The 144,179-nt window shown below is 41.2% G+C and overlaps 1 protein-coding gene, 1 non-coding gene and 1 pseudogene across 7 annotated transcripts; 1 reads left to right on the top strand and 2 right to left on the bottom strand.

Annotated features, from left to right (window-relative positions):
- Positions 1–17,194: 17,194 nt before the first annotated feature.
- SNX19 (sorting nexin 19) lies at positions 17,195–63,640 on the bottom strand. 6 transcript variants are annotated; one of them, XM_090290641.1, is made up of 12 exons: positions 61,489–63,640; positions 59,606–59,744; positions 58,500–58,600; positions 58,263–58,382; positions 56,282–56,412; positions 54,987–55,083; positions 54,316–54,496; positions 51,732–51,855; positions 29,861–30,045; positions 28,956–29,043; positions 27,811–27,925; positions 17,196–17,916 (listed from the first exon to the last, which is right to left on the bottom strand). In XM_090290641.1, exons 1-12 carry the CDS (start codon positions 63,181–63,183, stop codon positions 17,833–17,835), a joined length of 3,060 nt encoding a protein of 1,019 aa, XP_090146767.1. In that variant the 5' UTR covers positions 63,184–63,640; the 3' UTR covers positions 17,196–17,832. The 6 variants fall into 6 exon arrangements, with proteins under 6 accessions (XP_090146770.1, XP_090146767.1, XP_090146769.1 ...); XM_090290643.1 differs by lacking the exon at positions 17,196–17,916 and adding an exon at positions 21,879–23,233; XM_090290644.1 differs by lacking the exon at positions 58,263–58,382 and having other exon boundaries at positions 17,195–17,916.
- A 9,590-nt stretch (positions 63,641–73,230) lies between these two features.
- LOC149997285 (large ribosomal subunit protein uL30 pseudogene) lies at positions 73,231–73,950 on the bottom strand (annotated as a pseudogene).
- A 40,467-nt stretch (positions 73,951–114,417) lies between these two features.
- LOC149997286 (U6 spliceosomal RNA) lies at positions 114,418–114,520 on the top strand. Its single transcript, XR_016507386.1, has one exon. It is a non-coding gene; the product is annotated as a U6 spliceosomal RNA (small nuclear RNA).
- The last annotated feature ends 29,659 nt before the right edge of the window (positions 114,521–144,179 follow it).

Here is a 144,179-nt window from a genome sequence, read left to right on the forward strand (position 1 = left end):
GAATTGATGCACAGAGCAAGGTCTGAGGAAACAGTGGGGACCTTCCATGCCATCTGCTGATGCTCCACTCCCCAGCACCTCCACCTGTTCATCAGCCTGGAAGCTCCCCTAATCCAGTGCTTTGGGGTTTTGTGGACACTTCATTACATAGGCGTAGATGATTAAATCACTGGCCATTGGTGACTGAACTCAATCTCCAGTCCCTCTCTCTTCCTGGACAGGGGGCGTAGGATGGGGCTGAACTTGCAAACCCTCCGATCACAAGGTTGGTTCCCTGGCAACCAAGGCCCCACTTTAGGTTACCTAGGGGCTTTCCAAAAGCCATCATTAACATAACAAAGGACACCTTGTTGTTTTTGCTTTTCTTATAGGAAATTCCAGGCATTTTGCAGCTCTGTGCTAAGAATGGGGACAAGATCAGAAACATACTTTCTATTGTAAATCATAACATCACAGTGGTACAATTGGTGAACTTCAAATAATATCTGTAGATTAGTTAAGAGTGTTGTTGGCTCAATGATAATATCCTAGTTTCAGTAATTTTACTATGATTTTATAAAATAGTAACATAAGGGAAGCTGAGTAAAGAATATATGGGGACCCTATTATTTTTGAAACTTTTTCAAAGTCTATCAATATTTCAAACAAAAAGGTTTAAAAATAGACTTACTGAGTACCTCCTCTGTGCCAGTCTCTGGGCTGAGGAGACAGTGGTGTATCAGACATAGACCCTGCCCCAGAGACTGACAGCTTGGTCTACAGAAGGTCAAGGGCACATGCATTTTTAAGCAGGGTTCCTAACAGGGTTTTTTAAAGGAGATTTAAGGTTGAGGAAAAGCATTCTGGCTGCTGAGAGGCTGGCTGACTACAGGGGACAAGACCAGAGTCAGAGAAACCAGAGGAGACTGAGAGGTCATCCAGGTACAACGAGGGGGTGTAGAAATCAGCAAACGATGATCCAGGGTCTTTGTGATTTCCACGTCCCTCCTTCTCTGAGGAGGATTCCCGCGCGTGCGCACTGTGAGCTGAGTGCTGCGGTGTGCCGACCCAAAATGTGTGTGAGCTCCACGGTTGTCCCCATCGTATTTGCAGGCTGTATGACGCCAGCGCTCACCCCTTCTTTATCGTCGCACATGGCATGCAGTCTGATCTGCTGTCCCTCTCTGTCAGCTTCGTGCCCCAGCAAAGTGTCATGTGTAAGACTGAAGCAGAACCACGGGCTGTTCAGTTACGAGGGGCCCGACTGCCCGCCGCCAAAAAGCATAACTCTCAGTACCAGAGTTCGGTGAAAAGAAAAGGAATTGTTTATTTAAAGGTTATACAGATTTAGATCAATGGCGATTTCCACTGTTAAGTCTTTCTTTCTTTAAAACATTCACAAACGCATAGTTCTGCCCCTCCCTGCCAAACCAGGCTAGTTTTAGAAGAGGAAGGTCAGAGGTACTGTTTTCCTCTAGGAAAATAGAAGACCATGGATTTCCCACACACAGGTCAGCTTTACCGGCAGCTCCCAATCATTCGTGCCTGACTGGGTTGGTTTTTCCTGTGTCATGGAGTTTTTCAGCTCTTAATGCAGAACTACGTAGTTCTCTTTCAACCCGCGTGGCTCTCCCCTTCTACCTCCTTGCAAACTACATGGAGTTCCCTCTTTCCCTTTCAACACATGATTCTCTCCCTGCAAATGGCTGCCACCTTATTTTTAAATCCCTGAATGCAGCCTGTGACGCAGTGGGCAGGGTGACAATTGTGGCCAGACACGAAACCTCGCGTAGGCCCCATAAGCTCTTTCATCACCATTCTAGGGTCAAAGCCCCTCCCATCTCCTTGGGGACCCTGATCTGTAACAAGATTTACAGCCTAGAGGGACATGATATCTGTTAGCACCGACCTGAGGTCAGACACCCCAATTGCACACAGAGAGTGAGACTCTGCTGTCCCTCTGGGATGCCTCTGCCGACCTGGCACAGCACTGGGCACACGCGGACAGAAAAACTGCCCTGCCCCTTCCACATACCGTCCCGTTTACAGAGGTCTCAAACAAACTTAAAGGACCGCTCACTCGGGTTTGTGCACGTCCTTTTTCACACTCAGCTGTTTCTCGTGTTCACCTTAAATACGTGTTCAACGTATTTCACAAGACAGTCTTAGATTATGAACTAAAGAGATCAACAAGACAGGAGCATTCAAAACAAATCAGGCCTCAAGTTACACAATTTCATGTCATTGTTAAGTCTACAAATACATTCTTGTGTTGCGTCTCTTCTCTGCTTGGGATCATTATAACATCTCCTTGGTTTTGTTTTTGAACTGTATTTTAAGATTTTATTTATTTATTTATTTGTTTGTTTATTTGTTTAGAGGGGATGGGAGGGGGAAAAAAGGAGGAGAAACATTGATGTGAGAGAGAAACATCAATCGGCTGCCTCTTATACACACTCCATTGGAGAACCAAACCCACAACCCAGGCCTGTGCCCTGACTGGGAATCGAACTGACGACCTTCCTTTTTACAGGATGACACCCAACCAACAGAGCCATTCTTGCCAGGGCTGTCCTTGTTTTTTTAAGTGATGTTCTGGATATTTATTTTCAAGACTTCTCTCTTTGGGTTCTGAAGCCTCACCTGCCCCAACCAACAAAGAAGCCCCTTTTCCCTCTCATCATGAAAACCTCCCCTCCCAGGCTGCATCGTTTTCCAGATCTTTTCATTACTCACGCTTCCACAGGCCCATAGGTGCTTTCTCTGGAAAGGTGCCCACCATGGCTCCCATCCCTCCACCCTCCACTGACTCTCAGAAGGAACACACTTCTCACAGAATGAGCCTAGGAAATCCATTTAGTTCCCAGAGACCATGAAAGATACAGGTGGAGGTAATTTGGGTTCTGTCCAGCAGAGCAAGAATTCTTGTCAACTTCATCTTCATGCATAGATGGGACCCTGAGACCCAGGCCTTCCAACTGCAAGCAAATAATAACAAACCTTCTACTCGAATTCTTCTGGGACCAAGCCACTTCCACAGAGAGTGCCCTGGAGAATGTCTGAATCCTCATAACTGGGGTATTTATCATCTAGAAGCAAAGTCATTCCTATGTTGCCAGGTTCATATAATCAGCAAGACCTCAATGCTGAGGAGATTGTTAGGAATTATTAAGCTACTCACTTAGATGCCTGCAAAATAAGATTTTATACAACAGTATGGGCAGGTTCTAAGCAAGAGGAGAAATCTGTTTTAAACCAAAGGAACTGAATTTTAATGGTGGAAACTTTAGGTACCACATTGGCAGGGGGTAATATTTTGTGCAGGAGGCTCCTGTCTTGCGAGCATTCTTGTTTTGTCCTGGTGGGATACAGACTTCCGAGTTTTTTATCACCTCCATGTAGTTTGGTACAGGTGAAGATATCACAAGAACTTTCCGTGTTTAATAGTGAATAAGACATAGTTTTCTCAAAATTCCTTTGTGCTTAGTTTATTCATTCATATAATCAGCAAATGTTTGTTTATGTGGGCACCTTATATTCAAACATGAGGAAGAGTCCTTCCTTGAAGTGGTTTAGACTCTGTCAGAGAGAACCACGAGCTAGTGATAAAAAATTACAGTCCACGTCAGTAGGTGCTATTGTTAAATTACGTAAAAGGAGCCATGGCAACACAGACACAAGAGCATGTTTCCTGGCACGTAAGACTTCCATTGCTGAACCGCAGACAATCCCCAGGAACCCTGATGGAGCACCCCCCGGGGGAGGGAAGTGACTGCCAAGCATGAGAATGGTTAGGTACTTAGAACCATTTTTGTAATAATGACCTCTTCTCTGTAGTCAATGTTCTTTTGCTTTTTAGGGTGCCTTTTCTTCTGGGCTAGCAAGAATTTCACTTATGCCCTGGCCGGGTGGCTCAGTTGATTGGAGAGTCATCCCATACCATCCCATACACCAAGAGATTGTGGGTTCAATCCCCAGTCAGGGCACATACCTAGGTTGGGGGTTTGATCCTGGTTGGGACAGCTGCTGGGGCTAAACCAATTGATGTTTCTCTCTCACGCTGATGTTTCTCTCTCTCTAAAAAATACCAGTAAATATATCCTCTGGTGAGGGTTAAAAAAATAAAACAATTTTATTTATTATAAGCTATTTATAGTGAGAACTTCAATATACACTTTCTCAAACAAAATACACCTCATTCGCTCTTCTAACCAATGAAGTCCTTAAGAGGAAACAGAGAATTAAGATCTGTTGATACCTTTGTCTTCTCTCCCCTCTTTTTCTCTCCTCTCCCCTCTTTCTTCTCACTTCCTCCTCCTCTCCAGTCTCTGTCTCTTTCTTGAGCACCAAGTACCTCCTAAATTCTTTTTCTGAAGAGGCAGCAGAGGAGCCATCTGGTCCCCAGAAGGTTGTTCCCGGTCACTGGAGGTGGTGGTGCAAGAACTAACTGAATGACCGGGAATGAAACAAGTCCATTTAGAATCTCAAAAGGAAAATAAATACTTAACAGTGAAATAGTAGTAACAACAGCAGCAGCAGAGGTTCTTCAGGAGCAACCCAGTGCTTTAGCATATTAGCTGATGTTACACGGTGAGGACACGCAATTATATCCAGCCTGGCACTTTATTTTCAAAAGCCATCAGCATAGTCACCATATTTTCAATATCTCCCACCCTCCCTCTTCATGAATCACAGAGCTGGTGAAAATACATTCACACCCTCCCTCTTTTAGAAGCTAAAAATGAGACAGGAAACATTTACAAACACATATCTCTCTGATGTATGTTCAGATACATTTTCCCATGTTCCTACCTATGAAGAAACCACAAGAACAAGTAGCGCTCTGGGCAGATGAGGGATAGAACCACACAGAAGTTTCAAAAGTGCCAAATGGCGTGGAGTATGGGGAGAGGCTGAGGTCCGACCTTCAGCACTGCTCATGGCAACAGCTGACCAGTTACCTTCAGCAGGAGAGATGGGAGAGTGGGGCCCGCCAGGCAGCCTGTCGGTCTTGACACCGGAGCCAGAGTGCTGGGTTTAACAGGGGCCTTCAGCGCAGTGCTTGGCGCACAGAAGACTCACTGTGTATCTGCCGACTTACTGATGAGTCTACAATGGGGGAGAGTTGAACTGAAGACCAAGGATTCTAACTCCTCAACAAGCAACAATATGAACAGGGAGAATATTGTTGATAGAGCTTCCTCTTTATACCACCTGTTTTTATAACCATTTTTCCCAGGGTCCCTTACATGGCTTCTGTATGGATTTTAGCGTCAGACACATATGGGTTCTCCTCCTGGCTGTCATTGACTAGCTGTATAATCTTGGGAAACTTGTTTAATAACTCAGAGACTCTTCTTTCTCACAAAACAGTGACAGACAGCACAGGCTACATCCAGAGTGCTGTGCAGAGGTTGGGGACATCAGACGCCCCTCGGTTCATCATGGCCACTCAGGAACACAGGGTGACTGAGCAGCGACTACCTCCAGGGTTGCCAGTTGGCTTGGCCAAATGGAAAGAGCACTCTGGTTTCTTATTAGCACTTTAAATGGGTAACAGGGTGACGTACATCTGATTGGCTAGAACCAGTCACACGGTGCCAGCTACCACACAGGTCTGGGAGGTACAATTCCCGCAGGTACCAGAAAGGGAGGGAGCAGGAAAGCTTTGGCAATTAGTGTGACATGTAAAGGACCTAGCACTATGACCGGTGTGCTCCAGGTGCTCCGGCCATGCTTCCTCTATTTCAGTTTGAATATGTTACATGTAAAATGTTGCATGTGTATTATGTTAATCTATTCAAAAGTGTTAAAGACCGATCATTAATTGATGTATTATATTCTCCCTTTCAGAAGTACCTACAGTTTCATGCAAGATTCTTAGAAACATAATATCAAAACTCAAGGACTGAATCTTGCCAGTGACTCAGGTGATGGGAAGATTGAGGTTTCCCGGAGAAGGCAGGGTCTGGACTGGTCTGGACATTTGGGTAACATTTCAGCACCAAGCTGTCGGGACAACTTTCGACGCATGGCACAGAGAGTCTGAGATCTTTGTTCAGGCCTGGGGATTTATTTACCCTGTGCCCATTGGTTTATTTATTCATTCACTTCTTCATCAAATGTTTACTCAGTGCTTCTTTGTGCCAGGTACTGGGGCTCTGTCACCGAAGAGAGCAAAGGCGCTGCCTCCCCGGAGCCTGCGTTTCAGCAGAAGACACTAAATAACAATGAGAATGTGCGCATACATAGCAGGAGATGTTGACAGCTGTATCTATGAATAAACAAACTACGGAATGTCGGGCAGGCTAGGACTGCAGAGGGCAGGAGGGTGTGGCTATTTTTTAAATCCTTACCCAAGGATATATTTTTACTAATTTGAGAGAGGGAGAGAGACAGAGAGAGAGAGAGAGAGAGAGAGAGAGAGAGAGAGAGAGAGAGAGAGAGAGAAACATCAGTGTGAAAGAGAAGTGTCTATTGGTTGCCTCCCATGCATGCCCCGACTGGGGATTGAACCTGTAACCTAGGCATGTGCCCTGACTGAGAATCAAACCCACAACCTTTGGCGCATGGGATGATGCTCCAATTAACTGAACCACTGGGCCAGAGCGGGTGTTGCTGTTTTACGTGGGGTGGTCAGGAAAGGAATTGAGGAGCAGGCTTCATGGAGACGGAGAAGGGCATTCCAGACAGAAGGACCAGCAAGGTCTGAGGCGCTGAGGGGAGAACCTCTGGGCTGACCTGAGGAAAAAGGGGAATGGTGGCAGGAGTAGGAGCGAGGACTGGGGAGAGCGGGGCCTCAGTCTTGGTTCTGCCGCTTGCGCTGCTTCATGCTGCTGGCAAAGCAGCGACGTGGGTGTGAGGACGCGGGGGGCAGTGACTGCCTGGGTGTGATCCCGGCTCTGCCCCTTACTAAAGAAGAAGCCGGACAGGTTCCCTAACCTCTCTGATTTAATTGCCCCAACTGTAAGTGAGGAACCCTTTTACTTCATGCCCACTTTGGGAGGCGTAAATGAGTTAATTCACACAGGACACGGAACCCAGGACTTGACGTGCTCTGAACCCAACTTGATGTGACCTCTGTCTTTCAGAACAAGTCGCCTTCCCTCAGCAGCGCTCAGTACCACCGCCCACAGACTGTGAGCTTCAGAGAGGTGCTTTCTTTAGGCTCTCAACTCAAAGATACTTTGCAAATCAGATGCTCATTTGCGTGTTGTTCTGGGGACCATTTCATGTCATTTATTTCATTCTCAGGAACTGGGTTTTCATTTTTACTTTTTATGGTCTGACCCCATCATAGTCCTTTTGTCGGCTTTAGCTTTGTTTGTCTTTGCTAGCCGCCTGTGCCGCCTGTGTACTTTATTCTTTCTGGGAACTTTACACAGCACTTCTCTTGGTTGATTGAAAACATTCTCTCCATAAACTTCAATACACTGGCAAAGGGTCTCTGCAGCAAAGCTTTAAAAAATAAAATTTCAGGCAGTTTTCTGCTTGAAGACCAAGTGTCTGGGAAAGATGCCATTTTAACTAAGGGGACACCAAGTGACAGATACGATGGCCCTCCCCGCAGTATTGTCCAGGATGACCACAAAGCATTGTCTGGGCCTAATGATTGCGCCAGCCACAGTGCCCTGGACAGTGCGTGTTAAAATTCCTCCAGTCTCTCTAGTGCTCCGTCAGCGCTGGTGACTAATCGGTGCGCACACTGGAAGGACAGGGTGTTTAGAATGAAAACTGAAACCAGGGATTGGTGTCTCTCTTTCTGCAAATGGCGTGCTCTTTGTGAGACTCAGCCCCCATGATAGGCACCCCCTGGGCGAAGAGTGACTGAATGCACCAGGTACAAGGGATCCCGGACGCGCCCTCCACAGCTGGGAGCTCTGTTCCATAGGACCCAGGGCAAGGTGGCTTCGGGAGGAGGGAGATCAGAGACGAGGGGAGAGCCAGGGCCACCACTTACAAACTCTGCCACCCGGGGCTCTAGTCTCTCATCTGCAAATTGTGGGCGTGTGCCTTTGTTTTGATGAATAAATGACAATATGCGCCTTTATAAATCTGTCACTTATTATCTTGCGTAATGTGCATATTTATCCCGCTAAATAAAGATATGGTTGTTCTTCAATTTTCAATCTTGGCAAGTCCATGGCCCACAGAGTTTATTGTATGTCTCGGTCAGGGAGGAGAGAGAACGACCGCGCCTAGAGGGGACGTTGTTCCTGCGGCTCCCCAGTTCTCCTTCACCCTCCAGTTGGTTACTTTTCATCTCCAGATGAGTTCAGACTTAAGTGCCTGTACAGACGCACACCTGTTGGTGACACGCGCGCTCTTTGCGGTCCGCCCTTCTCAGAGCATGCTGCCCGCGAAGCCTGGAGGAAGCTGTCGCAGAGAGAGAATAAATAATTTCTTTCAGTCTCCCAGCAAAGTGGCGGTGCAGTCCCCAGTGGAACCCAACAATTCTGGTTCCTTGTCTAGAACTTTTGCATCGAATCTGGCTCGCTGATGCGTGCGCCTGCTCTCGGGGGTGGGCGAGGTGTGGTGTTTGCTGGGACAGCGCAGCGTGTCCTCCAGGGATCACCCCCCTGCACGCGGAGGCGCTCTGTCCCCTGCGAGGAAGTTCACAGCGCGCCCCAAGCTGGAATCTCTCGCGTCTTGCTGGGTAAGGCAACATCGCCACCTCCCGGCCCCGTTGTCACCTGTTGTGGCCTCACTTGAGAGGTCTTGGGCGCCCTCTTGTGGGCATTCAGAAGATGCAGCGCGAAAGGGACTTGGCTATTCCAGGTTACAGCAAACAATGATGCCCCAGGGCCGTTTCCTCCTTTTGATATTTGAGTCATTCCTTGTCTCGTGCACTGAAACCAGGAGGGGAGAGCCAGGTTTTATAGCAACATATGGTACAGAGGGTCAGAGGCATATGGTGTAATAAGTTGCCAGGCTTATTGACATGGCGTGTTCCCTGGTGACAGAATGTCCAGACTGCTCCTCTAAGCGGCTCATACAGCAGTAAAAACAGGGGTAAGTTGCGAGGAGACAATTGTGCTGGATGATGGGAAGGAACTGGGTAGAGAAGAGAAGTGGAGGGAAAGGAAGGGGGATGCTATTCTGACCCACACGCCCCTCCTCCCAGACTTCAGTCACTAACAAGGCCTTTAAGAACAGCAGACCTGAGTGTGAAAAACCTTTCCCACAGGGGTTCCGTGGCTCTTCCAGTTTTCCTCCTCTGAACCATTTAGTAACATGCGTGGCCCCTGAACCTTCACTCTGCTCGGAGGTGTTACCGACAATCATTGATGGCCCTTGCGGGGGGCTCGGCCTCAACTCCTCTATCAGCCCTGTAAGAAGCAACGCCAGCATATCTTGAAATACACTTCCCTGAGAGGCTTATTTTGATTTGGGACAAATTCATGCCAATGTGTCATGCCAAGGAATTATTGCTGCTGAGCTGTTGGTTTTCATTGCTGTCAAACATAATCTTACAAGGGAGAGCAAGGGAAGAGTCACTGTTGAGGGTGGGCGGGACTTTCTTTGAACCCTCTGGGGAATTTTTTAAAAAGAACGTCTAGGATGGCTGTTTTCTGATGAACACCAACACACAAAGTGCAGCTAGCCGCTCACCGGTGGCACTGACTGGGCCCAGCCATCCTCAGTGACCCACAGTCAGCAATTCGCAGCTGCCCGGGAGGGGCCCAATGAAGACCTGGAGCCCCAGCTGCAGCCTAGCTTTGGGCATGTGCTTTAATTGCTTCTTTGTTCCAAGTGCAGACAATCCTGCCGGGTTCTGCCTAACTCTCAGGTCTAGGCTACTGAAGGGACTCAGTATAGAGGATTCCTTTTCAGTAATGCCTTTCAAAATAGTTGGAGGCATGGAGGCGTGAAATTTTATGTTACTGGCTTTATTCTCTTGTTTTGGTTTTTGATTCTAATAAAAATCATTTCTAATGCAAAACCAGTAAAAAATTGAGAGCTCAAAATCTGCTCGGACGAATGGTCACATCAGACCTTGTTCTAGGAAGAGTGAACTATTAGAGGGCAAAGATTCTAACTTTCCGAGTGTTCATTCCATTCATTTTCCCTCTTTGGGACTCAGTTTCCTGCTTTGCACAGTTGGGGGTTGACCTTTTGAGGACCTTTCTAGTTTGAATGCCCTTTGGCTCTTTGAAAGGAAGTCTTCTATCATCCCAAGGGTGACTGCATGTCACATTGTCACACATTATGGTTCTTACTTTAGAGAGAAATGTTTATTTGTTCATTCACAACCTTCCTGCCAGTGCTGTGGACACCAGGGACCAGCTGTGGATAAAGCGAGGCCTTGACCCTCGTGGAGCTTACTGTCCGACGGGGGTCACACACAATAAGGGAACAGTAAGAATGTAAACATATGGTACCATGTAACATGGTGCAGTATGACAGCGAGTCCTACGTGCTACGAAGAAAAACAAAGCAGGGTAGGAATGCCCTTCAGACAGAGTGGTCAGGAAAGTCTTCTCTGGGAGGAGGGCCTTTGGGCAGAGACAGTGGGAGCAGGGGAGTGAGCCACCAGAAGTGCAGGAGAAGCCCACGCCTGGTGGGTGGGTGGGGTGGGGGGAGCAGGGCCTGTTTGTTGTGTCGGAGGAAGACTGGGAGATGGTGAGTTAGGGGATGAAGGTGCATCCCTGCGTTCCTTCCATCTAAGGGTTTGATGCTCAGTGCCACGGGTCACCATCGGAGACCTAGTCCATTGGGAAGGGCCGTTTGGGGGGCATGTTGCTCACGCTGGGAGTTCCAAGCGATGACACATAGTCTCTGCATCTCTGCGCCGAAGGGCCCTTGGCGTGAATGCACACCGATCCCTAGGCATGACAGTAAGGCAGGGGCAGGGGATGGGCCAGGTTCAAATTTACATACGGTGCAGACCACAGGGCCTCACCCAGCAGGAGGAACCAAATCTCAACCTTGAAGAAAGGGCAGCCTGAGAAGAGGAAGCTTCTCAGAGAAGGAAGGAGTGAGTGAGCAGCAGGAGGAGGTAGCAGTGGGCAGGGCCGGTATGGAAAATGGCTGGTTGTAACAGAAGCAGCTCACAGCAGAGCAGCAGGAAAAGGGTGAGTAAACGGGAACCAAGGATGCAAGGACGTGCATGCCCCCTCTTTCTAAGGCTGGATGAGAAGGTGTTTCTTCCTCCCCAATGCTGTTTATGATGAAAACGGCTGGGACTCCGATGCCCTTCATTCCTCTAGGGGAAGGTCAGTGGTTTCCCTTGCAGGCCCCATCCGCTCCAAGTGCTGAAAAGGAAGGTCACCTCACAGGCCGCTCGCCCCACCTGCCCTGTTGGTGAAATGTTCCTGCCCCCAGGGGCCCAGCTAAGGAAGGACAGCAGCTGAGCAGTGCCTTGAGTGACTTGTCTCTCATCACAGGAATCCAGCCCTCTGCATTCTGACCAAGCCTCTCCGCCAGGGATCACCTTTCTGCAAACCGCGGGGACTTGACCAAAAATGAGTCTGTCCCCATCTCGGCCTGTGTTTGCCTGTGCCTACTGCCGGTGTGAAGACGTGCGAGGCCCAGGTGTACCGGGCGCAGATTGGAGTCTGGGGCCTCAAGACTGCCTGTGCGCTGAGGACTGTCAACGTGGAATCCTCCCCGGGGCCGGATTCAGAGCTGCGCCTGCCAGCGGCTTGCTGGTGTCTGCCTGCTGCCACCCTCTATGAGATAATGTCTCCCCATTTGGGAACTGTGACATAGTTCTATCGGACCTCACTAGCCAGTGCTCACATTCCAGGCCAAGACCAGTGTGACAGCAGGGAAACCTGAGCTGTGAGGGGACATTCTCAGGCTCAAAAATCACAAACCCGACAGGGAGAGGCATTTCATCAGAAAACGACACCATTTGGGTTATTTTAATGCTCTGGGTTTGAGCTGCCCTTTCCATGGAGCCCCGTCTGTCACAGGACTTCGGTGCCAAGTGATCCTACTGGGTGACTTTCACTTGTTTTTAGTTGTAGAACAAGGTCACATCTGGTTTGGGTGCACGATGAGGTTGTATAGGCACGAGGGCCAGCCCAACCCAGGTCTGTGCTTTCTGAGGCTTTGTGGCAGTCCCTACTCCTGCCCCCAACAGATGACTCTGGGAACTTCTACCCTTGTTCAGGGTACAACACTGTGGTATCTAATGCCATCTCCGGGCAAGTTCTTTGGTCATTCTGAACTTGCAACTAAGAAATAAGTAGGGACAATTGTCCACCACTTGAAGAGCCCACCATCAAACAACTGATGCATGAATCCAAGCTATTTAGGCACTTATTATTCACTGAGCATTTTGCTGTGTGCAGGGGAGTGTACAAACCTACATGCAGCATGTAATGCAGGTGCAAAACACAAGGCTTGTATTATACTTCAGGAGCTATAAGCAAGCGGTCAGGTACTGACTGATCTGGCGCTGATGATAATTGCAATAGGAAGGGAGAGAGGCTATTCCAGTGGGCAAAGACCAGGAGAAAAGTCCTGTGCCCATACCAGAGAGTCACCCTCAGCTGTTTTCTCCCTTAAGACTGAAGGTAGAAAACCCTTTCCCCAGAAGTGTGGGAGAGTCTGTCTTTGGGAGGTCAGTGAGATTAAGTGAGAGTGCTTGGTTTATAAATTTTAAAAACTTAAGAGAGTTGCTACTCTCTCCAGAGCAATAAAGGGCAGCATTGTTTAATGGTGAAAGGACTAAATAGAGTTCCGGGAGAGCCTGGTTCTAGATCCAATGAACAGAAAGGCTTTGGGTGAGCTTTTCATTTAAGCATCGAAGGCTTTAGATTCTCATCTGTGTATTAAGGATAATATGGGTGCATGGCAGCAGAAACGTCATGCAGACAGAATCTGGAAGACCCAGGTTCTAGTCTTGGCTCTGCCAATGATAATATCTGTTATGCACTGTGTGCTGGAAGTTGTTCTAAGAATCCTAAACATATTAGCCCCTTTCTCTATCCAGTCTCTAAGAGAAGAGTACCATTATTGTCCCCATTAATAATGGATGAGGAAACTGAAGCACAGAGGCTGTAAATCAGTTACCCGAGGACACAGAGCTAGTTAGTGGCAGAGCTGGGATTCCCGCCTGGCTGTCTGTTGGCAGAGCCAATTTCTTGAGGCCTAGGCCATTGCCCCTTGAAAAACATGGGTGAGTGATCTTGGGCAAGAGACAAGCTCTCTGCATTTCAGTTTCTTCTTCAGTAAAAAGAGAATACTAATAAATTCCCAGATTACCTTAAAGAGTGATTCCCAAGGTCTAAATAAGATATTGGCTGACATACTTTGTGATTTAAGAAGTCGATACATGTGTAAAATATTACATTTCTCAGAGAATGATGAAAAGATAAAATGGGAGCGTTGATGAAGAAGATTTTGGAAAGTGGAAAACAGAAGTGTATGCTTTGATTATCAATACACCCATCACCCTGAGAAAGGCTAATTGGAGGAGACTAGGTCCTTGGACTCCATGAAAATATGAAGGTGTGGCTTAATTCTTCAGTTCTGCATGGTATCCTTCATCAATTTGATTTTGGCAGGCCTGAAGAGGAAAAACGTAGTCTAGAAGTTTTTTGTCCAGAGACAATCAGGCCATTCCTCTCAAAAAGACCATCTTGACTTCTGGCCAAGATGGAAGCATAGACAGACATGCTGTGTCTCCCTCCACAACTAAGAAGAAATATAACTACCTCAAAACTAGAGACAACCAGAAGTTCCAGAAAATCAAACTGCATGGAAGTCCAGTAAACAAAGATATAAAGAAGAAATACTCATCCAGACAGGTAGGAGGGGTGGAGAGGATATGGAGTGGTGGCAGCAGCAGCGGCAAGCTGCCAGAAAGTGCAGTTTTAAAAAGTGGGGAGGGACACCTGGGGAGCATTCCCAGCTCCTCACCAGACCTCGAAGCTCAAGGTCACAGCAACGGGGAAAATCAAGCCTCATTGTTTCTGACTGTGCAGACGAGTGGAGGCTGGGGTGGAGGCAGAAACTGCAGGTCTCAGCAGAGTCCACTTGTTTAAAGGGTCCCCATGGTCCCAGAACATCCACAGACCCACCCACTCTCAGAACGACAGCCAGGGCAGCAGATGGAAGGGCACCAGTCCAGTGCGGAAGTCGGAGAGGTCCCTGGAGAAGGGGTGAGTGCTGGGCAGGCAGCATTGTTCCCTCTCAGACCCCTCCCCACATACAGCACCACAACGTGGTGAAACATGTACTGATGAATCCCTAAGGCTCCGCCCCTTACAATGTAACAGGAGCAACAGCTCTGCCTGGGACATGGAGGCAAACAAACACAGGAGCCTGTCAGAATGAGGAGACAGAGAGGTATGGCCCAAAAGGGGGAAGGATCAAGGTTCCAGTGGGACAACTAAGCGACAGGGAGATAGCCAACCTAACAGATGAGAAGATAGACAACCTAACAGATGCCAAATTCAAAATACTGGTGATAAAGATGTTCACAGGCTTGACAGATATGCTTGAGTATGGCAAATGGATAAAAGAAGAAGTGAAGGCTATGCTAAGTGAAACGAAGGAAAATCCACACAAAACCAATGGTGAAGGGAAGGAAACCGGGGTTCAAATCAATGATTTGGAACATAAGGAAGAAAAAAAAAGTCAACCAGTGCAGAATGAGGAAGCAAGAATTGAAAGAAATGAGGAAAACTTCCCAAATTTTGCGAAGGAGATAGATGTACAGGTCTGGGAAGCATGGAGGGTCCTGGGCGAGCTGGACCCAGAGGGGACCACACCAGGATGCATCATGATTGAGATGCCAAAGGTGAAAGATAAAGACAGAGTCCTGCCGCAAGAGAGAGGCAGAGAGTTGCCTACAGGTGGGTGCCTATAGGACTATCAGTTGATTTCTCAGAGGACACTTTGCAGGCAGGAAGGGACTGGCAAGCAGTATTCAATGTGATGAAAGGCAACCTGCAACTAGGATTACTCTATCCAGCAAGGCTATCATTTGGAATGGAAGGACAGATGAAGTGCTTCCCAGACAAGGTGAAGCTAAAGGAGTTCATCATCACCAAGCCATTATTATATGAAATGTCAAAGGGACTTACTTAATAAAAAGAAGATCAAAACTATAAACACTAAAATGACAACAAACTCACAACTATCAACAACTGAATCTAAAAAATAAAAACAAAATCCAACTACAGAATAGGAACAGAATCATAGGTGTGGGGATCATTTGGAGGGTTATCAGCTAGGAAGGGAAGAGGGAGAAATGGGGAAATAGTGCAGGGATTAAGAAGCATAATTGGTTGGTACAAAATAGACGGGGAAGTTAAGAATAATACAGGAAAGGGTGAAGCCAAAGAACTGATATGTGCGACCCATGGACATGAACTAAGGGGGGTGAGATTGATGGAGGGAAGGGGGTACTGGGCGGAGGAGAGCAAAGGGGAAAAAATTGGAACTACTTTAACAACATAATCAATAAAATATATTTTAAAAAAAAGTCCATCTCAAAGCATATTTCCTTCTTTATGTCCATTATGCTTCCTTTCTTCCTTCCTCAAACTGAGGCCCAAATGGGCCAGGGGGTGGGAGGAATCTCTATTGAGATACAAATCAGGATGAAATCTAATCATTCATTCACTTTCAGGGCAAATGTTGAGAGAACATCATCACTGTTCCAGAAACTGGCCAAGAGTCAAAAGACGGAGTCTTTACTCTCTGATGTTACAGAGCTGGGCAGGGCCTTATCTGTTATCGAATCCAACCTCTCCATCAGGGAGGAAAAAAACCCAAGTCCAGGGAAATGAAGAGACTTGTCCGAGATCACTGTGACCCACAACTGGAAGCCAGCTCTTCAGATACCCAGACCAAGGGGTTCTGCCCCATTTTTTGCTTCCCTTTTGGGTGAGTGGGAATTTGTTCCAGATCCATATCATGTCCCTGTGACCATTCCAAAGAATGTCAGGTGATCTTTAAAAAAACTCATCTTTGAAATGGTTCCTTCTCTGCCTTTATAGGCTTGAAGAGTGAAGTAGGCACAGTCTCTATTGGTCTCCTGGGTGCTATTAATCACTTGATTTCCTGTGGCAAGGAGTGTGTTTTCCTTAAGGACCGAAATCTGCACCATTTAGGGTGCTGTATGTTCTTGGGGGCTGAAACACTCAATCACCACCATTAACTATGAACAAACCCCCACAAAGCTGGCTTTCTGTTCTGCTCCCTCCCTGCCTTCCCTCATCACATACAGGTGGCAGAGCAGAGACTCTCCCCACAAGGAGATAATTCAAATCCTCTGATGGTATTGCTCCCTCCCGCTTTAGCTTAGCATTATAAACAATGTTGAATGTGACAAAGAGCAGAGGGAGGGGGATCTTTCACCAGGGTTGGGTTGGAGATTGGAGAATATGTCTCTTAGGTGGGAAATCAACACCATGTTTTGAGACCAGAATGCATCAGATTCCTCCCACTGTGATAAAGAGGCCCTTTCCCTCCACAAAGCTGTTCCAGCTGCAATATGCACTTATGAGATGGATCACGGTTAAGAGTTGTTTCTGGGGACATTTCCACCTCAGCCAGTCTCCAAAGGTGTTAGAGTCAGGAGCTAGCTGGTTATTGTGGCAACAGGTCCCTCAGAGCTTCCTGGGTTTTAGAGGGAGGCTGCTACATCTATGAATATGCTTAGTGCCCCACCAAGAAGCTGGTCTGTTTTCAGAACAAAGGGGCAGTCTGCAGGAGAGGAGAGCCTAAGGCTTCACCTTGCTCACATGGAACTTGGTGTTCTTTCTGTCATCTGGTTTAGTTAAGGGGATTTTGAGGGGTGTGGGCTTTATTGTGTGTGTAGGAAGATGGAAAGAAAATTGCCGGATGGCAACAAGGATTCCATGCCCATCGGAAGGAAGGAAAAATATTACTCACGGACAGAAGAAGGCTGCCAGAGTCATTTATGGATCAAGCAACTGCACGCAGGCAAAATCAGTTACGAGCCTAAGTGGAGAGGATGGAGGAACCAGCCAAGGCTGCCGAGATTTTGTGAGATGATAGAAAATAGCCAAGTGCCATAGTGTAATACTTAACGCTGGGGAAACTACAGTGAACAAGACAGCCTGCCTTCACAGGGTTTACAGACATGCCTTTTTTTTTCATAAGAGGCAGGTTAGGATAGATGCTTGACTACTAGGTGCTTCTCAGTGAAGTTGGCTGACTATGTTTCAAGCAAAAGTTGTGCTAACTCCAGCCCATTTCAGATAAACTTCTCTTTAATTACATTTTATTTTTTAAGGGGCTTCTTTATTACATATTATGTGTTGTGCAGCTAGAAAAGGCATACAGAACTACGAACAGAGGCAACTAGCAACAGTTTTTGGCTTTTACACATCATCTTTCCTATTTGAGCACAAATTATTCAGCATTTTCTCACCAGTTTTCAGAAAGTTTCTCTAGGAGTCTGAACCTGCAGAGGTGATTTGAGGGAGAGGAAAGCTTCAGTGATATCTCCAGGAGCTGTTTTATACGGTTTTAATGTCTGAACTGTTTTGACAACAGGTTTTCCATGGAAAGCTCAACAAGTCACTAAACTCTCTGACTCTTGGCATATGGACTTAAAATCAGGGGAACGGATTGATGTGGCTACGATTTCTAGTTGGGTCTTTTAGTCAGCTCACGCTGTCTGAACAAATAGCATAGACAAGGTGGTGTAGGAAACAGAAATTTATTTCTCACAGTTCTGGAGGCTGCGAAGTCCAAGGTCAGGGTGCTGTCAGGGCAGGTTTCACCCTAAGGCTTCTTCTCTCAGTTTGCAGGGGGCCACCTTCTCATATGCACTCCCATTGTTAGGCAGGGTAGACAGCAAACCCAGGCACAAAGGGGGAAGGCGACATGTCTCACTCATTAACTCAGCAGTCCTGAGCCTGGTCAGATAAGATCGCTTGGGGTTGGAATCATGATAATGCAGGAAGAGGGGCTCCCTTGACATTTTGTATGTGCCATTTTCACTATCTGGGAAAGAAAGCCGTTGAAATTTTATGTTAATACCAAAGTCTAGAGAGGGGAGGAGAAGGGGGACTCTAGAAACTGGCTACAAGCATAAAACCCCTAAAATCCCAATAGTCGGGGCACTCAGACTAACTGGGTACCCACTTGCAGCTTTGTGCTTAAGTGTATTTCATAAATATACTTGCTATCTCCTTTCCACCATACATGTTGTATCTTGCATGAATTCATCTCTCGTGAGCAAGACAAGAACCAAGAAGGGGGAGCCCTCTAGCTCAGGTCTACCTGGTAACACCATGACCTCTTCTTCATGTGAATGATGGAAGAGGAAGCTGTGGTGCATCTTCCTCTTCATATGAGGGCACTAATCCCTACATGGGGGCTCCACCCTCATGGCCACATCTAAATCCAATTTCCTCCCAAAGGTCCCCTTTCTGTTACCATCACATGAGGGACGAGAACTTCAAAGCACAAACTAGGCTGGAGGGGCACAAACATTTAGCCCATAGCATTGTGTGAAGAGTTTGGAGCACGTAAAGAATTTATCAAGTTGTTTAATCTTAGGGTTGGTGTTTATGCTTATTTCAAAGATGGGAATACCAGGGCAATCTTCCTCATAGAACATAAAATGTGGAGTCACAGACAAGAAATTGCATTGTATTTAAGGTTGACAGGTATCCTTAAATTGAATTCCACATTCATTTATCCAAAAGGCAATTAGACTAGTTAGACAGCCAAGTTAACCCATGAAGACTGGTAACCTGACACAGGAGAGCAATTTAGGGATAGAAAGAAAGCAGTTCTGGAGCTGCACAAGAAAAAGGAGAAGTTAAGTTTCTCAGAAGTTTTTTCTTTCCTGTTACTTAGTGTTGTTTTTAAGAAAAGGGTTTCAGAAACAAACATAGAGAAGGAATTGGGTGAGGAAAACTGCTGGTCCGAGGCTGCCTGCTATAAAGAGAGACCAGATGAGGAAAATTTCTATCACTTGGGAAAAATCCACAGAAACCCTATTTTTCTGAAGGACGCAGGTCATTCCACCCTGGCAATGGGCTTTCTTCCCTATGTGAACCCTCGGTGACGTGGGGCTTGCTGAAACCTAAGCCCCTGCCCCAACCCCCTCCAGACTGCCGGAAGGAGCAGAGCCCCACTCTTCAGGCACGAAGGCCACAGCTATCACAGTTATATCCACACCTGCACACTCATCTCCCCCCTGAGCTGTCCAGACACGTTTTTGCCCTGAATGCCACTCACAAGCCCACGTCTGAGCAAGGCACACACCTGGACATGGGAGCAGCTGCTGTTTCAAACATTAGTGCCGGCTTTCTCTCTCTCCTCTAAACAGGTCATGGAAAAGGAAACTTTTGGGGTCCTCACCCATAGGCAGGAGGTACAAAGCTGTGTGGAACAGATCTGGTGTTAATTACCCAGTGCTCTCCATTGGAATAAGTGGTTAATCCCAAGGAGGTTTACACTGGAGACTGACCAGCCTGCCCCCAGGGTGGATCCAGAACCACTCTTGGCTCCAGGGACAGCTCCACGGCCACGTGTTGTGCAAATGTGCGCTGGCACAAGGAAGGGACTTCATTCCGCAGCAGAGGAGTTCCTCAGGCGTGCGACTGTAAGATAACATATGACCCAAGCACTGAACTATCTAGTTTCCTTCTTTTGCTGAAATGGGTGTCTTCATTCTCTGACTGAACTTCCTCCTTTGCTCCTTTACTTTCCCTTGCCTTTGGCCAAATCATGGCCTGGAGGCTTATTCTGCGCCCACAAACAGCAGGTGGTTCCATCCCCACAGGGCCAGCACACTGACCCACACCCAACCCAGATGTCTTGGAGTCGTTAGTTTTCGCTCTTACGGCAGCTGCCTAGTTTTGGTCTGTTGTGTTGGCGAATAGTTGCTGCCGCAATGTGTTGGGGAAGATAGCAAACACCTGTGAGCGGGAGGGGACGTTTATGAGTCTTTCTTTTCTTCCATGTTATTACTCCGTCTTTGAAGAGTTTTTCTGGTAGTATCCTAGACATTGTTTAGACGAGCTATTAGAGGTGTGAAATAAAGAATTTTAAATCTGAAACCATAGGATTTCCAAGATAACTCAGAGAAAGAGTGGAAGAGTAATTGCTCTTTCTCTTCATGGTAATTGCATGCCTTACAAATTTGTGTCTGAGGCAGGGAAAAAGTTGAGAATATTTCCTGCAGGCAAACTTTTTTCTTTTCTTCTTTCCTTTTCTTTTCCCCTTCCTTCCTTCCTTCCTTCCTTCCTTCCTTTCTTCCTTCCTTCCTTCCTTCCTTCCTTCCTCCCTCCCTCCCTCCCTCCCTTCCTTCCTCTCTCTTTCTCCCCTGCAACCCACCTCTTTCTTTCTCTGTTTTCTGATCCCAGTGACATAGAGTAGGTGAAGGTTGAAGACAGGGGAGTAGACAGTGTTTGCTGGGTATTTTTGGGACTGAATAACTTAAAAAATTATTTTAAAATCAGGACTGATTTTCTTTAAAAGCTCACAGTTTCAGAACCTATGGCCCACGTACAGCAAACAGTACTGTTACAAACAGTGTGGATTTTCGCATAGAAAATATAAAAACAAACTTTTCATTTGACGTTTGATTTGAATGAAGGTCCTAAAAAAGAAAATTTTTGTCTCCCCCTCATCTCTCTGTCAATCTTATCCCCAGCAAATTCCTTTTACTGAATTTATTTACACATTTTACCTCCTAAAGGTTAATAAGCATAATCTTTAATTAGATGAGCTTCTGTATTTCTTTTGTACTTACTATGTACTAGGTAAATACAGGGAGGGGCAAAAGTAGGTTTACAGTTGTCACTTTGTGAAACAGAGTTTATTCTTGTACTATTCTTTATTGTTATATTATTTTCCATACGAACAACTGTAAACCTACTTTTGCCCCACTCTGTTCATGGGAAAGTGGAGGAGGTATAGGGATATAATGAGGACCAAAGGGAAACAAAGTACATTCCTTGCCCTTGAGGAATTACACTCTCACCTAAGACTATCTATCAAACTATCTACGTACCAACCTGTCTACCTATCTACCTACCTACACACACGCACTGATCTGAGGAGCAGTGTAAATAACTCTGAAAAACGAGAGTTTTGACTGATGCAGTCACACAAAGCTTCGTGGAGAAAGGTGGAGCTTGAATTGGCCCTGACAGAGAGAGGGTGCCCACCTATGCACAGCTGAAGGAAGGTCATGTATGATACCTGGTGGAAAGAGGAGCCTGGACCAAAGGACAGAGCAGGACAGAGCAGACAGATTAGCCCCTAGATTTCTGTGAAACCATCTCCCCAATACATGCCAACCCAAGTAAAAGTCCCCCTGCCCCCCAAGCCCTCGAAATGTTTCCAGACACGCGAAGCCTAGAGAACCCTTTGTGTTTATAGGTAACAGAAGGTAAACTTTTGACACAGCCGCATGAAGCTGGAAAGGAACTGACTTGTCATTGCTGTGATGAATCTGGACTCCATGTGAATTATTTGCAAAGGCTATAACACCAAAAGGTTGTGTTGTTGTTGTTGTTAATAAGGCCTGTCCTCTCTGTGGCAATAAGCGAAATGCAGACATTTCGCTAAATCACAATTAACCTTTCCCAGAGGTACAGGGGCAGAATGGTTCTTTCACAAGCCACAGGCAAGAGGGCTGTTTACCGGGGTTTACAGATCACTAAATCCAGTTTAATCCAGTGCAGAGAAGTCAAAGCTTCTGAAGACATGTTAGTGCCTTAATCTGCAATCGCAGATGGCTGTGCTTATCTAGCCTGGTTTAATCCAAGTGTCTGGAAGTAATTAGAGCCAACTCTCCATTGTTCACAACAACAGGGTATGGCAGTGACATGGATCTCAAAGGGAAGGAAAGGCCAACGTGTGGGTTTACACGTAAGCCCCAGACTTACCCTAATCCCTGTAACGCTCTAATATTAAAATTAGTCTGCCATTACCCAAGCACTGACTAGTGACAAGGAGGTCTATTTTGGGTTAAAATGAGTAGATAATGTCACCACAAGAAATGTTTTCTAAGTGTGGATCTTGATATCACTTTTTGGGGGCTCATTTTTCCCTTCCAACCTTCCACATCCCAGAAATAGTGTGCTAGTGACTAATGTCTGTAGGTAGGGTTTGAAGAATCGACGTATGTAGAGAAACCAGATTTTGTCACGTTGGTGGAGAAACATCAAAGCCAGGAGCCGCTCTCTTGTATTTCATCATGTGCTTGTTTTCACTTCCAAGAAAGCAGAGTTGAAATGTGCTTTCAGCCCAGAGACAGGTGAGAAGTGATAGGGGGGCGGCAAGAATGCTCAGCAAACTTGCGGATGGCACAGTGTATCTGCCAGGGCAACTGCTGTGCCCAAATTTCCCCACCATTTCAGAGTTGCCTGCCTTCAAACCCTGTTGCTATTGGGTCACAGCAGGAAAGAGGTTCTGAAGATTTTCACTTGTTTCTCGCTTGACACATTCTTCCAGCTTTATGTCTTGTTTTGATTTTAGACCAGCCAGTGCTGTCTCTGTGTAATAAGAACCATCAGTCCAGTCTGAGGGTGTGAAAGCTATATTTGGGGTAGCGTCTCCTTACTGGCTCGCTCGCGAGAAATACCATTTTGTGGGTAGCAGCATCTCTCACTGTTTGTACCACAAAGGAGTGTTGGAGGTTTGCTAGCTGGGATTTACCCTTCAATGGCGGCTTTCATTCCCAAATGCAGCATGAGCAACTACTCCCCTGTAATTCCTGGCACCCCCAGCAGAAAGGAAGCAGGTGCCACATTACAGTAGCACTTGCTGCAAAAGCATCATGGTCTCCCCCACCCCCTACCACTGCTTCCCCAGTTCCCATTCCCATTTGTATCCAGCATGGCTGGCTAACCTACCCCTTCTTTATCCTGGGAAAGCACTTCTTGCTCCTGTGCAAAGGAAGACTGGAGTCAACAGCAGGCTGAGGGGCTTCGGAACCTGAGGCCCACCAGAGGCCAGTCTGGCTGAATGGGGCCTGAAGCTGGGCGTTGCCAGCTGTTCCCGCAGACAGCACAGGCCTGAGAAAATGATGCCACTGACATTTGCAGAGAATAGCACTTGTACTTCGTAAAGCTTGTTCTTATATAGCATCTCATTCATGTCTCAAAAAGGTTGTAATGTATTTGTCCTTTTTTATAAGGGAGAAATTTGAGTCTCAGTGAAGCTAGATGACCAAATCCTCATGGTTGATGAAGTGGTAGGGCTAGGATTTCAATCAGTTCCCAATGATTTTTTCAAGTTCATCTTACTTTACCGGCCCCAGAAGCTCCCTCGTGTATAGGCATTAGTAGGAACAGACCTGAAAAAATGGAAGGGGATCAGAATGGGACTAAGAGAGCAGGCAAGACCAGGACAAGAGGCATAGGACTAAGAACTGTTTACATGTGCTATCCACCCACCTTCTTTCCCATAAGCTCATAGGAACTGTCAACCAGCATGGAAAATACTCAGGAAGTCTTCTAATGTTCCCACTGTGCAAAGGGAAACAATCCCAGGTTCCTTCGCATGCTGTGCCAGACAGCTCCGACCCTCCTCTGGCGCTCCGGTCCTGCGTGCTGTGCTCCTACTGCGCTGCACTACGTGACGCTATCCATTTCTATTTTTAAGTTTCTTGATTGTAGTGAAATATACATAACATGTAATTTACCACCTTAGCCATTTTAAGTGCCCAGGTCAGCAGTGTTATGTATACTTACACTGTTGTAAAGATCCCCAGGGCCTTTCCATGTTGTAAAACCGGAACTCTGCACCAGTTACCCAACAATGCCTCTCCCCTTCCTCGAACTGCCTACAACCACCACTCCGCCCACTTCCACCAGTTTAACTACTCTAGGTACCTCAGGTAAGTGGAATCATATACTCGTCTTTTTAGAGACAGAGGAAGGTGGCAGGGAGATGGAGGGAGTGGGAGAGAGAGAAACATCAATTAGCTGCCTCCCATATGTGCCTCGATGGGGGGCTTGAACCCACAACCTTTCTCTGGCTAATTCTTATTAATCCTTCAGGAGTCAATTTATATATCACCAACTCAGGCTCTCCATGGTCCCCCAATCTCAAGTGCCTTTTCATAATCATGCCCAACTGGAGTTGTCTGTTCTAACCCCTTGATACTCAAAGTGTGGTGGAAGAGCAGAATTCTCCTTGGAATACGCCTGGGAGCTTGTTAAACATACAGCATTCTACGCCGTTAGTAAGATCCCAGGTAAACCATACATACACTCGATTTTGATATGCATTGTTCTAACTCACTAGACAAGGGGTCTATCTGCAAACCACTCATATGCCAAAATCTGGCTGGCTGCCCATTTTGTAAATAGTTTTATTGGAACACAGCCATAGTCATTTGTATATGTAGTGTCTGTGCTTTTATGCGAGAATGGAAGAGCTGAGTAGTTGCAACAGAGACCAACAACACATGGCCACAAAGCCTAAAATGTTTTTTCTCTGGCCTTTTACCAAAGAAGTCTGCTGGCTTCTCTGCTAGACTACAGGCTTCTTAAAAGGGAGAACCCCATCTTATTTTGCTTTGAAAGAAGAAAGGCAGATTAGTATAGTGGTGATAATGTAGGCTTGAGGGTAAACCAACAAGATTTACAGCAAGTTCTGCCATTTCCTTGCAAGTGACTCTGTGCTGTATGTCCCTCATCTACAAATGTGGATATATAGTGAAACCTTCCTTACAGGGTTGATGTGTAGGTTAAGTCAGTTACTGTACAGGAAGTGCTTCAAGTGGTACCTTCAGCAAATGTCACCTCTTAGCTAGTACCAGGTATTTTTAGAGGATCCTAGGGGGATTTGTTGATGTTGGCAGAATGACCCATGTAACAGACAGTGTCTATCAACACTCATTCTCTGCTTCTTCCTTGCTAACATCTAATAATGTCTTTTTAGGTATTCCTGGAGGGTGCCCTCCTCCCTGGGGGGCTAAATACTATGGCTGGTCAATCATGATAATGCCATTCTCAATGTCAGTGGATTGGCTCACGGGTGGGCAGTTCTGGCCAATAAGTCATGAAAAGGTTCTTGAAGGGCTTCTGGGAAATGGTTCCCTAATTCTTTAAAAGAGAAAAAAAAAAAAAAAAAGGAAAGAGATGCCCCTATTCCTTCACAGATATTATTTTTGTATGAATGTGATGCCCCAAACTGCAACAACTGTAAAGGCAGATGGTCTGAGACCAGACTTACATGTTTACAACAGCAGAGCAGAAAGATGGCAAGAGTCTAGCCCTTTCTGAGGTCAGAGTTGCTGAATCCATTGACCCCCAGGGCTTACCCACTCCGGTACTAATTTTATCAAAGAACAGGAAATTTTCCTAGTAGTTTCAGTCCAAAGCATCCTAACTCATATTGCCAGGGGCTATGTTTACAGATATTTTTACTCCACCCAGGACCTAACAACTGTTGTTGGGTGTGATGAAAGGAAGTGTAGTAGCTGGAAAATGAATGGGCTCGGTATGGAAAAAAAAAGTACAAATATTCTGGGTCAGTGCAAGCTCCAGTCTTCATTGCCTTTTATCAGTCTCACCTGGGAGTATCTTTTCCTGATACCTGTGGCTCTCACCCAAATGCTGATCTCCCTTGTTGTCTGAACTTGTTACCTAAGTAACAAGTTGACAGGTGGTTTCAAAGCCAGATGGGTTTTGATTATTTCCTTGGCGACATCCATTACTTCCCCTTTGGGCAAAAGGAGGGAATAAAGACAGCTTATCTTTCTGGGGCAGAATGAGCACAGGTGGGGTCTCTTATGCAACATTAAATGATACATGAATTTTTTGGGGGATTGGAAGTGCCAGAAGATTCCTTACAATTTATAGCCACAGGCTTTTCTGGTGTGTCAGTGTATGTGCTGGTTTTGTACCGCTTCTGAACCAGGACTAGTGGCAGAGATTCAAAGCGATACAGGTGGCTACATAAATGTGAGGGTCAAGCATGGGAAGAGAAGGGAACAGAAGACAGGACGCCACCTGTCCTGAAGAGCACCATGGCCTCAGATGAAGGAGGTAAAGGATGAGCTCCAACAGGATAGCTGCCCTCGAGCAATCCCACACCCCTACATACGCTCACCGCAGACACATATGCTGAACTCCTTCTGCCTGTAAGGGTCTAAGGTAAGATGCTGGTGGAACTTTGGAGCCATGAAAGTCACTGTGACAATCAACTTCCAAGGATGGAAGGCTCCAGGAGACACCATCTCATTCGCCTCCTAGCCTTGAGGCTGTAACAACATTACCTAACACCTCTCAATTACAGTAGCCCGTGTTTTATGGTTTAAGCCTGCGGGTTTGCTGATGTTGGCAGAAACACTTCACTTGTGTGCACATCACCTCCTTTAGTCTAAGAGAATCTTGGCTCAGGTTCTGGACCCACCCATCCTTATCAGTCTAACCCTACAACCCTCCTCCAAATGGGAGGGTCTGTAATTCAGTGAAAACAGGGCCCTAACAGGCCAGGACTAAAGGATGAGAGTGAGCAGACAGCTCCCAGTGACACCCTTCAAACCTTGTCAGCTTATCACGCGCAGTTAATGTACAGCACTCGTGACTTTTCCTCTGCCTCCTTCTCTACCAACACTTTCTCCTAATTGTTCCATTAAAAAAAAATGTTATTGATGAGAGAGAGAGAGAGAGAGAGAGAGAGAGAGAGAGAAGCACGGATTTGTTGTTCCCTTATTTATGCATTTATTGGTTGCTTCTTTTATGTTCTCTGACTGGGGATCAAACCTGCAACCTTGGTGTATTGGAATGAAGTTCTAACCAACTGAGTTACTCGGCCAGGTCTAACTATTCCATTTTTTCTGAAGACACTGCAGCCTGATACAGTCCCTTGCCGTCATCATTGGTGTACTCAAAGACTAACTAGGTCCTTAAGAACAGGAAGTTAAAATCTTTTCGTGGGCAATCAATTCCCTGTAAGCTTGCTACCATTATTGGTTCCGATGAAAAGTTCCCTGCCAGACTTGAGAAGAGAGAACACCATCATTCCTGGGGTCCCCACTCTCTGGGCCTTCTCAGCTGGGGCGCAAGTGTTCCCTTCCCTCTGGCAGCACGGAGCTGCAAGTTGCCTTGTGATTTTGTCGAAGGAAGACAGGTCACAAGGAGACCTGCTCTTAGGGAAGAAATAGAAGAAATAAAACCTGTGATGCAATTTTCTTTCAGGAAAGGGTGTGGAGGGTGGGGTGGATCTTCCAGAAGCTTCCGCAGTCTACTCTGAAGTCTTCTGGGAGGGAAGAGTGTAGCCGCCCAGGGAAGCAGCCTTCAGTGGCATCCTCCCTAGGACTGACATGTTGGAAGATGGCCAATCAACAGGAAGTCCCTGGTGAAATGCTTCCCCTCCCTCTTCTGGAATTGCTGGGAAACCAGACAGGACCAGGGGTCTGGCTTTCAAGAATGGTCCTGGATGAACTTTCAGTTTCATGGTCGGAACGGAGAGCTCAGAAGATTATCTTCTTCTCCAAGGAAATCCGGCTATCTTTTTTTCTTGGTTTATCTGCAGTTTGTGTGTTGGGGGATTCGGTACCTGTGGGCACTGGGCCAGGCTCCTGACAAATCATCTTACAGAGGGCAAAGGGGCTCATTCCTTTACCTCACGGACTCCTTTTTCAAAGGAAACATAAGCTACCCATGAGCAACACCCTAAACACCACAAAAAAGATATGACAACTGGACACACATACAATTGGTACATACATCCCTGTCTCACCTGCTACAAGCGGAGTAGAACTGAGGGAAAAACTGGGCCACTGAGTCCCATGCCTTCCAAGCGACAGCCCCGTTCGGAGGGCACAGGCTTGCTGGCTGGTCTCTGAGTGGCACAGTAACTCTCCTTTCCAGCCTCCGAAGAACAGTGAATAACCTATGGCTAAGGGGAGACACCCACCCGCTTGGGGTTGTCTGGGGGACTGGAGGCAGAGGTGGTCGTGGCAGACTCTTCAGCTGAGGCACTGAGATCCAGGAATTCCAGGATAATGTCCCAGAGGCAATAAATCAAATGCCTGAAACAAACAGACAAAACAACTTAGAGAAAGGTCGGGCTTAGTCAAGAGACACCAGATCTTGTTTATGACCCTGACTTTCCCTCCCCTCACCCCCATTACTGATATCCTCAGTGGACTCTAAACCTAAATAGCCTGACAAAGCCTCTGCCATGAAACCAAACTCTGTTGAACTAAACAAGGCTATGACCCCAGTAATGGCAGAAATAGAACTGGAGACTGGATTTTAGGAAATTCCGTGTTTATTTATATGGTGACATTAGCACATGAGCACTGTTCCCGTGAGGGAGGGACATCAACTTTCTAAGAATTGCCAGGACTCTTTCTCGTAACTAATTACTATAGATTTACAGGCTACCTTATAGGCAAAGAGGCAAAGGCCAGGACCCTTGAGAAATGGGAGTTAATAAATGCTGTCTGCTTTGGGACAAGGTTTGACAGAGGAGCAGATGTCTTCAACACTTTTCAGAAGCATTCAATCCCAAGGTACCAGCCAGGGAAATACCTACCTCTTCTGAGTTATTCTAGGAGTATTCACCCAGTATTTCTGGTCACTTTACCAAAGTATAATCTCATTAAACAAAGACAATTCCTCACCCTAATACTGAGCACAGCTTTGCTGTGAGGCCATGAACCTACAGCTGAAATGCACAGAGCAGGGGTGTTCTCAGTGCTCACAGAGCCTGGCAGATGTCGGAAAGAACCGTTAAGCACACTGAACAGGGCTGGAGGTGGCAGGGCATGTTCAGTAGCTCGTGTGGGGGGCCCACATCCAGTTCTTCCAAACGCAGACACAGAGGCTGGTCCCACACCAGCTCACTGCCACGCGACACGTGCCCAGGAGCTAACAGCGTGGGTTTTACTTTGTGTGTGTGGATCTGGACACTGGTCTGCAGCCAGGGCCCAGGGCAAGGAGAGGCTGCGATCCCGTTCTTCTCAGCGTGGGTTATGCACTTAAAAGCCCGGGGCACCTCTGAGACCAGGGATGGCTTCAGTTACGCTGCTGGTGGGTACACACTTCTCAGCCTACCTGTTGATGAGCGGTTGCTGAAATGACTCCAAGACTAGGCTCCAGCTGAGCTGGCATTTGTTCACCCCAAGGAACTCTACTACAATATCTGAAGAGAAAAATACAGATGCGGTTTTAATGTCATAGAAGCATCTCATTATATGTTCTGTCTTTATCCAAATGGGCATTTTTGGCATACCTCTGAACTACACAGCCAAACTAACAATCCTTAGGAAACAGGGAAGAACTATGAAAAAAATATTTCTTAAGTTAGGTTTCTAAGTAAAAATGGGCCTCAAGAAATAATTTCATAACCTGCCACTAAAGTGCAGATACCCCTGGCAAGAGTTTAGGTTGGAGAACAGGTTAAAAATAGTACATAACATCTACTGTACCCTGGTTAACATGGCATAGCCATAGACAACTGCCTTTCCTGCCCTCAAAAAAAAAGTACAAAAGCAAAGGAAAAAAACCCGATTTGTTTTTATCCACTGCTAAGAAGCATGTGCCTTACTCAATGCCCCCAATTTACCAAGGCTGAGCTTCTGCAGGACGTATCTTTTCTTCCTTGGTTCATATGCTATGAGCTGTCAGAGAACCCAGATTCTTCATGTGGTGGGAACGGCCTTGAGACCTGCCCCCGCGCTGCGGGCAGAGCGTCCCCAGACCACAGCTGCAGGGTGCTCACCTCCTGTCCGTGGTGTGGGTATAGCGACCCTCTGCATTCCCTCAGCATCGCGTGGGTGAGGAGGGAAAGAATCGCAGCCCTGATCACTCTCCCTGAGAACTAGCCTGAGAACGCCAATAGGATCCTAGTCTAGCCAGACTTACGGCCCTTTTAGACCTGGGAAGGCTGTGGGGTCATGGCGGCAAAGCTTGACTGGAAGGAGCAGTTATTAGGATAATCAGTCTCATTGTCCCCTTACCTGGCAGGACTCCCATCAGGCTCTGCAAAGCCTGTTTCTCAGCTGCCGCCTTCTGTTCCCGGGTCCTTACAGGCCGCGGACACTTAGGCAAAACCCCGCCAGGCCAGATGGACGCCTGAAGAAGTTGGAGGTACTGCACCCAGCTCTGTGGACATGTTAGATTAGCTACTTGCACCTCCAGCCACCTGTGGTGGAAGAGAAAAGAAAAAGGAGACAAACCTGAAGGAAAGGGCGCAGCAGGGTGTCAGTTATGTGAGCCGTCTGAACGGGGCAAAGCAGAGTTAGCACCAACTCTCACAAACGAAACCAAGCCAACTCAACCACTTGGGAACCCAGACCTTGAAGACGAGTAACAACAGCGACATTGTTACTCACCGAGTGCCCGCTGTAAGCCGCACACCACACTAGGGTTTTACAGAACACAGCAATAGAGGGGGCCCTGCTTCTGGGAACCCTTTCCCCCTCTCCTCCAGTGTGAAGCACTGTAACTGCTCTGTGAAGTGCGCTCACAGCTTTATAGTTCTGGCTCTGATGCTTTCACACAAATCCCTCTCCCTTGCCTCTGTGTGCACATCCAGTGAATCTTCAAGTCCCCATGACCTGTCTTGAGCATTTCCTATTACTGCCCTTTGCTCCTAATAGTTCTCTCACTGACGGGGCCCTCTCCTTTGCGATGGCAGATGTCCACCCTACTGGCAAGACCTGTTTAAATCCCGCCTCCTCCACAAAAATCCTTGACCACTCCAGATAGAAGTACTTTCTCTCCCCTTAGACCTCCAATGGTACTTAGCTCTGCAGCGCAGGCTTGAAACTAATATTTTACTTTGGAATATAAATTATTTTCTCTTGTGTTTACAGCTTTACTTTTCCACTGAAATTATAAGCACCACAGGAGTTCTATGCATTATACTTCTAAAAAAATTTCCGACAGTGCCTTGGTGCTCAAGAAATTTTTGTTGATTGGCAACTGTTCTTATTATAAAAAAATTTCCCTTTGTCTAAATTTCAAAAATAAGTTTGTAACTCTGAGGAGGCAGATATGCCAAGTCTGAGTTCTTACAAAGGATTTCCACCTTAAATTCTTTATTTGTCCCTGCATTTTTTCAGAGCAATGTGGTCACTAGCTGAAGTTCAAGGCCAGTGAGGCCTCCTTAGTATGTATCATGGTAGAGACGGGCATGGCTCTGATTGTAAGGGATCGACCATCAACGACTTGTACTCATACATGGAAGACTCCCTCTGGGTATAACCCCACGTGAAGCTCATGCCATCGCTCCTCTACCCGAGTTACTTGTCACCCATGCAAGAGCAGGGGAGGCTGCCAAGGCAAACTTTATTTAACCTCCACTCTGCCAGACAGTCTGCATTCCACTCAAGCTAGGCATTCCAGCCTTGGGGGCTGCAATCCTCCCAGTCAGGGCTCACAACTAATTCTAAGAATAGGAAGTCTGAAAGGTAATGGCAGGGCAAGAATGGCAGACAGACACTGATGGAGACCAAGAGTGGAACAAAGTTGCTTTTGCCCAAAATAGCCGTCACGATCGTATTTGTTATTATTAGTGCTGCATCTCCTTTTTATAGGGCTTTTCATTCAGCAAGCCTAAGATGCCTGATGAAAGGGATCCCGTAGCAAGAATTTCTGTTCCTGTTTATAGAACAGGGTCACCAAAAGGGGTGGATACAATGACCTGGTCGGGTTCTCTGCAGGGAAGAAGTGACCCAACCTTCACTTCAAGCCACATGCTCTTGTGTGACTTCTGCAAGGTGAATGACGTGTAACAGGTCTCATCTAACTGAGTGGAGGGAGAAGGACTAGCACTTAAAAACCAGTATGTTTAAGTCCTTCAAAGAGTCAGAATCCTAAACTAAACAAGAAACTTCAGCTAGAATTAGTTCTAGCTCAGTTTCTCATTCACTACACATATAGTAAGCCCGTTTGACCTTATTTTTGTCCTCTGGAGCCAATAACGCCTGTGACTCCCTCTTCAGAAGCAGCTCAGCACCCACTCAGCCCAGCAGCAGCTCTGGCGTCCCGGCCACTGCCTCACAACACACAAGCCTGATTATTTGGAAGTAATGTTAATGTGCCGACAGGAACACCTCGTCTTGCATCCTTTTGGTTCTCTTTCATGGCGACTTAATGACTGAAGCGCAAAACAAATTTTAACATGTGGCAAAGTATGTACCTAGAGGTTTATACAAATCTGTAAGACTACAAGTTATCAAACTCAAAATGGGAATGTTAGGGAGAAGAATCAAGTTTTGAAAAAGCAAAAATAAGCCCTTGATAATGAGGATGAGTCAGTGGGTCAAGTCCAGTTGTGGGATTTGACTAAGATGATAAGCAGAACTGACGAGGATGATTGAAATCTGCAAGCAAAGTATCAGCTGCTCATAAAACAAAGACACTGTCCAGCATGATAAGCCCGAGGCACAGAACTGACCAACAGAAGGCCCTGGGAGAGGCAGCCCCAGGAATATCAGAAACACAACTTGTGCAAACTGGCAGAAATCAGACGGACTTCGTGTCTAAAAAGAGGAATACAGTTTAGAAAGTGGCTTCTATTTATGCTAGGTGCTACAGTTTGCTTCCTTCTTCCTTTTCATTCCCTGAAGGTAAAAGATACAAACCACACACTTGGATCAAAGACTTAAACATTCACTCTTTTCAGGATTCTCCTCTCCCCCAGGTTCTTCCCTCCCCCTCCAACAAAACAGAGCTTTCTCTTGGACATTAGCCTGGAATTAGCCTGGCTTCACTTCCTAGCCCCAGGCAGCCCCTGGAGAAAACTGGGGCAGTAAATCTTTCTTGTTCATAAAACTTCTGAGATATGTTATCTTGTCACGAATGACGAATATCTCAATCTGGAAGGAAAAAAATGGTCAAGCCCAAACCAAGAAAATCACCACCATCACTACTGCCATTGCCAATACTGTCTTCAGACGAAAGAGAATCTGTGAGCTGTAGACCAGTCCCTAAGACACACAATGTCTTTCTTAAATTGTTAACGGCCACAGCCAGGGACTCTGTCTCACTTGCTGTTCCTGTTTCTGAGCACAGGACCAATAATCGTAACGATGAGAAGGTAGAGTTTCTTCATCCAGCCATCATTTCTACCCTGCCCACCCCTTCCCCCTCCTTTCATTCTTCGCCCTTTTGTAGGGTGAACACCCACACGCCATCAGCGCTTCATTGATCACTCTGAAACTGAGCTAGAGCAGGGGGAGCAAAGAGTCTAGGCCTTGGAGTATTAAACGAGACTGATGTCTTAACTCCTCCTCATTAGTCTCTTCATCTTCTAATCCACAAGCTGCCTTTCTATGCTCAGCCTAGGAGAAGCTTAAAGGAAAATTGTGTCCCACCATTCTCTAGAAACAAAAGGAATGAAATTCATGTGTCAGTGTTTCTGGAATATGTGGGTACCGCTTACTATTATGCTAACAGAAATCTATAAAGTTTCAGGGTGGATACACACACATACATGCCTCTGACAATTAATTATGAATTATTTATGAGAAATCACTTACTAAATAAAAATGCTATTGCTTATGTAATATAGAACACATGAGGTAAATATGAGAGAAAATAGCCTCAATTAGCACTGGTCTTATTTTTACTACTATTCCAGTTTTATAGTTGATTTAGAGATGTCTCCTTCTACAGTCACACCTTTCTCCCAAACAAAAGAAGAGGTAAAAAAGCCAAGCTCGGTCTGTTCTGTTAGGCCATCTCTGAGTGATTCAGAGCAAATGGCCGCCCTACTAGTGGGCCCAGAAATAGGCGACAGAATGGGAAAAAAGCCACAGCGGATTGACACTGAGACATCAAGACCTTCTTTGATGCCAGACATGGAAGGAGAGAGGATGCAGAGATGAGGGAGCGCAGTGTCATCTGTGTTCAAAGGAACCTGGGCTAAAATAGCTTCAGATAGAGGAATGAAGCAGTGGCTAAAAAATGAAACAGTTTGATACTAGGGCTTAAGATGGCACTTAAAGGCTAGCAGAAGGTCATTTCCCATCAAAACAGCAGAATCAAATCTGGTGACGAGGGCAGAAAGCCTCAGGGACCATGTGTAACTCTCATTAGCCAGCTTGGCTTCACTTCTCTCCTAAGAGCTGCTATGGCTGAGGAAGTGAGTAAGGAGGGGCTCTGAGTAAGTGCAGCTTAATGGAAAGATGGGGGGGAAAGGACAGTGAAATCAAAGCACAGGGGAGTGTTCCTGAGAGCGATAACAATATTCTAACAACAATGTCTGGAGCAATCTCAATGAAAGAAGGGAGACTCATTCCTTGTACCGTTGTTAGCCACTGGGCTGTACTGCATAGACAATCCAAGGGCAGCTATGCTCCAACCTGATCTTAACGTACCAGATACAGTTCAAAGGAAAAGAGAGAGAAAAGAAGGATCAGGTTAAAGCCTCTATCATTCTAAACAGAATTCCAGAAGATCAGAAGGGTCACCTCCTTTTACTGCCCTTGGAACAGGGCTTTGAACTGCTAATTCTTTGTTGTGGAGGGCTGTCCAGTGCATTGTGAAATGTTTAGCAGCATCTTCTTCCCCCACATGAGCTGTGTGACAATCCATGCTGTCTCCAGACATTGCCACATGTCGTCTGAAGGAAAAAAAATATTCTCAGTTGAGAATCACTGCCTCAGACTTTGGGTCTTTTGGATACAACGTATCAGGCCATTTTTACAGTCATTTTAAAACTGGTGGCTGTAGTATGATATTTTTCAAGTTGTGGTATGAACAGCATTAGAGGCCATGTAATCAGCTTTGTGATTTATGACATTTAAATACATCTAAATAAAAATAGATTAGAATTGAAAACATAAAAGTGCATCTCATGTGTTTGGACCTTTTTGTTTCATATACCATATGGAGGTATCAAATGTGTATTCGTGTGTGCGCACGTGTGCATGTGTTCATAGTGCGTCATGATATAAAATAAAACGTGTTTCTTACTGTGAGCTGAAGTTTTAGAACACTTTGAAAAACACTGACATCAGTGTAAGAAATTAGAAATTCCAAGAAAAGTGGGGAAAAGCCCAAACCACGATTTTAGCCTCCTGGGACCATGCCCCACTCCCACGCACCCCCCAAGCACCCTGTAAAATGTTTACAATGGCGTAAACCATGAACACTGTGTTCTGTACCCACAGTGAGAGCACGTTTCTATGCGCGCTTGCTCCTTAAACCGGTAGCGCCAATCTATAGGGCTGAAAGAAAGGAGCCCCTGAGGGCGGCGGTGTGCATCCGTGGCATTTCCCCTTACACACGCTGTGTTTGCCAATTTCGCACCCGATAAAAGTTAACACTTCTCTTCCTTCTGATTCCTTTCCCAGGCCTGGCCTTCCTGCCACAGCCCCTGCGTTGATTCAGTGTCACCCTGGCAGCTCTGGGCTCTAGGCTTCTCAGCCCTGAAACTGCCCTGACCCAGGCTACACAGCCGTGTCTGAGAAAGCTCAGCACTGCTTCCCTCTGTGTATTGAGGTCACCATCCTTTCTTGTTGGGAGAAGAATGAGGAGGAAATGAACTTCAAGGGCAAGAAACTCCTTTTTCTTTCTCCCAATGACTACTGTAAAATCTCACATGGCTCGTGGAGTCTACATAATTTTTTTTAATTTTTTTCTTTTATGTTGTAAATCACAGACCCACATCTCTAAAACATGTGCTTCAAGAGCAGACTAAATACTGCCTAAACACCACAATTTAAGAACCTGAGTTCCATACTTTTATATCTAGCCACAAAGAGTTTCTGTTTTTGACTAGTAATGTACAAGTTATGGAAATAAAATGTGTATTCTTCATCAAGGAAGGAAGTTAAAGAAATCATCTGCTGAATCTTAGAGGTTATCCATTCTAATCTCATCAATTCACATAAAAACACAGAACCAAGAAGCATTTCATAGCAAGAGGCTACTTGAGAATTGGAAGAAAATGGAGAAGTTATCCCTAACTAACCTCCTCACGAAGTAGGAATCCCCTGGGTAATATCATGGCATAGCTGAGTGTCCAGCTTGTGATTTCAGAAAGTCGGGCTTTCATTTTAGTTTCACCACCAATTAGGAATGTGACTTTAGGGGAGTTGCTTAATTCCTGAAAAGGATAATTTCAATTTGTCAGAGTACTTCTTACATACTGGCAACCAAAATCTGACTCTTTGTAACTTTTAGTCATTGCTCCTACTTGAACCCCCTGAAGTTAATAGGAGGAACGGAAGTTACCAGGTCAAATCTTTCATTAGGCAACACTTCTCATTTTAAATACATCTATTATTGCTCCCTAACTCTTTTCCACCGGTGAGACATCCTTGGTTCCACCAACCCCAAAGTTGAGCACACAGAAGACACTCAGTCAATGTCTGAGGAAAGAAGGAGAGAGCTGAACCCCTTGTCACCCTGATTCCATCCTCTGCCTGTGCTCCTTTGTCATTCTGTCTTAAAATAGGTGCCCAGAACCAAACACAGCCTCCAGGTGTGCCCTGACCAGCGAAGAATGCAGAGGATTAGTGCCTTCCTTAACCCAGACGCTGTACTTCTATGAAAATAGTTGAAGACTATTTTGGCTTTTGGGGCACACACATCAAAGCACTGACTCATACTGAGCTTGCAGTCAACCAGAACCCTAAGTCTGCATATGTACTTTAGGAAAAAAATTACATGCCCCTCTGTTAAGCCTAGTCTTGTCTTCTATATTTGTGCAATTTAAAAAATATATTTAAATTGTGATTTGTAATATTTATTTCTATTAAATTCCATCTATTGATTTTAGACTATTTGGTTATTCTAAGTCTTTTTAAATCTTAATTTTTGTCATCTAGAGTATTATTAATTATACCTCAAGATTGAAGTTACGTGCAAATGTACTGATGAAAGAATTTAACAGGATAACAAGAGCAACACTCTATCACTAGAAATTGCCTTCCAGGGTGCCATCAATTTTTTAGATATTTTTGGACTAAAGATACTCAACTAGCCACAAATCACTTAAAAGAACTACAGACCAGGCCACATATACCCATTTTGCCCCTGTATATGTATATATATTATGAGGATATGGCAAAAACTTGTTGAAATTCATCTACAATATAGCAACCAATGCATTCCTTTCATTCAAGGTCTAATAATACTGCTAAAGAAATAAAAAAAAAAACGGTGTTTATAAAGCAGGACACGTTCCCACTGAAGAAAGCACAGCGACCATTTCCCTTCCCAAGTGTTCACAGAGCATCTATTTAATAAACTGCTTCAGGAATTTCCAGAGATCAATGTCAGGTCCATAGCCTGTATCCATTTTTTGAAAGGCCTGATATTTGTCTGTCTCCAACCCAACATATCACCATGTGGCAATTTTCTCAGTGACCTTCAGTCTTCATGATAAAAATAAAATTTTCAGTTCCATGGAATATAATTCATCTGGACCAGGTGCATGAGCTTTAAACCAGGGTAAATGCTCTCTTATTTTCATTCCTGTTTTAGTCTTTGATTATGGTTTAATCATGTTTGTTCAATTCTTCTTGTTAGACCATTTTCCTTGATGAAGAAAAAAGAAATTAAATAGTCTAGCAAACAGTAAACCAACTCACCGTTAGATAAATAAAAAATGCTCTCTCAGTGTAACCAGTTAATACTACAGTATCTCTTCCAAATAATTTACCTATACAGGCTGGGGCAAAAGTAGGCTTACAATTGTTCGTATGGAAAATGATACAATAATTGATAAATAAATAATACAAGAATAAACTGTTTTGTGCGCTCACAACAGTAAACTACTTTTGCCCCAACCTGTATTTTCCTTGTTCTTGTTTTTAATGTTTTTTTTTTTTTTTACCCACAACATTTATCCATAATTTCAGCTCCTTCTGAGTCTAAGCTTACTGGGTACCATTCTTACTAGTGTTACTGATATTATTCACTTAGTACGTGCTCCTTCTATTTCTTACTTTTTTAAATTATTTTTTTAATCCTCACCCAAGGATGTGTTTTATCAACTCTAGAGAGGAAGGGGAGAGAGAGGGGGAGAGAGAGGGGGAGGGAGGGGGAGAGAGAGAGAGAGAGAGGGAGAGAGAGAGAGAGAGAGAGAGAGAGAGAGAGAGAGAGAGAGAGAGAGAGAGAGAGAAGCATTTAGAGGTTGCCTCCCGTATGTGCCCTGCCTGGGAACCAAACCCACAACACTTTTGTGTACAGGATAATGCTCCAACCAACTGAGCCACTGGTCAGGGCTCTCTATTTTTAAACATATATTGATCTGCAATCTGATTTATTAACTACCCTGTTTTCATTTGATGCTGATTCTTTTCCCTCATTAGAATCATGCGTTTGTTTATTCCATTTACTCAAAACATATTGGTTGAGCTTTATGTCAGTTCCAAAATAAGAAGACTGTAAGGTTTTGAGAGCAGGGATGCTATTCAATTCACTTTGATATCTTACTCAGAATTTCCCATTCACACAATAAGCAATCAAATATTTACTGAATGAATCAAATCTTATTCCACAACTCTCAGTGATAACTTCCAGGGCTAGAATTTTAAATTCACTTGTTATTATGACATACAAGTCAGTATTATTATTTATTTCATAATCTGTCGTGTTATCTTGTAAATTCTAGTACCTCTTACCCACCTCCGCTTTCCTTTCTTTCTTAGCTGTTTTCCGTAATACCCAGTTTTAGCTTTATCTCAGTTTTTTCTCACTTCTTCCTCCTCACTCAGTTGGTGGGTCTCCTGCCAAGTATATTCTTTCTGCTACCCTTGGGCTATGCTCTATCTGTAGTCAGTAGTCTACCATGTGAGTATCATGTGCCAAGGTCCAGAAAATTTAAAAACCTCCCCTTTACACCAGCTACACAGCTGGCTATTGAGCCTACATTTTCCCTTTTCTTCCCAAGACAAAATCGACAGAAGAAATGATAAAAATACAATCTGGGCCTCCAGGTCTGTTCGTTTTCTATCAATAATATCAAAATTAGTAGATATAGTCCATGCTTCCTCATGTGTCATCATCTATTTTTACACAAAAGTAAATAATAACCTATTGGTTCGATAAGCAAGAGCAGACTTTTAATCACAACTCAGGTATACTGTTCAGAAGGATATTATATGTCTTACTAGTCATGCTTCATAATCCACAAGGGCAAAAACTGAGCCATTCTTGATTTCTCCTTGTCCTTATCCCTAATCCACGTGCCCCCACCCCCACCCTCAGCAACACCCACAATATTTAAGCAATTACTAAATCTGGTTCCTCCTACTCCCTCAGTATCTCATCACTTCATCTACCCTTTACCATCTCTGTACCAATGGCCTTAGTTTAGGGCCTCATCCCCTTTCATTTCTATTAGTTCAGCTCTTTTCCTAGTTTGTTTTCCTGGTCTTAACTTTGCTTTCCCCAGAGCACGATTTAAGTGCTTTTTCTAAGTTATAAATTTGATCATGTCCTCACCTGTTTAAATTTTATAAACGGTTTCCCACCCAGTGGGGACCAAACACAGATTTGCTCCCAGAGCTCCATGTGAGTCAGGGCCCGTTAACCACTTCAGTGTCACTTCTGGCCACTCGTACTGCACAGCGTGTATTCCTAGTCACACCCGACTTCTGGGAGAAACACAAATACGCCGCGCGGGCTCACTGCTCCGCCTTTGCTGCTCTGCTCCTCAACAGCCCCCCAACTTCCCTTCCGGCTGTGAGGCCCATCTCAGATATCCTCTCCTCTGCAGGCCTCCCTGCACCATCCTGAATCACATACGGAGTTCTTTTTAAAGCGCTAACATTATACCATAAGTCCTTATTTATAAAACTGCGCCTCCAACAGGACAGTAAACTTCCTAGGGTGGGAATTTGGGGTCTTTTTTTGCATTTTGATCACTTAGTGCCTGGCACAGAGTAGGTAATCAATAAATATTAGTTACTAAGTGAGTTAATGCTGTATGTGGCACACACCGGGGCCTTAAAGCACAGCACACAGCTCAAAACAAGCTTTGCAGGAGCATAACAATACTGAAGGCAGCGGCGTAACAGTGAGCTCCTAATTATTTGTGCTTATGGAGGACAATGACAGATTAAAGAAATAGTGGACTACCAGGAATTCTTTGTATGTGGCATTTATAAATATTTAGATAAACATCTGGTAGGTTTATTTTTCTAATAATTTTTGGTTTAGGATAATATTAAAATTAAGCCATGTGCCAATACACCAGCTGCAAGGTGGATGTTGTAAGAAGTACACTGGGTGATAAGTCAGCCAGGTTAGAATGAAGAATTCATCATGAGCCTTGGCTGGGTTTCTCAGATGGTTAGAGTTGTCCTGATACGCCAAGGTTGTGGGTTTTATCTCTGGTCAGGGCACATACAAGAAGCAATCAATGAATACATGAATAAGTGGAATAAATCAATCTCTTTCTCTCTCTCAAAAAAAAAAAAAAAAAAAATCCTTCTGAATGATTCATACAATTCACACCTGGTAATGCCTTCCCCTGGAGGGGAAGGAAGGTGGAGGGGTCACCCATGCTTCCTATCTGAAACACTCTGCAAATCCTAGAGAAGAGAGACAGCTGCCAGCAGCTGTATTTTGGTCAGTTTTCATGGCAAATAGGCCCACAGGGTAGAAGGGACTGAAAGTCAAACAAAAGCAAAAGGGTTACGAGGACCAGGAGTCACACTTGTATTTTGGAAGGTGCCCCTGATAGATGCAACAGCATCCAACTCTTTCCAACCCATCGCTTATAAGTAGTAAGAAGAAAAAGAGGTAGCAGAATGTTGGGGCGAAAAGTGACCAAAAGCGAACGTCAGGCTACCTTTCCATCAGATACAGAATGAGAAGAACCCAGTTGGGGGTTCTGTGTTCATGGGACAAATGAGACTGATAGCAAAGGGAGAGCTGTAGAAATTTGCCCTGGATTTGAGCAGTGTGCCACTCTCACGATTCCAATTTGAAAGTTTATTATGCAAATATAGCCTACCTCTGAAGACCTGCAGATCCACTTTTCTCAGTTCCACACTATGTTGCTATCAATGCACCATAATCAAGCTCTGGAAAATCAGGGCTGACAGACTTGAAAGCTAGGCAAAATCCAAGTCGTACTTTCTGGATGACTGCCCACTGTTCATCTGGGCCAAGTAAGAGCAACAGTAGCACATCTTTCTCACATCTTTGCAACAGCCAATATCTCAGCTCCAAGTCCAAGAAACTTCTCTGTTAGGAAGAGACCACCAGTTTTCACCTCAATAGTGAGCATAAAACAGGTTCCTACCTGTTTGGGGAAAACAGGTAGCCAGAAGAGCTACAAAGAATTTGCACAGGCAGTGTTTTAATAAGTGAAAATAACATTGAAAGAACACAAACCGGTTTGTGCCTGGCTTGATCACTTAAAAACTGAATGAGCTCTCTGAGTTCTGGCTTCTTTCTTAATGAAATGGGCTAGTTCTTGGCTTGTTTTCTTTATAAGTTATCAAGATCAAAGGAGAAAAATAAAAGCAATTTTCAGAGTGCTGTGAATCTGTTCATGTGTCAGAGAAACATTTCTTTGCCGCCTCTTGCAAAATCCCATCAGACCCAAGAAACCAAATGATGGCAGGGTGCTGAGCCAGCTTTGAATTTCGTGCCTCACCTTCCCCTTTTGCAAAAATTATTCTCCTAGTAGTAGCTCAGGGATGTAAATATTAGGCTAGTGAACCACTTCTGTAATGAGTGTTTAAAAAGATTGGGGAGGATCGACCCTGTGGAGTTATGAGTAATTAGAAGACTACTTAGAAATCCTTCTTAGAACTAGATCTCTCGATACTAAACAATGAGACTTTCACTGCAGGGACCTCAGGATCCAAAATGGATCTCTCCTTCTCTCCTTGGTCCCAAATGAACAGCAAGTCTGGCTCCTTCTCAGGCACCAGGTAGTTATTCTGAACCTTTCCTTTCTCAGTGCCTAGGGCAGGGAGGCAGGTGCAGGAGGGAAAGGCTGATTGAAATGACTATCCATTCAGAAGAATATTGAGTCTGGTGGAGGGAAAGGGCAGGGAGAGGAAGAGAACTACGTAAAGCTGAAGCACTGGGAAGGAAAGCAAGAACCATAGGAGGGCAAGAGGCAGGAATTCAGTGGCTGTCTTGACAACTAGACCTCCTTTTGGTCCTGGTGACCTGACCTCACAGGCAGACTGCCAGGCTCTGCTTTGGGCAAAAGGTACCACCACAGGAGAGGAGGGACAGGTGGTAAGTATGTGCTCCACTGGATGAGTTGGCCCCCAACTTCTACAGTTACTACTGATCACAGATTTAGAGTATACTCAGCCCTATAAGAATTAGGGATTGTAGTCAAATAAGCGGGTGAGGTAGAGTTCCGAATTATGCTGTGAAAATGGCTAAAGTAAGATGGAGAAGACTAGCCTGGAAGACAGCAAAGGGCAGATGTGAGAAGCAGATGTCAAAGTTAAGAAAGCAAGACCACCACTGGGAGGAGCACGGGGAAGAAAGAAGCGACTAAAATGAATCAGGTGGGGGTAGAACTACCCAAATATATTTGTTTCCATTTTCCTGCCGACATGGTGAATTGAAAACCTTTCCAAATACGAGGATATCTGTCCTGACTCTAAGGATATAGAACCAGCAACCACACGGTAGCGACTTTGAGGGTAACACTTGTGATCAGAAACAAGAGGCAAGAGGAGGAGGTGGTTGAAGGGCTTATCCTTGTGGAGGAAAACCAGGCCACATACTGAATCTGACAAGCTCAGGGGAGGCCTGCATGGCGGGCCACACACATCCACAGACCAGAGTCACCACACAGGGTGGTCCGAAGGAAAAATTCCTATTTAAAAGTGGCTCAGGGTGGGCAGTCATGTTCCAGGCCTGTAGTTTCCTTGATAGAGGTCATTCTTTACCTTTGAAATTGTCTGCTGCCTTTGTGCATCTAAGATAACATAACTTTGAAACGGAAGTTTTCTTATCTGGACCCCTCAAAGACACAACCACCGGCCCCAGAGCATGAGGCACACGGTGATCTTGTTGCCTATGTACCATCTCTACCTGATCCAAGTGCTATTAACCATCCTAAAGTATGTGTCTCTTCGTTTTACTTTTTATCCAGTAGCCAGGATTTCCCCGCTTCGCCTTCTCCAGCCTCCCTAGTCCACCATCAATGGATCTCCTTATGCCTCCTCCTTTGATCCTCATGTATAAAATAAGCTGCAAACGGCCGTTTTCTGGAGCATTTTCTCACTCTGTTGAGACTTTGCCTCCCAGCAAGTGTCATCAGTTTGGCTCGGATAAACTCGTATAAGACTTCTGTTTTTAGGCCGGACGTTCTTTCGTTGACATCCTACAGCTGCATTTACACAGTGAACACACTGTGTTAAAATAGATTATATGTATTTATTGGGGGAGAGCTAAACTTCTCCAAAACCAAGTTGATAGGAAAAAGCCAAATGATCTCCATCCAAGGCAAAAAGCAACAGGAAATGCCCTAGATTATGTAACAGGTGGATCAGAGTCCCACTATCAGTGCGATCTACCACTGACAGCCTCTACCGCAGGGAGATGTTTATCTAAGAATTTTAATTCCAAAAAGGCCTGGAGGACAGGATAAACTAGTTTATAGAGTACTGACAAGATTGTTCAACTTCAGATGTTCGGCTGGTTTTATCACCGTCAACTCCCTGGCTCACTCCGGGTTCCTGAGGCAGCCTGTTCTCAGTGAATCAGCCCCAGCACCGAATCCCTGACGGGTGGAATGCACCCACAGGGACGACTTCTGGCGGTGTACCGTGCTCAGAGAAGCAAGAGTACGTTGAAGACTGATCAGATCACAGGGCGGAAGGATGAAAGGTGAAAAAACTGGCTCTTCTAAAAGTCAGTGGTACCAAGGAGAGGACAGGTAAGTATCCTCTGAATCACGGAGCAATCCAGGAATAATTCCTCAAGGCAAGGACCTATAATTGCAAAACGTGGCTCCCGCCTAGGTGAATGGGTATTATTTATCCTGCGGCGCCACCTGGTGCCCAGAGATAGAATTTCTGTCTTAACTCACAAGTAGCAATAGCCTGGTGGGCTTTCCATAATGTATTTAACAAAAGGATCTTCCGGTTTTGTGTGTAAGCACACACATGTTCAGAAAGGAGCTGGCTGAAAATATTCAAAATACCTTTAAAGGTCACTTTTAATTTAAAAGTAGAAAAATGCTCCATTCCCCTCTTTAAAAAGGTTTCTGTGCTTGGAATATTCTTCATACTAAACCAGGCTAAACGATACCTATCTTGTTAAGGTCTGGCTTTCAACATGAACTTTTCTCTATAAAACCTGCCTAATATTTACCCTGTGCTGCGTGGGACAAGCAGCACCTCACCTGACTTCATCTTGTCTGATATTCCTGATTGTATGTAAGAAGCTAAAAGGGCCTTAAAGTAGAAAGAGTACCATACTAGGTCTGAAGAGCTAGCACACAGCAAGCAAGTACTTCGTAAGTACATAGTGGCACCAAATCTTACACTTTTCAAAAATTATTTGTGAAGAGGCCACCATAACAAGAACTAAATCACGTTAGTTTCCTAGAAAGCAAAGCAAGAGGGTTGGGAGTACCTGGGTTAGGAAGTAAGTAGTTCCCTGGTTCTGAAGAGACTCAAGAGTTTCTCCTCTGGATGTGACTGGGGAACATTTTAAGGACATAGATAAGATGAGATGGAGTGCATAGATAGGTAAGATGAAGGAAGAGAACCTAATGTGAAGGATGCAGAAAAGACTTTGTCTCACATTATCAGATCACAAAGGAAGCTCACTATAAAGACCTCTCCAAAGGCCCATTACAATGTGAACGTATCATCTACTGCCATAGCAAATAAGAGTCCCCAAGGAAGTGAAATATGGAGCTGATAAAGATGGATGAGAACTCACATTTATTAAGTGCTACCATGTGCCAGGCAAACATCAAGAGACTTTCATTTATTATGTCTTATCTTCCAACCAGCATCATGAGAGTAACTTGAGGCAAAGAGAGGTTGATCTATTCTAAGTTACATGGATAGTAGCCCTCGAAGCAGAATTTGAACTCATACCTGTACGACTTCAAAGCTCATATTTCTTATTTCCCTATCTGAAAGGAAAGAGGTTTAGAAGGCACAACAGCAGGAGGTGCTTCCAGAGAGGGCAAGCTTAGTGGGGGTCTCCCAGTGGGAAGCCACGAGGGAAGCGGCATGTGTTCTCTGGGAAAGCAGTGTCTCAAGAATGGGAGGCAGTCTGAGAGGCTTGAAGGAAAAAACCCTCTTTGGTCAGGCCCAACATGGCTCTGGAAACTGGAGTTGTCCCACTGAGGAGCTGTGGGGAAGGGATGTAGGAGGTACTCCATTTATATTTGAGTTTCTTGTCCCCCAGAACTGTTAGGAGCCCCTGAGATTCTCATTAGTGATAAGCAGAGGACTGATTCCGTTGGAAGAGCATGTGATGCTCGTTAATTTGACACACATTTATCAAGTGCTTACAAGAGAATGGTGAATAAGGCACAGTCCCTGCCTTCAGGATGCGTACAGTCTGAAACTGCCCTCAAAAACTGTCTTGGGCTCCTATTTGTAGTTAGGAGATGGGCAAGAGACACCATTAACTTGACTTGGAATAAAGGTTCTAAGGTTTAAATGCTTCATGATATTCTGTTATTTTCTTACCTATTACAATGATTAACTCTATACCTCTGAGGTATGAATATTTAAGAACATGAACCACACGCAAGTGCAAAAACACACATGCACAGGCACATAACCAGTGAGCTAACACCCGCTGTTACAACCGTAAAGATGTATTCATGTAAAAACCGTCAGTATGCGATAGGGGAGGCATGATGTCCTTATCCTAAAAGGGGTGCAGAATAAGTGACACCTAAGAAATATAATAGGGAGGTCACTCATATAATAGGAGAGACTGTTGGGACCATCCTGGCCCAGTCTACAGAAGTCAAGAGCTTCCCTTTGTCAAGGTCTAGTGAAAGAGGGAGCGTTCCCCTTAACCGAGGAAGCACAATATAACCCGAGCAAAGCCATCACTGTAGAAAATTACCTTTAGCACCTATAAAAGCAGCCCAAGTCAGTAATTAGAGGGCCAGGAAACAATCTGACGGCAACATTTGAAGACGTAGTTTGAGATAATTTTGTTATCTGGGGCTCTTGCAAAAGTATGCAATTTTCTACAGAAGCTGTTCATAGAAAGAGATCAGGTGTGACCACAAGGCACTAGACCTGAACTGAAAGAAAAAGTTTATGTAGCAAAGGAAAAAGCTGTACTCAGTGTTTCCTGAGACATTATTAATCTTTAACACTGATAATCTGTTTCTGAATATGATTAGAATGAAGAATTGACACCTGAGGGAGACTCTAATCTCTGATCCAGGAGTGCTTTACGAATAAAATCAGAATATGCAGATGGAAATGAATTCATCTGCAGCTGTCATATGTACGCGTCCCTAAGGCCAGGTAGATGGAAAGCAAGAGAGATTACATGGGAATAAGGCACAGGGGCTTAAGTGCGGCTGCTTTGTGAGAAGGCTTGAACAGAGGAAGCAGTTTGGAGGAGCAGAAAGTGAGTGGGCTCTGAGGCCAGGACGGCTTAAGTAGGATCTTGGGTGTGGCACTTACTAGTTCTGATTCGGGACAGTTATTTAATCTGAGTATCATTTTCCTCCCCTGTAAAGTGTGGAAACACACGTCTCTCACAGCCCTGCGTTGCACCTTAGTACAATACTTAAAGAACACAGCAGCTTACCTAGTTTAGTTAGTGTTTAGTAAATGTCCGTTTCTATCTTGCTGCAAATGCTTGTGTCCTTTTGGTAGCAGGCCGGGAGTTTCCCTTAAGATATAAGCAGTGACAGAGAGACCCTTTGTCCATCTGCCATGCAGACACGGCCACAGAGAAAAGGCCCCTGAATGGACTACAGGCAGAGAAAACCTAAGATTCTGGAGTAACCTAAGAGAAGAGTGGAGACAAAAGAGCTCATGATCATCTACTCATAACTGTCCTTAAGGAAGATGAACATTTCCACCTGGCAGCATATACTCTCTAACGGTCCCATACTCTGAGTCACCAAACCTTCTCCTGGCCTTTCCTGGGAGATGGTTTGTAGAGAGACCTCCTTTGTACAAAAATGATCTCATGACCTAGCATGAAGTCCAGAGCTTGTCTCCTGGGTTTGCTGCTCGTTGAACTCTTTAAACCTAAGGCAACATTTCTTTTCTTCTTCCTCTCTCTGTAAGTCCTGACTTGACATACTTTTGTACTCTCCTTTGCCGACAGATCATAGAACCTTCTCCCTTATTCCCTAGTCTTTTGGGCACACTATACCATTCCCACGTGCCTCTGACACACACACACACACACAATCTCTCCCTTACTAAGAAATCCTTACGCAGATGCCAGGAATGTGTTTGCTGCCCTTTTGACACAGAGTCTGATGCCATCTTGGGGCCATGGGGAGGGCAGAACCACGGGACGTGGAGTTCAAGTCCTCTACTGCCAGGCTGGCTCGTATTTTTACCATGGCATTACTCTGGGCATTCAGGCAGGGAACCGGTCCAGCTTCTTCTCATTCCTTCACTCTACATTAGTTCTCCATAATAATCTTACTCCTTATCTTGGCTACATCTTCCTGCCCCAAACCTCCTACCATCAATGGAGCACTGTGCATCTCTCCTCTTTCCCTCCAACCTAGTCTGATCTATGTCTATGTACTTGTCCAGCTTCCTGACCCTGATTCTGACGTATGCAGAAATATTGTCAGGTCTCTTCTGTTTTCGGACACGAGCCGTCTGCACAAGCCGAATTTACTCCCTGGCACAGACCGCCACCCCCACTCCTCTTCCCTTCACCTTGTCCCTAATTCCAAATAAGGAGTGCTCCTTCTTACAGAATTGGATGTTCCCGGCACAGAAGCTGACACGCGAGGTCAGGCGCCCATGTGTGCAAGACTCCCCTTTGACTTAACAATGCCTTTTTTGGGCATCTAACTTCTCTTCAGCTACCCTCCCCCACCTTCTCCACGCCATCAACAATCAAGGGAGATTTATGAAGCTTGGCTTAGATGAGAACTCTTCCAAACTTGGCTTAGAAGGAGAGGTCATAAGGTTGAATTTACTCTTTTTTTTTCCCTTTGCAGGGGTGGATAGGAGGGAGGGATGGAGTGGCAGAGGGAGAGAGAGAGAGAGACACACAGACAGAGAATGAGAATGAATGCTTAAGATTTGCCAGAAGTCCCTGGAGTCCAAGGGAGTTATGTATAGAGGTCTTTTAAGGAAGCAAGGAGAGTAAACAAAGCTGGAAGCAGGAAAAATGAACTTACCTTCTTGGAGAAGATAATGCTGGAGGTTACAAACTAGTAATATTTTAAGGAGGAGATGTATCAAAATCTAGATGCCTGTACCATCCCTGATAACTGCAGTGTGTTCAAGGTCACTGGAGAAGTGGCAGGAGCTGCCTGTGGCATTAATACCAACTATCCTTCTCTTTCAAGCGCAGAGCTCAAAGAAAAAGAACCCAAGCACTCTGCAAAAGGGCCCAACTCAGGTACTTGTGGTTCCAGGGAGAAGCAGCATGCTGCCTCCTGAGCAGCAGTCATGGGGACAGGCTCAGAGGGCAACGCTGCACCCGCAGGGACCACACCACCTCTTCCGGGAGTAGTGGTAGGCTGGGGTGAGGAGATGTCAAATTCCAGTTTATTCGCTTACTAAAGCAAAGCCACAGAATGTAGCATTGCATGAACCTCTTTAAAAAAAAAATTTTTTTTAAGGCAAGCTGTCAGGGACAAGTAACATACGTTAGCTTTAGGATAGTTTAGTGCCCTTTGTGCTGTGAGTGTGTGTATGTGGAAATGCAGTTTGGGTTTTACAAACTGAATGTATACTACCCTCAAAGAATTTTGATTTGGTTTTTATCCCTTCAAACCACAGGGCAAAAGTCTGATCCTGAGAGATAGTTATTATAGCTGAAAATCACACAAACCTGGGTTTCGATTCTGCCTGTGGTATACTTAGTAAGCTCTGTGATTTTGACTAAATAACCATAATTCTTTGTAAGCCTTAGTGTCCTCATCTTTGAATTGGGGACCTTAATATCTTTAACAGGGCTTTTGAAGTGACTAAATAACACAATACACTTGTAGAGTTCAGCACAGTATCTGAACAAAGTAAACTCTCAACACATGTTTGCTAGATGGTAACTACCCTGAAGTTGAGGGTGTTACTACTGTCTACACAGGGGTCCTGAAATAAACCCATCTTTTCCATGTGAACCATGTACATGGGGACTTGCTGGTCTTAGACCATGTGCACAGGCATCAGGGAGAGTTGGGATTCTTTCTCCAGGCATCCATGACTTCTTGACTCCTACCTTAAGGAAGCTTCAAGAACACTGTGAACCCAGCACAAGAAATTTGAGAAGAGAGCCAAATACACTCTATATAGCTCAGAAGGACAGGCACAGTAGGGATAGTGGCAGCTGAAGGAGGCGGCTGGCATGGGGGGCAGACATCCTGAAGACATGAAAAAAATGGAACAAAGTTGGGGGCACTAGGTGGAGGAAATAGAAACAGAAAATACTTTTTATCATTTTTTCCTTTTACTGAAGAGCAAATATTAAGACATAACATTTATTGGACATGTTCCCTGTACCTAAAGGCATAGATACCATTATTATTCCTGTTTTCCAGATGAGGAAACCAGAGCTCAGGGCGATTACCTACAGCAGAGCAGCAGTATGTTGTAGTGGACAAGAACTTGGCCTTGGAATACCTGGGTGCGATTCCCGGTTCCACCACACATTAGCTTTGTGATCATATACAAGGCCCTCAGTTCTCATCCCCACTAAACTGCAAAATATGTTAAGAGTAGGGACTCTGTCTGTTTTGTCACTGCTGACAAGCCCCTACTGTTTTTTCAATGAATAAGGAATAAGACCAAAACAATTCCCCAGTCGGACAGTGTTATAAGCATTTTAAGGTAAAGTGGGATAATGCTACAGAACAGCCTGGACAAAGTTCTGCCAGTCAAACCAAGAAATAACTTAAGAGTGCATATGCATGATATGTTTACTTCTTCACAGGGCGGCCGCTCTACTCTATTGCTGTCTCTTTCCTACCACGGAAGAATTTATAGTCGTGGCCCCCCGAGGGGCTGATGCAACCCGGCTTGGAATTCTCACAGCCTGCAAGTACCCTACATTTAAGGTTCCTGTTTCAGATCGCCATAAACCCTAGCTACATTAAATATCACTTCTTCAATGATCTGCCTGAATTCCCAAATATATATTTCTCTCTACTTTAATTGGTACTGACTCAAGCTCTTTAATATTCTGAGTTATTTAAACTTCAGGTAAACTTCTTCCTACTTTTATGTAAGAATCTTAATATTTTTGAATTTCTCCTGACTCGTCTGTTTTTTCTGTTTCTACAAAGGAACTTATTGTGTTCTGAAACCAATTCATCATGTAAATTACCTCAAGGGGGAGGAGGTAATCAATTACCACATACTAGTTTTAGAACCTTCCCATTTCTTTAAAGCATTTGGAAGATCACCAAGGGGAAGCATAATAGAGGGAGAAGAGAAATGAAGGCTTAATGGCCAACATTCAGAAGTGGACTGAATAAAACAGGAGGAGACTCTATGTTTAAGTATAAAGGTATTGAGAAGAGACAAGTTTATCTTTTTATCCAATAATGAATACCTTCTATGTCCCAGCCCAGTGTAAGTTGCTGGAAATGTAATAATGCTAGTTCTGGCCTTTAAAGAACTGACAGTCCAGGGTGAGCCTTCTCAACCCCTGCACTACTGATATTTGTGTAGACTAATTCATTGCTGTTTGGGGTGGGGAAGGTGCTGTCCGTTGTAGTACAGATGTTTAGCTGCATCCCTGGACTTTACCTACTCAGCAAATGTAAATGTGTACCCTTCTTTGACGTAGTCTCTTTATGATTAAAGCTTATTAAGCCTTCCCGATCCTATGTAACTTTGAGTGTGAGAGGGGAGATTTAAATGTTGGTGATGGATTTTCTACACATTGTAGAATAGATACATAAGTCTTCTATTAAAAGAAGTTTTTACTTTTGGAGTGCCTATTAGCCTGAGCCGCATGCTAACAGAAGAGGTCAGGATTTGGTTTCTTACTTTGCCAGGACGTCTTATGAGAGAGAAATCAAAACAAGAGTGGCCAAACCTCAAGCACTATGTGTGTTGGCCTGGTTCAGACACACTATATCTGGCTTTCTTCAGTTTAGCAAAGCTTGCAGCAGCTTCGTGGTTAGGTAAGCAGCTAAAGTCTCCATCTGTATACAAATCTTCCGGGAGATTCAAGTGGTATTAGGATTACAAAGGCTGAATTATAAACTCCGAGTTTTAACTGCCATGTGTCAGTAAGTGCTTCTTTAATTGTGAATATTTACACCCTTCTCAGAGAAAATAGTCTTTTGAGAGCACCAATCTGCTTTCTCCTCATCTTTCTTATTTTTACTGCCACAGACTATACATCGTCATTTAAGAGAAATGCCCACTGAAACAAGGTGAAAGGTACAGGGCTTGGGGGGTATAAGTGGGTGGAGAATTGATCCCGGAGTAGGAAGAGTTCAGCCGAAGTATTTGAAAATGACAGGCAGTGTCTGTATAACTCAGTGGATTAGGTCAGAAGTCTTACAGGAGCAGACCCACTCAGACTCCAGACAACAAGGAGATTAATCAAAGCTTTCTGATACTCTGCAGGCAGTCTTCATTTCTGTATCTCTAGAACAGAGACTCTTATCTTCCTTTATGACTGCAAGTTTCCTGGACTCTTCCCTCTCCCTCTCTAGTGGAGAATTCACTATCACAGCCAACCTTTGTGCAATCGGAGACCCTAATGTGAAGAACTCACCAGTCTTACCTCTGAATTAGTGTCCCAAAGATAAGATGAAGAACTTTCTGCATGTTTTCTGTACAGAGCCATCTCCACTGTTCCATTAGCAGCAGGAGGAGCAGATCTAGTGCTGTGTCAGCTAACTCTGTTCCTGGAGAATAAAAAGACTTTAAGAGGAATTCAAAGAGACTCATACTTGAGAAACATTTCAATGCACTGGGTCTTCTCTATCTTTATCTTATCTTGTATTTTTATAATTCTGCAATTCTTAAATCATGTCAAGAGATGTTTATTTCACATCTAAAAAGTTCAGTGATAAGCTCTGAATTTCTTTACAATTCTTATTCACTTAGTAAAATTAAAAAAATCTTTTTTTGAGATCTTGGATATAATTATTTTGCCTACCTACTTTGTTTCTTTTGTGTTCACAGCTGGTGACTAACTGGAACTGGCAAGGCCCAGTCTCTTCCATACTTATATTCCACTCGCCCCCACAAAGCCTCACAGAAATGCTATGGGCAGCAGATTTGGGGAAAGATTTGGGACTTATTCTCCTGTTTAAAAAGTGCTTTGAAAGCATCTTCATTACATAGAACTATTGGGTTGGGATCCAGGAAGCTTCAGTTTGATTTTGAGATAATGTGTGGTTTTAGGAAAAGCACTACACCTTTGGGAAAATGCCAGGACAATTACTAATTTCTTTCCTATTTCAAAAACTGGCGACAAATTAGCTCACACCCATGCTGAACTGAAGTCTCCCAAACAGATGTGTTTTATGGATGGAAGCATCTGTTCCCTAACCCTGTTGAGGTGATCCCATGTCCCCTCTGGTTTGGTTCCTGGGAGACTTTCTCAGAAATACATAATATTCCTGAAAGAATCTTAGCTATCTGGCATTATTGTTGAGGATTAATATTATAATTAATCCTCAACAATAATTTTGTTAGTCCAGAACCAATGGCTATTCTCTTAGCTACCCAAGCTTTCCTCCCTTATGGGTTCTTTAGAACATAAATGACTTCAGATTTGGATGAATTGCTAGAAATAAAAGCTATTGTCTTCTTAATCCCACCCAATATATTTTTTCTTTCTTCTGTACTGTATTTCAAGGGGGCATAGGAGCTGATGTGTTTGCTTTCTAGTCATTTGCTCAAAGATGTGATATTGAGTTCCTTGGGAAATAGCACCCTTCTGAATTCTGTTATTTTCTCAGGTTTAGTATTTACATAGAGCTGCCACCATGTGGCGACAATTTTCATAACAGTAAAAAATAAGAAAGCAAACAAGGCACCAGGTGCTTTTTGAAAAAAAAAAAATGCCAAATTTTCTATCAACGAGCATTTTGAGTTTTTTTTTAGGGCTAGAAGGGTTCAAGTATAACCTATTCCTTTAGAGATATAACATTCAAAATTTACAGGTTTGATTTGGGCTAGATTATAGTTTTACTTATCCCTCTTATTTATAATTTCTTACAGCTTTCTGATGCTTAAATACTTCATTTACTCAACAAGTGAGGTATGTGTGAGGAGATGGGGTTGTAACTGCATTTTTCACGGAGTTAAGCTGAGGTCCATAAAGCACAGGCCAGGTGACTGCTCATGGGCACCGGAGAAACAATGATGAAATCAAACTTTTTGTTTTCCTTCTGAACCCAAGATTTTGTGACCTTTATTTTCAGTGGGAGCCTTTATCTTGGTGGAATTGAAAATTTTTCTTATAAATTCTAGTTTAGCAACATAATAATATCCAGGACTCCCAATTTTTCCTCTTCATTCCTCTGGGAAATAAACCAGCCCTGCCTCAAATGCTTGTAAGGAGAGGAGAGCGTCCTCACCCCTTCTCCCTCCCTGCTCTTTCTGGAGAACTAGGTGGTGCCAATTGCCATGGCAAGAAATAAAACAAAAGGAACAGACCCAGAGAATACGATGAACTCCATCTTGGGCATATTGCATTTCAGTTGCCCTATGGTATATCTCAGTACAGATTTCCATTAGGCCACTAGAAATGCAACATCTGATACGAGGCACCACAGCACGTGTGTTAGAGTTAAAGCCCACAGTACAAATGAGATGACCCAGGTGAGTGTGCAGAGTAATAACAGAGAGCCGAAAATAAAATAAAGCTCTAGAAGGCTAACAAGGGAACCAACGAAAGGGACTGACAAGGGACCAACCAGGAAGTGGTACCACAGGCACTAAAGGAACAGACAAAGGGAGCAGTTCAAACACAGGCTGAAGCACGCCAAAAAGAACTTCAACAAGCTAACATGTCATAAGCACGGACCTTATTTTGTTGGATTGGAACTCCCTGTCTTTGTGCCCTGTTCCTCTGCTCAGCTCAGCTCTGGGGACTGAGTTGTATTCTTTTCTGCATCCCAGCACTCAGTACAGTGCCTCAAACACAGGTGTTTAACGCCTGGCTTACTTAGCTGAACAGAAGATAAATTAATGTGCTGAGAGCAACAACTGGCTGCCTCTTGTATGCCTCCAACCAGCGACAAGGCCCGCAACCCAGGCACGTGCCCTGACCAGGAATCAACCCAGCAACCTTTTGGTTTGCAGGCAGAAGCCTGACCCACTGAGCCACACCAGTCAGGGATCTTGTCACTCACTGGGATCACTGTTGCTGAGGTCATGGGCTGGCATGGCTGCATCCGACAAGGAATCACCCACACTTCCTTTGAGCATATGTTCATGATCTTTCTCTGAGGCTTCCGTTGGCTGCATTTTTAGTAATTTTGTCTGTTTTTCAATAAAGGATTCCATTGCAGACATGGATAGGATCTCCGACTCCTAAAGAAAAGCCAGCAGCACATCACATGAAAAATGTGGAAAGCAGAGGTGCAACCAAAGCACTTCAGGTTTTCCTTGTTTCTTCCCTGCAAATGTATCATGTGCATAGAACCCAACCTACTCTGTGACTTTGGAAAAGTTTTTATTGCTTACGAAGACTGCAAGTAAACAAATGACTGTGTATTCTCACTTGCCACAAACACTCTTGGGCTATCTGTCCTCTTCTAGGAACTGGTTTTCTCTGTCATTCTGTCATATGTTACCCCACACCCATGACCCTTGAGAAACCAACCTACCAACCCAGAACTAACAGTAATTACAAACCACTTGGAGAAAATATTTATAATGAAAATTAGAGATCCAGATGTTAATAAGTTCTTTAAGCAAGGTACCTACGTCCTTTCTGACTTTGGAAAATGTCTCAAGTGCCTGTAACTGCAGGATCAACATCCCAGCTATTAATTCCAAGAGTACTCAAGGAATTTCTCACCACATTGCTTTCCTGGAGACAATAGAGAATCTTCTCGTGTGGTTCAGTCATATTCAGTGCTGGAGCAATTTTACTGGATGGGAACCTCAGTCTGGACCTAGTACAGAAACAAAGAGCAGAAACAGAATGTAATTCATGATCTTGATTCCTATAGGAGGGCTGACAAGTATTAACACCTCAAAACAAACACACGTACACTTGTTTTGGGAGCTTACAGTGGTCAGAACTGCCAGAGCAGAACTGGCCCTGAAATCTTCCAAATGATATATATTCTAGAAATTCTTAATCGTGCAACTCTTGCACTAAACTTTGGCTACAGGGCGTCTGTGAAAGTGCTTTTGCTACTGTAAAAATGTCCTAGTTATATTCCCAGAGGCGAGAAGAGTAGCTAGCACATACTACACATTCATTAAATATTTGCTGCAGATTAGACAGGTGGCACAGGTTTTTGTTGTTGCCATCAGTACCTTTCTGCACATCCACTTTTTCCCTTTGTGTTCCAAGTAAAACCAGGGAAGGGACTGCAAGTCCTAACCTCACCGTACTAAGGAACAGGATTCTCATAAGCACAGGTTTATGGTCACCTTTCAAAGTATGGACCCAGTAAAAAAAGGGTAAGAATTGTGTTATTGCTGGCCCATGGATCATGAACAGAGACAAAGAGGGAAAGTCAGCGAGACACACATGCAAACGTTCTCCACCCCCCACATTCTCACTCTCTCCAAAATGGCCCAGATACAGATATAGTTTCCAGCAAGGGTAAGTGTGGTGGTGACTTTCCCTTCCACATGCTGGCTTTAAGTACCGCCAGAGACATCTGAGACCCTGGTACAGGAGGAGCAGCAATAACCAGTTACTGAAATGGGTCCTGCAGGTGTCTATTCTAATGCTCCCGTTTATTGCTAGTATATGCAACTTCTGAGCCAAGACTTCCAGGAATGATGGCAAATAGACATCGGTTATAGGCCTTAGCTCCCAATAGGAAAGAACGTCTCAACTTTCCAGGAGGGTAGGAAAGGAGAATATCCGCATTCTAGAGTTTTCCTTCTAGTCACAAATCCCTGACCAGTTGGGGCCCTGGGTTCCGATGGCAAGAACACAGTCAGCAGGGCTGCCTACGCAGGACCTCAGGCTTCTTTTGGTTGAGCAGTGAGGAGGAGGCCTGGTTTTGCAGAAAAGCTCGTATGACCCATCTTCTCTCTTCTAGAGCTGGAGAACTGGGGATGGGCTGTGGCTGAGAATCCCCATCAGCCTGAGAACTGGGAAAGGGTCCCTGGGTGACTGAAGCTTCTCACTTGGTAGCCTTCTTGCCTTCTGTCTGGGGCTTGCTTTCTGTCTCAGCCTCACTCAGCTCCTCTGTGGGGCTCTGGGGTTCGGAGCGAGGAAATGCCGTCTTCAAGGTGTCCACGATAGCATTCACCACCATCTGCAGGGGCCAGGGGTATAGCGTCAGACAGAAAACACCAATGAGCAGTTTTCTCAAGGCTCATTATGCAATCAGGATGGGGAGACAGCTACGCCATCTAGGGGTGCGTCATCCGTCAGCATAGTCAGATATCACCTAACAACTTAGTGGCAACTATTCTTCTCTTTCGCTATGGCCATAAAAATCTTTCTCACAGAGTTAAGATAAACAACATCATGGGAAAAGAAACTGAATCAAACAATGGGATAAATAAAAACCTGGGAGTTCTGCAGGCTGGTAAAATATTTTTCATTTTCAATTCCTTTGTATATAAAAGAATGGTTTTTAGTTTCCAAGCTGATACAGTCATCGAGATGTAAATAAACAAAGTAATATAGATGGGAATATATGAAGTACAGAAAGGGTGAAGATTACCAAAATAAGAAATACAGTCTAGAGGCATATGTTCAGAGTAATTCACAGAGCGTAAAGAACTGGCTTTTCCAGTTAATTCAAACAATTTTTCTTCTTTAAGTACTGAAAGAATAACAAGTCACTCAGGTCAAAATTAAGAATTCTGAAGTCAACATAAATTTCTCTACTAAGAGAGACTAAGAAAACAATCTTCAATGAAAAGAAAGAATTATCTCTCTTTCTCAGAATGAGAAAATGGCATATAAACAATTTCTTAAAAAATTGTACCAACGAAACCCTGGAACACTGAAGTAACATTGACATGTCCTCTGGTGCCTCTAATTAATACCACTGGCTCAGAGTGGCACCATCACTTCTTTAACTCATTCCTGTGCTAATCCTCTGAAAGGGCACAGCCGGCACAGTGAGACAGGATGGAATAGTCCAGTAAGAGTACAATAAAGACCAGGGCCTAACAAACCAGGGAAAGAACACAGAGTGCTTAACGTGGCTTAGAAAATGTAACTTGCCCTCTAGGCTCACAAAATTGTAGTTAGTGGGTAAAGTCCTTATCTCTTTTTTTCATTATTGTATTATGAACAGTTAGTACAGTACACAGCTTTAAACAGGCAAGCAGTAAGTAGATGTTCAGAGAATCAAATAATGAACACATGTGCATGGAATTCTGGGGATTTTACCTTGTGCATCCCTCTCTAGTTTTCAGTGAACGTCTCTTAACTCCTACATTGTGAAATTCCACCTCAACATTTTACCCCCTGAAGTCTAGATGAGAAGAGGGAGGAATCTTTTCTTCTAGTAAGTCAGTATTTTTGAACCCTTTAAAACATGACACCTTTTGATAAGCACAAACCTCAGTCTTCTGCCCTGGGGACTGCAAAATCAGTTGGCAGCCACTGCTTGCAGGCTCCAACATGTGACACAAATGTCCTTCTCCTACAACCTTGGAAAGTCCTGAGATATCCTCCTGAAGAAGGTACAAGTCTCTTCACACTCTGTTCTCCAGCAGAGAATCACTACACCCATCTAAATCCAGCTTAGCATCCTACCTTAGCTGTTTCCTTCCTGAGTGACTTTAACTGCCAGAAGAGACCTTCCTATCGCTTCTCGGCCTTTTGGCTAAGATCAAGTGCAGAAGAGACCTTCCTGCCCTCACCTATCTATGGAAGTATAGATATCTCCTCACATCCCTCCACAAGGAGACATGTGCACACTTAATAGTGTCAGGGACATTGTACCCTCATAGTTGCACAATGGAATTCAGCACATTGATGACCCAGCCAACATTTGGGAACAGGTCTTGAAAATTCTAGTCTGTGTTTTACTGACTCCTCTGTGACGCCTCTTGCCATGCTCCCCACCTCCGCCCCACTTATTTTTAAAGCACTGCCCCCACTCTAATGAGAAACTGAGGCTGAGCACAGTGGCCCTGCTGGTACCTTGTCTATTCTGGAGACCATGAACGGTTTCTTGACAAAGGCAATACGAGCATCTGTGTTCAGAGCAAGGAACTCCTGCACTTCCTCACTATTAGCGATTTCAGGAATGGCACAGAGTTGCTGCAAAAGACACAAGAAGGACTTGAAAGAGAAATTTCAGTCCCTTAGATATCTCCACCTTGGCTTGCGTGGCTGGTGGGTAAAATGAGTGCAGAGCCAAAACAGAAGGATGCTGACCTTTAGGAATGATTCCAGGAGGCTCTTACGGGCTTCTACTCTGTCACTATCCATGTTTCCAAATGGGAGATCTGGAAAGAGCTTCTTAGGGCCCTTCACATCTTAAAAAAGAAAATTCATTCACTTAACATTCATTGAGAGCTATTCCATATAAAACACACACATATGTAAAAAACCAGAACTGATGAATATATTTCCCTGAGATCTTTCATTTCAAGAGTTCCAAATACACCCCAGGGATATAATACATTCAACCTACTCCTATTATTGTTAATATAAAGGTATAAGAGGCCATACAATACAACAGTTATGAATGAGGGCCCTGAAATCCAATTGTCCAAGTTCAGATTTAGGCTCTAATTCCTCCTCTAATAATGACCTTCAGCAAGTTGCTTAATCTTTGACTTTTTTCTTTTCTGTAAAGTGGAGATAATAATAGTATTTATCTCATAAGCTCTTATGAGAATTCAATGAGCTAAATATGTGTAACGTGCTTAGAAGAGAACCAGGCCTATATTTTCAAGCTTGGCTCAGTAGTGGCTATTGATATTAAGAAAGAAAATGCATAACTGAAATCCACAATTTATGCCTAAACTTAGTAAAATGTTTATTTGGGTGATCATTAGCTTTTTAAAATAAATAAAGATGCTGCTTATTAGCTTAATTTTAGAGTTAAATTTTATTACATTTTCTTATTGTCCCTATGTCTTACAGTACATCTAAAAAAGCCTGGCTGTTAAAGGAAAGTTGGCAAAGATTTCTGGATAATATTTTAATACCGAAGAGCAATTAATCTATGAATCTGGAGAAGTTACTTGAACTCTACAAGCTACCTCACAGACATAAGTGGAAATGTGAGTTTCTTTCTTAATCTTAAACTAACAGGACCCCAGGACAAAGCATTCAGTGACAAAAGAACCTCAGAAACAATGTGGTCACTGCTGTGCAGCACTAAAACACAAATCACCTGAATGCAAGCTGAGGGTGGGGGAAGTAAAGGACCCTTGACGCTGCATTCTCCCCCTCCACCCCTCCCACAAACCAATAGGCCGCCAGCCTCTCAGGTCATTGTGGCTAGGTGTGAAAAGCAAGCAGGTATTCCTGACTTTTGATGAACTTTCGAAGATCTGATTTCTCCTCCAGACGAGTCTGTAGATTCAGGAACTCGCGGTAGCGGCGATTTACAGTATGGTACGCCAGCTGCTGCAGGTTGCTGCTGTTCTCGCCATCCAGGACCGTCTCATACTGTTGAGTGAATAAATTTGTTCACTACATCAGCTCAATAACCACACAGTCAGAGAAGAGTAGGAGTAAAGGAAGGGATCTGTTCTTATTCTGTTCCCGAACCTACCAGGTCTGATTGCTGTTCTAAGTTGCAATGAGCAACTCAAATTCTAAGGGTGACTGAACTAAGGCATGAGATGCATTTCGCAATATAATGTGACCCAGAAAGTGAAAAATGAGTTTTACTGCTCCCTACCCCTTCAGTGTTAAAGCTCCCTCCTGTAAACACTTTCACTTATAAAAATGGCTACATAACTATTTTTCAAATCCCAAAGACAGAGCATAAAACAGAAGGTACAACACTGATAAAAAGGATACTACCTCCTTCACCCCTGAATTATGGGGTTGGAACCATTTTGCCATTATATTCAACTTGTGATTATGTATATTAGTTGGGGGAAAATAATTCAAAACAGCTGATGAAAAAAATCATTTGTTTGTCTGGAATGCATTAAAGGGACATATGTTTCTGTTTTGCTCAGGGCAGATGAATTATTCTTGGAGCTAAACTAAATATTTTTTTCCTAAGTACATATCATCTGTATATTTAGAAGTCATGCGAAGACTTGATATATTGTAAGGGGTTAAAGTTTGCTGTCTTCCTATATGTGGAAGGGCAGTTTGTGGGAAAAGAGAACCTGTAGTACATGCTTCTCCAGGGCCAACACCCTGAACAGCATGAAAGCTGTAACTCAGTACAGAAGACTTTTTGACTGAGTAGTTAAAACACAATGAAATGCTGTGGAAGAACTACGTATACGCTTGTTCTCATTAGAAGTCAGTTACCACTGTTTGGCTGAGGTATTAGACTGTGGGCAAGTGATGAAAGAAACGATCTGCTTGTTGGTGGGATTTGAGGCTGGTGTTTTAAAAATGTCTAGAGCTAGAGAGAAAGAGAAGTATTCATTATGAGCTGACATGAGCGAAGTAGTCCATCAGACCAGTAAAAGGCCTAGGTAAGGGACAGGTGAAAATCCCGGGCGGGGCTTTTAAACTTGGAGAACCTTGAAATTATAGTGCTTTCTGTGAAATAGTCTACTTCATGAGTGATGCTATCAATACTGATACATTCCCAAACCTGGCTGCACCTTGAAATCATTTGGGCTTCTTTTTAAATATATAGATTCTGATGGGCTCTTACATATTCTGAATGATAATTTCCAAAACTGGGTCCTCAGATCTTTTTATAATACAACTTTCCAAAGACTTGGAGGCAACCTATGCTAAAGGCTGTTCTAGGGAACTGCTGCTCTAACTGAACCAGACATCTGATACTTAAACCCTCTGTATATCACTTCTGTAAAGTAGTTCCCATTTCTGTGTTTAAACATCTCTAGGAATGAGGAACTTACTGTCTTCCAAGGTATGCATAGGTAAATAACCTTCCTTCTAAAACAAAGTACGAAAGATACTAGTATTTTTAAAAAGAAAGAAATTACAAGGGAAGAGGTACAGAAAGAGAATTTCTGGACAAGTCTCTATACATTGGGAACCACTGAAAAATATGACCCTCAGTAGCCTAAAAACCCTGAGATTCTAGGATTGCTTGTGTGGGTATTGGATAGAAGCCTAGTCTATTCTACAAATGAACTTCAGACTCATAGCAAACAAAGAGTAGCCCCTCTCCCTTAGAACCCTAGCTTCACTGATTCCTTTCCAAACCCATTCCAAGCTGAGTGGGTGACCACAGTTCCAATCCTGTTACCTTCACTGTGTAGAGCGTGTATGGGTGGAATCCAGTGCCACTGTGCTCTCGAGCAGTAATGGTGCCAGTGATACGTAGGTTCTGGATGACAACTGGGCCATCTGGACTGCTCAGGGGCTCAAAGCTGAAGGTGGCTGAGCTGAGAGGACCAGTCGGAGAGGAGGAAAGCAGAACCTGTGGCAGACTAGGATCTAGGGAGCTCACACCATTGGTAAGATCTTTCTTTAAACATGAGGGCCGTGGTGGGCAGGCCCGTTCTGGACTTGCCAGCAAAGGTGTAAGAGAAGTGACATCTCCTTGCTCTACCTCCTTGTCTGCTGTGCCAATCTGGATCTCTGGGCAGGAATTCAGCATAGAGACCAGCAGGCCTGTGTCTGTTTCTGTTCCTTCTTCAGCCTCTGCTCCTTCAATTCCTTCAGATCCCTCACCATCCTTTGACTCAAGAGATTGGGAACCCTCTAGGACACACAAGGCATCCTGGATCCTATCAGACAGGAAGTTGCCTGGGGTCATAAGCATGATGGTTTCTTTGCTCAGTTCAGACAATGGAGACTCCAGCTCTGCATCTTCACATAAAAACAGAGGGCCTCGGATATCTGGCTGTAGGAAATGAGACGAATTGCTCCCTACTTTTCTTTCTTCTGGCACTCCACCTAAATCTCCCTCTATAGCTTCATGGCCTTCTTCAACTTCTGGGGAGGAGCGTAACAGTCCCTCTGGCTCAGTACAGTTTAGAAGCACTGGGGCTGCAGCTGGAGAAGGGTGTCTCACTTCTGGCAGACTCTGTACCTCAACAACCAGTGGCAGAGATGTGGGCACCGAGGGCTGTTCCAGGGCACTGGCTGGGCAGAGAGGTTTAACCACTGCTGTATCATTTCTGTCCCTGGAAAAGATGCCCACAAGTACAAGGTGGATCCAGTCAGGATCTGACAGCTTGCTGATGAGCGGTAAGATCACATTGCAAGTAATGAGTTCAACCACTACGTGGCGTCCTGTCTGAGTCTCCAAGTGGGGCTTTGGCACTAGTCCTTGAAGCAGCAAATTCACAATGCTGCGCGTATAGGCAACCTCAGCACCGGAGTTTTGTACGGCAGGATGTGGGGCGGTTGCCCTGCAGTATGCCTCCCAGAGTTGGGAGGGCTCCACTGTACCACTCTGCTCCCCTGCCGTGGCCTCCTTTGCCTGAATATAGCTCTGCAGGTGACAGCCGCAGAGAGTCAGAACCCTTTGGGCAAGAGCATGGCTGTCCACCAGGCCCATCCTTCTCCGCAGCTCCTGGGCTAGTCCTCTCATGGCTGCCTCCATTTCTTCCTCGAAGGCTGGCTCCTGGCTCACTGAGCGATACCAGGATGACACAAAGTCCCGAATAATCAGTTGGATGGTGCGGTTGATCTCCTGTTCCAGCTGCCTCTCTGCTTCGGGGTCTGGGGGGCAGACGACCATTGGGATGAAGCGCTCCAGGTGCAGTCGACCTGAAGCCCCCACAATGGCGTTGGAGCCCAGCCATCCCCCCAGCACCATGAGCAGCGCAGACAGAAGGCAGAGAAGCCACACATTGACCAGAAAGTGGATGACCAAGAGCCAGCCAAGCACGACCCCCACAGCCATCAGCTTCCGGCTACTCAGCAGGTCACCGAGGCCATAGCTGGACACAGTTGGGGTCTCTTGTAACGAGGCCACTGGTTCTGGCTTCATGGTTGAAAGGACCAGGGACTGCCCCAGATGACCGCCCTCTTTCTATTTTACTTTGGAGTTGGGGAGTGGGGCATAACTTTGTCCCAGATACTAGGAAACCTGGGGTGCTATTCGCGGCTCTGGGCCCTCGACGTCCTCCAGGCACCGCGAAGCGACAGGAGCAGCTCCGCTTCCCGCCCCGGCTCCGTGACTCTCATAGCGCCAGGGTCGGAGCCTCTTCGCTGCCTCAGGAGGCCTTAGAGGCTCCCTCCCCGAACACTTACAGCCGCCGAGGGCCGGGCCAGACGGGACGGGTCACACACCGCCAGGGCGGGGCGTCCAGACTGAGCCCGGGCGCGCAGTGGGGTCCACAGCGTCTTCTCCTCCGGCTCCGGGGAGGCTCTCTGCTGGGACGGAGCAGCCAGGGCGGGAGACTGCGCTCCGCAGCCCAGATTCTGTCAGCGGCTGCCAACGACCGCTTCCGGGTCGCGGTCGGCGGGAGCAAGGCATGCTGGGAGAGCGGCCGCGGTGCTGCTTGGCGCCCCCTGGTGTCAAGGAGCCTCCATGACAGCACTATCGCAATTTGGTCTCCTAACCTGCAAGAGTGCCGAGCGCACGGTTGCCAAGAATAAGCAAATTCCCAAAGTGGTAAGGAATCCTCAAAGATCCGGATTCCCAGCTCTGATTATTAAATGACGTCAGCAAACACTTTTTACTGCTTAGGAAAGACTCTCAATCCAGTTTATTTTAATGCCTTGTGCGCATTTTTCCACTGGACTGACACCTTTTAATTTTCACTGGCTTCCTTCAATGCACCTGTTACCCCCAATACAAGCTCTCCGAACTTATTCTCAGGAAGTGCAGAAAACAAGACGTGAAACATTAATAGAGATATAGATTTATTTCTTAAGTTTCACAAACTGTATAGCATAATCTTATTTGTGATTTGTAATTATTTGCTGGTAGCATTACCCAAACAACCAAATATTTCTGGCATCTGCTATACTCAATCACTGTGGAAGGCGGTGTGGAGGAATAAGCAGTCCTTCTCCTCAAGGACCTTACAGCTAGTTGGGGAGACGAGTCCTTGGGTCATTAGTGAATGTCTAATAATGCAAGTCAGCACGGGATACAGTAAAATGCAAAACCTTACAGGTATTCGCAGGAAGGAGAGATCACTGTAGGTTGCAGTGGTTAAGGGGGTCCTAACAGAGAAGGTAGCTTTTGTGTGGAACCTTCAAGGGCGAGAGTTTATTTCTATCCCCTTCATTTCTTCTTCCCCATTCCTTCCCAAGTACATAGGAAAAGAAGGCAGAGATGTATTTTCAGACCATTCTCTAATATATTTGCTTTGGAAGGTGCTCTATGTTTGATTGTTTTTGTTTAGTAAACGTTCCTTCAGTTGTCTACACAGATAAACTACCATTAGAATGATTAAATATCTGACAGTAGCACTGACCATACGTAACAATGTTCGTGCCAGTTTTGTATGAGGCTGGCTCCCTTCCTCATCTTGGTTCCTGGGAGCTCTGTCTGCAGTGTGGCCATTCTTTTTGTTTTGGCACAGGTTGTACATGATTTATATAAAGCTGCTTATGATGGCCCATTTTCAGCATTCTCCATGCTGTTCACAGCCTTTTGTCATTACAACATTAGTTCCCAGATACTTAGAGGAATCTTCAGGCAAACTCCCACCCAAAATTGTGCCAACAAGAAGCATATTTTGGCTTCTTCTCTCATCTCTACTTCTACTGTGGGTAAAGGTTTTCTTTTTGTTTTTTTTTTGTTTTTTTTTTTAAATGCAAAAGAACCATCATTTCGATGTGGGGCATAATTTGTGACTATCTCTTCTAAAGCAAAACATTTGATTTAAGATCAAAGTGTCCACAAAGCAAACTAGGCACATCCTTGAGATCCCAGAATGCTGGTCTCTTCACTGCTTCTCTCCTTCCCACAGAGAAGGAACATGTGAAGTGGGGACTTCCTGTATTTGTCCTCCCAGACCATTCCATTGTTCTCAGGGGTAGTTGGAAGATCACAATGATGCTCTGGAGAAATATCACTGCCACATAAATGAGAACTAAAATAAAGAAGGGGGTAAGGGAGGCACCGACGAAGATTCTGAAGACTTCCCTGTGACAGTTCAGAGGGAAAGTGTACTCTGCAGCATAATCTGGACTGTTCAGAGTAGTAAGAAACTGACTTTGAAAGCAGATGCTGTGCCAACTAACCAGATGGTCTGGAGCCCCAAGGTAGCCAAGAATACCTTCCTGATTCTGAAGTGGATTTGATGAAGACGCAGAGCTCTCAGGTGAACATGCCAGTGCACTTGTCATTTTGACTGGTGTGAGTTTTGCCTAGGGTGCAAGGGGCAAACCCCAGTCTCCAAAAAGACTAATTAGTGGGAGGAGGTGAGAAGCAGGCCTGATGTTTGGTGTGAATGTGGTGGGGGGAGGCTGTTTGTCCACATTGCTCACCATCTCTCTAGGTCCTTCCATTTTTTTTTTCTTACTATTTCTCAAAACATTATAGGCATACTGCTAGAGTGCTAGGGGGTAACAAGACAAATAAAACAGTAATTCATCTCCAGGGATTCTCGGTCTATTTAACGAGGAGAGACACATGAATAAATAACCGTAATTGAACATTATCATGTATCGTGTGACAGTTGCAAAAGATGTATGTACAATAAAATGGGAACACAAAGGAGTGGAGATCAAGTGGGGAATTGGCTGATGCCAATAAAGTCTTCATAGAAAGTTTGCCTTTGAATTGGAAAAAGAAAAAGATGTAATAAAGATTTTTAGGTGAATGTAGGGTAGGTGAAGCAAGGGGAAGAGGAAGGTATAGTCTTTTAGGCAAAGGCAGCAGTGACAAAACGAGCAGGGACAATGAACAAGGGGAACTGCAGTAAGAGGCCATGCTACAGGTGGCTCAGGCCACACCTCGGTTTCTCTCAAAAATGGAACTCATGGTAACTACTAAAGAGAGGGGTACTGATGGGGCAGGTGACTCAAGAAGAATTGATGATCTGGAATTGCGACTGTTAGAATTAGAACAGGGTATTTTCCCAGAAGTGGAATCACTGGGCAGTTCCATTTTTAATTTTCTGAGGTATCTCCATACTGCCGTCCACAGTGGCTGCGCCAGTCTGCATTCCCACCAACAATGCACGAGGATTCCCTTTTCTCCACATTCTTGCTAATACTTGTTGTTTGTTGCTTTATTGATGACAGCCATTCTGACAGGTGTAATATGTCATTGTCATTGTAATTTGCATTTCTTTGATTAGTGACACTGAGCATCTTTTCATATGTCTGTTGCCCATCCTTGTGTCCTCTTTAGAGAAGTGTCTGTTCAGGTCCTTTACCCATTTTTTAATTGGATTTTTTGTTTTTTTTTGGTGTTGAGGAATATAGCTAAAGAAACCTGAAACACTAATTCAAAGGAATAGATGTACCCCTATTTTATTGCAGCATTATTTATTACAGCCAAGATTTAGAAGCAGTCCAAGTGTTCATCAGTAGATGAATGGATAAAAAAGCTGTGATTTATTTATACAATGGAATACTACTCGGCCATAAAAAAGAAGAGCATCTTACCCTTCGTGACTGCATAGATGGACCTGGAGAGTATTACGCTAAATGAAAAAAGCCAGTCAGAGAAAGACAAGTACCATATGATTTCACTTATATGTGGAATCTAATGAACAAAATAAGCTAACAAACAAAATAGAAACAGATTCATAGATACAGAGAACAGACTGACAGCTGTGAAAGGGAAGGTGGGTTATGGGGCTGAGTGGAAAAGGTGAAGGGATTAAGAAAAAAAATTCATAGACATAGACAATAGTATGGTGATTACCAGAAGGAAAGGGGGTAGAAGATGATTTTAAATGATGATGGAAGGAGATCTGACTTGGGGTGCTGAACACACAATACAATTATAGGATTGTACACTTGACACCTATATAAATTTTATTAACTAATATCACCCCAATAAATTAAAGAAAGAAAGAAAGAAAGAAAGAAAGAAAGAAAGAAAGAAAGAAAGAAAGAAAGAAAGAACGGTGCAGTTTTCTGGTGGAAAAAAATAATTAGAATAGGGAACTAATGAAGGTTGGGTAAAAGACAAAAGAGGGACTAAGGGCATAGCTGAGATTAAACATCATGAATCTGTGGTGGCACCAATAAATACTGAGTTGTTTTCTCCAGTAACATTTAGTATTTTCAGTATAGGAGAGGAGAAACAGGAGGTTGTTCTTTTGTAACACTTGAGACATCAGAGCAGATGAAACGAAAGAATAAGTAAGACATTGACATTCTGAGAATAGAGCTGTTAAAATTTAAAATCACAGTGTCTTGGTGTCTAGGAAAATAAATGAAGCCAGAAGAGCGTGTGAGAGTAGGTTCAGGTGTGCTGGGAGAATGAGTGAGCCAGAAGAACAAAGTTTGTGTTTATGGCCTGGTCTGTTGGAACCTGTGTTAGTTTCCTATCGCTACTCTAGCCAAATTACCACAAACTTACTGGCTTGCAACAACGTAAGTGTACTTTCTTACAGTTCTGGAAGTCAGAAGTCTACAATGGGTGGGAGGCTGTAAGGCTGAGTCTGCTCTTTGGCCCTTTCTGGCTACCTGCATTGCCTTGCTCATGGTCCACATTGCATCAGTCTGCACTTCCGTCGTCAGAGCTCCTTTCACTCTGACTCTCCCGCCTTCCTCCCTCTTATAAGGACCTTGTGATTACATGGAGCCCACCCAGATAATGCAGGGTAGTCTTCTCATCTCCAGAGTCTTAACTTAATCCCATCTTCAACATCTCTTTTGCATGTAAGGGAGTAATGTTACAGAAACAGGGGAGTCCAAAAATCCCCGGTGTTTGCGGCTGGGGGATGGGGAGAAGGAAGCAGCTTTCAGAATGCCTCCACACGCCTGAGGCTGATGGCTGGTGTCTTTCATTATGCAAAATTGCTTGGATGCTTCCAAGGCCTCAGGTGGATGGGGGGAGTCTTGAACCAGCGGACGATATGGAAAGCACACAGAGCCTACGTTGGGTTCTGTGAATGGTCAGAACTGTTGGCAACACCCATGCGTCAGAGGACGAAGTCAGGGATATATAGGCAGCTGCGAACACTTTAGGGGTGGCGCGCTCTGGGGCTGTCTCCCTTGCTGGCGAGTGTTCGCAGGGGTGCTCTGGAGAAGGAGAGGAGATCCACGTGGTTTACAGAAAGAAGACAGTTTGCAAGGAGGCTGAGAATCCCGGCCGTTTTGTATTGAGAGCTGGAGGGCACCACAGCACAGAAAGGACCTCCCCAATCAGATTGAATGATTGGCAGCCGCTGGTAAAGCTGAACTGTGCTTGGGAAGTAGGGAAATGGTGTTTCTGACCTTCCTAAAACTGGCTAGGTTTTGTAGGGGGGGAGGCAAGGATATGTGTAGCTGTTAAATAAACAATTTTCTTTTCACTCAACTAAAGTATTGAGAGTTATAATTCTTGCGGCGGGCAATCGGACCCCTAACTAAAGAGCCCGTGGGTTTGTTTTCAGTTGGAGCAGCCCAGAGGTTCTGTAACAGTAAGTCATAGGATCTGGGGACCAGGATGTGAACATCTTTGGGGAGGGGCATGTTATGGTGCATTCTCGAGAATGGAGAGTTTGAGACAATTTGAATTTGAAATTGGTGTTTATTTTAGCTGGCCAGCGACTGTCTACCCGTCCACAAGCCGGACTTAGGTGAACAGCCCCAACCCTGGGGACTGGGGGGCTTATAAAGCATTTCAGGTACATTCCTGTTCCTGCAGGTGCAGGAACTTGGACAAAAATACAGCTTGTATAAACAAAATTTTCTACTATTCCGCAGATCATTGCTCAAAGGAACAGGTCACTGCCCAAAGGAATAACAGTTAGGTAAGTTTCTTGTACTGCTTGGTCGGAGCATGCAACCGCGGGGGTCTGGTTTCCAGGACCCAAGTCCAGCTAATTACCCTACTGACTGGACATCTGAAAAATACCCTCTGACAGGGCACTTTTTTGCCTTACTATAAAACCTAAGTATTTAGACATGAAAACATTTTTTGATACTTAAAGCTTGGTGAAATCATGTAATGATTTCATGAAGTAGGGTATGGATAACTTGTTAGGGATGAAGAAACGTTGAATCTATTTTTGAGAAGGATTAACTACATGAGGCTGGAAATCACTGGTGCTAGGGTAGAGAGAAGGACTGTGGTCTTGGTATGAAAGTTCTCAATAAATGAGAAGAATGACTGGAGGTTTGTCAATGATGTAATGTGAAGAGTAGAGTATGTTAATAGGAGGAGGAAGTTTGGCCTAAATTGGAAAATGAGTCATCTGAAAGAAGCCATGAAGATTAAGGATGTTGCCAGGAATATCTCAACACTCTTCCTTGGATGCAGCGTCAGAGAGGAAATAGCCTCTAGAGGGCAGCAGGCAGTACAGCATCTTAAGGAGTAATTGCATGTCCTTTATTCATTCAGTCATTCATTCTCATTTCCATCCATCCATTCATCCAACAGGCATTAAGCTAGATATTGGGAATTCAAAGATGGGTTTTATGTGGTTGCTGTTTTTGAAGGATTTTCAGTCTAGGAAACAATGTAAAAGGATGATTAAAGTTAAGAGACTACATATGTAGATGTAGATGCAGATTTATAATGAAGACCTGGCTCATGCTAGTGAAACTGAGAAGTCCCATGATCTGCCATGGCAAGCGGGACACCTAGGAAAGCTGATGGTGTAATTTAATCTGAGTCTGAAGATCTGAGAACCAGGGAGGTCAATGGTGTAAATCCCAATCCAAGAGCTGGCAAACCCAAGTTGAGATGTCCAAGCTCAGTCAGTTAAGCAAGGAACAAAGGGGTGAATTCCTCCTTTCTCCCTCCACCTTTGTTCTATTCAGGCCCTCAGTGAATTGGGTGATGCTCACCCACATTTGGGGAAGCAATCTGCTATACTCAGATGTTAATCTCTTCGCTAAACACCCTCACAGACACATGCAGAAATAATGTTTAATCTAGGCACCCTGTAGCCAATTAAATTTACACATAAACTTACCCATCCCAAGGCCCTATTTCTAAATGCAGGCACATTCTGAGGTGTACTGGGGTCAGGATTTCAACATATGAATTTTTTTGGGGGTGGGGGGGTACAATTCAGTCCATAACAGGTCTTTTCTGTGTGGGTTATCTGAATGGTCACATTTTGATAATCAGGATGCTGAAAAAGAGGATAACAGTTTTAACAGTTCTCAAAATTTGTTTTCATGGTATATAAAAATGGAAATAACACTGAACTACTAGTTAAAGAGATTTAGACTTAAATTCCACATCTGGCTATGCAGAATACCAAGTGCTCTAATAGATTCTCCCACTGAAGAACAACTACATCCTTATTAGAAAACACTTTTTTGATGAGCTAATGGGCTCATAAGAGGATAAGGAATAGGTGATGAGTTTAAGGTACTATCCTTTCCCACTCTGCAAACAAAACAGAAACCAGAGATTAGGAGAAAATTAATTACCGGGAATATATATTTTAAAAAAAATTACTTAGACTGCAGCATAAAAAGCAAAGGGATAGACTATGTGAAAAAGATACTAAGAGAAATGGTGGATAAAATAAAAACTTTAAATCTATATCTTATCTCAGTAAATGCAGAAAAAAGCATTTAATAATATTCAATATCTACTCATGATTTCAAAATAAAAATAAAGCAAACAAACCTCATAACAAACTATGATAGAGGACGTTTCCTTAACTTACAATGTCATTAGGATTGGAAAACATAGAAGCTTTTCCCCATGCAATTATTTTCTTATATTTAAATATTTTAAAAACTCGTTCCAGGTATAATTGACATAAAGTAAATGGTATATACCTAAAGTGCACAAGTCGATAAGTTTTACATATGCATACACCTCTGAAAACCACAACTACAGTAATGATAACTAACATATTCATCATCTTCAAAAGTTTTCTGCTGTACTCTCAGCATTGCCCTACCCCACCTCCAAAAAAACAGCAACAACAAAACTAAACAATCCAAAAAACAAAAACAAAAAACACGTGATTTTCTTTTTTTCACTTTAGATTGGCTTGCATTTTCCAGAGTTTTGTACAAATGAAATCATAGACATGTGACTGCTTCTCTTATTAAGCGTAATTATTTCAAGGTCAATCTATATTGTTGTGTTGATCAATCGTTTATTCTTTTTTTAATAGCTGACTGGTATTCAATTATATAGATATATGATAATGGGTTTATTCACTCACCTGTTGATGGACATTGCGTTGTTTTATGTTTATGACTATTACAAATGGGGCTGGAGTAGACTATTGTGTATAAGTCTTTGTATGTAGATATCCTGTCATTTCTCTTGGGAAAATATCTATAGGGGCCTGCCAAAGGCTCCAGACATCATGCTTATCTGTCACTGATATGTCCAGCACCACTGATCTGATGGATCATATGGCCCATGCAGCAGAGCAGCCCCAGCCTGAACCTGTTGTAGAGACTTCTCTTATTCTGGTCCCACTAAAAAATAACAGCTCTTTGGGTTACTTTGTAAATGGGCTAGAGTAATAGACCCAAGTAAGAATTATGTTACCTCCACAATCCAAAGGGGTCCACTAGACATTATGCCTAGGATATACAGGGATATCTAGACATAGACTACACCACTGAACTTCTAGAAACTTCACTGAAGTGAAAGGCATCTGAATTTTTGTTGTATTTATTTTCCATAATTTGATACGCAAATATCTTACCAGGAAGTTTAGAATAATTGCCAGTTCCAGTTTACTAGCTCATCAATGTCATTAATGTAATGGAATAGTGTGATGTCTTGTGGAAGGAAAAGGCAATCAAGTTTCTAGGGACTAAATTATGACACAAAGCTGGAACATTGATGTACTTCTAAATTAGGACAGGCAAGGCATATTGACAGTTAGAAGTAAATGGCTTCTGGTGTCTTTGTTAACATATCAAGAAAAAGACATTTTCCAGATCAATAGCTGCATACCAGGTATGAGAGATGTGATAATTTGTTGAAACATGAAATCACATCTGGAACAGCAGGTGTAATTGGAGTCACCACTGATTAAGTTTGTAGTAATCTACTGTCAGTCTCCAAGATCCATCTGTTACCTGCACAGGCCAAATAGGGGAGTTGAATGGGGATGTGGTGGGAACCACTACCCCTGCATCCTTCAACTTCTTGATGAGGGTACCAAGCTCTGAAATTCACCCAGGAATGTGGTAGTGCTTTTGGTTTACTATTTTTCTAGTTAGAGGTACTTTTAGTGCCTTCCACTTGGTCTTTCCTAGCTCTACAGTTTTGGAAAGCAATGTGGGGATTCTGCCAGTTACTCAGCACAGTCAAACCTCCATTCTCAAACATCTTCCATCTTGAACAATTCCGTTCTCAACCAAGTTGTTCATGGAAAAATTGTCTCGGTTGCTGAACAGAATTTTGGCTCTCAACCTGACAACCCTTTCATGCTGATACCTGTATGATAAGTCCGCATCTGATTTGGTTTTGAGCAGAGTGCTTCTCGAACAGACTTCTGGAACAAATTAAATTAGTGAACCAAGGTTCCACTGTATGCCTATTCCAATTATGCATCTGGAACTGTGGACATTACCACAGAATGGGTTTGGTGACTCATTGCACCCATTGTGAGATGGACTTTAACTGAAACCTCATTGATCTTCCACCTTCATAAGCCCTTAGGATGACTGGTGGGCTACAGTGAAATTTGAGGCTCCTGTAATTAGTGACAGAGCCAAGGCTAAATAAACCCCCAAAGTCAGATTATTTTTCTTGTCCCTAGTTTACAATCGCCCTGGTGAAACTTGTTCAAAGTCTGAAAATTGATTGAAGGGGTATGACTTTCTGTTTTGGTGATTCAACTTACGATCACTCAGCTTAGAATCCTTTCACTTAATTTAGTATATTGTCTATCTATTTCTTTTTTATGTTTCAATTTTAAAGGAGTCAATGCATATTAACTGACCAAATTACAAAAGTAACCATGGGAGATACCTTAGCTCATCCTTCTAATAAGCTGTTGACCTGGTCTTCCCAGTTACCAGCATCTCCACCTACCACAAAATAAATGATATTTTTCTTCATTCTACCTTGTGGAGAAGATAATTTCAAGGGCTGCAGGAAGTTGTTTGCTTCTTTGATGTGTTTTCCAGCTGTGCAGAGCTCATGAATCAGATCCTGCATGTAGATGATGCCATACTTACCCAGGGATCAAGCAATTAATGTATTATCTGTCAGGGCAATTTGCTTGTTGTTGATTTTGCCATAACTACACTTGTAGATCAGTTCACTTACTGACTTCAGGTTTGGGTACCCCCTATGCAATATATGGGTTCACAACCCTCAGCATGTTAATTGAAGTCTTGTTGAGCTTAACAAAGGAGCCATTGAAGTTCTAGCGAAGGCAGTACCTTTTGGACCTTTGGGCTTACACCGTTGATAGATAATTGATGAATGCCAATTTGGGTTCCACAGGTACATAAAAGTATCCAGCTTTTCTTGCCATCCTAGCCATTTGAATCTAAGTTCTGTACATCTGCCTATATTTCCAGAGATAGTGCTTGGCTTTCTCATAGATATGCTTTCTCCTCGCCTTTCAAAGCATCTTTTGGGAAAACTGCTTTCTCAGGTGCTTGATCTTCAGCTCTGCGAAATTCCTTCACTTTTTCTTAAGGGTTTCTGGCTAGCAGGAACCTCCTTCTTCTCTTCTGCACCCTCCATGGTTCCAGCTGGAAAAGAGCCATCTAGTTCTCTTTCTAGGGACAATAATCAACTGGCCAATGATATAGGTCTCTGCGAGTCATATTATTTTGAATACTGCTTTGACCCTGCTGTTTGTTAAGGTGACCATACTCACTTTGTCTTTGACTCCCTGCTACCCTGGGATCAAATGACTTCCATTGCATTTAAGTTTTTTAGTTCAGAGGCAGCAGATACCACTGTTCTGGCCTAAAGAGCAGACTGACCACAGATGAGCATGCTGGGGCTTCCCTCACAATTTATTTCTCCTAGCTGTGGTGATAAGTGTGACACTTGGTCCTTCTCACAGAGCCTGGTCAGGTCTTCCTTGATAAATTACCTGTAACATTCTAGTCTTCCTAAGTCTTTGGATACCTTTCTCTGCAGTATACCAAGGTAATTCTGGCATTTCATTTTCACTTAGTGTTTGCCAACTTTTGGCCCATGTTCCAGCCAAGCAACCAACCAAATTGTAGAGCTCTTTCTAACCATTGGAATTCAGAATTTCTATACATGGAATTCAGAATCTCTGCTTAATGGACCCATATCAGGAAATACGAGCAGATCCAACTTTATGTTCCTTCCACCATTTTTTCACACCCTTAATATATATTCTCATACATTCTCCCCAGATTTCTTTCTGTATAAAGTTAAGGAAAATCATGCAGTTCTTTTGGAGTATAGTATGCTCCTTAAGGTGTTATAATTTGTATCTCACCCTTTAGGGCCTGTGGTACTTGAATCTTGCTATCTGTCCGAAAGCAGAGAAGTCATGTGGGCATAGGCCCTGAGGAGAATCATCAGTCTTGCAAGGCAGCTATCTCAGGAAAGGCCATTGCAGCTACCTCAAGCAAAGCAGATTAAGTTTTTCAGGCAGGTGTGGAAGGGACGCTTCTACTGGCAAAGAAGACCCAACAGAATTTGATGGTTCAACACTCCCAGCGTCATCAGGATCTGTTCCTGTGTCCCCACCCCAAATTTCAGGATCCTGTTCCTTTCCAGACAATGCCTTCAGCTTAACAGAATATGTCATATTCTGAGGTTGAAAATTCAATTTGCTTTGTAACTTAGCTACTTGTATGATGCGGCTCAGAGACAGTTTCAGTTATTTTATGCTGGGCTTGAGCTGCTAACTTTTTTTCTGAACTTATCCTCTTCTTTTCCTGCTTTCATCAGTGCTCTTAGGAGCAACCAGTCAATCTCACCACATTTGTTAGTTTAACAAAATAATTATAAATACACGGTCACCCAGAACCTTGCCTTTTATAAGAATTTGATTAGGACTATCCAATAATAATATTTTATCTATTGCTATTGCATATGATGCCACAGACTATCAATGCTTTCTTTACTAATGGAAGTAGAGTCACTAATACCCTTAAATATAGCCAGATTAGAGAACCAATTTTAGAAACCCCCAGACTGATTCGGAAAATATATCCTTAAGATTCTGTTCCTCTCTCTATGTAGATACTTGTATATCATACATATATATATAATTTAAGTAATAAATAGTTATAAATAATATATTTATAAATATATGCTAACTAAATAACATCTCTCTCTCTCTCTATCTACCTATCTATCTATTTAATTCATCAAGAGATTTATTTTAAGGAATTTTCTGATGCAATTGTAGGGGCTGGCATGTTCAAAATATGTAGGGCGAGCCTCAGGCAGGAGTTGATGCTGCAGTCTTTAGGCAGAATTTCTAATCTAGAAAATCTCAGTTTTTGCTCTGAAGGTCTTCCAATTGATTGGATAAGATCAAACCACATTTTCAAGGGCAATCTCTTTATTTAAAATGAAGTCCATTGATTGTAGATATTAGCCAGAGCTATCAAATACCTTCACAGTAACACCTAGATAGGTGTTTGATTAAATAAGTGGGTGTTATAGCCTAGTTAAGTAGAACATAAAACTAACATTCACATCATGAAATCATTTTTTACACCTTTTGAGATAATCATATGGTAAATTTCATCAACTAATCTAATCTAACCTTGAATTCTTGGGACAAGCCCCATTTGATTGCAAAATATTATTCATTTTTACAGTATTAGATATGATTGGCTAAAATTATGTTAAGAACTTTTGCATCTATATTTTTGAGAAATATATGCATATATATATAGTCCTAGTTCTCTTTTCTTATAATGTTTTAGGTTCAAGTATTGGAGAAATGGTGGTCTTAAAGCATGAGTTGAGGAGTCCTTTATTTTCCAATTTCTGCCATTATTCTTTTTTTAATGTCCTACCACAAATTTGGGTAACAAGATTCCTTTCAAGCTGTGTTCCAGCTTTCTTTTGATTAGTGTTAGAATTGTATGTAGTTTTCATGCATTTTGTACTTCTAACACATTGTGTTCTGTTTAAAGTGGGCTTCTCGTAGGTAGCTTACAGTTATTTCTTGCTTTTATATCCATGTGGAAGTTTAGATCATCTCTATATAATATGACTACTTACATGGCTGGGGTTTAATTTTGCTATTTGATTTTCATTTGCCCCATCATTTTTTTTTTTCTGTTTTTTCTTCTTTCCTTTGCATTAATTGAACATTTTAATGATAACACCTTTTTTTCTTTGTTGCCTCATTTGCTATAATTTTTTCCTTTCATTTAAGGTTTATAGTATACATTTTTATGTAAATCAATCTACTTCAGGTAATGTTATATCACTTTATATATAGTTTAAGAATATGACAAAAGTAGACTTCCATTTTTCTACTTCTGACCATTGTGGTATTGTTACCATACATTTAATTTCAACATATTTTGTAAATTCAAAACTACATCTTATTATTTTTGCTTTAAAAAGTGAACTACCTTTTAAAGAGTTTATATCATACAAAGGGGGAGGGGGCAAACCAGATTTATTTATAAAAATTGTGTATTTGTTCTTACATGTTTAAACTTAAGTCACTTTCAAAGTACTCTCCATCTGATGCAATCTACCTATTGAGATGTTCTTTCCACTTTTCAAACAGTTTTTGAACTTGTACATTTTGTTGCCTTTTAGTGCTTCTGACATTTTTTTTCCACCTCTTCCACATCGGCAAAATGTTTCTAGAGCAAAAGCAGGTGAATAGGGAGGGTGGAGCATGGGGGTCATGTCATTTTTGGTCAAAAACTTCTAAACACTCAGTGTATTGTGGGCAGATGCATTCATAAATCACCTATCATGAAAGGGCAAGTGTGTTGAGAGTCTTCAAAAAAAATTCACTGAAGCTGAGCGCAGCCTCTCACAACAATGCCAACCGGTACACTGATACAGGTGGGTTCCTAGAACACTCATCTAGTGGGGGAAGCTTGTACTACAAAGAGCCCTCCTTTCAGAAGACAATTCCATTTTTGGGGGGGTCCCCCCTTGTATGTAATTACCATATCTGGTGCTCTTCATTTCTTTGTGTTAATTTATATTTCCTTCTGATATAACTTTCTCTTTGCCAGAAGGACTTTCTTAATATTTTTTTTGTGATGTCATTCTGCTGGTTTAAAAATCTTTCACATTTTTTAATGCCTGGAAAAGTCTTTTTTTCACCTTTGACACATATATTATCTGGGTATGGAATTCAAGGTTGCTGACAGTCCCCCTCCCCTCCCCTTCAGTACTTTAAAGATACTGCTTCACTTTCTTTTGGCTTCCATTATTGCTGATGAGAAATCTGCTATCATTTTTATCTTTGTTCCTCTGTATGAAATATGTCTTGTGTTTTTTGTTGCTTTGAAAATGTCTCTTAAGCTCTGGTTGTAAGTAATTTGAGTATGATGGGCCCACTTGTAGTTTCTTCATGTTTCTACTGCTTGGGGTTTATTGAGGTTCTTGAATCAGTGGATTTATAGTTTTCATTAGTTTTGGAAAATTTTTGGCTATTATTTTCAACTATATTTCTGCCCCTCATTCAGATAGCTCACTGATGCTGTGCTCATTTTTCTTTCTTTTTCCTATTCATGTTTGTGTTGGGTAGTTTCTATTGCTATATCTTCAAATTCACTAATATTTTGCAATATTTAATATAATGTTAATCCCATCAATGGTATTTCCTTTTCTGTATTTTTTCTTTTTATTTAATCAAAAGTATATATATATTTATATTCAGTATTATTTTATATTAGGTGTACAGAATAGTGGTTAGACAATCATTTGCTTTACAAGGTGTTCCCTCGATATTTTCAGTACCTACTTGGCACCATACATAATTATTACTTTATATCCCTGTGACTATTCTGTAAATACTGTCAACTGTTGGTTGTTGGTGCCAGTCCAAATGCCAACAGGAATCCCCAGTTTGAGGTGTGATGAAGAAGGAAACTTTATTTAGTGCCAACAGCTCACCAGTAATATAGCATGGCTGTGAAGACAGCCCAGCCGTGGAACCGCTCCACGGTGCTACAGTGCGGCTGTGCACAGCAGTGAGGTTCTCCGGGGGCAGGGCCCCTCTTTAGGCAGCAGCTCCATGCTACTCCACTTTGCTCTGCTCAGTGCCAGTTGGCTCCACTCTGCGCCTGCAAGATTTCTTCAGTGTTTCAGCTCCAGCTGTAGAAACGCAGTCTTCAGTCTTCGGTGTGCTGCCTGAGCCAGAGAGGAGCTGGCTTGTATAGACTGAGGTCCCCACCCCTGGTCCCTCACTGTCAGAACAGAGCTGCTCTGATCGGTCAGAGCCATGCAGCTCCAATTAAATGGGGAAACTGTCAGTCCTATTGGTTGAAATAGGACTCCAGGAACTCCATACTAAGGGCTGGCTCAGGTGGCAGGAACAGTGCAGGCAGGCGTTTAGCATGAAGTGCAGTTTGTGTGAGAGGCCCTTGTGCCAGAAATGGCTGCTAGGCTCTGCTTTTTAAACTTGAGCGCAGTTAGCCACCAGGAGCCCTTCTTAGTACATATATTTTTTTCCTCAGGGTTCATACTTCCAATCTGTACTTCTTAACCCCTTCATGTTTTTCACCCCGTTCTGAACCCCTCTCTTGTCTGGCAACCATCCATCTTCTTTCTGTGTCTATGAATTTGTTTCAATTTTTTTTCTTTTTGACTTTGAGAGTATGTTTGTTAAATCTAGGGACAGTGAAACAAAGGAAGGGATTCAGGTAAAAGAGGCAAGATCACAGCAATAGGATAGAGGCAAGGCAGAGCTCCTTTTTGGCTCACTGAAAAGTTATGCAAAAGGAGGGGCCTTGGAGACCGGTTCAGGGGGTTAGCCCCAGATGAGCCGCCACTGCCCACTGCTCCCCTGGTTGCAAGTCTCACTGGGACCCTTAGAGCTTAGGAGAAAGAGAGCAAAGCTACACACCTGAAGAAGGAAAGGGGAAAAGTGCAGATGTGCTCCAGGGAGAATGTGCCAATTTAAAACAAATTGTGTTCTTTAGATTCCACATTCTTTAGATCTCCACATCCTCGGCAACACTTGCTCTTCGTTGTTATGTTGATGATGGCCATTCTGACAGGTTTGAGGTGATATTTCATTGTGGTTTTAATTTGCATCTCTCTGATAATTAGTAATTATCTTTCTCTGACTGACTTATTTCATCTAACATAATGCCCTCTAGCTCCATTCATTCTGTCATAATTGGCACGAATTTCTTCTTTTTTATGCCATCTGGTGTGGAGCTTTTGTTTGTTGGAATTTAGTTTATTACTGCTTCAATTTCATTAGTTGTGATTGACTGTTCAGATTTTTTGTTTCTTTTTGATTCAGTTTTGGAAAATTGTATGTTTCTAGAAATTTATCCATTTTTTCCAGATTGTCCAATTTGTTGGCATACAGTTGTTCCTAATAGTTTCTTACAATCCTTGGTATTGCTGTGGTGTTGGTTGATTTTTCTATTTCATTTTTGATTTTATTTATTTGGGTCCTCTTTTTTTTTCTTGATGACTCTCATTAAATGTTTATCATCTGATATCAAACTATGTTACAAGGCCACAGTAATCAAAATGGTCTGGTACTGGCATAAGAACAAACATATAGATAAATGGAACAGAATAGAGAGCCCAGAAATAAACCCAGGTCTATATGGTCAATTAATATTTGACAAAGGGGGAAGGAGAATAAGATGGAATGAAAATAGCCTCTTCAGCAAACGGTGCTGGGAGAACTGGACAGGGACATGTAAAAACATGAAACTAGACCACCAGCTTACACCATACACCAGAATAAGCTCAAGGTCTATACAAGACTTAAATGTAAGCTATAACACCATAAAAGTCATAAAGGAAAACAATGGCAGTAAAATATCTGATAACCCATGCAGCAATATTTTTGCCAATATATCTCCTAGGGCAAGGGAAATAAAGGAAAGAATAAACAAATGGGACTACAACAAGCTAAAAAGTTTCTGCTCAGCAAAAGAAAACAGCAAAATGAAAAGGGAACCAACTGTATAGGAAAATGTATTTGCCAATGATACCTCGGACAAGGGTTTCATCTCCAAAATATATAAAGAACTTATAGAACTCAACACCAAGAAGACAGAAAATCCAATTAAAAAATGGGCAAAGGATCTGAACAGACACTTCTCCAAGGAGGACATACAGAGGGCCCATAGGCATATGAAAGAATGCTCAACATCACTAGCCATCAGAGAGATGCAAATAAAAACCACAATGAGATACCACCTCACACTGGTCAGAATGGCCTTCATTAACAAATCAGCAAACAAGAAGTACTGGCGAGGAGTAGAGAAAGGGGAACCCTACTGCACTGTTGGTGGGAATGCAATGCAGACTGGTGCAGCCACTGTGGAAAACAGTATGGAATTTCCTCAAAAAACTAAAAATGGAACTGCCTTTTGACCCAGTGATTCCACCGCTAGTATTATACCTGAAGATTCCTGAAACACCAATTCAGAAGAACCTATGCACCCCTATGTTTATAACAGCACTATTTACAATAGCCAAGTGCTAGAAATAGCCTAAGGGCCCATCAGTGGATGAGTGGATCAAAAAACTGTGGTACGTTTACACAATGGAATACTATGCAGCAGAAAGTAAGAAGGAACTCCTATCTTTTGTGACAACATGGATTGGACTGGAGAGTATTATGCTTAGTGAAATAAGCCAGGCATCAAAAGACAAATACCATGTGATCCCATCTAATATGGGCACCTAATGAACAAAACAAACAAATGAATAAATTGAACCAGAGGCATGGAAACAAGGAAGAGACTGACAGTGAGGGGGAGGGGGAGGGGGAGAAGGGGGGAAATAAAGGGTCTAGTCAGGGAGCTAATATAAATGACCCACGGACACAGGGATTGACTGTAAGAGAGGGATGGGGGTGGGCTGGGCAGGGGAAGACAATGGGGGAAAATGGGACAACTGTAATAGAACAATGAAAAAATAAAAAAATGTTTATCATCAATGGTATTTTCTATTTCAGGTATTATAGTTATCATCCCTTAAAGATCAGTTTAAGAATTAAAAAATGTTTTCCCATCTCTAATGTTAAATATTTTGTCTAGTTTCTGGAACATATTGAATGTAGTTACAATGCCCTTGTTTACTAATTTTGTCATTCATATTATTTCTGGATTGGTTTTTATTGAGATTTATTTTCCTTGATTTATTTGCCATATTTTCCTCTTTCTTGGCATGTCTGGTAACTTTTTATTGAATAGCATCAATTGTAAATTTTACCATGCTGTAGGCTAGTTTCTGTTGTATAATAGGTTTTTTCTTATAAATATTTTTGAACTTTGTTCTAGGACACAATTTAGTTATTTGAAAACAGTTGATTCTTTTGGGTATTAATGCTTCAGCATTGTTAGGTGGGACCAGTGCAATGTTTGGTTTAGGGCTAATTTTGCCCTACTACTTAGGCAAAATCCTTCTGGGTATTCTACCTGACATCCTTTGATTTATTAGGTTTTCTAGTCTGGCTAGTGGCAGCAGGTACTGTTCTCATGCTGTGTCAGTGATAGATACTATTTCCTCTAACCCTTTCAGGTGTGATTTCCCCCTTGGCCCTGTGCTGTGGTCTCCCTTGCATGTGCTGATCAGTAGTCAGTTGAATATTTTAGAGGAATTTTCTGCAGATATTCAGAGTTCTCTCTGTTCATCTTTCCTCTGTCCAGTACTCTCTCCTGCAAGCTCTAGCCAACTTGACCTTCAGACTTGCAGTTATATCTTCTCAACTCAGGAAGACCACTTGTATTTGTCTTAAGTTTGGCTTTGAAACTTTCTTCAGCCCATTGAAAGGCCAGTTGTAGAATTCACCTTGTTTATTCTTGTTTCTCAGGGATCACTTTGTTTTGTTGTCTAATGTCCAATGTCATCGAAAGTATTGTTTTATGTATTTTTTTTCTGGTTTTATAGTTGTTAGAGGAGCGAGGGTAGATAGGATCCCTTACACTTTATTATTTTCAGTAGTGGAAGTACTACTTGCTTCCCATGCCTCTTTCATAAATCACTCTTTTTTATTTTTTTTCAATTTTCAGACCTGAAATGCAAAGGGTGGCTAGTCATTTTTTGCAGCCATGGCAGGTAACATTCATATACATAGGATCTTCTCTTATTTTAATTTGTTTCATTTTTCTTTTGACCCCTATTCTCATTTCTTTCACCCATCATTGCAAATTTCTAAATGAGTTAATTTGTATATATATTTGGAGTGTGTGCAAATACGTGTTGTTGAATCATTAAATATATTTTATATTTTTGTGGACGGTGTTAAGGCACAAAAATCACTTTTTTCCACTTAGCACTATGTCTTTAAAGTCTATCCCTATTACCATATGTATACTAATTTATTACTGCATTCTGCTACATAATAAATCATCGTATTCATCTACTACATTTATGTATTCTTCTCTCCCAGAGATGAACACTGAGATTTCCTTCCACATCCTGTCACGAAATAATGCTATGATGAATATCCTTGTACGCTTTCCCTGATAGATGTAAGTGAGAAAACTGCCAGTTTCCCCCTTGTGGCATCTAAGCGTTCGTGTGTTCTCTTCTTATCACATGTAGAGGAAAACTCTTCTTTAATAACCCAAAGCCCATTCAGTTAATGCGTATGATTCGAAATTCAGGTTATCTGAGTGATGTTTATTCCTCTTTCTCAGGTCTTATTTTAACTTCTCGTGGTTTACCGATGAAAAAATAATAGGCAAAGTACCTCCATCCCAATATAAAATAAAATGTAAAATAATGGATTACTGTGTCTCTAGGAGTTCACTCTCTGTTATCTCTTTTTAGCAGCAGAGTTTTCGATGGACACATGACTGCTCAGCTACAGACCCCATTTTTAAAACTCTCCTGCAGGGAGGTATAGATGTGTGGCCAAATTTAGGTCAATGCAATGTATATAAAAATGATGTATGTGCCTTCTGTGTTACCTCCTTAAAGATGGAAGGCTCCCTCTGGACTTCTAGCTAGCAAGAAATTGACAACAACTTAGACCCAGAAAAAGAGACTGCAATTATGTATTAAGGGTAACAGTTCTACCCTGCCAGCCTAAGACCTTGGGTTTTCTTTTAGAGGCCAGTTTCTTGGAATATTAGCTCAGAACAAAATAAACTTCGATTTTGGTATCTTTTTTTCTGTAACAGCTTAGCCTATATCTTTACTAATACAAATAAGAAAAAGAAATAATTAGAATGAAAACTCTCACTTGGAAAGCAGAACACCAAATGTCATCAAATCTTGCTGAGTAGTCCTTACCTTTTCTCAGCTCAGCTGGTGCTACCCTTGTTTCTATTCTCTGGAAGTAGGTCCATTGTCTGTTGTTCCTTTCCTTTGCCCTATGGGTTTTTCCTCATTTCCACTGCCCTCCATAGATGTTTCTAGAATATGTATTAAAAAAACATGCCTCTTTTTGGAACTGCACAGTCTTCACAGCCTATTTTCCATTAGTGCAGGTTTGGACCCAAGTGTAGCTTTAATGATTGAGCAGTCTCATACTTCTAAGGGCAGGGGCTTCGGTTTTTGCATTAAAATAATGCCTAACAAACTAAGTAACTTTCAGTCTTTGAGTTTCTAATCAGTTCTATGTATAAATAAACACAACCAATGGCCCCTTCAGATTGTAGTTTTCACATCTGTCAGGTCTTAGTTATTAGCATTTGTGCTCAGCTTGTAACTCTCTCAGTCCACTTAATAGAAGCTCTATTGGTGCCATTTGCAGAGATAAGCTAGTGTGGGAAGGCATCATTCTTAATTTGATCATTGCCATTGTACTATCTCTCATTTTATAGCTGGTAAAAAAACTTAATGGTAGATTCTTGAAAAGACTCTGAATATTAATCCCATTGCCCATTGTTTGGGAATGCAGAATCAGTTTACTCTTCAATACAGGCACACCCTAAATCCTAGTCTCAGTCAATTGGATTGTTGCACCCAGTCTTTTAAGTTATAATGTGGAAGTTTCACATACCATTTTTACTCACAACTTAGTGCCTGATGTTGGTCATTTGGTCACACCTAGTTGCAGGTAGCAATGATCCCAATAGAATATATATCAGTGTTCTTTTACTAAAAATATCTATTACTCATAAAAGCAGTCTCTGCTACACGTGTGGCTTAGAATAAGGAAACAAAGCTGTTATATTTTTAGATCCAATGACTTGTCTATATAGAAGCCTCAAATAACTTATTGACAACTTATTAGAAAGAATGAGAGTATTTATCAAAGTGACTGGTGAAAGAACAATATATAGAAATTATTTACATTTTATATGTTATCAACAAAACATTTGGAAAGAATAAAAAATAAAATTTACGGTAGCAAAAAATTGAAAAAATACTTAGGTATAAATCTAACCAAACATGTAAGAGCTTTTGGAGAAGATTACAAAACTTCATTGATATTCAACATTCATGGAAACAAATCTTCAATACCACAAAGGTATCAGTTCTCCTCAAATCAGTTTATAATGCAATTCCAATAAAAATCCCAGTAGTGTTTTGAGTAGAACATGACAGATTGATTTTATAATTTATATGGAAATTAAAAAGGTCAAGGATAGCCAAAATATTAAAGAAGAAGAGGAAGGTGAAAGGACTTGCCCTCAGATATCAAGTTTTACCATAAAATTGTGGTGATTAAGACTCTGCTATTGGTGCCAGGATATACAAATTGTCCAATGAAAGAAAAACAGAGAGTCCTGAAACAGATTGATGAATATATATGACCCAAGAAGCTTTCAGATCACCTGGAGGAAAGGTGGGACTATTCAATCATAGTTGTGGGACAATTGATTTTCCACACCAAGAAAATAACATAAGATCTCTACTCTACAAAGAGCACAACAATCAATTCCAGGTGGATTAAGGACTTAAACATAACAGCAAAACTTTAAAACTGTTAGAAGAAAATGTGGGTGAATATATTTCAGACCTCAGGGTAGAGAGATATCTTTTAAAATAAGCAAAAACCACTAATCAAATTAGAAGAATCGATGAATTTATTACATTAGAAGTTAGAATTTCTGTACATGAGAAACCATGTAAAGAGAGTAAAAAGTAGAAAGCTATATACTAGCAAAGTTATTTGCAATACGTATAATTGAAAACACATTCATATCTATAAACATTAAGAAAAAACTACAAACCAATAAGAAAACACCTAGCTAACCCAATAAATAAATGGGCAAAATAAATAAATAGGCATTCCACACAAGAGAAAATATGATGAGAAAGAATTTAAAATTATTTTTAAGTTCATTAGTAAATCAGAAAAGTCTAAATTAAGAGAATTACTGTTATACACTCTAGAGTGTATGTGAAACTCAAAATACTTTAGAAAGTAATTTGGCATTGTGAAATTGAACTTTTATGTTTTTTTTCCCCATCAACCCCACTCTTAGGTACGTATCCTACAAAAATTCTTTACCTATGCACTAGGAGACATATAAGATTTTCATTGACATATTTTTCTAATATAAAAAACTGGAAGCATCTTAAATACTCATTCACAGAACTACACCCACATATAACAAGTTAAATAAATCTCAGTGACAAAGCAAGTCTTTAGAACAGTGCTTATGGAACTAATCTGTGGGCATCTGGTTAAAATGAAGATTCTCACTTAGTGAATCTGGGCTAGTGCCCCAGATTGTGCATTTCTAACAAGGGTTTGGGTGATGCTACTGCTGCAGGTCCAAAGGTTACATTTTGATTAGCAAGGTCCTAAGACTAGATACGGTAAATACCTTCTTTGTGAAGCTCAAAATCAGGCTACACCAATGTGTTACTTAGGTAAATAGCATAAACTAACAAAAAAGGCAATCATAAAATTCAGGAGAGTGATTATTATTTGAGGGAACAGGACTGCATTAGATTGATGTGAAGTATTGGTAATGTTATAGTTCTTAAGTTGTATGGTGCATCATGGATTCTATTATATTGACCAGCTCTGTAATCTTGACCTCAGCCTTGTGACAGTGATATGTAATCAGTAAGAAGACAAGATTAGGTCAGTAGGCATTTTCAGTCCTCACTATTCACCAGAATCACTTGGGGAGAGATTAAAAAAAACAAAAAACAAAAAACCCATCAATACCTACGTCCAATTGCCAGATATTCTGATTTCATTGGCCTGGTTGAAACTCGAGGATTGGTGTTTACTTAAAGATTGCCATGTAGTGCTAATGTGTAACCAGAGTAACCACAGTAACAGAGCATCTCCAAAGTTCTTAATGTTAGTAGTCTATGATTTGAACATAAAATATATTTTTCTTATTATTTGGGCTATTTGGAAAGGGTTTCCTGGTTCAGCTTAAATGTCATGTTCTTCAGTAATTAAAATAGGAACTTTTAAACTGTATTCTTCCTAACCAGTTGGAGCTTTGTCATCCTGTTCACTATTGTTCCTCCGTTATCTGGTACAATGCCCAGCAGAGTTGTCACGCACATGCACATATAAAGGTACTGATGAATAATGGTTCACTGAGCTCTGGTTCACTGAGAATGAGCCAGAAGTCTCCTCCAGGCTAATTTTCATCTGTCCTTTGGGCTCCCACAGCAATTTACATTTACTGCAACTGAGACACTGCTATTTCTCAGCACAATTGTTTGCCGCTCTGTGTCTCCCACTACACTGTGAGCTCTGCAAGGCCAGGGTCAGGGTTATGTTATTTTTAGAGCCTCTGAGCTCAGTCCAGTGCATCGCTAGCTGTTTAGTAAAGTAGTAGATAAGTTATTTTGGAAAAAATTTCTACAGTTTATTATGACGTTTTGCTGCTTTATTCCTGGTCATAATCCAATCATTCAGGAGTCAGGACTTGAGAAGCATTGTCTGTATTTTCTGCAGAGCTTGAACAACAAACTCTGCAGAAAGGACACTTAATATTTTAGAGTAGGTTTAGGTTCACAGAAAACTTGAGCAGTTAGTACAGAGAGTTCCCATACGCTCTCTGCCCCCAAACATACACAGCCTTCCCCACCACCAACATCCTGCGCCACAGTGGTCCATTTGTTGTAACTGATTAACTTACACTGATACATTATTATTACCAAAAGTTGGTAGTTTACATTAGGGTTCACTCATTTTGTTGTACTTTTTGTGGGTTTTGACAAACATATGACATGTATGTGCCACTATAGTATTGGATAGAATAGTTTCAGTGTTCTCTAAATCCTCCGTACCATACTCACTGATCCCCCCTGGCAACTACTGATCCTCTTACTCTCTTCATGGGGGTGCCATTTCCAGAATGTCATATGGTTGGAATCATGTAGCATGTAGACTTTTCAGATTGGCTTCTTTCACTTAGTAATACGGTTAAGTTTCCTCTAGACCTGTTTGTGGCTTGATAACTCAGGTATTTTTAGCACTGAATCATCTTCTACTGTCTGGATGTATCACAGTTTGTCCATTTACCTACTGAAAGCCATATTGGTTGCTTCCAAATTTTGGCAATTGTGAATAAAACTGCTGGTAACAACTGTGCAGGTCTTTGTATGAACATAGTTTCAAATCCTTTGGGTAAATACCAGGGGATTTGATTGCTAGATTATAAAGTGAGAGTTTGTTTATTTTTGTTAGAAAGCGCCCAACTGTCTTCCAAAGTTGCTGTACTGTTTTGCATCCCCACCAGCAGTGAATGAGAGCTCCCGTTGCTCCACATCCTGGCCGGCATTTGTTGTTGTCCGTGTTCTGGAATTCGGCCGTTCTAATAGGCACGTGATGGTATCTCGTTGTTGTTCTATTTGCATTCCCCTGATGACCTGTGAGGTAGAACATCTTCCCTTTGCTCTACTTTTTATCTGTATATCTTCTTCGGTGAGGTGTCCGTTCAGGTCTTTGCTCATTCTTAAAAAATTGGGTTGTTCATTTTCTTACTGTTGAGTTTTATGAATTCTTTGTACATTTTGAATAGTAGTCCTTTAACAGATATATATTTTGAAATATTTTCTCCTAATCTGTGTCTTATCTTCTCAATCTGGCGTAGAAATTTTATATCTATGATATAGACCTGAAATCTGATTATTTGCCTTTTTATGCCAAAAGTGGAGACAATAAAAAACTCTGGTTAATTGAGGAGTTAGGTGATTATGGTCCTGGTTGGCTTTGGCAGGCAGTGACATGCCCATTATTTTCCCATACCTTAAGCATGGGTAAGATAAAAAAGACTGCTGTACCCTCATACTCACCTGATCTTTGTGCCTGATCCCACTGTGTCTCCCCTTTCCCAGCCACACTGTCACTGACCAACATCTGGGGTGAATGAGTGACAATGAGTCCCCTTCTTTCTCTCTCTCACATCACTCTGGACTTTCTTTGGAGCTTAAAGTTGGGGGCAGGGAGGGAGGGAGGGTTTAGAGAGAGGGAGAGAGATACTTGTGAATGTACCATGCTTTTTCACTTGGGGCTCTTGGAGAGGCGAGAGAGGACCCGTGGAAATAAATTTGTTATTAGGGACAGGAGCCTTTGATGATGGACAGGCAAGTGGCTGAGGACCCTGGTTCTGTTTTGTGTCTGTCTGCTGGTGCTGGATGAGCCCAGGCAAAGAGCAGTGAGAAATTTCTTTAATGAGTAGCCAAGGCTTGGAAAAATGGAGCCTGGAGACCTTGGGCATGCCTCTTGGGTTTTTCTAGGAAGCAATAGAAATGACAAGGTCTCTAAGCGCAAAGTGCAAGGGCCTTGGTAGGACAGTTTCAGAGTGTCAGGGAAGGAGGACTGAATGTAATGTTGACGCAGTGTTTCTTGTCCATTCCTGCTGCCTGCGCAGCTGGTCCCGTAGATAAACTGGCCTAACTCTTTACTCTGATGCGCAAGGTCCTATGTACCTCGTTCCAGTTTATCTTGTCACGTAACTACATCTCCTTGTACTTCCCTGCATGAATTCTGTCCTGAGGAGACTTCCCTTCTCACTGTCTTCCTAACAGGCGTGACGCCTCTCTGTCTGATCCTTTCTTCTGTGTTGGCCTTTAGCTCTCCCCCATCTCCCATCTCCTCTCTCATTTCTCCCCTAATTTTACTCAAAAGGGAATCAAGCATACAGGAAAAAGGACTGGCCTTTTGGCTTTGCTGTAGTATTTGGAAAAGAGCTTTAGACATATATAGATATAATGAAGCTGGAATAGGAATTGCGAATATTTTGTCTTCCACCTTTAGATAGAGCCTCATCGAAAGTATTGCTAGGAACACCCAATTCTCAGAAAATGGCTTCTGGAAATGTCAGTAATTTGCAGTTTTGAGAGCGGACTCTTAGGGTGCTGTTTAAGAGCACAGGCTCTGGGGCAGGTACCTGAGATCCAATTTCAGTGCCACCATCTGAGAACTCTGTACCTTTGGTGGGGCCATCAGACCTCAGTTTTCTAACATGGGGATATTGATAATATTTACCTAGGATTTTATTGAAAGCTAAGCAAGTTAATATATGTAAAATATTTTAGAATCTGGCACATAGTAAGTGATATGTAATATACAAATGTTTGCTATTATTATTAATGAGAAGCTAAAGTTTTATTTTTTCACTGGACATTTTTCAGGCTCTTGGCACTCTACATTTTCACACTATCCCTTGTTAGGTTGGTGAGTCCCAGGGCAAGAGGTGGGGAGGCACTTCGGTGAAGAAGTGAAAATCCTTCCAAACATGACAGACCTGGAACCAACAAGGCTCTCAGCAGGACTCCCAGGGGCCTCCTCCCGACTCCGTCACCCCCACACAGCCCTGTTCATGCTGCAAGCTGCGGCTCAGGTTCGTGTTCTGTGTTTGCCCACAGTGGGGACTTGTCAGGGGTGAAATGAAAAATTTTATCATTATTTCTCATTTTCCTCCATGTCTCAGTCATTGAAGGTTTCACATTCAGGGCCATTTGGGTGCCATCAACACATCAAGTTTAAAAAGGACAGGTGATGAATTGTACGTGTTTATGAGGAAATGGCAGCAATTATAACGATGGTAATGAAGAGGGAAGTGTGGAGATTGGTCCAGCGGGGGTTTCCCCTGAGACTAGGACGGTGGAGGAACGTGCTCCGTGCTCCGGTGGACTTGGGCATTACCATTGTACCAAGATGGATGGATGGAATGTCTCACCCAACAGCCCTTCCAGAGTCCTTTTTTTTTTTTTTTTAAAGAAATATGCCTTGTGGAACCAGATTTGCAAGTTTTACATTGAGTGAACAGCTATTTCTTATGTTAAGTTATTTCAGCTGTAGAATAGGGAATTGTTGAAATAAATGGCTAGAGAATTCGAATTGCATTCATTCTTGGCATTGGAACTGACAAATAGCTTCATTCCCCCACTGAAATGGAAAGCTTATTAGACTGCGACACAGGCTGGTTCTGGGGAGAGGGGAGCATCTGCATTTTCTTTTTGCTGTAACTCTTCTAAGATGCTGTGAGAGAGTAAAATAAATGCTTTTCTGAAATCTCATTGGGATCCAAACCTTGCACCACTACCCACATTTAACTAAAAATAAAACCAATTAGAACATTAATTTATAACCAGTACAGAACCCGGTCTGAGAGCTGGTTATAACCACATGAGCATGGAGTTCTCAGGAGGAATGGAGCTGGTGGTTGGTGGTGGTGGCGTGAGAACTCAGTATTCTAATGGGTTGAGTCTGAACCGGCCTGCCAGGTGCTGGGCACCTCCAAAGAGAAATGATTGATACTTGGATGGTCTTACGGGATCTGGAGGACAGTTTTGCCGGAGCCCTGGAAATGTTTATATGAAAATTACGGATTTCTCCTTGACATTTCCTCAGCATCAGATGCTTCCTTCATCTCTGCCAGTAGAAATCACTGCAAAAAGAGATGCAAACAGTGTGGCATTCAATGAAGCCACAGACATGGGGAGGCATATGGAAGCCGCAGGCTTGCCAGGGCTGCTGGGCTCGACTCACCTGGGCACTCGGGTTGCAGATCATCCTGATCCTTCTGATGGTGTCGCTATCCCTTCCTGTCTTACAGTCCTTGACGATTGCATCTCCGCACCTTTTCTTCTCAAACTCGTCAGGGACCTGCCCATCTAACAGGCTTCATGAACTGTAACTCACCCAGGTCCGCACAGGAGAATAGCCACCCTGCTAACTCTGTTGACATAATGCTGGTTGTTAATTGATAAAAGCCTGATGAAAGGGCCCCCTGAATGCTGCAATTGTCCATGTGTAAATCACAGATTTCTTCTTCATGTCTCCTGAGCATCGTGTGCCCTTCATTCTGCCACTTCCGGCAGCAATCACCAATGCAGAGAGTGTGTCATCTGTGCCTGATGTGATCACACACCAGGTAATCAGCCTGGAGTGTGACATTCTAGGCATTTCTGGCCAAATTCCAAGTTTGAGCTATGAGAGCTGGGGAGCAGGGTCAGACCCCGGGAGCCAAAAATCTATGTTGGAGTTGAAATTTGGCTCTGATCATTCAGACACAACATGGCCCAGGATTTCTTGGGCCTCCTCTTCCCCAGGGCTTCAGATAAGGCTTCTGAAGTCTTAGGGGTCCAAAAAGCATTGAACAGAGGATTGTGTGTGTGGGTAGCTCACTTAAGAAAAGCTCTTTCTTAGATGAGCTCACTGCAGTCCCTCAATAGAACCAGTACCAGTTTCTTACAGGAGCTCTAGAATGTTAATGACAGCATGTCATCAGGGATAGCGCTGCAGATTAATTTAAGCAATAGTAGTCCCTGTGCCCAAACTGAATCTTCTGCCACGCTCATCCTGATGATCCTTGGTGTAATTCCCTTTTCTATGTCTGTCTCACTTAAAAGCTCATGCTGTTCCCATACTATTTTTTATTAGAAGAGACTCAGGAATTGAATCCTATGCTTAAAGAAAAATCAGGTAAGAAAAAGAGAACTCTCCAAGCCTGGGACCAAATAGATTTTCTGCAATCATTTATCTGTGCTAGGTGGTCCTGTGGGGTGAGCCAAAGCTCCAGGGCGTGACTTGAGGGGGCTGCAGGGTTGCTGTCATGAGTACCATCCTAGGTGTACGCATCAGAAAAGATCTTGAAGGGTACGAATTGCGTGTCCATGGTAGGAGCAATTATGCTTTCTCCCGAGAGTGGTCTGAATGTTATTCTTCTTTAAGAATACCAGTGTTCTATGGACGATATGTTAAAATGTTGATAGTATGGGGATGATTTCCTGAGTTCAATTCCCCAGCCACTGTTGTTAGTGATAGTTATAATTTGTGAGCCCTTCATGTGGTTTAAGTTTTCTGCACACTCATATTCAGTGAGTGCACCAGACTTATCCCACTCTCAGAACTTTGGTTATACTTGCTCTAGCCTGCAGTGACATGACATCCAGGACTGTTGGCTGTCATTTCCAAGCCAGAACCCAATAAAGATCTAGGCCCCAGGACATTCAAAAGGGAGAAAAGAGATTTAAGCTCTATCTTTGCCAATGATATGGTAGACCTAATCCAGCTTTTCTGCTAAAGTGGAAGGAGAGAGTTGTGAGTTAGTACCCACTCCATGTTGGTTTCTGCTGGACTAGACTTGCATAGCGCTTTTAGTTAATATTTGCATTCTTCTCTTTGCTAGTGAACTGTGAACATGGTGGGGTAGCTTCTATGAGAAATTAGGTGTGTACATTTCTGGGGCATGGTGGAGGCATTAGAGGGGGCAAGATAAAATGAAGCACAAATTCTTCGGCTGGTTCACATGGTCAAGGTTCACCCCGAGTGAGTGAGTCCACCTATTTTGGTGGTTCTTCTCTGTTTCTGGAACATGCCTTACCTAGTCTTGTCTTCTATGTCTTTGTGCATGGTTCCTCTAACTCTGGATGGTCTTGGTCCCTCATATCTAACTGCTGATTTCTACTCTTAGCCTTACAAATTCTCCTTAATTCTGTGAAGTCTTTCAACCCCAACTCAGACTACCTCCTTTCCTTTTTCCTTAATTTTTGTCCTTCCTTCTTTCTCTTTGATTTTTGTCTGTACCATTAAAAATTTGGTCATCACATTTTTCATTATAGAGGTCAAATGTGAAAGCATGCGGGCTTTGTAGCAAGATTGTTTGGGTTTCAATTCCAGCTCTTCCATTCCCTATCTATATGACCATAAGAAAGCTCCTTTCCTTCTCTGTGCCTCAATTTCCTTATCTGTAAGTAGGATGGACATTAAAAGTACTTATCTCACAGGGTACTGTTAACACTGACTAAGTTATTATACAGAAAGCCTATAGAAGTTTGCTTAGCATATAGTAAGCTCTCAATTAGCATTGATCATTATTACTGTGCGGTCAGTATCCTTTTTATGTTTATGCTGCAATGAAAAGAGGTTTATTCAGGTTACTATAAGAAAAAGGGAATTAATGCTTTGGCTACCAAAGGAATAGCATTGGGAAGGCATCCTTAGAGGGAGGAGCTTTAGGGACTGGCTACTTTCACTTTCTTGGTTTCACAGCGTCCAAGGTGTCTCAATGTATCTGCTTTTCTCTTTAACCCACACGACTGATCAACTTAAGCTCTGCACATTCTCTAGTGCAAACTTCAGAGGAAGATAGTTTGGTCAGTTTTTCTAATTGCTGTCACTGCTTCTGAGAAGAGCTGTTCAACGCAGGCTACCTCAGATCACCTGCGATCAGGTGACGCACGCTTTGGAGACCCCCCCACCTCAGAGGCCTAAGGCAGTATGTGGAGCCCGTTGAAGGGCAGTGATGAATGCGTTATGTCCAACACTAAGGCGCTAGTTGAGGTAAGCTTTATCAGTAAATGTCATTAAAATAGTTCCAGTTTTCAGAGGGTATGAAGCAGTTTCCATTTCCCATGTGGGAATTATCACTCAACTTTCCTCGAACCAGCTAAATGCAGTCATGTTCTTCAGTTCTAACAACCTGCGCCATGGTGCTACACATACCTGGTAACTTTGCTAACTGCGAGGCAAGCCCGCAACCAATGGGAAAAGACTGTCAGGACCTTGGAAAGAATATCTGCTTGGAAAACATACCAGAGGGGAGACTTTAATTCAAATACTTAAAAACATTGAAGTCTGCATGCATCTTGTCTTCATCTGCATAGATCAAATAAGTCATTTATAGCAACAGTTTTCTAGTGGTTCATGTGTAAAATTTGTTGCTGCACAGAGAGATGATCTCCCTGAGATCTTTCCATATGTGATGGCTGTAAATTATTTGCATTTGGCTCTAGGAGTCTAATAGGAAAATTCTATTAGAATTTCAATATCCATGTTGTCAAGAAACTTTCTTTTTTAAAAAAAAATTACTTTTTTTTGTCAAGGGATTTTCTTGAATGCCCTGATTTGAAGTTTAGAATCTTGTGACCAGAGTCCTTATGGAACTAGAGAGTGTCAAGCCTGCTTATTTGACGATACCCATGACACACAGGTGCGGATACGCTTGAAGTTTCATGTTCTGCTTAGCCGTTAATAGTGGGTTACCCCTGGCTGGTTTGGCTCAGTGGATTGAGCGTCGGCCTGCGAGCTAAGTGTCGCTGGTTCGATCTTCCAGTCAGGGCACATCAGAGAAGGAAAACTCTGACTCCAAAAAACCTCCGCTGCCTTGTGGCATACTTCTTCAGGGGAAAGGCTAAGGGAGTAAACCCCGACAGAAAATCCGGAGCCGGAATCCCTAAGGCGGTTTGACGTTGTAGTCAACACCGGCAACTCCTGCGGCGCACCTGAAGTCAAGCTGTATTGACTCCGTCTTTCCCTTGGACCCTTCAGCTGTGAAGAGAGGGGGGGTCTGCTGCATGGGCAACAGCAGACCCTCCATATCACCCTGCCCAGGCTCTGTAGCTTCAGCTTCACTGGAGAGGACACTCCAGCGTCATCGCAAGATGTCGATTCAACACGGGAGGAGACAGATACCGTGTCACTCCCGAGTCACAACCATTCTCGGCGGTGCAGATAGACTCTTAAGAAGCTACACCATCGTCTCTCGAGACGGACGGCTGCCGACGACGACGAGTGGGTTAGTTTTGAGGTTTCCTAAAGGTTTGGAGGCTCTCTTACTTTCCTGAGGTTTGTGTTTACTTCAAAATATATTCATGTTCAACTTAAATCTGTTTTAAAAGTCATAGAAACTTGGATTTATAATTAGAAAAGGGTCATAAATTTTCAAAAGAAACCAAACAATAAACACTGCCTGTGAGTTCAATGTTAATATTTAAAAAGAAAACATAAGCAAATGATATTTTCTATATCTGATAGGAACTGTAGGGTAAGAGAGTGGATTATTGGGCAGAACAGGAGGCCGGCTCCCCTTCTGTCCATAGAAACATGCATAAGAAGGGATTGCTGTGTATTATGTTATGATGATTTATCTTTTAAGCATTTGAATTTGGACTATGATCCTGGACTGAGGGTGACTTACTGCTTGTGGATTTGTCAAGCTCCTGGAAGTGTTATTAGGGTGAAAGGGAGAAGAAGAGAGGAATGGATAGGGTTGTGAGTCTGTGTGTTTGCTCAGGCAGGATGGAACCCTCAAGGAAAACAGGTAAATCAAATTGCTGGGGATGATAGAATTAACTAAGGAAGTATTTTACACATGTCAGACAACTCCACAGCACAGTAGATTTACACGAGAGATTCAAGCCCAAGGGATCTGTCAGTGAAAAATTATGGAAAATAATAAAAGAGTAAAATGATTAAAAGTATTTTTTTTAGGGGATCCAAGATGTTTTCTGTAAAGAGTAGTACATTTAATTCTATAAAAGGTTAAGGTTATTTGTTGATATGTGATTGACACTATTGATGTATGAGTGTAATCAGAATTTTATAATCAACAGACTAATGCCATGGTTAAGTCAATTTTTCCTCCTCCACTTAGAAACAGAGACTTAGCAAGTGGCTAATTTGGGCAACAGATCCTGCTGTCTACTTGTTATGTTTACCCTGTAGTTCTAGAAGCAAAGTGAGGTTTCCCAGGGGAGTAAGTGCGTCTTTATTCATTTTATTAGGACATCGGGAGGAGAGAGGAGCATTTGAAGACAGCACCCACTTGTGGCCTGTCCCCTTGCCCTCTCCCCATTTCGCACAAAAGGCCGTCCTCATTGCCTATCAGTCTTGTATCCCCACCTTCTATAACCTAATTTCAGAGCGCTTGAGAAAGCATCCTTAACAAAAGCCTTTGAAAATTATGCACTCCTGCTAGGACAATTAAAGAATCTGTGGAAGAAAGATTGCAGAGAGAAGACTGATTAAAATGCTGAAAACCCAGAATTGTGCATCTATCCACAAGGGGCTCTTAACGGAGGTATACAGATGTAGCTGAACTGAGGAAATTATCCAACTCAAGTCTGCAAGGAAAACCGGGGTAAATTAAGCAATGATTGATAAATTAAGTGGGTAATTATTTCTATAAAAAACTTTTTTTTGCTTTAATTGCATTTCCCTTTAAATATATAAGGTAGAAGTCTTATGCTGAGTTCAGAGAAGTCATGCAATGTTTGGCAAATAGAAAGAATCTACCAGATAGAGACTGGGGTGAGAAACTCTAGTGAGTTCCAAGAAGCTCCCCATCCTCGGAGCCAGGGAGCCTCCTACCAGCCTGACCTATATTATAAGAGGGCCTGGGGGTCTGAAAGGAGAGTGATTCTGAGTACAATGCAGTGATTGCCGCTCAGGTTTGTAGGAGCATGTGGCACATCCTCCCTGCCTCTCAGTTCCAGCCCTGGGTCTGTGGAAGAGAAGTGAGCATGCAAAAGTAAAAACAGGAAGAACCATCTATAATTTTTTCAACTTTGAAGCACCAGTGGTGTGGCTTTGGCACCACTGTAACCAAAGTCTAGTCCACCCTGGCCGTGGAGGGTCTCCTGCCTGCAGCATTTTAAAAAACAGTTTCATTGAGGTGTAATTGACATATCATAAGCTATACATTTCAGTTGGAGGAGAATTTTATATATATTTGGAGCCCACAAGACTGTAACATGTACATATTGAGATCAGGATGCATTCTAATTTTGCTACTAATTCCTTTCTTGATCAATGTGCTTCTGGTAATTAATTCCTTTGTTTTTTTTATGTCTGAAATTGTTTTTACTTCACATTTCATTTTTGAAGGATACTTTTACTGGGTAAAGAAAATGTAGAATCACAATTTTTCTCTTTTAGTGCGTTAAAGTGCTTCTGGCTTGCATTGTTTCTAATGAATAATGTGCTGTCATCTTTATGACATACTTTCTTTTGTATGTAATGTGTGTTTTTTCTATGACTGCTAGGTTTTCTATTTATTATTAGTTTTAAGCAATTTGGTATTTTGTGGTTTTCTTTATATTCCTTGTGCATGCGTCTTAAGATTCTTGCATTAGTGGCTTTATAGTTTTCATAAAATTTGGAAAAATTTTTAACCATTATTTCTTCAAATATTTTTTCTGTTTCTTCCACTTTTTATTCTCCTCATGACTCCAAGTATCTGTATTAGACCATTTGAAAATTTCCCACAGCCCTCTGATATTTCTTTCATCCAGTCCTCCCCCCCACCCCATTTTCATTTGGGATGGTTTATGGCAAAATATTCAAGTTTGTTAATATTTTACGCTGTGTCTAACTTGCCATCAGTTCCATCCTGTGATTTCCTTTTTCCACCTCAGACACTGTGGTTTTTATCTCTAGACGTTCAACTTGAAGCTTTAAAAAATATCTTTTCATGTCTCTACTTAACATGTTAAAAATTTTATCTGGTTTTTTAATTATATAGAACAGAGTTTAAAATACTGTTTTAATGTCCTTGTCTACTAATTCAATGATCCTTTTCATTTCTAGGTCATTTTTGATTGATTATTTTTTTTTCATTATTATGGGATGTATTTTTCTGCTTCTTTGTATACCTAGTTATTTTTTTTTTTGTTAAGTTTCAGACATTGTGACTTGTATTGGTGCTTGATGCTTTTGTACTCTTGTCAATATTCGTGAGTTTTGTTTTAGGATGTATTTAAGTTACTTGCAAGCAATTTAGCCTCCTCAGGTCTCACTTTTAATTTCTGTTAAGCAGAACTAGAAAAGCATGTATTATAAGGCTGATTTTTTTTTTTCACCACTATGCCGGCAAAATCTTTCTGAGTATGCTTCTCAATGCACTGCTAATTATGAAGCTTTCTCCTATTGCCTGTGAGAACAGCCATTGTTTCCGACCCTATGGGAACATTGTGTTTCTCCTTTGTAATCCTTTTGTTCACTTCTTTTCTGATCTTACATAGCTTCACCACATGCATTGTGTCGACAAACTCAGTTGAATACTTTAGAGGAATTCTTTGCAGATCTCTGGAGTTCTCGTTCCCTGCAGCTCTGTCCTTACTGGTACCCTGCTTCCTAAATTCTAATTGCCTTTTACCTCTTCAGCTTCCACTTCCATCTCCTTAATTCAAGGAGCATGCAGGGCTCTGCAGGATTCCCTTCCTGAATCTCTCTAGGCAGTAGACTGCTGCACTAACAGGGCTAACCATTTCTCATCACTTATCCCTGTCCCTTGATATCTAATGTCTAATGTCTTCAGGACTATTATTTCTTATGTATGTATTGGTTTTTAGTTCTTTTAAGTAGGAGAATGTATCCAGTTCCTGTTACTTCTTCTTGGACCAGTGTTTATGTTTAGACTGTTCTGGGACATTGAGAGAAGTGCAGGGCAGGAGACTACATAGTGTGCCGTTCCCTCTGCAGAAAACACTCTTCCACATATTCTCCACCTACTTAACTCCTATTAGTCCTTGAAGTCTCAATCCACACATGACTTTGTTCAGAAACCTGTCCTATGAGCACGCGCTCTTTCTTAACTTCCCCTTTTAGATGATTTTATGGTATTCTGAACTTCTCCTTTGGCACACTTATTCACAGCTGTATTTCTTTTTCTTGTCTTTTTTCACTCTAAGATCATAAGCTCTCTGAGGACAGAGACATAATGGTCTTATTCCCTGCTGGAACAAAGTAGGTTTAATGAGTGTTTGACCAATAAAGAGAAGGTAAAAGCAACGTGCGTGTCAAGGGCAATGGTACCTGGTGAGTAATGGGTATTCAGAGTACACATTAATTGTTGCTCATGTGAATCACATGGTAGCTGACCAGAATTACTGACTAGACTTATTTATAAGCACATCTGAGATATGTCCTGAGAAAGTTCAGAAATACTACAGGGTTGGAGATAAGGTTGGGAATGGTCCTCTGTAGAGGAATGAGGGACTTCATGGTTAAATTGACGGGGCAAGGAGAGCCAGTAAAATCTAGGTTATTATTATTATTGTGATTTTATCTGTTTTTATAGGCTGATGCACTTGAGAATATACTATATATTAAACATTATATAAATCATTATATAATATATAATCATTATAATATATATCATATGTATGTTATATAGGATAAATATGTATTTTAATTATTTTTGTTACTTGTTTTACCCCCCAGAATGTAGCTATGTGAAGTTAAGTATGAGGTATGACATGTTTTCTGCCCTATCCCAGATTCTAGAGCAATCTTTTCACATAATAGGTACTCAATACATTTTGGTTAAACACATGAATAACATATATTTGTAATACTCTGTTTTAATTCTGGTTCAATAGTATGCTAAACTACTATTTTTATTTTTTTGTTTATTTTTTAAACAATTAAGTGGAAATCAAACTACATTCTCTCTTCATTTCGTCATGCCTATAGGGAGTCTGGCTACTGAGATTGAAATGGCTTAACTAGGGCTCCAGTATTCACCTGGTGGCAGCTTAACTTAATTGCAGTCAAATTACCTCAGAGGAAAGGAACAGCTTTCTTAGAGCTGAGTGTGACAAGTCAAACATGGGGAAGCCCTAGGGTGCCTAGTGTCCACAGTGTGCCTGGCTCACGAGACAAGAGCAGCACCACATTAAACAGTGGACAAGACATCATTATGATCATGATTAAGCTGCCTCATTGGGCAAAAAATATTCTGCTAAGAGAAGGCCAATGTCCTGCCGAAAACATCACTGCTTTGTTACTACAAATTTCTCGTGATTTTTTCTTCCTAAGTCAAAAATAGTAATAGGAAGCATTACTGCCTCCACATGAAGGTTAGCAGGATGAAGACCAGCATGTACAGGGTTGGGTGTTATATAGAAGCGGTGAATGAACAGGGATTTATGTACGCCTAAAAGGGACAGGTATGGGGACAGTCAAGGTCAAGGACAGGGTATGGTGCTCAGTAGGGAGGACTGACCCTGGGAGGATCAGAGATATGGCCAAGAAGGAAATCTGAAGATTCATAGTCTTGGAAGGTATGTGTGGCCCTGGTGATAAGGGCAGAGGGAATAGTTTCCAGGGTGATCTGACTTAAATAAGTTACGTAGCATCTTCCCCCAGAGCTGCTTCTAATGAAAAGTTAAGCACATGCCAGCTCTTGCTGCTGATGTGTGGGTACCACCTGGCTCCTCGCTCCATAGCTAACTTGACTCATGATAACAGAGTGAGTTCCAGATGGGAAGGACTTGACTCTGTCTAGGTACGGGATTTGATGTGTCTATTAGGGCAAAGCAGAAAATCAAATACCAGTGCCATTCACTATTCATTATTGCTGTCAGGTTTCAGTACATGAAACAGAAACCACTCTGGGTATCTTAAGCAGAAAGGGACTTACTATGGAAAATTAGGTGCTTCAAAATAATTGGAATTACTACAGGAACAGAGTCAAGTGTTGAAATTATTGAGCTCGAGGACATAATACTAGAGCTGCAATCCAGGATCAGAAAGCCACAGTCCTTTTCACACATGTGTCTTGAGACCCATGAAGCTGGGAGCTGGACACTGAAATGTCACATCTGGCTGCCATGTCTTGATTCTCATATGCTTAGGTCTTTACTTGCCAGTATAAGCAACAATGGAAAGGTGGCCTCTGCTCACTTCCATCTTCTATTATTCAAGGGGGTCTAATTGGTAAAACCTAAACTTAATGCAGAATCTGAGAGACTGGGGAATGTGGGATTTTGTTTTTGTTTTTAGTATCTATTTCTCTCCAGCAATTCCATTATCAGGGTGACGCAAGAGATGTACCCAGGGCAAAAAATTATTGACACTCAGTCTCAGGGGCAGGCATCCACCTTGCAGGTGTCCGCCTCCCAGGAATATTGTGGCTATCAAACGAGAGGAATCTTTTACAGAACTTGGTGTAGTTTTAATGCACAATGAGTGCTCACTAATTGCTAGATCAATAATTTATAGCCATAGGGAGAAAAGGAAAATGATATAACTTTCTCTACTCAAGGGGATTCTCTTCAAAGAATCTCATCCTTCAGTGGATCTCCAGCCTTAAATCATACAGGCTTTTGAAGGTGATGGTTGTGAGACCAGGAAAGATACCTAAAGATCAGTAGCTTGGGACAGTCTTTGTGGCACTGGTTTATCGCATGTTCTGCTGTTTGTGGGTAGCGCCTCTCTAAACTATGTGGGCCTCTGTTACCTCTGGCCTAAGATCTGAGCCTTTAGCAACAACAAAGACATTTAACATTTTGTTGCATCTTTCTGTTAAGAATCAACCATAGAATGTCATTATTTTTTACATAATGATTGTTTGAAATATAGGTATCAATGGGAATGATAACACCAAGCTATAACCATTGATATCTTATATAATTACGGAAAACATTTTTAAATGGAGAATTAGTGGAAAGAGCATTAGGACACTGTGCCTTGAGAGGAAGAAGAGAGAAGCAAGTTAAAATTAGAAGTTGGGTCAATAGCTACCAGGGTTCCGTCATGGATATATGACTCTATAACAATCAGCTCATCCTTTTGAATTTCATTTCTGTACTCATTAAATGATGATTAGAATAGCCATGTGGTTTTCAAACTATTGTAAGAGGGAAACATTTTAATCCCCCACCCCCCAAGAAAACAGACTAAAGGGAACCTCTACTTCACACCGTACATGCACATCGACTCCAGGTAAACTTTAGATCTAAATGCAAAAAGTAAAGTAATAAATTTTAAGAGGATAACATGGGAGAATAATTTTATACTTGGGATAGGCAAAACTTTCTTTAAAAGAGCACAGAAATAAGTTACTTTAGAGGGAAATATTGATAAGTTGGACTATAGTTAAATTAAGAACTCTTCTGGTCATTAAAAAACACCATCAAGCTATTGAAAAGGTAAGCCACGGAGTGGGAGATGCATGAAATGCGCAATGACAGACAAAGAGCTCTTATCTGAAATCACCTATATCTTTGTCTGAATAAAACTCCTACAAATTCATAAGAAATATCTGATGTCCAACAGAAAAATGAGAAACAGTCCTGACCAGGTACTTAACAAATGACCATAAAACAAAAGAAAAGAATCTTCAACCTCATTAATCATCAGGGAAATTCAATTTAAAATCAGAATGAGTTATCAATCTATATCCACCAGACTTGATAAAGTTAAAAAGACTGATAAATACTAAGGATTGATATAGAGCAATGGAAATCCTTATACACTGTTGGAGAATTTATTAACCCATTCATTATTTAATAACATGTTATTCATTCTCCACGAATTTGAATGTTTTTGAGTTTTTTCCTTGAGGTTGTTTTTCAGTTTCAAGCCATTGTGATCTGAGAAGAAGCTTGATATAATTTCAATTTTCTCGAATTTGTTGAGGCTTGTTTTGTGTCTTACCATGTGGCCTGTCTTTGAAAGTGTTCCATGTGCATTTGAAAAGAATGTATATTTTGCTTCTTTGGGGTGAAAGGTTCTGTATATATCAATTAAGTCCATTTGATCTAGAGCGTTGTTTAATGCTTCAGTATCCTTGTTGTTCCTTCACTTTGAAGATCTGTCCATTGTTGACAATGGGGTGTTAAAGTCCCCTACTATGAGTGTATTGCTGTTGATATCTTTCTTGTAGTCTTCCAAGATTTTCCTTATACATTTGGGTGCTCCTATGTTGGGTGCATATATATTTACAAGGGCTATATCTTCTTGATGGATTCTTCACTTAAGTATTATGAAATGTCCTTCTTTGTCTCTTGTTATGGCCTTTATTGTGAAATCTATTTTGTATGATAGAATTATTGCCACCCAAGGTTTTTTTTTTCATGTCCGTTTGCTTAAAATATTTTTTTTCCATCCCTTCACTTTCAGTTTGTGTAGATCTCTTGTTCTCAGGTGGGTCTCTTGTAGACAGCATATATGTGGGTCATGTTTTCTTATCCATTCACCTACCCTATGTCTTTTGACTGGAGCATTTAATCCATTTACATGGATTAAATTACATGATAGGTACTGATTCATTGTCATCGATCCACTTTGTACCTGTGTTGCTTTCTGTCTCTCTCTTTCTTCATCTTCTTAAAGCAGACCGTTTAGTACATCTTGCAAAGCTGGTTTGGTGGAAATGTATACTTTTAGCCTTCTTTTGTCTGGAAAACTTCTTATTTCACCTTCCATTTTGAATGAGAGTCTTGCTGGGTAGGGTAGTCTTGGTTGTAGGCCTTGTTTTTTGTTGCTTGGAATATTTTTTGTCATTCCCTTCTGGCTTGTAGTGTTTCTGTTGAGAAATTGTTGATAGCCTTATCATAGCTTCCTTGTATGTTATTAGTTGTTTCTCTCTTGCTTCTTTTATGATTGTCTTTTTGTCTTTGAATTTTGCCATTTTAATTATGATGTGTCTTGGAGTGGGCCTGTTTGGATTCATCTTTATTGGAACCCTCTGTGCTTCCTGGACTTGCGTGACTCTTTCTCTCATCAAGTTAGGGAAGTTTTCTGTCATTAATTTTTCAAACAGGTTTTCTATCCCTTGCTCCTCTTCTCCTTCTGGTACCCCTATGATATGGATATTATCACGTTTCATATTATCCTGCAGCTCTCTTAAAACCTCTTCAGTCTTGTTCAGTCTTTTTTCATTTTGTTGCACTGTCTGGGAATTTTTTTCTACATTGTCCTTCAGCTCGCTGATCTGATCCTCTGCTTCCTCTACTCTGCTTTTGATTCCTTCTTCTGTGTTTTTCAATTCAGAAGTTGTATTCTTTATTTCTTTCTAGCTCTTATTGATAGTTTCAATGTCCTTTTTCATGCTGGTGTAGTTCTCAGTAAGTTTCTTGTAGCTTTCCTGGAGTTATTCGTAGTTCCCCTGGAGATCTTTGTAGTTTTTTTTGAGCTCACTGAGCTCACTAAACTTCCTTATAACCACATTTTGAATTCTGTGTCTGATAGTTTGCCTGTATTTCATTTAGTACTCCTTCTGGGGGTTCCGCCTTTCCTTTCGATATGGGGTTGTTTCTTTGTCTCCCCATTTTAGGTGATTCTTCTTGTTTGTTTCTGCTTCTTGGATTTACTTGCTTTGACTCCCTGTCTTTGTGGTGTGACCTTCTGCGGTAGGAGATCTGTGGGGATTCAGTTTTGCAGTCTCCTTGGTCTCCTCAACTTGATGCTCTTGGGATGCCCTTTATGTCATTTATATGGGCTGTCTGGTTGTACTTGGGTTTTGGTTGTTGTTGTGTTGCTCTTTGGTGGGTCCTTCCCTCTGGCTAGCTGACTGAAAGTTACTCCTCCCACTGCATCTTGTATACTGTTTTAGAGGTGCACTTTCGTTACTTCCTGGATCCTCCCATGGTGACATCAGATCGTGTCCCAGTCTGGGCCTAGGCAGCCTGTTCGATACTATCAGGAATTCACTATCTTTGTGTGTCTCCTTCAGTTGTTGATCTATTCAATCTGTGATCAGCTGTCAGGCTTAAGCACCACCAGGTGGAGAGAATAATTTCTGTGCATGTGGCTATTGCTTCCCCTCAGGCTGACGCCACTTGAAGGGGCATGGTCTGCCTGTAGTGTGGGGGATGAGTCAGCACTGGGACCCTGTTGGCTGCTCCCTCAGTCCTCTCCTCAAAGCCACCATCCCAAACTCTCCTCAGGCCTCTCTAGTTCCCTCTTGCCTCCATCTGCTGGTCCAGGGTAAGTGGGTGTTCGTCCATGGTCCCTTTAAGTATCTCTCTGTGTCTCCAGCTGTCTGGGGCTGTCAAAAAACCCTGAGCTTTTCACTTTTTGAGCTGGATGCTGTTTTACTCTCAGCTCTGTTGCTGTAGGCTGGGAAGTCCAGCTGGGGGTTTAGACCCCACCCTTCTGAGAGGGAACCCCTGGCTGCTCAAATGTTTCTCCATTCCTTCAGCTGCCACCCATGGGAGCCCAGCCAGCCCTCTTGTATCTCCGCATTTCCTACCAGTCACATTGTGATGAAGAGGCCTTTTCTATCTGTCCATGGTTATAAGGTGTCTCCCTAGCCAGTGTTCAGTTGGTTATTCCAGATGATTTCTCCACAATTAAGTTATAATTCCAGATTGGTCCTGGGAAGAGGTTAGTGTAGCTTCCACTTACTCATCCACTATCTTGGATCCAGCTTTGTAGATTTATACAACCACTTTCCCCTATCCTACAGAAATTAAATAAATAATTATTTTTATTTTCTAGTTTTATGGAGATATTTGACATATAACATTGTATAAGATGTACATGTAGTGATTTGATATGTACATGTGATTGTGGAATGATTATCTAAATAGTGTTAGTTAACACCTCCATCACCTCATAAAATTGCCATTGTATGTGTGTGTGTGTGTGTGTGTGTGTGTAGTGAGAAAACAGGATTTTAGCAACTTTCAAGCATATTATACAGTATTGCTAACTATAGTCACCATGCTGTACATTAGATCCCAGAACATAATTATCTTATAACTTGAAGCTTGTACCTTTTGACAAAAAATTTCCCATTTACCCCACCTCTACCCCTCCACAATCAACATTCTATTTTCTATTAGTTCAGATTTTTTAGATTTCACATATAGATCACACAATTTTTTTTGTGTGTCTGACTTAATGCATAATACCCATCCATATTGTCACAAAAGGCAGTATTTCCTTTTATATGTATGTGTAAACACACACATACATACATTATATATAATACATATATATGTGCATATATAACGTTTTCTTTATCCATTCACCTGTTGATGGACACTTAAGTTGGCTATTGTTAATAATGCTATGATGAACATGGAGGTGCAACAATCTTTTTGAGATAGTGATTTCATTTCCTTCAAATATATACCCAGAGCGGGATTATTGGGTCACATGCTAGTTTAACCTCAAATTTTTTGAACAACCTCTGTACTGTCTTCCATAGTGATGGCACCAATTTATATTATACCAACTGTCCATAAGGGTCCCCTTGTCTCCACATCCTCACCACCATTTATTATGCCTTATTTTTTGATAATAATTATTCTAACAAGGTGAGGTGATATCTTACTGTGTTATTGAATTTCCCTGATGATTAGTGATATCAAGCACCTTTTCATGTATTTGTTAGCCACTTGTATTTTTTTGGGGGGGGGGAGGGTGTCTATTGTAGTCCTCTGCCCATTTTAAAATTAAATTTTGTTTTTGCTATTTAGTTGTATGAGTTTCTTATATATTTTAGATATTAACCCCCTATCAGATGTATGGTTGGCAAATATTTTCTCTCATTTTGTAGATAGATTGCCTTTTCATTTTGTTCATTTTTTTGAAAACTTTGAGGTTGTTTCACTTGTTTATCTTTGCTTTTGTTTCTTGAGCTCTTGGTGTCGTACTCCCTCCCCTCCCCTCCCCTCCCTCCCCTGCTCCCCCCAGTGAATGGTTGCGAAAGCCAGTGGCAAGGAGCTTTCTCCCTATGTTTTCTTCTAAGAGTTTTATATTCCCAGGTCTACATTTAAATCTGTAATCCACTCTGTGTTAATTTTTATGAGTAGTGTAAGATTCATTCTTTTGCATAGCCTGTTTTCCCAGTACCATTTATTGGAGAGACTGTCCTTTTCCCAATAAGTATTCTTGGCTTCTTTATAAAAACATTAGTTGACCATATATGTGTGGGTTTATTTTTGGCCTCTTGATTCTGTTCCATTGGTCTATGTGTCTGTTCTTATGCCAATACCATGCTGTTTTGATCATTATAGCTTTGTAATAAAGTTTGAAATAAGGAAGTGTGATGCCTCCTGCTTTGTTCTTTATCTCAAGATTCCTTTAGTTATCCCAGGGTCTTTTGCACTTGTATATGAATTTCAGTAACATTTTTCTCTGTTTCTGTGGAAAATGCCATTGGAATTTTGATAGGGGTTGCAATTAATCAAACTGAAGTGGCTTGGGTAGTCATACAATCACTTCAAAAATTGTTGTCATGATCTACTCAGGTCAAATATATGTAATCCTATAACTGCAAAAATTTGTGTTCCAAATGCATGCAAAGAATTATCATAATGGCCCCTGTAATAAATAAAAAACCAGGCAGACCCAAAACTTCCATGGAGAGTAAAATATGTAAATTTAGTATATTCATATAATAAAATTCTACATATATGTGAGAATAAATGAACTCCTATTACACATAAAAGACATAAATCTTATAATGTTATCAAAGGAATCCAGTCCCAAAATAATTCTTCTGTATTATTTTATTCATATAAAGTTTATAAATAAGCAATGTGACTTCATGATGTCAGAATAATAAGCCAGGGTAGTATTTATTTTGGGGAGGCGGAAGGAACAAGTGATTAGGAGTGGGCATAAGAGACTTTTGAGGTACTGCTAATGTTCTATTTTTGGTATTGGGATGGTTACATGAATGTGTTCTCTTTATGACTTCATCAAGCTTAAGACTTATGGTCTTTTCTGCCTGTTTTTTACATTTCAGTAAAAATGTGAACTCCAACAACAACAAAAGACAATGTAAAGGAAGAACCCTAATGAAAGAAAACAAACAAACAAACCAAAACTGGTACTTTGTTATTAGAAATAACTTTCCATGTTGAAATTTAATACTACTTATAAAGTTCAATAACAATAAGGCTATTTTAATTACTAGAAATCAACATTTGCATTTTTGCCCCAGTGACCTATTCTCTCCTCCAACAAATCCTTGAATTACAAAGATAAGTAGTTCTCTCTCCCCCCCTCTATAACTTTACATATTTATATAATCTACCCATCTATCCATCTACCTAGCTATCTGTTATCTATCTATTTACCTGTCAATCATCAGCTCACCATGCAGTTTCAAGATGGTGGAAATACTGTCAACTGAGGTCTGCTCAAAATCTAGCCAGTATCATTCCACAAGTTAATGGATTTGCTTCTTTCCAATTGATTACAAACTTACACAATTCACAGCGCACATACATAATTTGAATCAAATATGTAGGCTACCCCAAATCCTGGAGAGCCACAGTTTGAAACCCCCTGGACTCTTCACTTCCTGCAGCCCTCACACTCTGCCTGTGAGATGGTGGCTGCCAAGAAGGCAGCCAAACCTTAAGTGACCATTGGGCAAAAATTTTAACTTCCTTTGTGTGTAGTAGGCCATGACAGACCTTTGCTCCTTTCATGAGCTGCCTGTCAGTCCCTCCTGAGTGAGGGTGGTGATGGAGGTGGCTGGGGAATTAGTGAGTTTACTCTGCGGTGGAAAGGTGGAAGGCATAGCTTCCTGCTGTTTCATGTGTACCTGCGTGCAAGCTATCTGGAAAAACAGTAACAAGAATGTCTCTACAGACTTCCTGAGATTCAAAGGACTGAGTGAAATTCTTTGCAATAAGGTTTTTCACTTTTTATCTTTCTTGAAGCAAATCTGACATGCATTTGACATAATACTCATGTGGTCCTTCCTAAAACATCCTTGGCTTCTGGAACAGTACAGCCTCGCTTTGCTCCTTTTCCTCCACTGGCTCTCCATATTCTTTGCTGATTCCTCCGCTTTTCCCTAACCTTAAATATTAAAATTCCTTTAAGCTCTGTCATAATCCTCTTCTCGTTTCACTGTGCATACTTTCTCCCTAGATGACTCATCTAGTTACACTGTCTTAAATATCACATATATGTCAATAATTCCAAATCATACATCCTTAGTCCATCATCTTGTTTGGAACATCCAAGGAAACACACTCTCAAAGGAATTTGAGATCACAAAAATAAGCAAGCACCTGAGTTACATAGGGTTAAACAGGGAGATACACAATATGATACTTATTCTAGAGGAATAATTAATGGAATAGAGCAAACAAAATTTTAAAATAAGTATAGAAAGTATTTTCAAAGAAATGAAGATACTTGAACTATGAAGCAGATTAAGCAGTTATTAAGAAAAGTCAGAGTGATATCAGTGATTCTCTGTGTGGCGGAGTTCGGGAGGAGGTTGAAGAATCTCCTTCAGTGAGGAGGGGTCTTAGGTGAAGCTTCAAGAAAATAGAGCAACCTTATATGATAAGGCCACCTCTACATCAAAGACAATAGATAGTAGGAGCAGCAGACCAGAATTTGGGAAATCCCCGTCCATTTTAAATGGATTGATAGTCACATAGTCAAAACCTTTTCTCTCCCTGCTGCTGCCTTCTCTCCCGTTTAAGACAGGCCAGGGTGAGTCTTCCTGAAGTTTGCTCGCTGATGGGAAGGTGAGGACAGGAGAACCAGCGATAAGCAGGAGGGAGGAAGAGAGAGAGGGGGGCAAGAATAAGTGTCTTACTTGGAAACTATGGTAATTATAAAAATAATATTTGAATTTGACAGCATACTTTCCTAAATGAGACTGAGATTTTAATAAGTGAATGAGATTATAGAAATCATTAGACTGGACTAAAATTTAAATAGAAATAGAATGTAGAATGGAAAGAAAATAAGATGTGTGCTCTAGGCATATTGAATGTTCAAGGTCAAGGTATTTTGAAAATAAAACATATTTCATGTTAAGCCTAATTGAACTAAGAAGTCTGAATTCAGCAAACAATCATTTATTAACAACCAGGTGTGCATAAACTATTATGTGGATATTAAAGATAGAGCAATGCACAATTTAGATAAAAATCTCTGACCTCATGGAGCTTACTTTCTAGTGATAATCAAACCTGTTACATATTGAGGAATGTCCAAGCCACATAGGCTGTATCTCAGGCTATAGAGCAATGCTGTCTAGTAGAACTTTTTGCAGTAATGGAAATATTCTGTATCTGTGCTTTCCAATGGCTACACGTGGCTGGCATGACCTAGGAACTCAAATTTTAATTTCATTTAATTAGATTTATTTAATTTATATTTAAATAGACCCCTGTGGCTAGTGGCTGTCATATTGGACTGAGCAGCTCTAGAGGTTTCTTGAGACTGTACAGTCAATCTTTATTTAAAGCCCTCTTACTCCTTAGGACTCAGAAACGAACCTGTGTAACTGTTCAATGAACAACTGAAAAATAAAAAATAAAGCTTGTTCTATTTTTTCAGAATAAAGAGTATAAGAAGTATCAATTATAGATACCCTATTATTTATGTTATTTAGAAGGTTGATATCATTGCTGATTATATTCAACCACTTGATCTGTCATGGATTGTATCAGAAGTTTCTTCATTTACGTCTCAACTTCCAGAATTTAGTAACTTTGTTCTCAGTGGGACACTGCTTCTTCTATAACTGCTGCTTATTTGGAAATGAGGGTTTCAGGAAAATGTCTCAATTACCATTTTATGCTTAATATGAGACATAATAAGGAAAGATATTCTCCTTTGCCTCATTATTAACCTCTGTGTGGTTTTGGAACTTCAAGGGCTCTCTAGCTCTGTTGGAGCATGAGGTCACATTAGCAGCAATAGTTCCTTGAAGACAAAAGCATGGCAGTTGTCTAGACTTCATGAACATATCTGATCCTTTTACACATAAAGGAGGAGGCTCATGTACAATTGGAAATAAATATCTGATGGAGTTGTTCAGTAGCTTGATGGTGTCAGGCCAGCATCTCTGTGAATCTCTTGATCTTTCCTTTAGCTTGTCATTTTATGTTTAGCAGATGGCTGCTGGAGATCCAGTCATCATGTCCACAGTCAGAGGAGCAAGATATGAGAGAGGGGGAAAGATCTTGTTAGGTACATTTGTTCCTTTCCCCCCAAATTACAATCTTTCCCAGGAACATCCTGCATGTGTGTCATTAACCATAAGTGTGTTCATCACAAGGACACCACAAACTTGCAGGGAGTATGCGGAAGCAAGCATTTAACCTGACACACTGATACCCCAAATCAAATCAAAGTTCAGTCAGCAAAGAAGGGGAAGTGGGTATTGAATAAGTGACTAACAGTACCTAACCCAGTAGGGATCCAACTCATTTTTCTTTATATAGTATACTGGTTTCCCAGAAGAGAAAAAGCAATTACTGATTTTATACAACAATCTTTAAACCACAACTCTCCCAGTTCGTGGGATTGGAATGAAACAAATGCTAGCAATAGACCCATGACGTCCTCAGAATCACTTTTTTTATTGCAATGAATAGTGCTAACGGGTTGAGCTCATTTTGGTAGCTGGATGCTTTCTACTCTAATAGAAGTATTCTCTCAGGAGGCTCCTCAGCTGCACATGCAAATACATTCCTGTCAAACCCCATCATCAGTTTGACATACACGCTTCAACATAGCTGAACCCCTGTGGAAATTATTCAGGTGAAGAGTAGGGCAGAGGGAATGGAACTACACAAATGCGGAAAAGAGTTGAAATAGTAAAGAAATAAAAATTCAGTATATGCATAATAAGCCATGGAGATATTGGCTGGAGAGATAGGACGGAGCCATGTCATGCATAGGCTTGTCGGTCAATGGCAAGGACTGAAGATTTCTAAGTGTCACAGAGGCTGTTGAGATACTTAGCTCACACAGGGCGCACGCTTGGTTTACGAACTTCACTAGTTCAGTCATCCATGGGGAAAACAATTCAAATGTGTTCAAATATTTTTGGAAAGTTGAATAAGTAACTTATCAACTTCAGTGTATTCAATGAGTTACTTTGAAAGGCATCTCCAGTACCTCACACATCTAAGGGGGAAAATGCAGCTCTGTGTGTCAGAGGAGCTTTCAGGGGACTTCTCTCTCCCCTCGAACTGGACAGACACTCAGAGTTCTCTGGCAAGTAAATAGCCCTTTCATGGGTTCTAGTTTTTCTTTTGCACTCCTTTTTTTTCAAGTTAAATATTTTATTTATATTTTTTAGAGGGGGGAAGGGAGGGAGAAAGAGAGGGAGAGAAACATCAATGCGAGAGGGAAATATTGGTTGGTTGCCTCTCATTTTGGACTTGACTGAGGACTGAATCTGCAACCCAGGCATGTGCCCTGACCTGGAATCGAACTGGCAACCTTACCCTTTGTGGGACAATGCCCAACCCACTGAACCACACTGGTCAGGGCTGTCTTGTACTCTTATGCCATTATATATGAGCTTCATTATCTGTGCATTACCCAAATAACTGGACCAATCATGTCTGTTAAAGAAACCATTGGACATTCTGACATTCTGACTCTTGGAATTGATTACTTTTGATTAATTCTTTTAAGGAAAATATTTCACTCCTTATATTGGTAATAGGGTGGAGGGAACAAGTGTGGTTGGGGAGACAAGTCAGGAGTTACCTGAGTATAGGTGAGAGATTATGGATGCTCATGTTAGACTGGTGCTAATGGACACAAAGAGCTGTGAATGGCTTGAGATGTATTTTGGAAGTAAAATGGAATTAATGATGAATTTGGTTCAGAATAGCACAGAGAGGGAATAATTAAGTATGATTTCCATAGCTGTGGGTAAAATAGCGCTGGCAGAGTACTGATTACATATTAGTAATTAATACCTATTGCATGAATGAGGAAAAGGGGATACAACACTCACAACACATACAAAGCTTTACAATTTTAAAATACTTAGACCTCACATCTTATGGTATTGGCAGGGCAGGGTTTCTTATTTTACCTTCTTTACAGATGTGGAAGCTTAGGCCACTCATAGGATGCTGGTCAGAGACAAAGATGTGATGTGAAAGAGAAAGAGGACTTAGGTAAAAAAGTCAAATTAATCTTAAAGAAGAATTGGATCTCTTTTTGATGTCCTTTGAGAGATGTAAATAAAATATTTTTTCGGGGGTTAATTACTTTTGGTAGTTGGGGCATTTTTGTTTCTATGTAATTCTGGTCAGAGATTGAATTCATTAAGATTCCAACTTTAATATTGCTCAGCTAATATAGTTACCTCGGGCATAGACATGAAATGTAACTTGAGCAAAGGCTGATTTGGAAAGCAGAACATGATTTGGGAGCAGTGCAAAAATGGATTTGGCCAGTGTTATTTTGGACTTTGTGAAAAGCAAGGTTAGCCAGGTCCAGAGAATATGAGTTATGAAAGGTCTGGAAAAAATGTGAATTGAAATCTTTACTAGCCAGATTTGCTATAAACTGTCTCTCTCAAAGAAAGAAATATTTGAAAATAAAGAACATGATTAAGATGATAAAAATATTCATAGTTCATCATTACATTTTTAATATTTTATGGTATTTCTTTTAGCCTTATGTATGGGTACAAGTATATTTGTGTGTAAAAACTTCATAATTGATTAATATTTGCAATTATACTATTCAAAAAACCTCCGCTGCCTTGCGGCATACCTCTTCAGGGGAAGGGCTAAGGGAGTAAACCCCGACAGAAAATCCGGAGCCGGAGTCCCTAAGGCGGTTTGACGTTGTAGTCAACACCGGCAACTCCTGCGGCGCACCTGAAGCCAAGCTGTATTGACTCCGTCTTTCCCTTGGACCCTTCAGCTGCGAAGAGAGGGGGGGTCTGCTGCATGGGCAACAGCAGACCCTCCATATTACCCTGCCCAGGCTCTGTAGCTTCAGCGTCATCGCAAGATGTCGATTCAACACGGGAGGAGACAGATACCATGTCACTCCCGAGTCGGACTGCACAGCCATTCTTGGCGGTGCAGATAGACTCTGAAGAAGCTACACCATCGTCTCTCGAGATGGACGGCTGCCGACGACGACTATTCATAGCACTTTATAACCCATTTAAAGTGCTCTGTGAACACTTTTATATTAAATAGTCTCCACAAAATAATTTTTGATGGCAGCAAAAGTAGTTCATCATATGGGTGTGCTATGAGTTATTTAAGCATTTCATTTCAGACTTATTTTAGCTGGTCTCTTCTTACCCTAATGGAGCTTATCATCTGCTGTCCTCTTTCTCATTATAAATTCAATGTCATAAAATTCATGTACTAAATCTGTAACTAATTAATTCTAATTAAAATTAGAATTACTGCTCAAAAGTAATGGACACTGTGTTCGCTTCGGCAGCACATAAACTAAAACTGGGATGAGACAGAGATTAGCAGGCCCCTGCGCAAGGATGACGCGCAAACCTGTGAAGTGTTCCATATTTTTGGTTGTTAACTAGCCTTACTGTGGCGATTATTTGCGATATATACAACTATCAAATCATTACGTCATATGCCTGAAACTGAGACAGTGTTGTATGTCAATCATACCTCAACTGAACAAAAGTGATGGACACTTTTAGAACCCTTGGTAGATACTGGCAAAGGGCCTTCTAGGTTCGAGTCCCTTTAGACACCTTTTAGCAGATGATCAGATTTTCTGTTTCACTGCTTCCTCCCCAATACTAAAATTAACATTTAAAACCTGAAAAATAGTATTTTGTGGTTTTAATGTGCATGTCTCTGTGAGCTTTGGCAATTTTCATGTGTTTATTGGCTACTTTTCTATTACAAATTAAATTTATTTGCTCAGTTCATCTTTCTGTTCTGCCTTTATCATTTAAAACAGCTTGGACCCAACACAGAGCGATAACTAAGTAAATATTTTTACAATTGACTGAAAACCCATATGGGCTTCCACCCAGGAACCAGTAATGCATACAGTTTGTGACTCCTCTTCTATTAATCTTTCCCGATTTAATGATTTCTTCTATAAAGTATAGTATTCAGAGGAAATGTGTTTTTTTCTCTACTCTCTATAATCCTAAGAGACATTCCCTTGGTTGAAGCTTTTCTCTTTTCATTTTCACTGTTCTTCATACATCATTAGTGGGAGCTCTCGGGCTGCGTGAGGGCAGCGCAGGGGTTGCATATTTATTGACTCTTAACTCCATGTCTAAATGAATGCACCAGCCGTGCCACTACAAACAAGTCTTAAAAATAATAATTTGCATAATTAGCTGACAGGAAGGCCTAAGCTATTATTTAAGTTCATATATAACCTTCCATCGTCAAGTGTTAATTTATGCTCTGTTCTTTTCGGAATGATTGAACTGTTTGCAAGTTTTATTTATGACTTATGCTTAGATCCACTTTGCAGTGCTGATAATGTTGAGATAATGGGAATTTACAGTTAGCTCTGACAAGAAGCCGTAAAACAAGTGACTGGCTGTTTTCTCTCTTGCTACAGGCTCAATTTGTAACATAAAGTACTTAATAATTGTTATTAATGAGCCCGCTGTGGTTGGGATATAGACACAGCTGGAAATCACATCTGTTGTCATAAAGTCTGGGTTGAGTGAAGCACAGACCCTGCAGGGAACTAATAGCTACAAAAGGAAATGACATCACAGAGGCCTAGGAAGTGCCCATAGATGTTAGCTGTGTCAGGACAGAAGAGATTTAGGATGGATTTGGGAGAAATGACAGGGAATTTGGTTCTTTTAAAACATGTTCTTCCAGATTGATCCCAAATGTCTCCAGTTGTAAGCCAGAGGTCCAGGGTCAATCCATGTATTAAACATCAGTAAATCTTATATGTTATTTTTTAGATAAAAACAAATAAACACAGTCCAAGTTCAAGCCTAGCAACTTGCCTTTCCAGGCTTGCCTGCTGCTACTCCTCTTGAAACACTCTGCTGTTCTATTCAAGTTGGGTTATTTGCCTTTGCTTTTATAGACTTACGCTTTCCTGGCTGTATGCTTTTTCTCATGTTGTTACCTCTATTTGAGGTCATTTCCCTCAAACTGTTTGAAAATAACTTTTTTTTACCTTCCTCCCTCCCTCCCTCCCTCCCTCCCTCTTACCCTCCCTTCTTTCCTTCCTCTTCTTTCTTTCTCTTTATTTGTCCCCATCTTGAATTTTATTCTTCTCATCCATCAGTGGCATGCATGCTAATATATGATGCTTCATATGTATTATTTAATTATATTAAGTCTTACAAAATATGTCCTGCTCTATGTGCCTTTTAAAATTTTATGGAAATGAAAGATCTGATTTTACTTCTCTTACTTAACACTGAAGGACCAACCATGGTACTTTGTGAACATCTAATGCTTAATAAAACTCCATGTGTATCCACCTGAACTGACCTGTTTACTCTCCCAGTCAGTGATAAACACGCAGATTGCTCTGAATCCCTCTCACAATACCCAAGGTGATGATGGGCATTTTTATGTTATTCACTTGTAGGTCTATGGGAGAGTTTCTTTGTGCTGCATACCTAGGAGTGTATTGCTGGGTTATAAAGTGTAAGGAAACTTGATTTGACTAAATGCTGACAGGCAGCTCTTGAGAGTGTTCTGTCCTTCTTCTCCTACCAGGGGTACACGTGGGTTCCCACATCCCTACATTCTACCAATAGAATTTTACGTTTTAGCCAAATTATCAGGGATAATATGATATTACATTATTGTTTTCATTTCAGAGAAGGAAAACTCTGACTCCAAAAAACCTCCGCTGCCTTGCGGCATACCTCTTCAGGGGAAAGGCTAAGGGAGTAAACCCCGACAGAAAATCCGGAGCCGGAGTCCCTAAGGCGGTTTGACGTTGTAGTCAACACCGGCAACTCCTGCGGCGCACCTGAAGCCAAGCTGTATTGACTCCGTCTTCCCCTTGGACCCTTCAGCTGCGAAGAGAGGGGGGGGTCTGCTGCATGGGCAACAGCGGACCCTCCATATCACCCTGCCCAGGCTCTGTAGCTTCAGCATCATCACAAGATGTCGATTCAACACGGGAGGAGACAGATACCGTGTCACTCCCGAGTCGGACTGCACAGCCATTCTCGGCAGTGCAGATAGACTCTTAAGAAGCTACACCATCGTCTCTCGAGACGGACGGCTGCCGACGACGACGATTGTTTTCATTTGATTCTGTGATTATTACTGAGTTTCAACATTTTTTGATTTCTTTATTAGCTTTTGGGTTTTGTTCTATTTTAATTGCCCATTTTTTTCTCATGGGTTGTCTGTCTCTTGTGGACTAAAATAAATTTCTTGTGAGTTTTAGATATTGCAAATATTTTTATATAGTTCATTGTTACTCTGTTAACTTTATCCATACTTTTCTCCATTAAGCAAAAATATTTAATTTTGATGTAATTAAAGCCAACATATTTTTGCCTGAAGATTTGTGCTTTTCAGTATTTTATAAAGAATATTCCCTACCTCTAAACCACAAATATAAATCCTGGCATTTTCTTCTATTGATTTTTCATTTTATCTTTCATTAATCTATTTTAATTCCACTTTTATATGTAATGTTATTTAGGGATCCAATTTTATTTCCTTCCTAACATTATATACTAAAACTCCCCCCTATCCTTTCACCTTTGATTTGTGGTGCTATATTTATTATGTATTAAATTCTCACCCATACATGGTCTTTCTCTGAGTTCATTGTTTTGTTCCACTGACCTCTTGTCTATCTGTTCTTGTATTAATACCTACTTACTTTATTACTGTATGTTTGGGACAGGCAGTTACCAGGGTCTCTTAGCATCCCTGATCATTCCTGATGAGTGTACCAATCTGCAAGGCTTATTTGTCCCTAAGCTGAGCACTCTCTGTGGCTAGTCAAGCAACCATATATGGACTACTTCTCACATTCTGGTGGGAAGTGGGTGAGGGAGGGCGAGAGACAGGGCAGGCGGAGAGGGAGAGAGAGAAAGAATCTTGTTTGCTGCTTACTACAGAGGTACCATAACTACCTCGGTGGGGCTGTTTGGACCACTGTTGTGCACCATTTCTATTGCTCCCACTGTTACATGTATAACTAGTATTGATTGTGCTGTGACCACTCATAAAATTCAAGGGGGATTGTACCAACTGGAAAGCGTAATTTTTAGAGAAATGATAGTGGATACAACAGACCACCAATCAAGCTCCCAGTTCTTTCCAGTGTTGTACAACAGAAACTATATAGGATTTCAGGAAGAGAAAAGGAAATCATAGCCTTGGGGCTTGTAAACACCAAGGATTCTTTTGAACTATAGGTATATGCTACTGATAACTATGCTGATTGGAACTAATCTTGGTGAATGTTTTGCCAGTACTTGAACATGTATTCAGCTGCTTGTGGGTGCAATATTCTTTACTATAAATTACATCAAGTTGGTTGATAGTGCTATTGAAGTCTCCTTTGTGCTTACTGATATTCTGTCTATCTTGTCTATCAATTAGTGATAAGAGGAGAGTTGAACTCTCCTATTGTTATGTGGATTTGTCCATTTCCCATTTCAGTTCCATTTTTGCTTTATATTTTTTGAATCTGTTATTAGAGGAATGCACAGTAATTTTTTAAATTAATTAACCACTTTATCTTTAGGAGACATTCCTTCTTATCTCAGGTAATAAAGCTTGATATGAAGTCTGCCTTATCTAGTGTTACCTCAGCCATTCTTGCTTGCTTACAATTAATGTTTATATGGCATAACTGTTTCTGTCTTCCACTTTTAACATACCTATGTCTTTATATTCAAGGTGAGTTTCTTACTAAGATGAATTTTTTTGCAGATCACATTTAGCTATTTTTCTTTTTCTTTCCTTTTAATATTTTTATTTACTTATTTTTAGAGCGAGAGGAAGGGAGCGAGAAAGAGAGGGAGAGAAACATCTACGTATGCTTACCTCTCATATGCTCCCAACTGGGGACCTCGCCCGCAACCCATCATGTATCCTGATTGGGAATTGAACTGACAACCCTTTGGTTCACAGACCAGCGCTCAATCCACTGAGCCACACCAGCCAGGGCTAGCTATTTTTCTTAAATTTAATGCGAGAATTTCTGTTTTTACTTTAGATTATATAGGCTGAGAAGCAACAAGCCATTTCTGTGAAGGGCAAGTTGGTAAATATTTTAGGCCTTTGGATCATATAGTTTCTGCTGAAGCTGTTCACCTCTGCTGTTAAAGCCTAAAAGCTGCACGGGCAACAGGTACGTGAGTGGGTGTGGCCGTGCTCCAATGAAACTTTATTTACAAAAATACCAGCATTGGCTGCATTTGGCTCATAGGCCATAGTTTGCTGACTCATGGTTTGCACCGTTTATATTTAATGAAAATATTGATATGGTTAAGTTTAAATCATTTGACTTGTTTGTTTTCTATTTGTCTCATATGTTATTCGTTTCTTTCCTACCTTTCCTTTTCCCACTTCTCTTTGGACTGAGTATTTTTAAGGTTTTATTTGTCTTCAATTTTTTAACTTATTAGATTAAAAAAGCTTTTTTTGGTGTGTGTGTGCTTGTGTGATTTCTGTATGGTTTACAATATACGAATTTATTTTTTCATAGTCTGTCTTAAAATAATATTATAGCATTTTATAGATTAATAATCTCAAATACTTTCATTTCCCACACAATCATTTGTGCTATTTTTGTCATACATTTTACCTCTATTTATGAGGTACTATTAAGATCTATAGTGCATCACCACTACTTTTTCAGCTTTATTGAGTATAATTGGCAAAAATTATAAGATTGTGTTGATTTAATATACATGTATGTAGTGAAAGGATTTCCACCATTTAGTTAATTAACACATTCATCATCTCACATATTTACTTTTGGGGAGGGAGAGTGAGAAAACATGAGTTTTACTCTCTTAGCAAATTTTAATTATCACCACAGTATTATCAACTGTAGTAACCCTCTTGATACAATAGTCCCTCAGACCTATTCACCTTATAATGGGAAGTTTGTTCCCTTTTATCATCTGGTCCCCGTTCCCTTCACCTTCAGGTCCTGATGTTACAGTCAAATGAGTAGCAGAGGGGAAATAAAGGCAGGGCCCTCACCACTGCAATCTAACAAAGAACTTAATACAGGAGGCTAGAAGAGAAGGAAGACATGTCCCACCCGTTGACCCAGCAGTCCTGAGCCTCGTCCGATAAGGCTGCCAGGCATGCTGAACAACACAAGTAAACGATGACAGCAGAGGAGCGGGGGAGCCCTTGGAAGTGGGTCTGTGTCATCTCCACTGGCTGGGAAAGGAAAACCTTGAGACTGTGTGTTCATCCCAAGGCCCGGAAGGGAAGAGGACTACAGTGCCCAGAGAAAAGCCCTAAATCAGCTTTGGTTACCTGCCTGCCTCCTGTCACATATGCAAAATGAACGAACAGTCTGGAGCAAGGTAAGGACTTGGGCAAACAGACGCCCACCCTATGCCTATGTTTGGGGAGTCACGTCTCCCGGGGAAAGCTGGCACCACCTTTACCTGCCAATCAAAATATAACTTTTTCACCCCACTAGCCCCCACTGGCCAACTATATAAGTCCTCAGAACAAAGGACTCATTCTCTTCTCTTGGCCCTTTTTCCACACAGGGGGCGGGGGGGGGGGGGCTGGCCTCCCAGCCTCTGTCCAGGGGGTCTCTGGCCAGTTGCTCTTCGCTTGGCCCTCTGGCCACATGGGTGCTGGTCACCCAGCCTTTGGCCTCCCTTGCTCTAGCCACACTTGCCTTTGCTCTCCCACTCACTAATAAACTTTGTGTGCACGGTAATAGGCTCGCCGATCTGTAATTCTTTACTGCATCGGTGAGAAGAATCAGGGTTTCTCTGGTAACACTGGCAACCACCATTCTACTCTCTCTGTTTCTATTAGTTCAACTTTTTTTTTTTTTCATTTCACATGTAAATGGTACTATATGGTATTTTTCTTTCTCTGTCTACCTTATTTCACTAAGTATATCCCCTCCATGTTGTCAGAAATAGCGAGATTTCCTTCTTTTTCAAAGGCTGAACACTGTTATGTTGTTGTTGTGTGTGTACCACATTTTCTTTAGTTATTCATTTGTCAACAGACACTTAAGTGGTTTTCATGCCTTGACTATTGTGAATGATGTGCCAGTGAACATGGGAGTACAGACATGTCCTTGAGATAATGATTTTGTTTCCTTTGGATATGTACCTGGAAGTGAGGTTACTGGATCATATGGTAGTCCTCTTTAATTACTTGAGGAAGCTTCATCCTGTTTTCCCTAGTGGCCCTACCAGTTTACATTCTCACCAACAGTGTATAATGGTTCCCTTTCTCCACATCCTCATCAGCATTTATCTCTTGTCTTTTTGGTAATAGCCATCCTAACAGGTATTAAGTGATATCTTACTAAGGTCTTGATTTGCATGTCCCTAATGATTAATGACATTTAGTACCTTCCTTTGTACTTGTTGGTCATTTGTGTGTCCTCTCTGAAAAAATGTCTATTCAGGTCATTTGCCTATCTTTAATTGTTTACTTTTTAAAATTATTGATTTGTATGAGGTTTCTGGATATTTTGGATATTAACCTCTTATCAGGTATGTGGTTTGCAAATATTTCCACCAATTCCATAGGCTGCCTTTTCATTTTGCCAACGGTTTCCTTTGCTGTGTAGAATCTTTTTAGTTTGATGTAAACCCACTGACTTATTTTTGCTTTTCTTCTTTGCTTTTGGCATGAAACCCCCCAAAATCATTGCTAAGACCAATGTGAAGGAGCTTTTCCCCTGTATTTTATTCTAGAAATCTTATGGTTTCAGGTCCTACATTCAAGTGTTTAATTCATTTTGAGTCATTTTTGAGAGTGGTGTAAGATAGGGTTCCATTTTTTTTTTTTGTATGTGGATATTCAGTTTTCTTAACATTATTTACTTATTTATTTATATTTTTATTGTTATTCTATTACGGTTGTCCCAAATTCTCCCCCTTTGCCCTCCTCTGCCCAGTGTACCCCTCACTCCCACAGTCAATCCCCACCCTGTTGTCCCTGTCCGTGGGTCATTCATACATGTTCCTGGACTAGTTCCTTCTCCTTTCCGCAGTTACCTCCTCCCCACTCCCCTCTGGCTGCTGTCAGTCTGTTCATGTTTCCATGTCTCTGGTACTATTTTGCTCATTAATTTATTTTGTTCATTAGACTCCTGTTATAAGTGAGATCATATGGCATTTATCTTTCACTGACTGACTTATTTCACTTAGCACAATATTTTCCAGTTCCATCAGTGCTATTTCAAAAGGTAGGAGTTTCTTCTTTCTTTCTGCTGTGTGATGTTTCATTGTATAAATGTACCAATTTTTTTATCCACTTATTCACTGATGGGCACTTATTGAAGAGGCTATGTTTTCCCCATCATATATTCTTGTCTCCTTTGTAAAAGATAATTGACCGTATATGTGTGGGTTCATTTTTGGGTTTTCTATTCTGTTTTATTGGTGTATGTGTCTGTTTTTATGCCATACAATACTCTTGATTACTATAACTATCTACTATAATTTAAAATCAGGAAGTGTGATGCTTTCAATTTTGATCTTTTTTGATAATACTTTGGCTGTTTAAAGTCTTTTGTGGTTCCATAAATATTTTAGGATTGTTTGTTGTATTTCTGTGAAAAAATGCTATTGGAATTTTGATAGGGATTGCAATGAATCTGCAGATCACTTTGGGTAGTATGGAAATTTTAACAATATTAATTTTTCTAATCCATGAACACAGAATATCGTTCCATTTATTTGTGTCTTCCTTAATTTCTTTAATCAGTGTCTTATAGTTGTTTGTATATAGTATATCTCCTTGGTCATATTCATGTCTAAGTAGTTGATTGTTTTTATGCTATTGTAAATGGGATTGTTTTTAAAATTTTTTTTCTTTTCAATAGTTGTTTTGTATAGAAAGGCAACAGATTTTGTACATTAATTTTGTTTCTTGTAATTTTACCAATTTTTTAATTAGTCCTAACAGTTATTTGGTGGAGTCTTTAAGATTTTGTGTACATAATAACATAGCATCTGCAAAACAAACAAACAAACAAAAAAATTTAAATTCTTTCTTTCTGGTTTAGGTGACTTTTATTTCTTTTTCTTGCCTAATTGCTCTGGTTAAGACTTTCAATACTATGTTGAATAAAAATGGTGAAAATCGACATCCTGTCTTTTTCCTGGTCTTAGAGGAAATGCTTTCAACTTTTCATCCTTAAATTGATGTTAACTGTGGGCTTGTCATATATGACCTTTATTATGCTGAGATATATTCCTTCATCAATTTTTTGAAAGTTAAATTTTTAAAAAAATTTTCAATTACAGTTTACATTCAATATTATTCTGTATTAGTTTCAGATGTACAGCATAGTGGTTAGAAAATTATGTGTTTTACAGTGTGGTCCCCTTGATGTTTCAAGTACCCTCCTGGCACCATACATATTTATTATAATATAATATTATTGACTGTATTTCCTGTGCTGAAGTGTACTCTATGACTATTCTATAACTGCCAATTTGTATATTTTAACCCCTTCACTTTTTGCCTAGCCTCTCAATCCCCCTGTAGTGCACAGAAGTTCAACTTTAGCTAAGTTTACTTTGGATTCTCTGAGACTGAAAAATGACAGTGGAGCGTTGGAGGGTAAGTTCATACTAGTTTAATTTTGCTCATGTGGGTGAGTATGGAACAATAGGATCTGCCTTACAATTCTCATGGTAGTGAGCAAGAACAGGGGAGCCATAGGAGCCAAGGGATCATCTGCCTTCACTCTTGTCCTGCAGTGGTGGGCAAGGACATAGCCATGGGAGCCAATATCATCCACCTTTAATCTTGTCCTGCAGTGGTGGGCAAGGACTTAGGGAGCCAATATTATCCACACCTCTTGAACAGCAGAGGTTCGTATAGATACATGAAGTTAACAAAGGTAGCACCAGCCAGTCTAAGCTGTGTAATGCTTATGCAGAGAGAATTCTCTTAGATAAGGGTGACCTAGGCAAATGAAAATATGTGCATAAGGAGGTGAGGATCCTGGATACAGTCACCCTGTCACAATACCCCCTCTCATCTGACAACTGTCTATTTGTTTCTGTATCTATGAATCCGTTTCTATTTTGTTTGTTTTTGTTTTTTACATTCCACATATAACTGAAATCATATGATTTTTGTATTTCTCTGTCTGACATTTCACTTAACATAATATGTTCTAGGTCCATCCATGCTGTTGCAAAAGGTTAGATTTCACTTTTTTAAATTTTATGCCTGAGTAGTATTCTATTGTGTATATTTACCACAGTTTTTTTATCCACTCATCTATTGATGGGCACTTGGGTTGCTTCCACATCTTGGCTATTGTAAATAATGCTGCAATGAACATAGGGGTGCATGTATTCTTTCAAATTAGTGTTTCAGGTTTATTTGGATATATACCAAATTATCATAAGACAATTTCATTTTTAATTTTTTGAGGAACCTCCATACTGTTTTCCAAAGTGGTTGCACCAATCTGTATTACCACCAACAACTCACGAGGGTTCTCTTTTCTCCACATCCTGGGCAATACTTGTTTGTTGATTTATTGATGATAGCCATTCTGACAGGTGTGAGGTGGTTATCTCTTTGAGATTTTGACTTTCTCTTCTCTGATGATTAGTAATGTTGAGCAATTTCTCATATGTCTATTGGCTCTGTATGTCTTCCTTGGAGAAGTGCCTATTCAAGTCTTCTGCCCACTTTAAAAATTGAATAGTTTGTTTTTCTGGTGTTGAGTTCTTTATAAATTTTGGATATTAACCTTTATCAGATGTGTCATTGGTGAATATCTTCTCCCATTCAATAGGTTGTCTTTTTGTTCTGTTAATGGTTTCCTTTGTTGTGCAAAAACATTTGTTTATTTTTCCTTTGTTTTCCTTGCCCGAGGAGATATATACTAGCATAAAAACAGACATGAAGATCAGTGTAATAGAACAGAGAGCCTAGAAATAAACCCATGCCTATATGGTCAATTAATATTTGACAAAGGAGTCAAAACATAGAATGGGGTAATGACAGTATATTAAATAAAGGTTGCTAGAAAAATTGGACACATACATGCAAAAAAATGAAACTAGACCACCTTCTTACATCATATACAAGAATAAACTCAAAATGGATTAAAGACTTTAATGTAAGACTCAAAACCGGAACACTGAGATAAAAACAGGCAGTAAAATTTCTATCATTTGTCAGAGCAATTTTTGAAAGCTTTTATCATGAGAGAGTGTTTAATTTTGTCAAATCCCTTTTCCATCTATTGAGATAATAATACTTTGATCTTTCACCATGTTAATGTGATGTATCAGATTTATGAATTTGTGTATATTGAATCATTCTTGCATTTCAGGAATAAATCCTAGTTGATCATGGTGGGTGATCCTTTTAATATTCTGTTGAATTCAGTTTAATAATATTTTGTTGAGGATTTTTCCATCAGGGTTCATCAGGCATTTTGCCCTGTAACGTTGTGTGTGTGTAGTGCCCTTGTCTGGCTGTGGTGTCAGGGTAAAGCTGACCTTGTAAAGTGAGTTTTAGGAGTATTCACTCCTCTTTTTTTTTTTTTTTTTTTTTTTGACAGGAGTTTTAGAAGAATTGGTATTAATTGTTTAAATGTTTGGTAGAATTCACCAATGAAGCCGTCTGATCCTGGACTTTTCTTTGGAATATGTTTTATTATTGGTTCAATTTCCTTACTAGTAATTGGGATGAGGAGAGTTTTGGTTTATGTTCATTTTTTTCATGATCTCTAAGCTGAGCTAGAGAATGCACAGATAAGATTGAAATACTCTTAACAAACATTCCTTGCATATAGTGATACAGAGCTCAAATAGAGTTGATGAAGACATTTAATATCTCTGTGTCTTTAGAAGCACATGACTTAGGAAATGAAGGAACTGTAATGATTTTGGATTACTTAAAAGCTATCTATGTCCAAAAATTTCTCATATTAAGAAGTTATCTTGAATTGACAAAGGCACATTTATTTAGAAGTAAATGTGAAATACTGGGTATATTAAAAATAGAAAAGCTATCTCTGTGAATTGTTTAGAAAATGCAAACATACTCAAAAGGCCAAAGTGGGGGCTCTTACAAAGAAATGTGGGGATGTTTGGGGTTAATGGACTAGCAGATTGGTAGTGATGAGCCAGGAGAGATGATGCCCGGTTGGTAGCATGATGGGATGATACCCAAACCACAAAGGATGAATCAGACATGGTAGATCATGAGTACCAAGTCTAGATGGTGTCTTTGTCTCAGATCTGAACAAACCTGGAGTCTACATTTGGGAATTGATTCTGGGAGGTCATCTAGCCCAGACCCTTTCAAGTAAAAAAATAGCTTTAAAATATGTCACCCGTTTTTGTTTAACACTCCCATTAATAGAGATCTCCCTACCAAAAACACAGCCTATTTTCTTCTTTGGAGAGCACTAGTTATCTGAAACTTCTTCCTTGACTAATTCTAAAATCTGCCTCTTGTAAACTCACTCATGTTTCCAGTTCTGTCCTGTGGACAAATTAAGAAGGAGCTCTGCACTCTTGGAATAATAATGCCCCTCTTAGGGTCTCCATGTCTGCTTTGGCCGGAGGGTAGAGATTGGGGGCTGCATCCTGATGTGTCCCAGCCTTTCACCAACCCCAGCCTCAGCTGTGATCATCAAAATTTTCTCTAGGTATTGCCAGATGTTCGTAGAGGGAATCGCTCCCCATTGGAAACCACTGTCCCACACTCTCATTTTGTCTGCCTCCTTTCCCTCAAACAGTTCTTTCCTTAACAGCAAAATGTTTTGTGTGATTTTAAAATTTTTTTCTCATTTCCTCTCCTAAAATCCTCGCTTCATAATGAAGATAGCTTCTCTTTATCTGCATTATTCTCTCATTGACCCCATCCACTCTTTAAATAACATCTATGTATTATTGATTCCTTAGCAAGATATCCTACTGAGCTTATCATTTTAATTTTACACTCTGATCCAGCTGCTACTCATCTCATTTTTGCAAAGCTATCACAGTTTAAATGTTAATATGTTCCAAAATAAACTTTCAATTATTCTCTTCTCTAATCTGCTCTTTCTGTTGTCTTTATTGCAGTTGAGGACACTAGCTTTCTATTTATCAATACTTCAAAACCTCACAGTCTTCTCTCTACTTCGCTTTTTTCCCCCACATTTCTTATTTATTAAAAAAAGTGGGTCTGCCTTACAGCCATATCTGAAATTGGGACCATTTTAATCCAGTTCCACCACTACCATCTGGGTCAAAGCCACCATCATCCCCCCTACGATTACTATGGTCTTTCAACTGCTGTCCCTGCTTCCTCCCTTGCTCTGCCACTGCTACCCATTCTCTACAATCCACGCAGCCACCAGGTTGATCCACATAAAGCCATGTTCAACTGCTTGCAGAGTTCAGTCACATCACATCTCAGCTCAGAACCCTCCAGTGACTTCTTATATCACCCAGACAATGGCATAAAAGACTCTATCCCCTACCATCCCCTTACTGTTTTTCTGTGGTCTCCTCACTGGTCCTGATACATGATGGCTTGTTCCAGCGGTGAGGCTTTTGTAGTCTCTTTTCCTTGGCTTATGATGCTCTCCCATAAATGTTCACATGGCTCCCTCCTGGAATTCATTCCAAGGTTTGAATTAAATTCTCTTTTTTTAAAATTGAAACCTCTTTAAAATTGCAATTCCTGCCATCTCGGGCCCTTTGTACATCCAACCCTTCTTTAAACTCTCTCCTTAGTATTTCCTGCTTTCTCATGTGCTAGGTAACTGACTAATTTGTTTGGCTTATTTTCTGTCTTCCTTCACTGGAATTGTAATCTTTGAGGGGTAAGAAATATTTGCCTGTTTTATTCACTGCTGAATGGCCAGTTTCTAGAAAAGTAGTACTCATTATAGATGAAGTGACTGACTAGAATCACAAAATAATTTTCTCTTCTTGATGATTAATGTAGAAAAAATTATGAGTGGAGTCGTGGAAGCTTTGGTTGGTGTATTTAATCTTGATCTGTCATCTGCCTCAGCAGTAGGGTGACTAAGTTCTTTTAAACCTATACCATGACACTAATCAAAATCTTAAAATGTACATGGTCTTTCTTTATTCCTGGATTTCTTTGTGTTATACAAGTGAGCTCTGGACCAAAGTGCTGTGTGTGCTGATTTACAGAGAACAGATGAAGAAAAACATTTTGCAGGATCATCACTGAGGCAAGTGAAAGTGTGGGCCTCTGACTTAGGCATTGTTCCAAATGTGCAAAAACTGTTTTTAAAAATCCTGAGTAGATTAATAATACATGATTATTATAATTCCACTAGTTCATAAAACATTAAGAAAAAGTAAAGCTCCTACTCAAATATTAGCCATTAATACTTTGCTGACCATTCTTACATGCATTTCCTTTTACCATATATACTATCCATTAATTTAAATAAATGAGATCATATTAAAATCTTTATTGTGGACAACTGTCAATGCTTTTCTTTTCTCCTCTACATCCTCTGTCTTCCTCTGTGTTTCTCACACTCTCTGTTGATAACCCGAGATACTCCTGGCATGCATAGTCTTCCCCACATTTATCCAGTCAAGTGAAAATATAATGATGTGCCAGTTTTGGTTTTCTTTGTTTTTCTCTTTCTTGAACTTCTTTAGTCATCTTGATTTTTAAAATCGATGCCTAAAAAAAAATTATATATAGGATATTTTTGACCATTATTTCTTCAAATATGTTTTCATTTCTTTGTCTGTCTCCAGTTATGAATATATTAAACCACAAGAATGTTTTCTGACATGTAACTGAGGCATTTTGTTCTTAAATAATTTGCCCCCATTTTTCACTTTCAAAAATTTTTATATTTCTCTCAAGGTCATTGATACATTCTTTTGCACTTTTTAGCAGTGTTCAGTCAGTCCAGGGTTTTGTGGTTATTGTTTTTCTGGATATTGTACTTCTCAGTTCTAGTTTCCATTTGGTTCTTCTCCATGATTTCCATTTTGTTGACACATTTCCTCATCTCATCATTCATTATGTTCATCTTCTTATGTAAATTCTGGAACAATAGCAACTTTAAGGTCCTTATTAGTCACTTTTAACACTGGGTCATTTTGTGGTCTATTTCTGTTTAGTACTTTTTCTCATAACATTGGACAATACCTCCTTTGTCCCCTAGCTAATGAACTTTTCATTATATTTCAGTTGCTGTGAATATCATGTAGAGACTCTGGATTCTTTAATGTTCCCCTGAAGAGTGGTTGTTATTGTTCTCGTAGGCATTTAATTGGTTAATTACCTGAGAACTTTAAATTTACACTTTTGGGGGGAGTTCTGTTTTGTATTTGTCCTCAGCCCTCTGTTGACACTCTTAGCTCTGGGATGTAACCTTTACTCCTAAATATGATACTTCTGGAATTTCAACAGAAGCCCAGGGCATTGCTAAGTACTCCTGATTCAGTGTGATTCAAACTTCAAATTCTGTTTTTACTTCAGGGTGCAGCAGCCGCTGAATTGTCTCCTCAATCTTGCCTTCCAGCTGCTGCTTTCTGCTGGGCTCCTGGAAGCCTTTCCCATGCATGTGTAGTTCTTGGGTCAGCCAAGGATTCGGTAGAGTTTGTACCCAGATTTTGGGACTTGTCCCTCTTTGGTTCTATCAATTCCTGGATTTTCTTTTTTAATTTATTTCCAGTTACTCTGGTAGGCTTGAACTTTGTTCCCTGATTTTTCAAGTTAAAAATCTGTGGGTTTCTGCTTGAGTTTTAGATGTCACATACCAAGTGGCCTTAGTGCCATGAAATCAAAAGCTATATATGATGGTTAGCTTTATGTGTCAGCTTGGCTTGGGTATGGTACTCAGTTTTTCAGTCAAACACTAATCTAAGTGTTATGATGTAGGTATTTTGTTGATGTAGATAAGATCTATAATCACTTGACTTTAAGTAAAAGAGTGTAACTTGTATATTATGACTAAAACTCATTCAATCCATTGAAAAACCTTAATGAACTTAGGTTTCCTTGAGGAAGAGGAAATTCTGCCTAAAAGACTGTAGCATTCGTTCCTGCTGAGAGGTTCTAGTCTTCCAGCATGCCCTACAGGTTTCAGATTTTTCAGGCCCCACAGAGGGGGGAGTTAATGGAAATATATGTCTCTCTGTCTTTCTCTGTCTCTCTGTCTCTGTCTCTCTACACACACACACACACACTCACAGATTTATATTTATTTATATATTTATAAAAAGATGTCTGTCTATCTCTATTAACTATCTATCATGTGTTTTTCCTCTTTTAAAATCGTCTGGAACTGTTTATCTGTAATTATTTTCTTTTTCTTTTTTTGAATTTTACAGAGAATTTGACTGTATATTTATCTGAACTTGGTGTTTTTATTATGAAAAAATTAACTACTGTTAAATTTTTAAAAAGTCATTATAAGTTTATGAGACAATTAATATTTTCTCTTTTTTCTTCTATCAGTGTTAGTAATTATTATTTTTTCTTAGAATTGGTATCTTTTCTTCATGCCTTATCATTTAGTGGCATGAGGTTTTTCATGATACTCATCTGTAATTATTTAAGTATCTTTACATCTCCAGTTATACCTAGATAGAGATAGTTAATATTTTATACATTTTATTTTTTGCTATTGGTGGTTGTGGTGTTCTCCCTTTTTTCATCTTGTTGTAAATTTGTCTTTTCCTAGATACCTTTCTGGCTTTGTTGATCTTCATTATCTTAAAAAATAATTGAGATGTAATTGACATATAACATTGTGTAAGTTCAAGGTGTACAATATGTAGGTTAATGCATTTATATATTACTATATGATTGCTACAGAAGTATTAGCTAAAACCTTTATCATGTCACAAATTCATCATTTATTTTTTGTGTTGATAATAGTTAAGATTTTGTCTCTTCCCAGCTTTGAAGTTTATAATATGGTGTTCTTGACTATAATCTTTATTATTAGATCTTCAGAAATTATTTATCTACTAGTTGTAAGTTTATACACTAAAACAATACCTTCCCAATTTCCCTGCCCTCCAGACCCTAGTAACTACCATTCTACTTTCTGTTCTTATAAGTTTAGTGTTCTTATGGATTTCACATATAAGTGATATTATAAATTATTTGTATTTCTCTATCTAACTTTTCTCACTCAGCATAATGCCTTTCAGGTCCATCCAAGTTGTCACAAATGGCAGGATTTTCTTTTTTTCTCATGGCTAAATGACATTCCATTGTGTGTGTGTATATGTGTGCATGTGTGTGTATATAATATTATAATCTCATTTATACAGTAATCCATTGACAGATACTTAGGTTGTTTTCATATTTTGGCCATTGTAAGTAATGCTGCAATTAACATGGGTATGTGGATATCTCTTTGAGATACTGACTTTAATTCTTTCAGAAATATACCCAGGAGTGGGATTGCTGGATCATATGGTAGTTCAATTTTTAATTTCTTTCTTTCTTTCTTTCTTTAGGAAATGACATAGACTTTTTCATAATGGCTGTACCAATTCTTCATTATCTTTTAAAAATTTCATTAATGGTTACTTTTAAGTTATTATGCCCTTACTTCAACTTGCTTCATATTTATTTTGATGTTCTTTTAAAAACTTATTAGTGCTTATTTTATTTTTTCAGCCATTGTTCTTCTCTAATATAAATAAGGTCAGAAATTTATTCTAAGTATTACTTTAATTCTACAAGTTTTGATATGCATCATTTTTGTTATCCTTCAGTCTTAAGTATAAATTTGCAGTATAATCTCCTTAACCTTGCAGTTATTTAGAAATGTTTTGTCTTTCCCTGACTTATTTCCATTTATGTTGTTGCAGATGACAAAACTTCCATATGATTTTATTTATATATGGAACCTAAAAAACAATCTGAACAAACAAAATGGAAATAAATTCATAGATACAGAGAACATTTTGATGGTTGCTAGATTGGAGGGGTTGGGGGGATGGGTACAAAAGTGGAAGAGATTAAGATGTGCAAATTGCCAGTTATAAAAAAAGTCACAGGGATGTAAAGTACAGCATAGGGAATATAGTCCAATAATATTGTAATAAGTATGTATGGTGTCAGATGGGTACTAGATGTATCAAGGTGATCATTTTATAAGTTATATAAATGTCTAATCACTATGTTGTATATACAATATTCTGCAAATATAATATTGTATGGCAACTGTAATTGAAAAAATTTAAAATTATTAAAAGAGAAGTAATTTAAAAACTAGTGTTAAAATTTGTTTTCTTTTACTTAATAATTTCTGTTAAGTGACATTTGAGTCAAAGAAAAATATATTTTGTATATTACCACTGCCTTGAAGTTTTCTGAAACTTGCTTTAGTTCCTAGTGTATTGTAAATTTTCATGTGTCCTATGTGAATTTGAATAAAATGTGCTTCTCCTAATTACTGTTGGATTTTAGAGGGTAGCCAACAATAGTATACCTATTTTCTTCACAAGAGCTCTTAAGCAATCCAAAAGTAAAACGCCAACTGACGCACAGAATTTATCACTTTTATTATTGATTTTACTGATGTTAGAGAATATGGCTTAAAACCACAGGAAAGTAATTATTTTAACAGAAAGCCTCAGATTTAGGTAGAATTATCCATCTGGTCACAGGGAATGATGGGCACAGGCGGTCCTCTCTGATAATGGGAGTGGCTGCTGTGGTCAGAGTACGGCCTGGAGGAACAAAGCAGGCGGGGTTGTCCCCGCCGGAAGCTTGGTTTCAAGAGAAAGAGAGGCATCTAGTATGCCACATTTTCCCTCCTTCCACAAACAGCCAGATTAATCCCTTGGAGAAGAGTGTGTTAGGATTGGAGAGAAGTCAGCAGTGTTATTACAGTGGAATCCCCACCACATGAAGGGACCTGTTAGTGGTGTTCTCCTCTTAACATTATTCTCTGTAAGTTTATCATATCAAATTTGTTCATCGCATTGTTAAAGTTGTTTAAGTCTTCATTTCACAACAGCTCAGCCTAATATGTAAAAGGTTTATGCTAGCATTTTAAAATTTTTGTATGCATAGTACCTCATATTGCAAAAAAATTTTACTTTTTACTTTATAGGGTTTGCCTTTTATAAATTAAATCTCTGACTTATTTTATGAAATAGTTTTTGATGTACTTTTAATTAAAAGGAATCCTAAGTTCCTTTTATTTTAATTTTCCTAAGTAAGAAAATCATCCAATGCTATACATTTTCTTCTGAGTATAATTATTAACCTTGCCTCATATTTCCATATTTTTATTCTACATTTTTTTGGTCTTAGCACTGTTTAAAGGGAAAATAAAGTTAAAATGAACACTAAGACTGTTTTCTAGGAAACAACTGTTTAAGTGACAATAAAGAGTTGAAGAGTTATTTGTGAAGAGAAACCCCATTCTATTACACTAGATGACAGTGGGGTGAATTTTTGGTAGAGTGTAGGCTGCTTGTATTAATGTGAGTTACTGATTTTTGTTTTGTTTTTCCTTCTAGTTGACTTGACTGCATTCTTCTGGACCCCTCCTCAGGTCATTGTTCGGATTCCTGTTTCCTGTATAATAATACAATTCTGTCAACCCTCACAACTCGCCACCTGCTGCCCACCTCGTTCTCCAAGCATAGTGCTGACAAAGGATGCGGTGTTCACATGGCCAAGAATGTTAGTACCTAGGGATATAGATCTATGGACGTAACTCTCTTTTCCTACATTATTCTGTCATGAGGATCAGTTTGTCCATCCAGCAAGCAAAGCCAAAGGAGAGGTGCCTCTATCTCTTTCAATCCTAGGAAAATGGGTTGTCAGTTGGGGGAGGGCGATGGGGTGTAGAGACAAAAGGAACTTATCGAAGACATCGTAGTATTAGTGAGTGCTCCACTCCTGCTCACGTCTCATGGCTTATAGCAACGTGTGACCCCTGAGTAAGTGGTGACTGTAGTTTCCGTGAGTCAAGCTGAAATGATGACATTTTTGCCCTCTTGGTGTTCCAGGTTAGGCCATACACTCTTAGCAGGAAAACAAAACATTGCCTGTTACTTCATGCGGCTCTCAAGGACACAGAAAACTGACACCTCATAAATACCCAATAAATATCGGGCAACTGATTTTATATCTGACCTGAGATGCCTGCAACTTGACATAACAGTTCCATTGTTGTTAAATTAAGTTTTAAACTTTTTAAAATCACTTACTATTTCTCATTATTTCCATTATGTAAGACTAAAAATCCAGAAGATTCTATTTAAAAAGGCATAAGAAAATTCTGAAAGGTGGAACGAAGAATGCCGGCATGCTAGGGCCTTGAAGCTTGAGGAAGTATAGGCAGCAGAGTCCCTGGATTTTTTTTTGCCTCTTATGTCCCAGACTTGTTACTGAAGAAACCAGCATGCAGAAATGCCAACATGCACAGAAAATGAATCCCCAACAAATGCCTGCTTTTTCTATTTAATGTGTCAGAAAGGGAAGCCTATCAAGATATAAAACTTTTAGATAATAACTTTTCCACTGCGGCTAAACTCCACAGAAAAAAAATTGTAGCCCACCCCCATCCCTAATAGAAAAGGCCATATGGTGGGATGTCTAAACTCCTACCTTTGAAAGGCTCTAACGAGACACCTCAATATCCCTACTGGGACAATGTAAGCGAAGATCAAGCAGAGTGATAAAACTTTCATACGCACTGGCTGGTAATAAGGCATCCCCATCATAGTGTCAGCAGAGACTGTGTGAGGAGCCTGGACTTCACCCCACCTGATGGTGACATGGGACCCTTCCTTCTTCTCACTGTGGTGGCCTCATGAGGCCCAGTTAAAAGTCGGAGCTTTTATCACCATTCACAGCCAAAGAGGCCACTACCATTACAAGATCGATGACTACCACACAGGAGTTTGAACTCCACCCCTGCCCAGCAGTAATGGGAAGGCCCCCAGCGTCAAGTATCAATGTCGACCAACTGGGGAACCTGGCCCTCTACCTCCAGCTGGCAGTCACAAGGGTGGGGTACACCCCTTCTCTTACTGGAGCAGTATAAGAAAAACCAGATAAAATGGAAGGCTTCAGTAAGGTTCAATTTTATAACATAATGCAAGTATGTCCAGGTTTTAATTTAAAAAATCACTTGTCATACTAAGAGCCAGGAAGAGCTCAAACTGAATTTTAAAAAAGCAGCACAAAGATAATGGGCATGTTAGAATGATCTGACAAAGATTTTAAAGCAGATATGTTACAAATGCTTCAATGAGCAATTGTGAACATGCATGAAACGAATGAAAAGACATAAACTTAATAAAAATAGAAAGTCAGAGCAAAGAAATAGAGGATGTGAAGAACAAAATAGAAACTTTAGAACTAAAAATTATAATCACCAAAATAAAAAACTCAGTGAATGACATAACATAATGGAGGTAATAGAAGATAAAATTAGTGAACATGAAGGTAGAATAATAAAATTACCCAGTTTGAACAACAGAAAGAAAATACATCAAAGATAAACAGAACACTCAGGGATATGCAGGACTATAAAAAATCTAAACTTTGTGTCATTGGCTTTCCAGAAAGAAAGGATAAGAAAACAGGATTTAAAATGTACTCAACAAAATAATGGCTGAAAACTTGGCAAGAAACATAAACATACCAATTTGAGAATCTGAGTGAATCCCAAAGAAATCCATGCCAAGACACATTATAATTAGAAAACTAAAGTCCCAGAAGAAAAATCTTGAAAGCAGTTACAGAAAAATGACACTTTAGCTACAGGGAAAACTACTTCAAATGACAGTGGATTTCTTATCAAGAACAATGTAGTACAGAAAAAAAGTGGCATAATATTTTTTAAGTGATAAAAGCAAAGAATTATCTACCAGCTTCTTATACCAAGCAAACACAAAACAGAAAAATAAATCATTAGACCTAAGCACTAACATATCAATAATTACATTAAATCATTAAAAGATCTAAATCCACAACTTGAAAAAACAGAGATTGGCAGAGTGGATTTAAAAAAAAAAATGATCCAACTATTGGCTATAAGAAACTCATGTTCTATATGCAGGTTAAAATGAAAAGGATGAGAATACATAAAATCATGCAAACATTAATCAAAGAAAAACAAGAGTGGATATATTAACATCAGATATAGGAGACATTACAGGAAAGAAAATCATCAGAGACAAAGAAGAGCATTATATGACAGAGAGTAAATACCCAATATCCATGTACCAGACAACAGAGCTGCAAAATATGTGGAATAAAAACTGTTACAACTAAAAGGAAAAATAGGTATAGTTGGAGACTTTAAGCTTTTTCTCAAGAATTAATGGAACATCTGGACAGAAAATGAGTAAAGATATAGAAAAACCCATACCCACCATCAATAAACAGGATCTAATTAACACTTATAAAATACTCTACATAACAAAAGCAGATACAGTTTTTTTCCAAGTGTCCATGAAACATTCACTGAGATAAACAATATCCAGAGCCATAAAAAAACTTAAAAATATTGAAATAACCCAGATGTGTTCTCTGACTGCAAGGGAATAAAACTAGAAATTAAAAACAGAAAGATAATGAGAAAATATGCACTTGGAAATGCAATAGCTTTCTTGAAACTAATCTATGGGTCAAAGAGAAGGCCTCAAGAGAAATCAAAACAGACATTGAACTTGAGTGAATATGAAAATAAAGCATATCAAAATTTGTGGACTACAACTAAAGCATTGCTGAGAGGGAAATTTATTATTAGGGAGGGGCGCTAACTTTATACATTACAAAAGAATAAAAGTATCAAATCAATACTATAAGCTCTCACCTCAAGCACCGAGAAAAAGAATAAAATAAACCTAAAGCAAAGGAGGGAAAAAATAATAAAGGTAAGAGGAGATAAGTAAGAAATTCAAACAGAAAAACAACAGAGAAAACAATGAAATAACTGTTTTTTAAAAGATTTTTTAAAGAGTGTCAAACCCCTAACAAGACTGACAAAGTAAAAAGGAGAAAAGACAAATGATTACTATCAGAAATAAAAAGGGATATTATTATATACCCTGCAGATATCAAAAGAGAAATAAGGGAATGATACAAAAACTACACACATAAATGTGACAACTTTATTGAAATGAACCATTTCCTAGATAAACACAAATTACTACAATTCACCCAATATGAAATCAATAACTTGAGTAGTCTTGTAATTGATAGGGAAATTGAGTTTATAATTTAAAAACTCTCCCAAAAGAAATCTCCAGGCCCAGATTGTTTTATTGGATAATTTCATCAAACATTTACAGAAAAATTAATACCAATCTACATGATATCTTAGAAACACCAATTCATTTTATGAATCAAGTATTACTCTGATATAAAACCAGACAAATGCAGTACAAAAAATGACAGACCAATGTCTGTCATAAATATTGATACAAAATGTGTCAGTAAAGTATTCTCAGATAAAATTCAGCAATATATAAAAAGAATTATATAACATGAGCAAGTGGGATTATTCTGGGAATATAACCTGCTCCAATATTTGAAATCAATGTTATCTATCTACGATTTTGGAAAATTTAAGAAAAACCAATAATGATAGTAATAGATACAGAAATGCTTTTGAAAAAAAATTCATTGAGTAAAAATTCTGAGAAAAATAAGAATAAAGGGGAACTTACTCAATTTGATAAAGAGCTCCTACAAATAAGACCCTGCAGCTAATATTACACATAGGGGTGAAAACTGAATGCTTCCTCCCTAATATTAGGAACAAGCCAAAGATGTCTGCTCTCATTACGCTTATTGAACATAGTGCTAGACATTCTGGCCAGCGCAATAAGGAAAAAAGAAAAATAATAAAAGACACGCAGCTTATAAAGGAACAAAAGGACTCTTTCTGTTTACTGATATGATTGTTTACATAGAAAAATGCTAAGAAACATTGGAGACAATAAAGAACTCCTAGTAGTACAAAACTCAGTTGCTGTTTTGATACACTAGAATTAATTAAGGCATACAGTATTATTTATAATTGCTCAAAAAATGAAATGCTTACATGTAAGTTTAAAAAAACATGTGATGTGGTGATTCCTGGGGGGAGGTGAGTATAAGGGGACTAAATAGTCTCCTTATAAAGATTAAATAAAAGATAAAAACAAGCGTGAGACTTGAATATGAAAACTACACAACACTGAATAAAAAAATTTAAAAAATATCTAAACAAATGGGGAGATATACCATGTTCATGGATTGAAAGACTCAATAAAGATGACAGTTCTTCTCAACTTGACACACAGGTTTAATACAACTTCTGTAAAGACTCTAGAAAACATTTTTATAGATATAGATATTCGTATTCTAAAATTGAAATAAATGGCAAAAGACTATAAAAACTACAATTCTGAAAAAGAATAAAATGGGTAAAGTTAAATACATGGGCATGTATAGAAAACGGTATTATTATGATTTTGTTTGGGACTCCCCATTTTTATTTTTACAGAATTTAAAATGCAAATGCATAAGAATAATCACATATCTCTGTTATTGGGCACATAATGCCTAAAGACATAATTTGTGATGTCAGTAACACAGAGGGGGAAATGAATATAGGAATAGTTTTCACATGCAACTGAAGGAGATATCAATTCAAAATAGTTATAACCATCCTATGTTATATTTAAACCATGGTAACTACAGAAAAAATATAGAATGTATACAAAATATACATCCTGCATAAAAATTAGCTCAAAATGGACCAAAGACTTAAATGTAAGAGCTAAAACTATAAAATTCTTCAAAGACAACATAGGGAAAGTTTCATAACATTGGATTTGGTGAGGATTTTTTTTAATGTTGACACCAAAGACATGGGCAACGGAAGACAAAAATAGGTAACTTTGACTTAATCAAAATTTAAAACTTTTGAACATTAATCTCCTTCAAGAGATTGAAAAGACAACCCATAGGGTGAGAGAAAATATTTGGAAATTATATATAGGATAAGAATTTTACATCCAGAATATATAAAGAACTCGGTCAACTCAGCAACAAAAATAACAACAAAAGCAACCCAACGAAAAAATAGGCCAGTGTCTTAAATAGACATTGCTTTAAAGAAGATATACAAATTCCCAATAAGTACCTGAAAAGATGCTCAACATCACAGGTTATTAGGGAAATTAAGGCAAAACTGCAATGAGACAACACTTCATACCCATTAGGATATTTATTATCAAAACAAAAAACACAACAACAACAGTGAAAAATAATGTGTTAGTGAGAATGTGGAGAAATTAGAAACCTTGTGCGTTACTGGTAGGCGTGTAAAACGTTGCAGCCACTGTGAGAAATAGTATGGCGATTCCTCAAAGAACAATTACCATATGACCCAGGAATTCCATTTCTCAGTATATACCTAAAAAAGTTGAAAGAATGTACTTCTAAATCAATTTTCATAGCATTATAAATGATAGCCAAAAAGTAGTAACAGTCTGAGTCTTCCTTAATATATGAATGGATAAACAAAATGTGATGTATTCATATAATAGATATATATTCATATTTTGGAATATTATTTATCCTTAAAAAGGAACTAACATGCTGCAACATGGAAGAACCTTGAAAACGTTACGCTAAATGAGATAAGCCCGACACAAAATGACAAATATTATATGAGGTACCTAGAGCTGTCAAATTTATAGAGACAGGAAGTACAACAGTGGTTACCGGATGCTGGGAGGAGAGAGAAATAGAAGTTACCTTTTCATGGGGACAGAGTTTCAGTTTGAGATGATGAGAAAGTCTGGAAACAGATGGTGGCGATGGTTTCACACTTTGTGAATGTATTTAATGCCACTGAATTGTACACTTAAAAATGGTTAAAATGGTAAACTTTGTTATGTATATTTTTCCCCAATAAAAAAGCAAAAAAAAAAGAGACCAAAAATCACTTTTGGTTATACTTCTGGGGCATGCTCTCCCAGATTGTCCTGGAATTACCCTTTCATAGCCCTGATGCCAGGGGCTGTAGTGTTTGACTAAATTGCCCCCTCACTAGACCCCAGGTTTGAAGAGGGCAGGTTTTCTTTGTCTTGTTCACTATTGTGTTCCAGTGAACAAGACAAAGTTATTATGTTGTCTGGCAAACAGTAGGTGTCGGATATTTCTAGAAAGCATTAACAAATCTCAGAGATGTAGAGGATGATAGAAATGTCAAATCTTCTGACTCTAAATCGAGTCCTTTTTTATTGGGAAAACTCAATATTTTCTAACAATCTCTCTACTAGTACTTCTAGCATTTAAGCCATATCCGAATATGTGTGGATGGTAGTTTTGTCTTTCCATGAAATAGTTTTTGTAATAAGCAACCAATGCTTTAGGTTTTAATGGTGAATTGCACTACAACTTTTGAAGGGTTTTTTTTTGTATACCTGATATCACTTTTCCCTCATAATCTCTAAGACTACATATAGAAATACTAAGGCTAAGTTTCCCAGGCAAAAAAAATGAAATTGACAAGACTGTAACAATACTTTCTCTGAATAAACCAGAGATTTCATCACTGACTACTATAACTTTTCTGGAAAGTTCTCCTCCCTCTCCTCTCCCCTCCTTCTCCTCCTCTCTCCCTCCCTCTGCCCTCCTCCCTCCCTCCCTTCCTTCCACCTTTAGCAATCCAGAGAATTTCCAAGTGGCAATGTACTCAAAACCTAGGTAAGCTCAATACCAAAAACGTGGGGGTGTTTCCAAATGAATTATTTGTAAACACTTGGCTATTTTGATATTTGAAGGGCTATAAAAAGAAAATGGCTGAGAAGCACAAGTATTCTGGCTGGGTTCCAGAAGGGAGGGGTAGAGGGCTTGAGAGGTGCTGGTATTAGCTGCCTGAGCACCGAACTGCAATAGCTGCACCATCTCCTTTGGCGCTATGGCGGACCTGTGCCCAGCAGAGGGCGCTGTTGGTCTGTGTGAAGCCTCCCAGGTTTCCGCAGCATCCTTTCTTGGATCATTGCGGTTTTATTTTATTTCTATTTTTGATCACTATAATTTTAAATTTTGGCCATTAGCTTTAAAACCCAGCTTTTGTGACCATAACCTTAGGAAAGTGTCGCGATCTGAGGTTTGGGCAATGGTTCAAGGTTTACTGGGAAATAACGGTATTTTCTCAAGAAGGAGCTTTCTTTTTTAAATTTAATTAATTAATTAATTAATTAATTTTGATTTTATTATTTGGTTTTTCAGTTACAGTTGTCCCATTTTTCCCCCATTGCTCCCCCCCACCCAGCCCACCTTCTCTCCCACCATCATCTCTCTCCCCGTTGTCCACGTCCATGAGTCATTTATACACGTTCCTTGACTAAACCCTTCCCTTACTTATCCCCCTTCTCTTCCTCCCCCCGCCCCCTCCCCCCTATTGACTTGTTGGCACCAAAGACAGGGACCAAAACTCAAATTAACAAGAAAGCTTTCAAGGCAAACAAGTCCATCTATTCTCATAGACCCAGCTTCCTGTTTCCTTTGAACACTTGACTTTGAAATCAGACCTATTTTCTACAGGTTGTAAAGCAATAGGGTACCATGCAAATCCTGTTTAGGTACAGCTTGTCTTGCAGAAAGTGTGCTTCCCGGACTAAATTAGCTGAGTGTGTGTGGAAATGACAGCCGAGAAAGACAGGGAGTAATACATTTTTCATTTGACAGCCAGCTAAGGGACATCTCTGTAGCTCACATGGGAACCCTGGGAAATGCTGGGCAGTCATGAATGCTAAAGCCTTTGGGATTCCTGCCAAGGGGTCGGCTTATCTGCTCCAGGCCATAGTAACAACTTCATAGGCAGCACAGAGAGTGGCCAATCAGCTTGTGCTGAAGGTTTTACACTTTGTTTGCTTGAAGGCACCTGTTCGCCTCCGCTCCCCACTTCTGCAGTCACCTGTAGCACCACAGAGTTTGGAAGACACCTTCACATGTTCACCGACAGCACCCAGGCATCCGTGGGAGTGCACAAGGGAGGCTGTGGAAGGCACGTCTGTGGTCTCCCATCATAGGCCGATGCTGAGGGTATTAAATCATTCATTTCTTGCTTTAAAAGGTCAAGTCTCTTATTAAGAGCGGGGAGAGAGGAGAAAATGAACATTCACTGAGCAGCTGCCTGGTGCCAGGCACGTTCCTTCTTTAGTACGTACAACCTTGCTACATCAAGACTATTTTCTCCTCTTTTACCATGTGGTAAACTTACAAAAGTTTAAGGACCCCATCTGAGGTCACAGGGTTAGAGCTAGGATTGGCCCCAGGTCTGTCTGCCTACATACTCCTTGTCCTTTTCGCATAGCGACATTGGACTCCTCCGGGTGTAAGGAGGTCAAGTCTTCCTGTGTGTGTAACTCAGTTGCCTTCTGGGGAAGGCACAGATTGTCTGTGGGAAACTGAAGGGAAGTTGTTTTAGGCAAAGGTGGCCTATGGAAGTGTGTGCGTTAGTATTGTAGTTTCTTTCTGGGTATCAGGGATGCAGCCTGAAGCCCCAAATTGCTTCCCCCATGGGAAGGCCCAGGTCATGCCCACATGGTCTGAGAGCCACGTTAACCAGAGCCCATGTGGTGGTGCTCCTGGGTGTGACCTATAATACCTCTGTACCCCATGCAGAGAGCTCTGAGACTTCTGGGAAGAAAATATTCTCCTGAAGAGGTTGTTTGTGGCTTGATTAATACCTCTAGGAAGGAGTGCATCTTGGGAAAAATAAGAAATCGTTGGGTCTAGAGAGCTGAATGTGTGGCACTCAAATGTGTTCTGCTGAGCAGCATTCCCGGTATAGGTCCTGAGGACTTGATGAGCAGGAGGAGGATGGTGGTGATGACAATGATGATCATCATAAAGGCAGAGTGGCTGGATCAGTGACATATACGTGCAGCAGATTTGGATTTGGAACATGTGGAAGCAGAATGGCCTCCTGGAATGGGATGAAGTGGTTATCTGAAGCTGGACAGGTACCATGGTGGAGGCAGAGCCTGGGGGTGGGAGCGCCACAGGGAGGAAGTGATGTCGTTTGCCCCCAGGTGATCGGGGGTTGTGCATTATTCCTGCAGCCCACACTCCTCAGTCATGGTGGGGGGCAGGGAGGTTTACTAAGTCCTTATCCTTCAGTAAAGGGAGAAGGTTAACTTTAACCTTCCTGAGATATGATGCCCTTTAAGCCCCAGAATGACCTGGTCCTGACTCCCTAAAAGCACTCCAGTCTTTGCTCAGCTCTTCTCCTCTTTTGGAGGTTCTCTGTCTTGTATAGCTGGTGAAGTCCCAATGACTTCATAAAACTTATTGTCACCTCTCTTTTTATTCTTTCTCCCCATTGTCAAACACTGGCACCCCAAGCCTATTGATAAGTCAGAGCTGAGTTTATTGCTTACTGTGGTGAGAAAGAGCACCATGTTGACAGAGTTCTTGTAGGGTCATGGTGGGCGGTAGGGCAGAGCCAGGATGCTTATGAGGTTTGGAAGTCTCCTGCACGGTGGACCTGGACATGCAATAGCTTGATTAGGATTGGGTAAAGATCATGCTATGAGTTTACAGTAAGTGAACCCAGGAAGGTGAGAGTTTTGAGGACAAGATCAGAAGTGACTTGGTTCATGATTTATTGAAAAGTTGATCAATTTTAAATGGATTTTCAAAAATGTTCAGTTGTTTGCAAAATATACCTTACTGGGCAAAGGTCTTTTAGAATAGTTAAGCCCTGCTAGTGAAGACAGCGGAGTAGTCAGGTCACACGCGTGTGACAGGCGTGGGTGTGGGTTTTCGTTCTCACTCTTCATAGGAAATGATTTCTCCTCTCAAGGTGAACATGGCTGTTCAGTCAGATTCCATCGCAACGCTCAGCATAGCAGGTGCCAATGTGAGTCTCTCCATTTGTCCCCACGCGGGAGCCTCTTACTATCAGGGTCAGAGCTTACAAAGAGTCAAACTTACAAACATTGAAAATTTCCACACGTGGCCCTCACACCAGTGACACACTGTGCTACAGTTGACAGAGACTGTCTTCAAGTACGTGTTCAATGATATTACTCCCCTGTCTTCCCTTC

This window comes from Furipterus horrens, unplaced genomic scaffold, assembly GCF_987537825.1.
Source record: "Furipterus horrens unplaced genomic scaffold, mFurHor1.1.pri manual_scaffold_11, whole genome shotgun sequence".
Lineage (NCBI taxonomy): Eukaryota > Metazoa > Chordata > Mammalia > Chiroptera > Furipteridae > Furipterus > Furipterus horrens.

Bases quoted from the DNA above. Each gene is read 5' to 3' on its own strand.
- SNX19 (XM_090290641.1), bottom strand. From the start codon at position 63,183: ATGAAGCCAGAACCAGTGGCCTCGTTACAAGAGACCCCAACTGTGTCC. The intron at 55,084-56,281 runs GTGAGAAGCTTC...TTTCTGTACTAG, and splicing joins GAAGGCAAGAAGGCTACCAA to GTCCAGACTGAGGTTCCCAT. The intron at 30,046-51,731 runs GTAAGACTGGTG...CTTCCACCACAG, and splicing joins TTTGGGACACTAATTCAGAG to GTGGCTGGAGGTGCAAGTAG.